Genomic DNA, 141,878 nt, shown 5'->3' on the forward strand with positions numbered 1-141,878 from the left:
AAGAGTTATGGTTATATTTGCCAGATAGAAGGTGCATTACTTCTCACACATTGACACCCCTTATCATGTTTGATCAAGACGACTCAGAGGGATGGTGGGAGCAAAGCAGGTAGGCAGGAGTCAAATGTGTGAAGATGGTCAGAGAAGTGGGGAGATGTCAGAGAGGTTGAAAGGGGGAAGGGTTCAGAGAATTTGGTAGGAATGGCAGGTGGTGGGTAGAGATATGAGAGGTTCAGTATGTGGGTAAGGGTCAGAGAAGTGGGTAGGGGCATGGAAGTTGGGTAGCTTAACTATTTCGTTTTTCCACATGGACTTACTTGCTGTATCTGCCTTTATTAGCCCATTTTTTTCTGGTCTCTTGGACAAAGGAACATTTCTAAATATGAATGTCAACAAAGTTTTATGACTGTGTAATGCATTGCAACATTATACAAAGAAACAGGCCCAAGGCTGGGTGTTTGGCCTAGTGGTAGAGTGCTTGCCTAGCATGCACGAAGACCCAGGTTTGATTCCTCAGTACCATATATATATAGAAAAACCTGGAAATGGTGCTGTGGCTCAAGTGACAGAACTCTGCCTTTGAGAAAGCCCAAGGACACTGTTCAGGCCCTGAATTCAAGCCCCAGGCCTGGCAAAAAAAAAAAAAAGAAGGAAACTGGGTTCAATCCCAAATCCTATCTTCACACTGCAAGTGGTGCCTGGGAAGGGGCAAACTCCCACGAATACTGCGGTGAACAGAGGATAGTACGGTGCCAGATATGGATACAATCAGGCATACCAAGGAAAGAAGACAATTAACCCTGCTCACTCATGCATCACAAGATTCTTTACCAAGAAGCAGAGCCCAGGCCACCTTGGAGAAGGAGGTCATGTGACCTGACCCATTAGCCAGGATTATCTTCTCTGCCCAGTGTGATTGGCTAAGACCTAGGCATATGACCAATCACATCTCATAGATCAGAACTGTTTTAGAACCCTTCTGAGGCAGTTGCTGAGGCAGTTTGCCCATCTTGCAGTTGCTGACAGTTAGGGCCATTCTGTAACTTGAGAGGCAGAGCCCAGCACAGAGGGCAGTAAGCAGAGCCATGAGGCCAGGAAGGTAACCTCTGGTACCATCATCTAACACTCAGGTACAGCCATGCCTGGCACAGTTGCCATTAGATTCCTATGTCTTTTTTTTTAAAAATGCAGCATCGGAGATGAAACTGTACACCTTGAGCTTATTAGGCTAGTGCTTTACCACTTGTCCCGGCTCTCAAATAGCCATGTCCAGCAAACTTAGTTTTTATTGATTCTCCCCACATTGTTTGGTGGTTTGAGCCACTTTGCCTTGGGTTTCATTCCAGTAGCCAGCCAAGGTCAGCCTGTTCCTCCAGCAGCATGGATTTAGGCCCTGGTCACAGGGCATCCTGGTCACTCAATGAAGTACAGGACTCCCAGCACGTGTGCCCACAGGGCTCTAATGTTGGAGGATTTGAGAAATGTCCTTGTGGGAGGCGAGGCCACCTCACCCAAGTTTCCCCGAATGCAGATAAGGAAACAACTGGGACTCGCCAGCAGAACAGGAGGAGGAGCTGGGTCAGAAAGAGGGATGAAAGATCTAGAGGTGGCAACGGGAAAGACACATGTAGACACACTGGATGGAGAAGGGAGACATTCATCCCTGAACCCTTCTCAGCTGGCATTTGTTGTCATGTTGAACATGGGGCCAGTAAACCGAAAATATGAGTGGCCCTTATGAGCGGTAGCATTTGAGCCTTTATTGAGGCACGTACCAGAATGACAGTCCCATTTGTCAAATGAAGAAACTGAGGCACAGAGGGGTCAACTACTGGGGGTTAGAATTTCAACAAATTCACTTTGGAGAGAAAAATGGAGAAGGAATAGTGAATAGACTGAAAAACACTGATCACATCTAGACAAAGGCGAGTCAGATGTGGTGGTACATGCCTGGAATGCCAGCTATGCTGAAGGCAGAGACTGGGAGAGTCAACATTGAAGACAACCTAGAGAAAAAAGCGAAACCTCAACAAACTAGGTAAGTAGAGTTGTGCACCTCTGTAAACCCAGCTACATGGAAGGATGAGTAGGAGGATCATGGCTCTCAGCCAGGATGAGAGAAAAAATCATGAAAAAAGCACACAAAAGAATGTGTGTGACAACACAATTGTGTCGTGGCTCAAGTAATATTGCACTTGCTCGCCAAGGGTAAAGCCCTGAATTTAAACCCCAATACTGCCAAAATTAAGACAATGTCACAAAGATGTGTACAAAGTTACATCTTAGTACAAAAGTTAATGAGCTATTCCAAAAGTTATAAGCAAAGCCATGAAACTAGTAAGTGGAAAACTTCCATAGCCAGATGGGGAAAAAAAAAATCACCAGAGGCCGAGAGTTTGGCCTAGTGGTAGAGAACTTGCCTAGCATGCACAAAGACCCAGGTTTGATTCTTCTGTACCACAATTTAGAAAAAGCTGTGGCTCAAGTGGTAGAGCCCTAGCCTTGAGAAATCCCAAGGACAGTGCTTAGACCCTGAGTTCAAGCCCCAGGACTGGAAATCAACAGAAAAAGGAATGATAGCTTTCAAAAGTGACAGGAAGCTGGGCATGGTGGCTTAAGCCTGTAATCCTAGTTATTCAAGAGGCTGAGATCTGAGGATAGCGGTTCAAAGTCAGACCAGGCAAGGCACTACAAAGCTGTGAGACTCTTAGCTCTAATTAGTCTCTAGAAAACAGATAGTGGGGCTGTGGCTCAAGGGTAGGGCGGTAGTCTTGAGCTGAAGAACTCAGGGCCAGCACCCAGGCCCACAGTTCAAGCCCCACGACCCACATATACACACACAAAGAAAAAAAGTGATAGGAATTCATTAAGAGAAGCTCGCTTTATTTTCTGTTTCTGAGAACTGGGACTTTATCTGAGTAGAAAGAATAGATGACAAACCTGTGTGTGTGTGTGTGTGTGTGTGTGTGTGTGTGTGTGTGTGTGTGTGTGTGTGTGTGTGTGTATGCCAGTACTAGGGCTTGAATTCAGGGCTTCACATTCTCATTCTTGCTTAGCTTTTTCACTTAAGGTTGGTGGTGGTCTACCACTTAAGCCACACCTCCTCTTTCAGCTTTTTGCTGTCTCATTGACCATGAGTCTTACTGACTTTCATGCCTGGGCTGGCTTTGTACCTCAGTCCTCAGCTCTAGGCCTCATGAGTAGCTAGGATTACAGGTGTGAACCACCAGTGCCTCCTAGTGGAGATTTTTTAAATTATTTTTTTCCTCCTTTAGGGTTTATTTTTTTGTTTTTGTTTTTCTAAGACCTTGGGGTAGATCATTATATATACATATATATATATATATATAATTTTTTTTGCCAGTCCTGGGGCTTGAACTCAAGGCCTGAGTACTGTCCTTGGGCTTTCTCAAGGCTAGCACTCTTATCATAGCACCATGCCTGGCTTTTTCTATGTATGTGGACTGAGGACTTGAACCCAGGGCTTCATGCATGCTAGGCAAGTACTCTACCACTAGGCCACACTCTCAGCCCCTTTGATATTTTTTTCAGGTAGATACTTCGAGTTACATATGTCCCTTTTCTAACCACTTTTAATTTTCAATTTTTCTGGTGCTGTTAGGTGGTGGTGATGACATATTCTTATGGTGACAAACCAGAACCTTGTCTACTGAGGAAGAACTCAAAAAACACTACAGGGTCCTGTAGACTAAAGGAAAGAGAAAATGGCCCACGGTAGACTGAACGACAATGAGGTGGTGTATGAAATCCTGAGCAAGTGAGAGCATACCTTCATCTCCTGTGAGGCAATGTTGAAATCCTTACACTACCCAGATATCAAGAGGTTATTTTATGTCACTGAAATAACTGAGATGATCCAAATTGTGTTGGAAGACATTGGGCTGAGTGATTGTTAAAGTCACCACACGGAGTGCTACCTCCTGGGGGCAGGTTCGTCCAGGCCTGAATAGTTTACCTGCAGTATAGCCATGTGGGGTGTGTGTAGGGGGGGGGGGGACTGAGATGTGAAGCAGGAGAATATCCTGCAGCCACAATCTGAGGGTTGACTTTGGCCTGAGTTTTGTTTTTTGTTTGTTTTTTGCCAGTCCTGGGCCTTGAACTCAGAGCCTTGAACTCACTGTCCTTAGGCTTTCTCAAGATTAGAGCCCTACCACTTGAACCACAACACCACTTCCAGCTTTTTTTTCCCCCCTGTGTCTGTGGTACCAGGGAATCAAACCTGGGTCTTCATGCATGCTAGAAAAGCACTCTTATCACTAGACCAAACTCCCGGCCCCCAAGTTTCTATTTTACAGGTAGACAAACACTCAATATCCTAATATTGTTGGCAGCACGTTGCTCCTGGCCCCAGACTGTCGGTGAGAGAGCTCTTCTCTTAGCTGGATCTGGAGCCCCTGCAGCTAAGGCACAGTCTACCTGATGACCTCTAAGCCCAGGGGTGGATTAATGGCCAGAGTGACAAAAGCAGGTTGGTATGGTAGGCAGTTCTGTTTCTGCAGTTTATTTTCTCTTGGCTGTCATTAAGGGACTGAATATATATATATATGTTATATATATACTTATATATATATATATATATATATATATATATATATAGAGAGAGAGAGAGAGAGAGAGAGAGAGAGAGAGAGAGAGTATGGTTTGCAAAGCCAAGTTTAGATCTCTCCATATGCCATGAAATGGCTAAATTATTTTATTCAAAATAAACACCAGGAAGCTGGTACTTGAAATTTGGTGGGGTGGGGTCAAAGGGAGGAGGGTAGAAAGAAGAGAAGTGAGGGAGAGTGCAGTCAAGAATTCAATGCATTATCCTACAAAATCAAGAAAAATGAGAGAAGGAGGTGGGTTGAGAGTGTCTAAAGAGGTGACATTGTTCAAGGTACAGTGTATTCATAAACTATTTTGCTTAATGGCAGCTCCTTTGTAGAGCTACTTCAAGATAGTAAAGTAGGGCTGAGGGTGTGGCCTAGGGGTAGAGTGTGTGCTTAGCATACACAAAACCCTGGGTTTAATTCCGCAGGACCACAAACACAGAAAAGGCCAGAAGTGGTGCTATGGCTCAAGTGGTAGAGTGCTCGCCTTAGAAAAGCCCAGGGACAGTGCCCAGGCCCTGAGTTCAAGCCCCAGGACTGGCAAAAAATAATAATAATAATAAAGAGAAGTACAATGCTATCCAGAGGCTGGAAGGGGGAAGAGATTGATTGGGAGGGATAAGTTGTAGGTCAAAGGAAATGAGTTTCAGACAGGAGGAATCATTGACTGTAGTCAAGAACAATGTCCCTTTTGTTTATTTTTAAGTCACAGAGACAATTATATGTGTCTCTGCATTTTAGTGATGAATGAAAGAACCTTGTGCTCTGAAGTTCCTGACTCCCCAATGTGTGGGTTTTGTTAAAAATGTCCTCAAACACCCGCAGGAGGAAGGCAAACATGAAATTCACACTGCAGTGTGCCCAGCGTGTCCGAGGCCTCCCTGCAGCTGATGGTGTAGATGAGACTCTCTAGATCCTCCATGTACAATTCTTGTCCAGTACACTGGCAAACCTGCCAGCCTCTCAAGTCTTCCAGTGCAGAGGTGAGCTGAGCCAAGCTGAGGCTGTCGACGTTACCTGGACTTGAGAAACCCTTCTGCCCTACCCAGGGGAAAAGCCAGAGATGGACATTTCTGGGACACTCCACCTGAGTTTATTTTGTACTACTCTGCATGTTTATTGGGAAGGTAATTGGTCCTCCTCAAAGGGGTGGGGCAGACCTGTGACATCACTTCTTGTCACTAGGGAGACTGGTCTGCTTGGCCCGAGACAAGCTAGCCAGATGGAGCATGCAGCTCCCAGGTGCCAGCAAGACCTCTGTGTCAGACCCCCTCTGGCCATTTACTTTCAGAGGCCTCAAAGGCAGCAGGAGAGGATGTGGTTGGATTGTGTGTGGGAGAGGGCTGGATTGCAATGGTGGGCAGAGCTGGAGAGGCACAGCTGGGCACTGTCCCCCCCCCTCGCCATAGTGCCGTATTTCTTTTCTCCCTGAGGCTGCTCACTCACTGTCTGCCTTCCTCATTCCCATAAAGGCAAACTCTTGCTGGATCCAAACACTGGATCCCAGGCTCCACAACATCCAACAATGACTAAGGTCCGGGCCCAGGGCCCATGCCCCACTTACGGCAGTTCTTTTAACTTAGCATGGCTGTGAGGGTGGCATGTCAGACCCGGCTACAGAGAGAAACTGAGACTCCAAGGGCCAAAAGATGTCAGAAGGGTATCTCAGGGAGATAGACTGAAGGAGAAAATTGCTGTCCTCAAACAGCAGAGTCTGAAAGGTTGAAGAACAGTGGACAACTAATGCAAAAAGGGGAAGCGGTTCCTGGTGACAGCCCAGCTTGTAGGCTTTCATTTATTCATTCACTCATCCATCCATTCATTTCCATATTCATTCACTTGCTCATTAGATCAAACCTTTTGAAGCACCTAAACTTAGGACTGTCCAGAGAGACCAGTGGTCTTGGACAGAGGACCTCTGGCCTCCTCTCAAGCAGTCAGCTTCACAATGGCTTGATCCAGTGCCCGAACCTTCCTGAAAACGGTCACCTTCTTAGTTACCTGTGTCCCTCTCAAAACCATTTGTTATTCTTTTATGTTCTCTTTTAGTAGTACTGAGGTTTGTAAGTCAGGGCCTCCCACTTTCTAGACAGGTGCTATACCACTTGATTCACACTGCCAAAGCTCTTTTTTTTGGCATTGGAGTGAGAAGGCAGGACCGTAGTGCAAAAAATTTTCCACCATCAGCGGAGAGTCACAGCTCTCAGGGCCGAGCCATCAGCAGCAAGGGCGGTGGGGGGGTGGAATCTAGCATTTGTGTGAGTGGTCATTTCAGGCATGTCCAGAATCCAGAGCTCCAAGGAAGGGGCTTCTGAGACTCAGAGTCAGGTGTTCAAGTTCAGATGATAGGGCTGCAGCTCAGGTGGGCAAAATGGTGGGCGGATGCTCAGACCAGAAGAGGCACACTAGCTTAGCCTCCTGGGAGCCCAGCACCTGCTGCAGCAACCAGGCTACGATTAGGGAATGTCTTCAGGGAATGTCTTCTTTTCCACAGGTGTTCTGAACTTCCTCCTACTTATTATGTTGGTATTACTGTGTTTTACACTGAAGCCCTCACTTTTGTTAAGCGGGCACTCTATTACTACTGCCACTTGAGCTACATACACCTCTGGGGCATTTTGCTTTAGTTATTTTTCAGGTGAGTTCTGCCCCCACCCCTTTTTCTTTTTGCTCAAGGTCACCTTAAACCAGAATTGTCCTGCCCATGCTGTTCAAGTACCTGAGATGAAAGGTGTGCCCCGCCATGTCTGACTTATTAGTGGTTGAGATTGAGTCTCTTAGATTGCCATAGACCATGACCCTGCTGGTCTCAGATTACAAGAGTGAACTAGCCCACTGGGTCAGTTACTGTTAATAAGTAGATTTGAAAGTGGAATGCTGGCCAACAACCACTATGCAGGTTGTCCCCCTTCCCCACCCTCTCCTTCCAACCAATTGGATGGGACGGGTCACTTCCGTCCCCTGGGAGATGCTGCCTCCTCCCCCTTAAACTAGGTATTCATCTAGGACACAGGCTCCTGGCTGTAGAGAGGACTTTTGACCCACCAACGGACTAGCAGAATACTTGTTTCCTTTTCTTCCAGGTTCCTAAGATACAGTGACCCCTTTGAAGGCCCCTCACTGGCTGGCAAGCAGCCCCTTTCTGTTTAGTCTCAATATTTCAAAACAGAAAAACCATGACCATTGTACACATCCTTTCATTTGGTGGCTACATATAGCGAACCTCAACTCTAGCCATTCTCTTCTACCTGAACTCAGTGTGGTCAGGCCAAGCTAGAATCATTAAGTTGGTGCCACCTCAGCCCAATGCATTCTGTCCTGGGTCAGGCCAGCTGCGTCCACCTCCGTGGGGTGACCGGTGTTACTACTCACTCTCCACGCCTCTCCACAGACGCTGCTCCCTCTTCCAGGTTGAATCATCCATGTGTCACTTTCTATAATGTAGCCTATACTGGTGGAGCCCTTTAACTCAGGGCCTGGGGTGCTATCCCTTAGTTTTTTTGGCCCAAGGCTGGTGCTCTACCACTTGAGCCAAAGTTCTACTTTCTGAAAGTGCTTCTTTAGTTTCTGGAGTCTTGAGCGTCTTTCAGTCATAGAATCACAATCTTATAAGCATGGGAGTGATGTGTGCCCTCTTTATTTTCTATTTATATCCCTTTATTTCTTTTGTTTCCCTCTATTTTTATTGAGGGTTCTGGCATATGCATTTGAGGAAATTAGCCTACTTTTCTTTCTCTTTCAGCATGTCCTTATGTGTTTTGGATATCAGGATAATATTTTCTTTATAGGAGGAGTTTAGAAATGTTCCTGTCCTCTGAATTTTAGGGAACAGTTTACAGAGCATTGGTATTCTTTTTTTTTTTTAAGTTTGGCACAATAATATATTCCTCTGCTTGGTAGTCCATATCCAGTACTGCTGCATCATTGTTCTGTTTCATTTTCTAAAGAAAAAAACCCTTCCTGGTTTAACACTGGTAAGTCATATATGTCTACAAATTTATACATTTCTTCTAGATTTTGCAATTCATTGCAGTTTAAGTATTTTTTAAGTACCCTGAGGAGCGAGCGACCTGATTTCAGTGGTATTCTTTTCTTTTTTTCAGTCCTGGGGTTGAACTCAGGGCCTAGGCACTGTCTCTGAACATTTTTGCTCAAGATGAACTCTCTACCATTTGAGCCATAGATCCACTTCAGGTTTTTTTTTTCTTTTTGCTAATCATAGATAAGAATTGCATGGACTTTCTTGATTTGAGCGGGCTTTGAACTATGATCCTCAGATCTCAGCCTCCCAAGTAGCTAGGATTACAGGAGTGAGCCACTGACACCCAGCTTCAGTGGTCTTTATAATACCTGCTTTTTATTTTTGCCAGTCCTCGGGCTTGAACTCAGGGCTAAGCACTGTCCTTGGGCTTTCTCAAGGCTAGCACTCTACCACTTGGACCACAGCACCATTTTCACCTTTTTTTGTGTATGTGGCACTGAGGAATCAAACCCTGGTCTTTGTGCATGAGAGCTGCAGCCTTTCATCCCATGCCCAGCTCCAAGCTTTAGACAGAGTCTGAAACACCCTTCGCTGGGCCTCCACATGCTGGAAATACCTGAGCAGAGGCCCCTAATTGAGAGAATGACATCCCTTGCTGTCAAAGTGTGGGGACCAGCAGTCTGTGACTCCCAGCTGGCAATGGAGCTAAGTTCTTCTCCACAGGACCTGGCTCCCACCCATCCTGTCCTGTGTCCTTAGCCCCCATGCCATAAAGGACTAAGGAATACTTCAAGAGCTAAAGCACTGGCTGGGAATATGGCTTAGTGGTAGAGTGCTTGCCTAGCCTATATGACACCCTGGATTTGATTCCTCAGTACCACATAAACAGAAAAGGCTGGAAGTGGTGCTGTGGCTCAAGTGGTAGAGTTCTAACCTTGAGCACAGAGAAGCTCAGGGACAGTGATCAGGCCCTGAGTTCAAGCCCCAGGCAAAAAAAAGAAAAATGAAAAGAGCTAAAGCATCTGTTGGGTAGATGGGAGTCAACCAGGGGTATGTGATAGAGACAGTGTGAGCGGGATGCAAACTCCTGGTCCAGGAGTAGAATTAGGGTCAAATTCCTGTCTGAGTGCACCTTTGGCTGATCCCTTCTCTCCCTCCCCTCAACCAGGGAATCAGCATCTCTCAGGGAGCCAAGTGAAATGGGCTATAATGCGCTGTTATTCTTGATGGCGTGCATCATATGTGATAGATGTCCAACCTGATTCCTCTTGCCTGAAACTCTCTTCCCTTGGATCCATGTTCCTTGCTATCCCACTTCTATCCAGGGAAGCTATTGATCTAATGGGACACATGGGCTTTTCTGAGGACTGGCTGAAGGGGCCCTCTGGTTGTGTTGTCTATGGCTGTGACTAGGAGAGTCCACTGTGTCATGTGGCTGAGGTTGTTTCACACTATGCAGGGTGGGTATGGAATGAGCCTGGTTGAGCCAGCTGCTTCATTAGATTTCCTAAGCAGACAACAAAACATCCATGCCATGTTGAGAGAACACAGAGGTTCCTTCCCAAGAGTAGAATGACCTCAGGCCTTTGGGTCCCGGAAGTTCTAGGGTATGAGGGGTGATGGTTCCACGCTGATGGTCTAGATCTTCACCTTGACTCTGAGAAGAAAACAGAGCTCCCTGAGCAGCCGATATTCTCTCAAGACTCCTCTCCACACTCTTCCCCTAACCCACCCCTTCCCATCTCTCCAGTGCATGCCTTTCCTCCACAGACCTACAGTCCCTACAATAACCCAAGTGTTCAAGACGGTGGCGGGGAATGGTCATGGCCTACAATTGCTATAGCGATTTGTGGATTGAGGAGCAGTGTAGTCCTTCTCATATAGGAGGCAGACTATGTCTCATTTAGGGACTTGGATGTCATTGGCTTGTCAGAAAGGTAGACAGGTAGATCTCAGCCAAGGATTCTGGGTATCCCTACTCATTGCAAAGGACTGTAGTGCCCATTGCTGGACAAAGGCCTTCAAACATCCCCTCACATGACATGAGGATAGAAAAGGCCCATGTGGAGACCCTGATCCTGTCTACAGCTCTTTTTTTTTTAATTATTGTCAGGGTGATGTGTAGAGGGTTACAGGCACATAAGACAGTACATTACATTTCTTGAACATTGTTACCCCTTCCCATGTTTTTCTCCCGCTATCCCTTCCCCCTCCCAGGTTGTGAAGTTCATTTCTAACATATTGTCCTTTGAATATCTCTGTGAAACTGGTTCACCCTTCGTCCTTTGCCTCTATTACTCGCTTCTCCCTTTCCCTCCCCTGATTCAAATAAACAAATAAATGTATACACTGTCCACCAGGTACCAAAGTCAGATACAACAACAACAGGAGATAAACCCCAAAGGGAAAAACAAAAACAAAAAAAAAACAGCAAGAAAGGAAGGAAGAAAGGAAGGAAGGAAGGAAGGAAGGAAGGAAGGAAGGAAGGAAGGAAGGAAGAAAGGAAGGAAGGAAGGAAGGAAGAAAAGAAAAGAAAAAGCTGGGTGCCAGTGGCTCGTGCCCGTAATCCTAGATACTCAGAAGACTGAGACCTGAGGATCATGTTCAAAGCCAGCCTGGGTATAAAAGTCTGTGAGACTCTTATTTCCAATTAAAAAACTAAAAAATAAGTAACTTCACATAGTTCATTAAAAACAGCCACCACAAGGATAAATCTCTTGTTTCCCTATCCTGGAGTGCATTTCGCTTAGCCTCATGCTATATGGCTATATGCACTACTGTGCTCCTCTGCCAGGAAAATCCTAGATGCAGATGACAAATTAGGGAAACCATGGAGCCTATGCTCCTTTGAATCTTGTTTACTGCACATTGTCAAGTCTTTCCATTTCCTTACAAATGGGGCAATGTCATCCTTTCTGATGGCAGCATAGAATTTTGTTGTGTATATACACCACATCTTCCGGTTTTCTAGTGGTTAATTGGAGATATGTCTCATGGACTTTCATGCCGGGGCTGGTTTTGAACTGCAATCCTCAGCTCTCAGCCTCCAGAGAAGCTAGGATTACAGGTGTGAATCACCACACCTGTCTGGACCACCACATCTTCTTAATCCATTCATCTACTGAGGGGCATCTGGATTGGTTCCACATCTTAGCTATAATAAATAATGCTGCAGTGAGCATGCTTGTGCTGGTAGGTTTAGTATGACTTGTTTCTGGACATTTGAGCAGATTCCCGGGAATGGGATTGGTGGGTCATATGGGAGCTCTATGTTTTATCTTCTGAGGAACCTCCATACTGCTTTTCCAGAGTGATTGTACAAGTTTACACTCCCACCAACAGTGTAGTAGCCACATCCCTGCCAGCATCTGTTGTTATTAGAATTCTTGACAATGCTATTCTAGTTTTGAATTGCCTTTCTTTTATGGCAAGAAACATCAAGCATTTCTTTATGTGTCTATTGGCCATTCTTATTTCCTCTTCAGAGAAGTCTCTCTTTAAGTCTTTAGCCAACCTTTGAATGGAATGGTTGTTTCTTTGAAGATTTGTTTTGGAGAGATTCAATTTTTTGAGTTGTAGGTATATTTTAGATATGAGGCCCTTGTCTGTTGTACGGCTAGTGAAGATCTCCTACTCTGTGGGCTTTTTATTTAACATGCATGTCTTTTGCCATACACAAGCTATGCAGTTTAATGCAGTCCCATTTGTCCAGCCTTTGTTCCCTTTGATCTGTTGTGTTTCTGGGCTATATCAAGAAAGTTTCAGGCTTGGAGCATAGTCTAGTGGTAGAGTGCTTGCCTAGCATGCATAAAGCCCTGTGTTCCATTCCTTGGTATCACATACATGGAAAAAGCTAGAGGTGGTGCTGTGACCCAAGTGGAAGAGCTCTAGGCTTGAGCAAAAAGTGTCCAAGGACAGTGCCTAGGCCCTGAGTTCAAGCCCCAGGACTGGCAAAAAACAAAACAAAAAACACCTGGTCAGGTGCTGGTGGCTCACACCTGTAATCCTAGCTACTCAGGAGGCTTAGATCTAAGGATTACGATTCCAAGCCAGCCTGGGCATAAAAGTCCGTGAGGTTTTCATCTCCGATTAACTACCAGAAAACCAGAAGTAGCACTATGGCTCAAGTGGTAGAGCACTAGCCTTGAACTGAAGAGCTCAAGGACAGCACCCAAGCCCAGAGTTCAAGTCCCATGACCACCACCAACAACAAAGTTTCAACCTGTGCTTAGGGGTCCTAGTGTATCTCCTATTCCTTCCTGTAAAAATGTGAGGGTATCTGCTTTTACCTCAAGGTCTTTGATCTGCTCGGAGTTGATTCTAGTGCAGGGTAACAAGTAAGGATCCAACTTAAGTTTTCGACAGGTATTTAACCAGTTCTGCCAGCACCATTTGTTGAAGAGGCTGTCTTTTCTGTTTTATATCAGTTTGAGTAACTTAGGAGTGGAGTCTATAGGGTTCTTTCAATAAGAAACATAATAATATTACTTCATCTTTCCCTATTTGGATCCCCTTTATGTTTGCCTTATTGCTCTAGGAATTCTTTTTTTGGGGGGGAGGGAGGCTTGAACTCTGGGCCTGGGTGCTGCCCCTGAGCTCTTCAGCTCAAAGCTACTGCCCTACCCTTGAGCCACAGTGCCACTTCCCATTTTCTAGTGATTAATTGGAAATAAAGAGTTTCTCATTCTTTAGTGCCTGGGCTGGCTTTGAACCGAGATCCTCAGATCTCAGCTTCCTAGTAGCTAAAATTACAGGCGTGAGCCACTGCAGCTGGCTCTAGCTAGGAATTCTAATACTATATTGAGGAAAAGTGGAGAGAGCAGACATCCTTGTCTCCTTCCTGATTTTAGCGGGGATGGCTTTAACTTTTCACATTTAAGTATAATGCTAGCTGTATGTTTGTCATACACACCCTTTATTATACTGAGGAATGCTCCATGGATTCCTAGTTTCTCCAGAGTTTTTATCAATTGTTGGATTTTATCAAATGCTTTTACTGTATCAATTGAAATGACCATATGTTTCTTGTCCTTGCTCCTGATCATGTGATGAATTATATTGACTTCAGTACACTGAACCAACTTTGTATCCCTGTGATGAATCCTGTTTGATGGTGGTGCATTTTTGTTGTTTTGTTTTTTGCCAGTCCTGGGGCTTGAACTCAGGGCCTGGGCGCTGTCCTTAGACACTTTTTGTTCAAGGCTAGTGCTCTTCCACTTGAGCCACCATGCCACTTCTGTTTTTTCTGAGTATATGGTACCAAGGAATCAAATCCATGCTAGGTGAGCACTCTACCACTAGGCTACCCTCATGGCCTTGTGTATGATTTTTCTTTTTTGGTCAGTTGTGGGGCTTGAACTCTGGGCCTGGGTGCTGCCCCTGAGCTCTTCAGCTCAAGGTTAACACTCTACCATTTGAGCCACAGCACTACTTCCAGTTTTCTGGTAGTTAATTGGAGATAAGTGCCTCACAGACTTTTTTGCCCTAGCTGGCTTTGAACTACAAGCCTCAGATCTCAGCCTCCCAAGTAGCTAGGATTACAGGCATGAGCCATTGGTGCCCAGCTGGTGAATGATTTTTTTTTGATGAGTTATTGAAGTCAATTGGCCAGGATATTGTTGAGAAGTTTTGCATCAATGTTCATCAAAGAAATGGGTCTATAGTTCTCTTTCTTTGATGAGTCCCTGTCTGATTGGGGATGAGAGTTATGTTGGCTTTATGAAATGAATTTGGTAGAAGAATTTGAGGAATGTTGGTGTGAGTTCTGCTTTGAAGGCTTTATAGAATTTGCTATGAATCTATCAGGTCCTGGGCTTTTTTTGGATAGAAGGTCTTTTCTTGCTATTTCTATTCCATTTTGTTAGGGACTATATCTTTTCAATTCTTGCTATAAACTACCTGGTTGTAGAAGAGTAAAAGCCATTCTTACCTCTGACCAACTCTAACATAAAGGTTTATTACAAATAGTTAATCCATATTAGTAAAAATTGAGAAATTAATGGTTTCAACAACAAGGCAAGAAGGGCCTGAAGGCTGTCTGAGATGATTCAAGGAAAGAAAACATTCTATGTAATCTGGCCTTCTAGCTACACTAAGATAACCAAGATCAGGATGCCCTGAGAAAAATATGTTTATGTTACACAAAATTACAAGGCTAACTGCAAAATTTTGCTTCTGTCATGGCTTTTTGCTTAAACAGAATTTGCCTGGCAATCTATGTGTAGTTTTTTCCTTTATAAACCCATCCCAGCTAAAGCTCAGGGCTACACTTTGAGATCCCAAGCTAGGATGTAGTCCAGGCACTTCAGAACTTCCCTTGCTCAATAAATTTTTTTTGCCAGTCCTGGGACTTGAACTCAGGGCCTGAGCACTGTCCTTGGGCTTTCTTCAATGTTAGAGCTCTACCACTTGAGCCACAGCACCATTTCCAACTTTGCTATGCATGTGATACCGAAGGATTGAACACGGGTCTTCATGCATGCTAGGCAAGCACGCTACACAACAGGCCAAACTCCTGGCCCTCAATAAAGTTTTGACACCTTGATCATGCTCTGATTGGTCTCATTGCCTACCGATCTCTGAACCCCATAGCACTGTTTCGGTGCATTTATCTGTCTATATCATGTTGGTTTTCAATGTATAGAACATCTTACAGAATTTTCTGTAATCTAGTCTGGCAGTTATATACTGTTTCAATTTTTCCTTGCTGTGGATGATTTTTATTCTTCACTCAGCTTATGAATGAGAGCTTAGCTGGTATTCTTGGTTGGTAGTTATCTGTCTTTAGAGCATGGCATACATCATTCCCGGCTCTTCTAGCTTGCATGGTCTCTGCTGAGAAATCTGTAGTCATCCTAATTAGTTTCCTTTTATATGTGATTGTTCTCTTCTCTCTGGCAGCTTTGAAGATCTTTTCCTTGGTCTCCATTGACCCTGTACAGATTATAATGTGGCAGTGGGATGTCCTGTTACTGTTTGGTCTCTTTGGAGTTCTTCATGGATCTGGATGTACCTGTTCTTTTGGATATTTGGGAAGTTCTCTGGGATGATTCTGTAAAATGGACTTCTTATTGAATTAGCTTCCTTCTCCAGGCCTTCTTCAATACAGTTAGCCTTAAATTAGGTTTTCTAACTGTATCATGGAGCTCCTGAAGAGATCTGTCATGTTTCTTTGACTTGTTTTGAATATTTATTTCGGGTCTTCCTTTATATAATCTAAACTATCTTCAATTCTGAAGATTCCATCTTCTGCATCATCTCATCTGTTCTCAATACTCTCTACCTTGTTTTTTTTTTAATCTCTCTACCTTCTAGTTGGTCATTTCTGATAGCTTGCGTCTCTTATTTTATATCTTGCATGGATTTCTTTACCTCCTTGATTTGGTTTTGAGTGCTCTCTTAAATCCTTTGTTTTGCTTTGTTTTTTGTTGGTCATGGGATTTGAACTCTGGACCTGAGTTCTTTAGCTCAAGGCTACTGCCCTACCCCTTGAGCCACAGCACCACTTACGGTTTTCTGACTTTGAACCACCATCCTCGGATTTCAGCCTCTTGAGTAGCTAGAATTACAGACATGAGCCACTGTGCCTGGCTCAAATCCTTTAGTTGAGTGGCTATTCTTTCATTGATCTTTTGTTGGAATTCCCTCAGCTTTCTGTTAGTGGCTTCCATGAATTTTTCTATTACTTTTTGAATAGCCTCATGTATAGCCTTATTCACGCTTTTAATCTTTTCATTTATCATGTTTACTAGTAGCGTATGTAGAGCATTTTGAGGACCCTTCTCTAGGCTTTTTTGTTGACTGCTCGGTTTCCTGTTTATTTTGAGTGGGAGATGAGGTTCCTTGACTTGTTGTGTTGTGATCCAATCACAAACACAGTTTTAAGGCAAAAACCAACCTGATCCCTATGAGATTTCAATCAGTCTAAATGGAATGTAGGGTAGGAAAGGAATAGAGGGAAGATAACACCTAATATCAGGAAAAGGTAAAAAATGAATAATAATAATAATAATAATAGTGGGCCAGGACTTTGACCTAGTGGTAGTGTGCTTGCCTAGCATGCATGAAGACCGAGGTTTGATTCCTCAGTACTTAGAAAAAATCCAGAAGTGGTGCTGTGGCTCAAGTGGTAGAGCTCTAGCCTTGAGAAAGCCCAAGGACAATGCTCAGATCCTGAGTTAAAGCCCCAGGATTGGCAAAAAAAAGAAAGAAAGAAAGAAAGAAAGAAAGAAAGAAAGAAAGAAAGAAAGAAAGAAAGAAAGAAAGAAAGAAAGAAAGAAAGAAAGAAAGGAAGAAAGAAAGAAAGAAAGAAAATAGAAAAAATTATAAAGAAACCAATAATTAGAAAACCTTTAGAAGTATGTGACTATTAAGAAGTAATACTAAAATTAAAAGTGCTAAGATTGAAATATATGGGACTGGGAAATCAGCAGAATAGTCTTGAGTTAAATATATACACAATGAAGGAGAAAGCTATGTTGACCTTGTTTCCAGGAGTGAGCAGAACCGCGATGAAGTAGTAAAGGAAAGGGGGAAAAAAAAGAACAAAAACAATGAGCAAACAAAGGGAAAGTAATGAAAAAGTAGAACTAAAAAATAATTAGAAAGAAAAAAATTCTTCTGTTTATTTGAGGGATCTTGTGTCTCCTTCGTGTACCGCATCCAGTCCCTCGATGGAGCCTCTGATTTCCTTGTGATCCAGTAGATCGCTGGTGCAGAGCAAGCAGGTAGAAATCTGTCCTGCCTAGGGGTGGGCGGGCAGGCGGGGCAGGCGCTCGGGCTGCCTGGGCAGCACTGTGCCCTCAGGCCTGATGGCGGGAGATTTGTAGTTTCCTAGCCCAGGGTGGAGCTGGGACCCTGGATTTTCCGGGGACCGCGGAAGGTCTAGGGAGAGTCTGTGCCTGTGCTCCCCTTGAGATTGCTCCTCTCCTACTTGGCTGGAGTTCTGGTCCCGGGAATTTGGGTGTCGTCCCAAATGGGTGACTCAAAGGTCAGGAGCTGGTGCTCCATTGGATCCCTGAGACCCACCACGGGGCGTCTGCATGGCCAGTGTGGTGTGCGCAGGCGCGCTCGGGGCGTGGGGGGGCGACTCCCCCCTCCCCCCGGGTTATGGGGCTTGAACTCTGGACCTGGGCACTGTCCCTGAGCTCTTCAGCTCAAGGCTACCGCACTACCCCTTGAGCCACAGTGCTACTTCTGGTTTTCTGGTGATTAATTGGAGATACCAGTCTCAGGGACTTCAGTGCCGGCGCTGGCTTTGAACTGTGATCCTCATATCTCAGTCTCCTGGGTAGCTAGGAGTACAGGTGTGAGCCACCAGGCGCTGCTTGGAATGGGATTCTTGATGCCAAGTGCATCCTTAGTCCCTAAATCTCTGGTCAGAGAGAGGTAGGGCATTTACCTGTGAGAGTGCCGCCATCGCCCTGATTGTTCCACAGCCACTGTTGTGGCATGCAGGTGATTCCATACTCCTCCTGCCAACCCTCACCCCTCTTCCATATGTGTGTCCACTGCAGTGAAAAGGACCCATGGGGATAGTCTAACCCACGTCAGACTTCTCTGTCCAAGCAGGTGATGGAGAGCATTAATGCTCTGGATGTATTAATTCATTGTGTCTCAAATGTCTGTTTCCACTACTCGGTACCACTGGCAGAGATTGCACTTCAAGGAGACTTGAGTGGTAGGGCACTGGGCCTGGCCCTTGAACCTCAGTGATTTTCACCAGGGAGGAAGGCAAGGAAGGTGGAGGATAGAGGGCTGGGGGGGGGGGGGGAGGTTCACTGGAGTCTGGTTTCATCTAGAGGAGGAAAATAGTGGTGCATTTTAGCGGGTTAGGTATAAGGAAACAAGTTTAGAAAGCAGACCCTTTCCTAATAAAGGTAGAGGACATTAAGGCATAATCAGAAAGGAATGACTGAGAGTTAAGTTTCCAAGCAAGAAGGAAACAGCGGGAGTATGGAGGGGCTTGAAAGGAGTCCCCATAACCACCATAACTATTAAATCTGAGGGAGTGGAGGGACCTCCCCAAGAAGTTAGATGTGATAGTGACATCCCAGTGTCCTGAAGAAGATAAACATTTTCTCCTGCTACCACCCCTTTGCCCCAGAGTTCTATAGAGTCAAGTGAAGGCTCAGCTTGGAGCCAGGAACCTGAGCCTCCTCATTGTATCAGGGCATGGGACCAGGTGGCAGGGAAGCATGGAGACCAGGAGGTCCACCCAGAGCAAGGCCGGCCGCAGGATGCTCACATTTCCTGTGTCCCCATTGTCCACAGCTAGGGCAGGCCTTGGTAGGAGGCTTTAGACTCAGACTTTCCTTGGCCCTGTGTCCCATTTACTGCACCCAAAGTGAGGCCCAGGAGGCTGGTCCCCACCCCCTTGCAGCTGAGAGGGAAGGTCTGAGACCAGCAGCCCTGGGGATGGTGGCCTGGGTCTTTTGGAAGGTGGCCATTAGCTGTTGAGTGTCCTTCTTTCTCTGCTGTCTTTCCTGTTCTTGCTCCTTTTTAACTTTCTCCTCCCTGCCATTAATACTGTTCAAAGCCAAGTGTAAAAGCTCATTCTGGGGGGTGGAAAGCCCCTTTTCCAGGGGCTGTAACTTTCTCCTTTTGTTGGGTATGCACTGGCTCATAAAGTGAACATGAAGGAGTGGGGTGCCCTCTGTGGAATCAGCATTAGCATTAATATACTAATTGCCTCTGAGAAGTGGTTAAGGAAGAGGTCAGGGCTTTCGTGGGGGTCTTGGATGACTTCCTTAAGGTTTTCATAACTGACTCTCAAGTGGGTGTTTTGATGCATGCCCATCACTAGACAGGTAACCATGAACTCAAGGTTTTCAGAATCACTGGCATTGTTCTGATAATTCCAATGGGAAGATTAGCCTCTTTCTAGAGGGGAGAGGGAAAGCAGGCATTCTGTTTGTTTATCCAATAGGTGTGAGCCCTGGCCGACCTTAAAATGCTCCCTCCTTCCCTCTCTCCCTTCTCCTCTGCCCCCCCTTTCTTTCTTCCCAGTCATGGGGCTTAAACTCAGGGCCTATGCACTGTCCTTGGACACTTTTTGCTCAAGGCTAGCGCTCTGCCACTTGAACCACAGCACCACTTCCAGCTTTTTCTATGTTTGTGGTACCCAGGGCTAGGCAAGCACTCTACTACTAGGCCATGCTCCTGGCCCTAAAATGCATTCTTTCTTGTCTGGTCTAGCTAAGAACATGCTAAATATCATGCCAGGTGAGAGAGTACAATTTCATAATCCTGGTAAACTGTTTTTTTATAATGGAGCAGAGTGCTTGAAAATGACTTCAGTCTTTGTCCAACAGAATCCATCTTGTTTAGGCTGAAAGGAACATGGACTCAGGAGGGTCTGTCCTGTCCTGCTACCTCATGAAGGGGAAACATATGAGACATTTTAGAGGGAGTGGTGGGCAGGAATGGAAGGGAAGAGAGGAGGGGAGAGGGGAGCAAGGTAGAGGGAGGAGCTGAGCAGAAGGTGATTGGGAGGTAGAGACTGGAAGTTCTCAGGTGTGGGGGTAGAAGGAGTGGGAGGAGAAGGATGGAGTGGAGTGGATAAGGAGGAGGCTCAATGGCAGAGTGAAAGTTCAAAAGACTAGATGGAGATAGAGGTGGTTTGGGCAATGTTTTAGAGTTTGAGGAGAGGGGGCAACAAAGAACAATTTGTGAGGTAGGATGGGATGAAGAGAGAGAAGGTTTAGAATGTAAGAGAACAAAAGCTTGAGCATATGGGACCTGCCATTGGACTCTGCCGTTTCATTGGAGAAAATTGTTTAAATCTGTAAGAATACTAAAATCAAAGGTCCTGAATGCAGGCCAACAACAGCCATTGTTAAAGGCTGGTGAGGCCAGAGTTCAGTAGACAAATAATTTAGTTTTTTGACTGTAAATCAGTCAGCCCATGCATCTTAAGGTTAGGCCACTGGCCAGCCAATGGGGGAGTCTCTGGTAACAGGCAATTTGGAGCCCAGTTTGGAAGATAGGGTGACAGCTGCATTAGCTGTCCCCAAGTATTTGGAAAGATAAATGAGTGAGTGTCTGCAAAGTCCTAATTAAAGGGTATCCAGAAAGCATGAGAGACTCATGTCTCTGACCCCACAGTCATGGAGTGGGGGGACTTCTCATAGGCCTCTGATCTGTGTCAGGGTGGTTCCACCATGGACCATGGCTGATTATCTTGTCCTGAAGACTTCTAGGTGATGGATGGAGATGGTCAAATTGCAGTTGGCCTCCTGCCTGGAGACCGAGAGTCTGGGAACAGAAGTGAGGGAAGTAAGCACAGAGGGCTCTGTGATTCCACTGGAAAGAGAAAGAGAAGGGGCAGAGCAGAAACTCAATGAGAGGTGACCAGGAAGTGGGTGGCCTCTCAGCAGAGGGGACCCAGTTTCTCCTGGCGCTTTTCCTCTCTAGGATTTTCAGCACTAAGTGTTAGGAGAATGGGTGGAAACAGGCTGGACTCGTTCATTATAATGAACCAAGAGGCAGACTAGAAAGGAAAAGGAAGAGATTTAGTGTGTGCAGTTGCCCTGGGGATTGAACACTATACCTCATGTGTACTAGGCAATTGGTTCACCACTTGAGAGCTGTGACCACACATGTTTTACCTTCAGGATTTTTTTCAGTTTTAGGCTCAAGGCAAGCGCTCCACCACTTGAACCACACCTCTGCTTTTTGCTCTTGGGGAGACTAAATGAAGAGAATACGCTCACCTACTTTCCTGTGAGAGCTGACTTAGACTCTTGACCCTCAGAGGTCAGCTGCCTAAACAGTGAAGAGTACCACAAAAAAAGTTTTATTTCATTGATTGTTCCATTTATCTTTTACATTTTATGGATTTTAATTGCTACCTATTATTCCATATTTCCATATTTTAGTTTTATTTGGATCTTTAATTTGATCTGTTCTGGTAGACACATTGAATGTTTGGGCATCTCTCATCTGGCTTTATTTGCAACACTGAAGTCACAGAGGTATGCATTGGAGTGTATGGTTTCTGCTTTTGGATGTCTCCTTCAACACAACATGAAGGAAGAGAACCTGTACTGGATCAGTTAGATGGTAGCAGACTCCAGGAGTAAAACAAAGAAAAACCTTACATTCTCCAGGTTCTTGATAAAAACCAATGACTCAAGAGGCAGAATGAGGAATGCACTTTTGAATGGATAATGGTTTAAAGGATTGAACTTAGGGACTTACGCTTGCTAGACAAGTGCTCCACCACTTAAGCCATAAACTTAATACCTTTTCTGTTTGTAGGTCTTCTTTTTTTATTGTTCTTGCTGGTTTTGTTCCTATTCCATCTTAGCGATTTTCCTGAGGTTCATACCTTCTCTCCAGCTTCAAGCTTCTCAAGTTGCTGGAAATATAGGTATGCATCACCACATCAGCACGAACAAAATTTACTGACTGGCCAAGGAACACACACATGTGATCCCCTTCCCAGAAATCAGCCTCTCCACTCTAGCAAGTTGGTGAGTTACAAATAGAGAATAGGCTAATAAAAGGAGGAGTTGTCATGTGTTTTCTGGGCATAGGTGGAGATATTTCAGGAATTAGGTGGCTTGCTTTTTCACAAGTTTACTGAGCTACTATTATTGACCACGATATCTGTTAGGTGTCTTTATAGAATGGGTTAAGGCCACAGGGACAAAGATAAAACTGGAAGATAGACAAGTCAATATGTTGTCTTGTTCCAGTCATCTCTTAGATATCTTCAGGTCTAAGGGAGGAGTTAGTTTTTACTGCAAAGGCAGCCCTCATGACCTAGACAAATAGGCCATGAACTGTGTGCAACTATTACCATGTTGACACACATCCTGAGTCTCTCCACAGCAGAGCTAGTGAGAGAGACACTAGTAATACATTTCCCAGCTACATGGCCTGCAAATTTAGTGCCTTTTTTTCTTTTTTGACTAGTCATATGGTTTCAACTAAGGACATATGTGCTGCTCTGGTTCTCTGTGAGACAAGCCTAGTGCCCTACACTTTGAAACACAGCATCATTTCCCCCTTTTTTTGGTGGTTAATTGGACATATGAGACTCATGCTCCTACTAGCTTGAATCACAGCCTCCTGCTTAGCTAGGATTATAGGCAAGAGCCACTGTGCCTAACAAATTAGTGATTTTAACTAAAAGTGAAATGAGATCAATTATTTGCTTATTTTTCTTGATTAAAAAAAATGGGACAATTTCTCAACTCATTTCTTACATTCATTGGGAATGCATGACCTTGCCCTCACATATGAAATTTCCCTGTAGTTTATTCTTATTGACAGAGACCATTTTTTGTGTGTGGCAGTCCTGGGTCTTGAACTCAGCATTCTCCTTGGGTTTTCCTCAAGGCTAGTGCTCTACCATTTGAGCCACAGCACCACTTCTGGCTTTTTCTGTGTATGTGGTACCAACGAATTGAACCTGGGTCTTTGTGTGTGCTAGGCGAGCACTCTACCACCAGGCCACGCTTCTGGCCCTCAGAAACCATCTTTCAATCCCAATATATTTTTGCAAACATGCTTCATAAAAGGACAGAAATGTGATATTTCAATGAACTCTAAGACACAGGACCTTCTAAAGATTATAGTATACAGGTAGAATTTGATCTTTGGAGAAATGAACATAAACTTTATAGTCAGCGCTTTTGCACAGTCCACAAAGTTTACAGAGAAAGCATAGATGATACTCTCACAACTGAGGATTCAGAAAAGAGCTTCTTAAGAACCTTTAGAAAACATGCTAGGCAGTTATGGCTCTTGAAAGCGTGGCTACAAAGAGGGATTTGTACCATTAACACTCCAAGTGAAGACATTCTCTTGGACATAAAATCCGTTCAAGGATCCACAGAAGTATGATGTTGCTTTTCAGCAACCCCTGCTGTCAGTCCTGAGAATGAGCCCTGACACATTTCCCACGGTGCTCTAAGACCTGTGGAACCTTTGCCTAGTGATGGCCAATTATATCAAAGCTCTTGAATCTTGGGACAATTTACAGCTATTTCCCCAAGTTGAGACATCCTGGCCAAGTTTCCCCAAACAAGGGACTCTCAGCAATCCTTCCCAGAGTCCATAGATTAGGAGAATCTCTAGTTACTCTGAGTACAAATGAAAGGGCAGCCACCACAAGGCATGCCCAAGAGCTGGTCCCTCTTCATCACAGCCAGAGAGCATGGTCTCTTCCTAAATGAGGAAGAGTCCTTGCTGGGGTTGTCAGCCAAAGATCCCCTAGAAAGATGCAGCTACATCCTCTCAGGCCAGCACTTGTCTTCCCCAAGAGCTACTGGGGAAGACCCTGGCTAGTTGAGAACTTGTTCAGCCAAGCCATGGGCCCAATTAGGGCAGTGGAAAGAAACTCAGTAAAATGCAGGTCATCTCAAGATCCAAATTCAGAGAACTAGAAAAGGGCATGGAGGCTGCAAAGCATAAAACAGACTCCCCTAATAGATGTTCTTGGGTCAAGAGATGCTGTACACATAAGGACCTCTTAAGGAGGGTAAGGCCTGGAGAGAAGGTTATGAACCAGATAGCAGTGAGATTCCAGTCTGTCTGCTCCCAGGATCAGTGGACTGATCTGCATGGAAGAATTTGAGGAGTGTGTGGAAAACTTGGAGCTGAAGATCCTGACAGCTCCCAATCTTCACTTGCTCATCCCCCTCATTCTATGGACAACCCAGACACCAGCTCAGCTATTCAGAGGACAGATTCCAACCAAATTCTCTTTATTTACTCTGCAAATCCCTCCCTTCACATAAAACTCCCTCCCCATCAGGCTCACTGCACCCTCCCTTCATTTCCACTATCCCACTGCCCACCTCCTTCCTTTGCTACACTACGGAGCCCTGAATCAGCATTTTTCCTTAGTAGGTTGTAGAATGCAATCCAAGTGAGATCTCACTCAGGTCCCAACTGGCTTCGATATTTTTTCTTCTTCCTCTTCTTCTGCTGACCATCCAGTGCCTCGTGCTTTCTCTTCTGAGGCTGTGAGGGCTGAAGAAGCCCCAATGTCAAGTCCTGCTTTGCAGATTCCTCAAGGCAAGGCCCAGGGTGGGAATTCCTTTCCAGGACACATGAGACTTCAAGGCAAGCTCTTTCCTTGAACTTGGCAGGTGGAGAGGGGTCTAGACTGCCGCCTCTTCTCTTGGACAAAGGCGGCCTGGGGGCCTGGTGTCCAGAGCAGAGGAGAATGGTGGAAGATTTAGGGCTCTGTGATATTCCCCAGGGTAGGAGATGGTACTCAGAGCCCAGCAAGGAAGCCAGACTGGAGACACTTTCCTTGTCTACCATCTTGTCCCCTACTAGCTTGCATGGAGTCCCAGGAGACTCTTCCGTGCAATTCACGGCATCTCCAGACCCCAGATGCTGGGGTTGGGATCCATATCCATGGGGAGAAGCCGTGGACAGGGTGGCCCCCGGTGAAGGACACCCTTGACCCCCCTGGAAGACACCAGTGTCAGGCATCAGCTGCTCTTCAGCAGTGCCACCATAGCTCTGATCATCACTGGAAACGATTTGCACCTTGCTGTTATCTGCACTGACTGCTTGTTGGAGGCTCTGGTCATTCCTAGCTGCACCTTGGCAGGTGGCCAACTCACAGACTCCCAAGGCTCCTTCGGGTGCCCCAAGTCGTTTCTGTACTATCTGTGGGAGGAGGAAATGAGTAGTGACTCTTTGCATTTGGCTGGAAGAGGCCCAACTGGAGGTGTCACCTCTCTTGGTTGCAGAGACACACTTGTGCTTGCCACCTCTCCTCTGGGTCTCTTTCCAGCTCTGCATGCTTAGCCCCTCCCTGGCTCTCCAATGCCTTGTCCACATCCATATCTACCACCAGGAATAACCTCAAAAGCCATGACTCCCCAGAGTCCCAAGGCCCCTCCCTTCCGGTTGTACCGCCTTTCATTCCCCTCCCCATCCACCAGCTTCCTGTGGTCACCTGGTCAGGGGTGAGTCCTTCTTCCTGTTCCAGCTCCTCAATGAGGGCCACAAGATCCAGCTCTGGTTTGGAGGAAAGCACTCCTTCCAGGAATGTGGGATGAATGATGGCCTCTACCTGCGAGCCAAAGGAAGAGGGTGACGATGTGTGAGTGTGTGTATAAAGGAGCAATCAGTACCAAGGGGACTTTGAGAAGACAGGAAGGAATGACCTCCCCCATCTGGTCCACAGCACAGAAACTGAGTGTTTCTCTCTGCCCTCCCTCCACCCCTGGTCCCTCCCCCTCTCTCTCTCTCTCTCTCTCTCTCTCTCTCTCTCTCTCTCTCTCTCTCTCTCTCTCTCTCTCTCTCTCTCACACACACACACACACACACACACACACACACACACACACACACACAGAGCCAGGAGATCATGCTGACTTCCAAGGGCCAGGGAAACTAGCAGAAAGCAGAGCTGGAGATGGAGCCCACATTTGCCATGAAATCCTCCCGGGAGCAGAGCTGGTCAATGAGGCTCAGGAGCTCTGGATCTGAACACATGTCATCGACATCCTGTTGTTTCATTTCCTCCTCTTTGGCTGTCCCCTCAGACTTGAGAGTGGACATTTCTGGAAGGCCCTCCAGCCAATCCATGATGGCCATGTATTCCTCCATGGCTTCAGAGGGGATCTCCTCAGGTGCCTTGGTCTCTGGTGGCTTCTGGCCTGTGGATGCTGGTGGCTTGGTAGACTGACCCTTGAGACCATTCTTGGTGGAGTTGCCCTCTAAAAGAGAGGAAAACAAGACAATGCATGGATGGGGAAATGAACACCCCAAGATTGCTGAGGAGCAGAGATTACTAGAACTATGCCAGACCAAGGCCATGATAGACACTGGAGCAAGAAAAGGCACTGCAACATAGGAATATGTAGGGCAGCCATGTGGGACCAAATTCAGAGACACTGAGACCCTGCTGCTCTCCTTATCTAATCCCTGATCCTAAGCAGCTGTGGGCCAGGGTACCAGGACAGTGGAACAAGAAGCTACATACATATCCCCAATAATAACGAGTTCCATAATAAGCACATCAGAACCCTCAGGCTGTAGAGGAATTATTTGCTTCAATCGTAAGAGAAATTGCTTCTTCTGAAATAGGAGCTGTGGGGGTGGCTGAATTCTTCCAGAATCCTTTGGCCACCTTATGCCATGGACTCCTACACTTAAAGACTCTACCTGGCTGCTGGAGAATGTCAAGGGGTGAGGGCCTTGGAGAATCTTGGTTCAGTGGGATTGCAGGAGGCTGGCCCTGGAAATGGGTTATCCCCGTCATCTTTGAATTGTCCATCTCCTCTGTAGCCTCAAATTCCATGAACCTGGGAATGAAGGAGGCACCCAGTGAGCTGACAGGGAGATTAACCCGATGCTATTTCCCAGAAGGAGAGCATGGGTGGAGCGGGAGCTGTACTCTGAGGTACTTGTCTAGTCCCAGAAGGTTGCTGGTGAAAATCAGATGTCAGTGAGGGAAGGAGTGACATTGTCCAAAAAAATGCCCTCTTTATTTGACTTACGTTACTGATCCCGTGTGTATATAATAGCAATAAAAATGTTTTTTACAAAAAAGGTCAGGGAAGTTTTATATCCTTCAGGGCTTGCATGGGACCAAGAAACCCAGGAAGGGCTTTGAGTGACCCATCTTTGAGGCCTATTCTGGCCCTGCTCCTACCCACAGGAGGAGACTGTCAGAAGCTGATCAAGACTGTGACTGATGGAGAGAACAAAGAGCTGAATTTAATCTTTGAGTCTGCAGAGCAGGGATTGTCGCCACAGAATCATGAGCCACCAACTTCTAGAGCAACATTTTTCTTTGCACAATTCCCAGTTTTTGAAGTGACCACTTATTGGCTGATTTCTTCTCCTAATCTGACCCTCAACCCCTCTGGCGGGGTTAGATCAGACACCAGAGATACAGGGTTTGTGAGGACTCCACTAGGCCACAGCTCACACCTTGGGTAGACTGTGCCACTCAGAAATGTGTCAGGAGAGGAGGACTTTTAGGCACGTCCATACCCTTCCAGGCAGTGTGAGTGATGAGCCCCACTAGGCCCAGGTGTGTGATCCCTGTCCTCCCCCACCACATACCCTCGTCAAGTTCCCTCACTCACTTGGCTGCCATCTCGTGGTAGCTCATGCGGTCATAATTGCTTAGGCACTCCCATTCCTGAAGGCCTCTCCACAGGCCCTCGTCCAGGGACATGGTGGGCTTGAGCCGGGCCAGGGACCGAAGCACTGGGCTGCAATTCATCAGGGTCAGTCACAGTCCACAGGTGCCCCTCCACCCCCAGTTGACCCAGCCCAGTCTATGACTTGGTTCTCCTCACCCCTGCCCTGCTCCAGGGTGGGCTCTTATTTCTAGTTCTCCCTTACTGACCACAGAAATCAGTAGCAAGGACAGTGCTCCCTCATGTGCCTGTGAGTGCTTTTGGTTAATGTGTGTAGAATTAGACAATGAGTTTGTTGTTCAGAACTGACATGTTGGATCCTTATTCTAGTAATAATGGTGTTGGGAGACAGGGCCATAGGTCAGCCTAGATTAGGTGCTGTCATGGAGATGGCAATCCCAGGACAGGACAGTGCCCTTGGAGAGACAGGAAGAGCAACCAAAGCTGCCTCTCAGCCCTGGATGGCACACATGATGCAGCCATGGGATCTGCCAGCTCCGGAATCTGAGAATTCCATCCTTTGGACTGGGAGAATGTCTGGTTTGCACGACCAGTTCCACAAGTTTGTCTGATGGACTAAGCTAAGTGGCACATACACAGGATGACCCTAAATGCACACTGTGGCACCCTTTATACCAGGCCTTCTGTGGGAATTCTCTATGAGCTGATCCTTCCTGAAAACTAAGGTTAGTCCACTCACCAGGGCACCGTGGTGGAGAGAGGTAAGGTGCTTTTCTTGCCCTGGTGTGACAGTACTATTTCTATGTGTGTTTTTCTCTGCAGCTGCCGGAAGGCTCAGAACTTCCCTGGCCCTTTTGGTAGTGATCCCCATTCCTGAGCTCCAGCAGAGCTCCTGCTTCCCAGAGGAGGCACTCACATGAAGAAGCAGGCAAGTGCTTCCATGTCAGGAGTCTGTGGAAGTCTCTTCCGGACCAAGGTCTTGAATTGCTGCCAGCGCCGAAAGTTCTGATAGACACTGGGAGGCGAAGGCTTGGCCTGGCAAGTGTGTACACTGCCCTCTGCACAGGGCCTCTGTGACCAAGGTCCCAGATGGCGAACTGAGGGCATGACGGGAGCCTGCTTGGATTCTGGTAGTGTGGCTACAGGGCCTAGGCCCATGAACAAGCTGTCTTGGGCAGCCTGCCTCTGTCCATTGGTGGGGACAGTCACTGGAGCATGGGTGTCAGGACCCGGCAAGAGAAATGGAGCCCGGCCTGCTGGGCTGAAGGTCCCAGGAGGGACATTCCAAATGAGAGGAGCCTGAGTGAGAATAACTGTCTGGTTAGGCAGGGGCACTGCTGGCCTTCCTCCTGTCCCCATTTCCACAGTGACACTGGAAGGGCCTGCCCCACTCAAGTTGTAACTTCTTCCTCCAGACACCACAGCTGTGCTGGGGAAAGCAGGCCTCACCCGAGGGCCCCCCTGAGGAGGGAATGCTGCAGCCACTGTGGGTCGGGGAAGGGGAGGCTGCTTCATCAGTGACCCAGCACATGCTGGGCCTGGCGCTGCAATGTGAAATTGCAGGTGTGTGAAAGGACTTCCAGAGGCAATCGGGTTCAGGCTCAGGTTAGGTACAGACACCGGACATGCTGCTGGAGAAAGAACAAGAGGAAAAAGACACAGGAGATTTGGAATTATTGAGGACTAGGAAGGATTGTCAGTAAGCAGGGCTTGGAGGGGGGAAATAGTGTGATTCCCAGATAAATGTCATGCTGTGTCCCTCTCTTGAGAATTGTCCTGCAAAGAACTTGTTTCTGTCCCCAACACTCCCTCACCCATGTGCACTGAGAGTAACTTCTCGGCTTCCTCTGCATCTGTGGGTCTCCCTCAGGCATCCTGGGCAGAGAGCCCATGTCCCTGAAGGCTCTTCTCTAGAAAGGGGTTAATTTGCCCCCAATTGGCAGACGATTCCACTCCAGCAGCCACTGCTGCTTCCCTAATCTTCTCTATGCAGGTGAGAGATTTAAAAGATGCCCCGTTAGTTCCTCAGCTTTCCTTTCCTGAGGAACTATCTAAACCTTTCCTTTTCTTGTCTAACCTAGAACCAGAAACAAAAGCACCAAATGAAATCTCTCCTTAAGCTAGCACCTAAGGACACCTAGAGTTAACCTCCTAACACACCCCACCTGGCCTGTGGGTCTTTCACTTGGCAGCTTCCTGGAAAAACAGCAGTGGAGCCAGCGTGGTAGCTCATGCCTGTAATCCTAGTCAGGAGGCTGAGACCTGAGGGCCAGCCCGGGCAATACAAAGCCGTGAGACTCTTATCTCCAATTAACCACTAGAAAATGGAAAGTGGGGCTATGGCTCAAGGGTAGAGTGGTAGCCTTGAGTTGAAGAGCTCAGGGACAGTGCCCAGGCCCAGAGTTCAAGCCCCATGAACCACCAAAAAAAAAGAGTAACACCAGAACGTCTCCTCATTCCATGATTCTCTCTACCCTGTCTTGGGAAAGACAATCCTAGACTCAGTTCACATCAGTTCCCTATTTATGAAATACCAAACAAAGGAGATGGACCCTGTCTTTGCGTCCACAGTGAAATGAAGGGCACAGACTGTTGACAAAACGAAAATCTGAAGGCATCAGAGGGATTACAAGTGAGGCCCAATGTCTGAGTCAATGGCCAGGCTGCCCTGTCCCTTTGCAATAAACACCACCAGCTACTGGGACTGGAATAGAAGTCCTCTGTGGATGGGAAGAGGCCAGGGGTTTTGGGCTGTGGCCAGTGGATTAATCTGCAGCCTCGTCTAAGACACCATATCCCTGGGTCCTTGTGACGTCCCCTCAGGAGTTATCTTCCAATTTGGGAAAGTTCAGTGCTGTGCTTTTTAATACTACAGCTCAGCCCATTAACTCAGGTTAGGAGGGTGGGGGCAACTTTAAATTCGAAAGTCCTTTCAGGGATAGCTGGGAGTTAGAAGCTTTAGCCCTGACCTTCAAGCTTACCTCTGTCTGAAGCCATCCCCACAGGTTTGGATACCATCCACAGCTGTCTGGAAGCCCTTGAGTTAGAGAAGTCCAGTGGAGAACCCAGAGAGCAACGTGGCTCCAGTTGCTTCTCAGGGTCCAACTACAACTGGGGAAGGTTTAAATTTAAATAGCAGTAGAATGTGGGGGTCCAGGCATTCTACAGTGGGGGAGGGGCGGAGATCCAGTAGGGCTGGGTGGGGAGCTGACAGGCATTCCATTCAGGGCTCTGGCAGGTGGACCAGAACCTTGGTTCTCTTTAAATAATGCAATGTGGCAAGATGACTGTTGGGTGCTACAGCCACTTCAATATTCTCTCTTAGATGCAGAGAATATGTTTTGCGGTTGTTTTCTCCCTTCATGTCTTCATCCGTACACCTGTTTGTTGTTGTTTCTGTTGTTTTCTTTTTCTTTATTGTATTTTATTGTCAGGGTAACGTACAGAGGGTTACATTTACATTCGTCAGGTAGTGGGTATACTACTTCTGGAACATTGCTATCCCTTCTCATGTTTTTCTCCCACTTTCCCTCCCCCCACTCCCTCCAAATCATCTTGATTTTTCTCCTTCTCTTCCCTATTTTAAATAAACAAATAGACATATATACAATATACCGGGTAACAAAGTTAGATACAGTAACAACATGAGATTAACCATAAGGGGGAAAAGAAGAGAAAACAAATAACTTCACATAGTACATTTAGAATAGCAATCACAAAGATAAACCTCCTGTTTCCATATCCTAGAGTTCATTTCGCTTAACCTCATCCTATATGGCCATATGTACATCGCTTTTGAGCCACTGTGATCCTCTTCTCCGAGAAAGCCTGTTTTGTTGTTGTTGTTTTGTTTTGTTTTGTTTTTTTACCTCATCACACACTGTTTTCCTTCTTCACAGGCATTCCTGGGAACAATTTCAATAGTTTCATAAGTTCCAAGTTCTGCTTTACATACACATGTATTTATGTGCATGTATATCATACATATACTGTGTATATCATGTGTGTTTATATACACATAAAATGCATATGCATTTTCTCTATAGACACATAGAAGACTGGCTAATGAGATGACATAGACTGGAGTTTCCATTAGAGTCTCTGGACTTCATAGCTTTAGAGAAGAATATGAGGAATCGGAGGCAGAAATGACACCCACGCCCTAATAATGTCCAGTGCTTAGGGTTTCATTTTTCCTTTTTATACATACAATAGAAATCCTCTATGCTTGTAATGCTGTGTATTTTGTGGCTTTTACTCACCAATCTCCAGTCCTCATTCCCCTGTGTCCTCCACATGGTAGTGTGAACTGTCCTCTGGGGGCCGGAGGCCACTGCTTGCTGGCTTCACAATCGCTTGTCCCATCACATCTCCTTGCTCTTGGGGATGCATATTCTAAATTGCAGGGGCAATCTTTTTGACTTGTTGGCTTTGTCGTACCATTGTTTCTTTTTTGTTTTTTTTTATGCTAAATGATCATAAAGCAGCACCTGTTCAGTAGGAATCATAGGTGAAAGTTTGTTTTTTATCTTTCCTCAGGCTAGTGATTTATGATCTTCTTTCCTGATACAGGGCAGGTATAGCTAACAATAGCTTTCATAGCTACATGACCATCAGGGCACATAGCTGACACTCCATGGAGCAGTGTGTTACACATTAAATAGATTTTGTGCTTTTACTCCCATCATATCTCTACAATAATCATGTGTTCATTCTAAGGAACGCTTTAAGGAGAAAATGGTTTTGTCCAATTGCAAATTAATGCAAAGGTTTGATAATGCTTCATGCAGGCTTACTCACGCTTCAGTGTTTTGTGTCCTGGCGAGGTTAGTATGAATGTGAATTTGCAACTTTTGGCTATGTTTGGTTTATTAAAACATGCCACTCAATTAGTAAAGGATTCATTGTGAATATATCTGCATGGCAAATGTTTTAAAATGTTTTACCCCCCTCAAGAAAATGTGTGTTCTAATTTGCATATTGTGAGTCACTGCCAGTTCCTCATTGCCCAAAACAAGGGAAAAGCACTCCTAGTTTATACTGTGACAAGAAGACATTGCTAGAAATTTGGGGTGAGCATGAAAAAAGAAAAAGGAAATCTAGCTGAAGGAACTCACTCCCTGCTGGACAGCCTACAGGTGGAAAAGGAATAGACATTTAAAAGGACTCTCCCACTTTGTGAACTTTAAAACAGAGCACAGTTGGCAGATAAGCCATTTTGACCAAAAGAGATTTTTGCATGAAGTGCAATGGGGGCCATGTGGAAATGGAAGTCCAAAGCCTAGGGGACCTCTCCCTGTTTTGCTATGCTTGTGTGGGCTCAGGTCTCAATGACCCTTCAGTTTCCTCTTGGGAGATTCTTGTTACCTTTCACCTGTATTTCTGCATGAACTAGTGAATATTTCCACCAAATGCCTGCATGGTGTTTGGTCAGAGTGATTGGAATGAGAACACACAACAGCTGCCTCTCTGCATACATGTAGGCTTCAGTTTTCCATCTTCCTTACTTGCACTTACCTTTCTGTTCTGTCTAGCAGCCTCTGTACAACTTCCCTAGACCTTACTTGGGAGGCTAAAGATGTACAGACATAATCAGATTATTCCAGTGGTAATTTGTAAAAACACACCATGCAGAGAAGTAGATAAAAGTTCTTTGGGCTGGGTGTGGTAGCCCCACCTATAATCTTAGCTACTCAGGAGGCTGAAATCTGAGGATCGGGGTTAAAAGCCTGTCTGGGCATTAAAGTTCCTGATACTCTTATCTCCAATTAATCTTGAAAAAATGAGAAGCGGCTCTGTGGCTCAAGGGGTAGGGCAGTAGCCTTGAGCTAAAGAGCTCAGTGACAACGCCCAGACCCAGAGTTCAATTCCCACAACAGACAAAAAAAAAAAAATTGTCACCCTTGGTTGTGACAATTCTTGTAGAAATGCCTCAAGCAGTGTTGAGTGCCAAGAAGAAAACACCAGTGAGAATGCACTGAGGAAGCATGGCTGTGTTTTAGAGGAGGCAGAGGAATAGTGAGAGAGCATACCTTGTTATTGGAACTCTGCAGTGGGGAGATCTTGGCAGGAATGAGACTTTATAGACATCATTCTGGGTTCCAGGAAGGTGAGTGGTAGTTTACAAAGTATTACTACACAGGATACATCTTTCTTTTACGTTTCTGACTTTAATTTTGCAGTATATCACAGAGGGAAAGAGGGGACTGGGGGATAAAAAGGGGAAGAGAAGTAAGGGGAGCAGAGAAAGACACAGAGAGAAAATTTTAAATGGTCTCCACACTCTTTATTTTTTGTCAGTTGTGGAGCTTGAACTCTGGGCCCGGGCACTGTCCCTGAGCTCTTCAGCTCAAGGGTAGCACTCTACCACTTTGAGCCACAGTGTCACTTCCCTCTATATTATTTGTAAGAGTGATCAATTATAAAAATTTTAAAAGCAAACATTTGTGCGACAAGATTTATTGGGCCATCTCTTGTACATAGCAGAGTAAATGTAGGAATAGTCAGGACATTTTAGAGTAACCTTCAGGTCTGAAACTATCAGAACAGGTCTTTAATGGAACTTGCAAATAGGAGGTGTATAATTGCAGGTGTGGCAAGCTGGTGAGTTTGGAGATCATGAGTGGTCATGTCTTAACTGACTGGTTTTAAGGAAGAACCGCCGCCCAACGTTCTGGGAGAGGGCTTCCAGGGTGGGCGCTGGTCCCCAGCTGCGTGCACTGTGCATGCGCACACAGGAGGCACGCAGATGCATCCCCTTCAACTGTCACCTCCTTGGAAAGATGCCAGGGCGCGAGTACCGCCGCGCACTGGGGAGCATGGCCACGCAGGCACGAGCATGGACGTTATTCCAATGATCTTTGTTCCCATGGCGATGTTCAGGGTCTGTTATACAAAAACACGCGTAGTGGAAACTCAGAGTTGAGTCTTCTAAGCATGTTAGCACACTGCTCCAGTGCCCAGCCCTTGGGTTTTAACATGCGGGTCGTGACAGTGCCCGCGGGCCCCGGCACACTGTGGGACTCGGGGCCTCTTGAGTAGGACCTGGTACCAGGCAGTGTGTCCACTGTAGATACTGGTGAGAGTCACAGCCCTGCATTCCCCTCATTGTTCTGTGGGGCCTTGGGCCTTTAAGGGGTGAAGGATAATAATGTTGTGAACTTACAGAAAGTCTGACCAATCCCCCCAAAATACTCTTCACAGCCTCAAGAATGTAGAAAGTTGAGCAAAACTTCTTATGTGTTTGAAAAGCATTTTCCAGGTCAGCTAGAAAGCAGCAGAAACTTTGTTATGGCCAAGTTATGAAAGTAAGCAAAATATATTAGCATCAGTATTTGGTCAATATTCACCACCATTCTTGATGCCTGTGCAGAATTTAATCATAGGATTTAAATCAAGACTGGTATTTCCATATCATAATTGACTTCCTGCAATTGTAAGAGCATTGAAAATCAAAAAGGATTATTTGAATCAGATGAATAAAGTGAAGTTACAATGAATGGGAGTCTATATTTTATTATTTTATATGCAATGTGTTCATTAAAATGTATTTCATGCTTTTTAAAATGTTTTGTGCTTATAAAGGTGATGTATAGAGGGGCTAAGGTTACGTAAGTTGGGTGACGAGTGTATTTCTTTTTGGACAATGTCAACCCTTCTCTCATTCTCAATGTTTCCCTCCCATCTCCACCCACAAGTTGTCTAGTTCACTTTCAGCACAGTGTCTAGGGAGTGTCACTGCTGCATTTGTTCACCCTTGGTCCCTCCATTTCTATGCCCTCCTTACCCTCTCAAAGACAGGTAAATGAACAAAAGAGACAAAAAGGAAAAAAAAAGCAACAAGGCAAAAAGCTTCTTGATTTCATTTCCTGGTGGCAATTTTGATAAATATTATTTTATATGATCAGAAACACAGATGTGCCTTTGTGTTCGTCCCCTAAGAGTATCCTCCTCTGGTCTCACTGTGTGTGAGTGTCTAGTCCCAGTGTATTTTAGATCTAGCTTCCCCATATGAGAGAAAACATGCCCCATTTGTCTCTCTGAGCTTGGCTTACCTCTCTTAACATGAATTATTTGTTGTAGGTCCATCCATTTCCCTGCAAATGACATATTATTCTTTCTAATGGCTGTGTTAAATTCTGTTGTGTATAGGTACCACATTTTTTGGATCCACTCATCTATTGTAAAACATCTGGGCTGTTTCCATAACTTAGCTGCTGTGAATAGTACAGAAATGAACATTTATCTGTAAGTGTCTTTAATGTATCCTGACTCATGATAATCTTAGGGAGACACTCAGGATTGATATGGCTGGGTTGTAGGGAAAATCTGTTACATTTTTTTGCGGAACCTCTAGACCACTGTCCAGAGTGGTGGTAATAATTTACATCCCCACCAATAGTGCAATAGGGTTTCTCTTCCTCAACATTCCTGCCAACATTTGTTGTTGTTCAAGTTTTTTACATAAAAAATATCTTATTCTGAATTATACAAATGAAAAGAACCATGCAAGTATTGTTCATAACATCTGATGTCATATTTTAAGTATAATACACTTTATATGTTCAGTCAACAGTGTATCATTTATCTTTACTGATGTTAATGTCCAAGTTGTCAAAATGATTACAGTCATGTTAATATTTAACAGAACTGTGATGTCTTGTAATACTTGGACACCAAGAAACATTCAAAGCATCGTTACAGCTTTGACTCATCAAGGGAAATTCAGGAAATTGTTTTGAGTGTTTGAGTGGAAGAAAATAAGTCTAGTTGAGGGGCCAGGGGCATGACATAGTGGTAGAGTGCTTGCCAAGCATGCACAAAGGCCTGGGTTTGATTCCTTGGCATCATATACACAGAAAAAAAGAAAAAAAACAGAAATGGTGCTGTTGCTTAAGTGGTAGAGCACTAGCCTTGACAAAGCCCAAGGAGAGTGCCCAGGCCTTGAGTTAAAGCCCCAGGACTGGCAAAAAAAAAAAAGAAAAAGAAAAGAAAGAAAGAGAGAGAGAGAGGGTGGGGGGAGAAAACCCCACTTGAAAACAAATAGTTTTCATTTCATGAAATCAATGCACACGTTTTATCAAACATCTGTTCCGTTGGCATTTTCAAGTTTTTAAGAGGCTACCGGGTCATATCTTTCTCTACTTTTGCTTTGTTTTCCCCCTTCCTTTCTCTCACTTTGCCACCCAAGTCAGAGGTGCTGCCAAATGTGGTGTCAGCCAGCTGATGCATGATCTTGACAGGAGAGGGTTTCCTGTTACCACAGTGTCTGGGTTTGACCGGAACTATGGTGCCATTACCTAATCAAGTTTTCCCTATGCAGAGAGTCCATGTCTCTTCTGCAGAATGATGCCTGTCCTATGTCACGGCCACCTGTGACTGTTTCTGCTCTTGGGTGGGGCACAACTACCCCATCTTGGGCTATACATGGGCTTTTACTTGGTGTCTTCGGTTAGTAATTGATTAATGATGTCTGAACTTGTGCAGAAAGGGAATCTGAAAGTTTCCATGTTGGAAACCACTGTTCCAGCTGTCAAAAGCTGCCTCCAGAAAACAGAAGATCCCATGTGATCATGTTATATAGGAGAAACCACAGGCTGCACATATCAGCCACAGGCCCATTACACACTGTACCTGGGAATAATTTGGGGGCAATCAATAGTTCGTTGTCACAGAAGGTGTCTAGATTCTGCTTATCTCTACACTTAATTGTAAGCCAAGGTCACTAGACTTGACACTGCTTCCTGTGTCTAACAAAATGCTGTCTAGTTTCAGCACAGTATTTTCCTATGCCCTTCTCACGGCAGTACCGCCAGCCATAATGAGCTACAGAAATACTATCCCAGAAACTTCCACCACGGCATGGGGAGATGGGAGTCTTCAGGACTCCACTTTCCTTTGGTGAGAAATATTTTCCCTGTGTTTCAATTCTATAGATCAACTTGGTCACATTCGAGTGCTCCAACTATTTCCTGATGCTTCCTTCCAATGGAAGGTGGGAAAGGGATTCTGCTCTAACTTTGTCAAGCTTTTCAGTGTCTCCATGGTCTTCATGATTTTGTAGTGGGCCATTTTGAGTTTAAGGACCACTTTTTTTTCCCTATAGTCTGGAGGATCCTGGATTTCTCCTTGTCTGAAGATATGTTCTTGGGTTCCTGCCTCGTCCCCTTCTATCTTCATTCCTAGCAAATCCTCCATATCAACACCATAGATAAAGGTCAGGAAAATGAAAATTCCATAGAACATTTAAGTTGCATGCTTTACATTTTGGAGTCATTCCAATTATAGCAGTAATGAAGGGCTTTGCAGATTGGTTGAAGATCGTTTTGTAACAATGATAGCTTGGTGGTTCTATGCTAATGTTGCCAATCATAATTACTAACATTAAGTTTGGATGCAACAAAACAACTGACTGTTAGCCAATTTCTAACGCGTTTTGGTTTTCCTTAGCATTGTGATTATGGCTATTCTTAGTTATTTGTCATTTCAGTTATGATTCTTCTCTGGAGTGTCTTGTCAGAATCACAGTGGATGCCTCTAGAAAGTACTTCTTTGGAAACAGTTATCCTTTCAAGTAATCTCATTTATTAGGTTTGTTTGTAGTGTCCTTATACAGCTCTCTAAGTGTTGTCTGTTGACATTCAGCAAATGCACAGCTTTTACCAACAGCAGCAGAGCAACATTTTTGACCTGTTCAGATATCACCTGTAGAGCAGACATCATTAGATGTGCTTCAGGTAAGCTCAGGCTAAGAGATTCTTCTTCTAAGCCTCTTTGTTGCTCAAATTTGGCCAAAACCAAAACAAAGTCTTCCCGGCAGATTGTCACGTGACCAGTGTGTCCTTCCTCTGTGACAGAGGATCACAGAAGAGCAATGAGGACATGTTTTCCTGGCAATGAGGAAAGACCCACTAGGACAAATCTCATCCCAATGTGGAGGGGGGGGGGGAGAGGGGAGTATCAGGAAAGGCATCCTCAGGCTGGCTAACCAGTGGATATCTTCAGAGGACACCATTTAGAGACAGATAATTTGCCCAAGAACTCTTATACAGTTATCTGACTTCCTAGTAGAGTCACTGATGCCAGCCCTTCCCATGTCACTAAGGCTGAGTTGCTATCAAGCATTGTTTCGTAAGTATGACTGCCTGGTGCTAAAGCCAAAGCCCATGTTGTATATGTGGTCTCCCCTGCAGCTGGCCCAGGCCTCCCACCTTGCCTCTCCAGCATCTGCTGTTCCTGTAGCACCAGGAGAAACCCAGATGGCCTCCCAGTGTCTAGGCATCGACAGGCTCTTAGAAACAAGAGGGCTGTCCAACAGATCCCTCTGTTCATATGCCTAGGACTGGGCACAGGGGCACGTGTGACAACTGGGTCTTCCTCCTTGGTCTATGAACACTTGTCCCTAGAGGTGCCCTAGACTCTGTAGCACACATCAATCCCCTAGCAGCCATGATTCTGCAGAACAAGAAGGCTTTTCTTAGCCCCACTGCCACCCAGGGGTTACCTGTAAAACTATTTGGAGGGCTGGTGGATTAGGGGTGGGGAGGAGGGGGAGATGCAGTCTAACATTCCCAAGTGAACCCACCAGGCCTCTGAACCTTGATAATCATCTCTCCAGGATGGATCTCATGGGGAAGCTCCTGCCCATGGGTTTCCTGATTCATCTTCCTCAGGACCTTCTGTTTCTCTCTTACTTTTCCTTACTGGACTGTGCATCCTTTGTTTTCTCACTGTGCCTTTCCTCTTATTTCCAGGCCTCACAAGCACAGATGATGTTACAGCATTGATTGCAAGCAGTGCCCTCCAGTGAGTGGCCCTGTGCCCCTCACCCACCTGACCACGGCTCTGTATAGTCTTATTCCAGAGCTCCCTTAGGACCTGCCATGGCCTCCCAGACTCCCCCAAAACCCTCTGCCAGAACAACAAATAAACAGGCAGGGACATCTCTACAGCCCTGCCCAGCTTGAAGCAGTTCCAAGAAGATGAGACCTCCGCCCCACTTGAACCAGCACTAGTTTTGTTGTTCTGTCAGGGAGTTGGGGTTATGGAGAAAAGTCCCTTTTGTGGGGCAGCAAAGGGCATGGTAGAAATAAAATGCCAAGGACCAGGTGGGATGAGGAAGTAAGGACTGAGCAGGCGACACATTCCTACTCCTGAGCAGCTCAAAACAGGTCCAAAGAAGAAAGAAGCCATCCCAGAATGCTTAGTGACTGCGGTGAAAATCTATCTCCGGCCTCATTAGGGCAGCTGGGATGTTTCTTTTGTTAGGCTGCTCACAGCCTTCATAGCAGAGGTCTCTTGCTTTTTCTATTATGCCATCTCCAGAAATAATTTTTTAACCAAAATCTATGATATTCCCATCTCTCTGTACCCTACACAGCTTCCTGAAAGCCACCCTCCTGATAGCTCTCCACCTCCTGGACATAAGTCCCATGTGTCTGGCGTCTACCCAGTTCTCTGACCTCTCCCTGCTTCTCTGACTACCACACACCTCCCACAAATCCTCCCAGTTTCCTGACCCCTCCTCCCCTCCATGTCTCTACCTACCTAAGTCCTCTCAACCTTACAGAATCTGCGCCCTCTCTTTCATCCCCTCCATCTCCACACCTCCTTTGTACCTCACTGACCTTCCTCACTTTCCTGATCAATACCCATCTTCTTGACCCTGTTCCCTTTTTGAGTGCCCCACTTCACCCCACTCTCCTCCTGAGCCCTGTCATCCTGTGCCTACTGCCCTCACACCTTCCCAAAGTCCTTAATTCCTCTCTAGCTCCCTGACCTCCTTGACCTGTGGGTCTTTTCCTGGCCTCCCTGAGATCTAAATGTGATAAAAATGGGGAAAGAGTACACTTTCCCAGAGTGGGAATGTCTGTTCCTGTTGCAATCCTGTGTGGATATGAGACCTCAACTTCTTTAGCCTTTCCGCTTGGACTCAACACCCTTCACTCCAGGGAGCTGGAGAGACTTCAGCCATGGACCTGTGCATCCTCATTGGTTGCCCTTTAATGGAGGTGTCCGGGTTTTGAGACTGCGCAGTTAACAGGTCTGTCTCTAGCAGATATATGACCAAACTGAATGATGCAGTCACTAGTTATGTAAATAAATCTAGTAAATTTCCTCCCAATTCTCTTTTTTATTCTTCTACAAACTTTAATACACCAGGGAGCCTCCAAGCTGATAACCAGGGAGGGAGATTGAGGACAGATTAAGGGCTCCATCGTCAGCAGCCAGACATAGCTCATGGGGTTCAGTCAGCAGTGAGAAGGCCCCTGGCACTTGTATGACCCATATGTCATTCTTCAGAGAAGCATTGTTTGTTCCAGACATTTCCAGATGTCAGAGATTCAGAGAAGGGTCCTCTGATACTCAAAGAAGAGTGTTAGAATAAAGAGCTTGCAGCTCCGGTGGGCAGGATGGTGGGCAGATGCATGGGTGTGGGTAGGGTACCCTATCTGCTATCGTTAGAATATTGCAGCAATGTAAGGTTTTATAGAACAAATGGAGGGTGTGGTTGACCCAGACAGACAAGCTTACCACCTCAATGTCACCTCAGCATACTCATACTCAGCATAGGCCTCCAGCAATTGGGCATGATGGTTGAAAGGCTCCCCTCTAGGAGATACCAATTAAGCACAGATTTCCACCCCCCTCAGATATCTTGTACTGGATTTTTGGACTCAGGGACTTGTGCTTGCTAGTCAGGCACTCTATCATTTGAACCACACTCCCAGATCATTTTTTTACCTCAGTTATTTTTCAGATAGTGTCTCTCTTTTTATTATATTTTTATTGTAATGTACAGAAGAGTTATGGTTATATTTGCCAGATAGAAGGTGCATTACTTCTCACACATTGACACCCCTTATCATGTTTGATCAAGACGACTCAGAGGGATGGTGGGAGCAAAGCAGGTAGGCAGGAGTCAAATGTGTGAAGATGGTCAGAGAAGTGGGGAGATGTCAGAGAGGTTGAAAGGGGGAAGGGTTCAGAGAATTTGGTAGGAATGGCAGGTGGTGGGTAGAGATATGAGAGGTTCAGTATGTGGGTAAGGGTCAGAGAAGTGGGTAGGGGCATGGAAGTTGGGTAGCTTAACTATTTCGTTTTTCCACATGGACTTACTTGCTGTATCTGCCTTTATTAGCCCATTTTTTTCTGGTCTCTTGGACAAAGGAACATTTCTAAATATGAATGTCAACAAAGTTTTATGACTGTGTAATGCATTGCAACATTATACAAAGAAACAGGCCCAAGGCTGGGTGTTTGGCCTAGTGGTAGAGTGCTTGCCTAGCATGCACGAAGACCCAGGTTTGATTCCTCAGTACCATATATATATAGAAAAACCTGGAAATGGTGCTGTGGCTCAAGTGACAGAACTCTGCCTTTGAGAAAGCCCAAGGACACTGTTCAGGCCCTGAATTCAAGCCCCAGGCCTGGCAAAAAAAAAAAAAAGAAGGAAACTGGGTTCAATCCCAAATCCTATCTTCACACTGCAAGTGGTGCCTGGGAAGGGGCAAACTCCCACGAATACTGCGGTGAACAGAGGATAGTACGGTGCCAGATATGGATACAATCAGGCATACCAAGGAAAGAAGACAATTAACCCTGCTCACTCATGCATCACAAGATTCTTTACCAAGAAGCAGAGCCCAGGCCACCTTGGAGAAGGAGGTCATGTGACCTGACCCATTAGCCAGGATTATCTTCTCTGCCCAGTGTGATTGGCTAAGACCTAGGCATATGACCAATCACATCTCATAGATCAGAACTGTTTTAGAACCCTTCTGAGGCAGTTGCTGAGGCAGTTTGCCCATCTTGCAGTTGCTGACAGTTAGGGCCATTCTGTAACTTGAGAGGCAGAGCCCAGCACAGAGGGCAGTAAGCAGAGCCATGAGGCCAGGAAGGTAACCTCTGGTACCATCATCTAACACTCAGGTACAGCCATGCCTGGCACAGTTGCCATTAGATTCCTATGTCTTTTTTTTTAAAAATGCAGCATCGGAGATGAAACTGTACACCTTGAGCTTATTAGGCTAGTGCTTTACCACTTGTCCCGGCTCTCAAATAGCCATGTCCAGCAAACTTAGTTTTTATTGATTCTCCCCACATTGTTTGGTGGTTTGAGCCACTTTGCCTTGGGTTTCATTCCAGTAGCCAGCCAAGGTCAGCCTGTTCCTCCAGCAGCATGGATTTAGGCCCTGGTCACAGGGCATCCTGGTCACTCAATGAAGTACAGGACTCCCAGCACGTGTGCCCACAGGGCTCTAATGTTGGAGGATTTGAGAAATGTCCTTGTGGGAGGCGAGGCCACCTCACCCAAGTTTCCCCGAATGCAGATAAGGAAACAACTGGGACTCGCCAGCAGAACAGGAGGAGGAGCTGGGTCAGAAAGAGGGATGAAAGATCTAGAGGTGGCAACGGGAAAGACACATGTAGACACACTGGATGGAGAAGGGAGACATTCATCCCTGAACCCTTCTCAGCTGGCATTTGTTGTCATGTTGAACATGGGGCCAGTAAACCGAAAATATGAGTGGCCCTTATGAGCGGTAGCATTTGAGCCTTTATTGAGGCACGTACCAGAATGACAGTCCCATTTGTCAAATGAAGAAACTGAGGCACAGAGGGGTCAACTACTGGGGGTTAGAATTTCAACAAATTCACTTTGGAGAGAAAAATGGAGAAGGAATAGTGAATAGACTGAAAAACACTGATCACATCTAGACAAAGGCGAGTCAGATGTGGTGGTACATGCCTGGAATGCCAGCTATGCTGAAGGCAGAGACTGGGAGAGTCAACATTGAAGACAACCTAGAGAAAAAAGCGAAACCTCAACAAACTAGGTAAGTAGAGTTGTGCACCTCTGTAAACCCAGCTACATGGAAGGATGAGTAGGAGGATCATGGCTCTCAGCCAGGATGAGAGAAAAAATCATGAAAAAAGCACACAAAAGAATGTGTGTGACAACACAATTGTGTCGTGGCTCAAGTAATATTGCACTTGCTCGCCAAGGGTAAAGCCCTGAATTTAAACCCCAATACTGCCAAAATTAAGACAATGTCACAAAGATGTGTACAAAGTTACATCTTAGTACAAAAGTTAATGAGCTATTCCAAAAGTTATAAGCAAAGCCATGAAACTAGTAAGTGGAAAACTTCCATAGCCAGATGGGGAAAAAAAAAATCACCAGAGGCCGAGAGTTTGGCCTAGTGGTAGAGAACTTGCCTAGCATGCACAAAGACCCAGGTTTGATTCTTCTGTACCACAATTTAGAAAAAGCTGTGGCTCAAGTGGTAGAGCCCTAGCCTTGAGAAATCCCAAGGACAGTGCTTAGACCCTGAGTTCAAGCCCCAGGACTGGAAATCAACAGAAAAAGGAATGATAGCTTTCAAAAGTGACAGGAAGCTGGGCATGGTGGCTTAAGCCTGTAATCCTAGTTATTCAAGAGGCTGAGATCTGAGGATAGCGGTTCAAAGTCAGACCAGGCAAGGCACTACAAAGCTGTGAGACTCTTAGCTCTAATTAGTCTCTAGAAAACAGATAGTGGGGCTGTGGCTCAAGGGTAGGGCGGTAGTCTTGAGCTGAAGAACTCAGGGCCAGCACCCAGGCCCACAGTTCAAGCCCCACGACCCACATATACACACACAAAGAAAAAAAGTGATAGGAATTCATTAAGAGAAGCTCGCTTTATTTTCTGTTTCTGAGAACTGGGACTTTATCTGAGTAGAAAGAATAGATGACAAACCTGTGTGTGTGTGTGTGTGTGTGTGTGTGTGTGTGTGTGTGTGTGTGTGTGTGTGTGTGTGTGTGTGTATGCCAGTACTAGGGCTTGAATTCAGGGCTTCACATTCTCATTCTTGCTTAGCTTTTTCACTTAAGGTTGGTGGTGGTCTACCACTTAAGCCACACCTCCTCTTTCAGCTTTTTGCTGTCTCATTGACCATGAGTCTTACTGACTTTCATGCCTGGGCTGGCTTTGTACCTCAGTCCTCAGCTCTAGGCCTCATGAGTAGCTAGGATTACAGGTGTGAACCACCAGTGCCTCCTAGTGGAGATTTTTTAAATTATTTTTTTCCTCCTTTAGGGTTTATTTTTTTGTTTTTGTTTTTCTAAGACCTTGGGGTAGATCATTATATATACATATATATATATATATATAATTTTTTTTGCCAGTCCTGGGGCTTGAACTCAAGGCCTGAGTACTGTCCTTGGGCTTTCTCAAGGCTAGCACTCTTATCATAGCACCATGCCTGGCTTTTTCTATGTATGTGGACTGAGGACTTGAACCCAGGGCTTCATGCATGCTAGGCAAGTACTCTACCACTAGGCCACACTCTCAGCCCCTTTGATATTTTTTTCAGGTAGATACTTCGAGTTACATATGTCCCTTTTCTAACCACTTTTAATTTTCAATTTTTCTGGTGCTGTTAGGTGGTGGTGATGACATATTCTTATGGTGACAAACCAGAACCTTGTCTACTGAGGAAGAACTCAAAAAACACTACAGGGTCCTGTAGACTAAAGGAAAGAGAAAATGGCCCACGGTAGACTGAACGACAATGAGGTGGTGTATGAAATCCTGAGCAAGTGAGAGCATACCTTCATCTCCTGTGAGGCAATGTTGAAATCCTTACACTACCCAGATATCAAGAGGTTATTTTATGTCACTGAAATAACTGAGATGATCCAAATTGTGTTGGAAGACATTGGGCTGAGTGATTGTTAAAGTCACCACACGGAGTGCTACCTCCTGGGGGCAGGTTCGTCCAGGCCTGAATAGTTTACCTGCAGTATAGCCATGTGGGGTGTGTGTAGGGGGGGGGGGGGACTGAGATGTGAAGCAGGAGAATATCCTGCAGCCACAATCTGAGGGTTGACTTTGGCCTGAGTTTTGTTTTTTGTTTGTTTTTTGCCAGTCCTGGGCCTTGAACTCAGAGCCTTGAACTCACTGTCCTTAGGCTTTCTCAAGATTAGAGCCCTACCACTTGAACCACAACACCACTTCCAGCTTTTTTTTCCCCCCTGTGTCTGTGGTACCAGGGAATCAAACCTGGGTCTTCATGCATGCTAGAAAAGCACTCTTATCACTAGACCAAACTCCCGGCCCCCAAGTTTCTATTTTACAGGTAGACAAACACTCAATATCCTAATATTGTTGGCAGCACGTTGCTCCTGGCCCCAGACTGTCGGTGAGAGAGCTCTTCTCTTAGCTGGATCTGGAGCCCCTGCAGCTAAGGCACAGTCTACCTGATGACCTCTAAGCCCAGGGGTGGATTAATGGCCAGAGTGACAAAAGCAGGTTGGTATGGTAGGCAGTTCTGTTTCTGCAGTTTATTTTCTCTTGGCTGTCATTAAGGGACTGAATATATATATATATGTTATATATATACTTATATATATATATATATATATATATATATATAGAGAGAGAGAGAGAGAGAGAGAGAGAGAGAGAGAGAGAGAGAGTATGGTTTGCAAAGCCAAGTTTAGATCTCTCCATATGCCATGAAATGGCTAAATTATTTTATTCAAAATAAACACCAGGAAGCTGGTACTTGAAATTTGGTGGGGTGGGGTCAAAGGGAGGAGGGTAGAAAGAAGAGAAGTGAGGGAGAGTGCAGTCAAGAATTCAATGCATTATCCTACAAAATCAAGAAAAATGAGAGAAGGAGGTGGGTTGAGAGTGTCTAAAGAGGTGACATTGTTCAAGGTACAGTGTATTCATAAACTATTTTGCTTAATGGCAGCTCCTTTGTAGAGCTACTTCAAGATAGTAAAGTAGGGCTGAGGGTGTGGCCTAGGGGTAGAGTGTGTGCTTAGCATACACAAAACCCTGGGTTTAATTCCGCAGGACCACAAACACAGAAAAGGCCAGAAGTGGTGCTATGGCTCAAGTGGTAGAGTGCTCGCCTTAGAAAAGCCCAGGGACAGTGCCCAGGCCCTGAGTTCAAGCCCCAGGACTGGCAAAAAATAATAATAATAATAAAGAGAAGTACAATGCTATCCAGAGGCTGGAAGGGGGAAGAGATTGATTGGGAGGGATAAGTTGTAGGTCAAAGGAAATGAGTTTCAGACAGGAGGAATCATTGACTGTAGTCAAGAACAATGTCCCTTTTGTTTATTTTTAAGTCACAGAGACAATTATATGTGTCTCTGCATTTTAGTGATGAATGAAAGAACCTTGTGCTCTGAAGTTCCTGACTCCCCAATGTGTGGGTTTTGTTAAAAATGTCCTCAAACACCCGCAGGAGGAAGGCAAACATGAAATTCACACTGCAGTGTGCCCAGCGTGTCCGAGGCCTCCCTGCAGCTGATGGTGTAGATGAGACTCTCTAGATCCTCCATGTACAATTCTTGTCCAGTACACTGGCAAACCTGCCAGCCTCTCAAGTCTTCCAGTGCAGAGGTGAGCTGAGCCAAGCTGAGGCTGTCGACGTTACCTGGACTTGAGAAACCCTTCTGCCCTACCCAGGGGAAAAGCCAGAGATGGACATTTCTGGGACACTCCACCTGAGTTTATTTTGTACTACTCTGCATGTTTATTGGGAAGGTAATTGGTCCTCCTCAAAGGGGTGGGGCAGACCTGTGACATCACTTCTTGTCACTAGGGAGACTGGTCTGCTTGGCCCGAGACAAGCTAGCCAGATGGAGCATGCAGCTCCCAGGTGCCAGCAAGACCTCTGTGTCAGACCCCCTCTGGCCATTTACTTTCAGAGGCCTCAAAGGCAGCAGGAGAGGATGTGGTTGGATTGTGTGTGGGAGAGGGCTGGATTGCAATGGTGGGCAGAGCTGGAGAGGCACAGCTGGGCACTGTCCCCCCCCCTCGCCATAGTGCCGTATTTCTTTTCTCCCTGAGGCTGCTCACTCACTGTCTGCCTTCCTCATTCCCATAAAGGCAAACTCTTGCTGGATCCAAACACTGGATCCCAGGCTCCACAACATCCAACAATGACTAAGGTCCGGGCCCAGGGCCCATGCCCCACTTACGGCAGTTCTTTTAACTTAGCATGGCTGTGAGGGTGGCATGTCAGACCCGGCTACAGAGAGAAACTGAGACTCCAAGGGCCAAAAGATGTCAGAAGGGTATCTCAGGGAGATAGACTGAAGGAGAAAATTGCTGTCCTCAAACAGCAGAGTCTGAAAGGTTGAAGAACAGTGGACAACTAATGCAAAAAGGGGAAGCGGTTCCTGGTGACAGCCCAGCTTGTAGGCTTTCATTTATTCATTCACTCATCCATCCATTCATTTCCATATTCATTCACTTGCTCATTAGATCAAACCTTTTGAAGCACCTAAACTTAGGACTGTCCAGAGAGACCAGTGGTCTTGGACAGAGGACCTCTGGCCTCCTCTCAAGCAGTCAGCTTCACAATGGCTTGATCCAGTGCCCGAACCTTCCTGAAAACGGTCACCTTCTTAGTTACCTGTGTCCCTCTCAAAACCATTTGTTATTCTTTTATGTTCTCTTTTAGTAGTACTGAGGTTTGTAAGTCAGGGCCTCCCACTTTCTAGACAGGTGCTATACCACTTGATTCACACTGCCAAAGCTCTTTTTTTTGGCATTGGAGTGAGAAGGCAGGACCGTAGTGCAAAAAATTTTCCACCATCAGCGGAGAGTCACAGCTCTCAGGGCCGAGCCATCAGCAGCAAGGGCGGTGGGGGGGTGGAATCTAGCATTTGTGTGAGTGGTCATTTCAGGCATGTCCAGAATCCAGAGCTCCAAGGAAGGGGCTTCTGAGACTCAGAGTCAGGTGTTCAAGTTCAGATGATAGGGCTGCAGCTCAGGTGGGCAAAATGGTGGGCGGATGCTCAGACCAGAAGAGGCACACTAGCTTAGCCTCCTGGGAGCCCAGCACCTGCTGCAGCAACCAGGCTACGATTAGGGAATGTCTTCAGGGAATGTCTTCTTTTCCACAGGTGTTCTGAACTTCCTCCTACTTATTATGTTGGTATTACTGTGTTTTACACTGAAGCCCTCACTTTTGTTAAGCGGGCACTCTATTACTACTGCCACTTGAGCTACATACACCTCTGGGGCATTTTGCTTTAGTTATTTTTCAGGTGAGTTCTGCCCCCACCCCTTTTTCTTTTTGCTCAAGGTCACCTTAAACCAGAATTGTCCTGCCCATGCTGTTCAAGTACCTGAGATGAAAGGTGTGCCCCGCCATGTCTGACTTATTAGTGGTTGAGATTGAGTCTCTTAGATTGCCATAGACCATGACCCTGCTGGTCTCAGATTACAAGAGTGAACTAGCCCACTGGGTCAGTTACTGTTAATAAGTAGATTTGAAAGTGGAATGCTGGCCAACAACCACTATGCAGGTTGTCCCCCTTCCCCACCCTCTCCTTCCAACCAATTGGATGGGACGGGTCACTTCCGTCCCCTGGGAGATGCTGCCTCCTCCCCCTTAAACTAGGTATTCATCTAGGACACAGGCTCCTGGCTGTAGAGAGGACTTTTGACCCACCAACGGACTAGCAGAATACTTGTTTCCTTTTCTTCCAGGTTCCTAAGATACAGTGACCCCTTTGAAGGCCCCTCACTGGCTGGCAAGCAGCCCCTTTCTGTTTAGTCTCAATATTTCAAAACAGAAAAACCATGACCATTGTACACATCCTTTCATTTGGTGGCTACATATAGCGAACCTCAACTCTAGCCATTCTCTTCTACCTGAACTCAGTGTGGTCAGGCCAAGCTAGAATCATTAAGTTGGTGCCACCTCAGCCCAATGCATTCTGTCCTGGGTCAGGCCAGCTGCGTCCACCTCCGTGGGGTGACCGGTGTTACTACTCACTCTCCACGCCTCTCCACAGACGCTGCTCCCTCTTCCAGGTTGAATCATCCATGTGTCACTTTCTATAATGTAGCCTATACTGGTGGAGCCCTTTAACTCAGGGCCTGGGGTGCTATCCCTTAGTTTTTTTGGCCCAAGGCTGGTGCTCTACCACTTGAGCCAAAGTTCTACTTTCTGAAAGTGCTTCTTTAGTTTCTGGAGTCTTGAGCGTCTTTCAGTCATAGAATCACAATCTTATAAGCATGGGAGTGATGTGTGCCCTCTTTATTTTCTATTTATATCCCTTTATTTCTTTTGTTTCCCTCTATTTTTATTGAGGGTTCTGGCATATGCATTTGAGGAAATTAGCCTACTTTTCTTTCTCTTTCAGCATGTCCTTATGTGTTTTGGATATCAGGATAATATTTTCTTTATAGGAGGAGTTTAGAAATGTTCCTGTCCTCTGAATTTTAGGGAACAGTTTACAGAGCATTGGTATTCTTTTTTTTTTTTAAGTTTGGCACAATAATATATTCCTCTGCTTGGTAGTCCATATCCAGTACTGCTGCATCATTGTTCTGTTTCATTTTCTAAAGAAAAAAACCCTTCCTGGTTTAACACTGGTAAGTCATATATGTCTACAAATTTATACATTTCTTCTAGATTTTGCAATTCATTGCAGTTTAAGTATTTTTTAAGTACCCTGAGGAGCGAGCGACCTGATTTCAGTGGTATTCTTTTCTTTTTTTCAGTCCTGGGGTTGAACTCAGGGCCTAGGCACTGTCTCTGAACATTTTTGCTCAAGATGAACTCTCTACCATTTGAGCCATAGATCCACTTCAGGTTTTTTTTTTCTTTTTGCTAATCATAGATAAGAATTGCATGGACTTTCTTGATTTGAGCGGGCTTTGAACTATGATCCTCAGATCTCAGCCTCCCAAGTAGCTAGGATTACAGGAGTGAGCCACTGACACCCAGCTTCAGTGGTCTTTATAATACCTGCTTTTTATTTTTGCCAGTCCTCGGGCTTGAACTCAGGGCTAAGCACTGTCCTTGGGCTTTCTCAAGGCTAGCACTCTACCACTTGGACCACAGCACCATTTTCACCTTTTTTTGTGTATGTGGCACTGAGGAATCAAACCCTGGTCTTTGTGCATGAGAGCTGCAGCCTTTCATCCCATGCCCAGCTCCAAGCTTTAGACAGAGTCTGAAACACCCTTCGCTGGGCCTCCACATGCTGGAAATACCTGAGCAGAGGCCCCTAATTGAGAGAATGACATCCCTTGCTGTCAAAGTGTGGGGACCAGCAGTCTGTGACTCCCAGCTGGCAATGGAGCTAAGTTCTTCTCCACAGGACCTGGCTCCCACCCATCCTGTCCTGTGTCCTTAGCCCCCATGCCATAAAGGACTAAGGAATACTTCAAGAGCTAAAGCACTGGCTGGGAATATGGCTTAGTGGTAGAGTGCTTGCCTAGCCTATATGACACCCTGGATTTGATTCCTCAGTACCACATAAACAGAAAAGGCTGGAAGTGGTGCTGTGGCTCAAGTGGTAGAGTTCTAACCTTGAGCACAGAGAAGCTCAGGGACAGTGATCAGGCCCTGAGTTCAAGCCCCAGGCAAAAAAAAGAAAAATGAAAAGAGCTAAAGCATCTGTTGGGTAGATGGGAGTCAACCAGGGGTATGTGATAGAGACAGTGTGAGCGGGATGCAAACTCCTGGTCCAGGAGTAGAATTAGGGTCAAATTCCTGTCTGAGTGCACCTTTGGCTGATCCCTTCTCTCCCTCCCCTCAACCAGGGAATCAGCATCTCTCAGGGAGCCAAGTGAAATGGGCTATAATGCGCTGTTATTCTTGATGGCGTGCATCATATGTGATAGATGTCCAACCTGATTCCTCTTGCCTGAAACTCTCTTCCCTTGGATCCATGTTCCTTGCTATCCCACTTCTATCCAGGGAAGCTATTGATCTAATGGGACACATGGGCTTTTCTGAGGACTGGCTGAAGGGGCCCTCTGGTTGTGTTGTCTATGGCTGTGACTAGGAGAGTCCACTGTGTCATGTGGCTGAGGTTGTTTCACACTATGCAGGGTGGGTATGGAATGAGCCTGGTTGAGCCAGCTGCTTCATTAGATTTCCTAAGCAGACAACAAAACATCCATGCCATGTTGAGAGAACACAGAGGTTCCTTCCCAAGAGTAGAATGACCTCAGGCCTTTGGGTCCCGGAAGTTCTAGGGTATGAGGGGTGATGGTTCCACGCTGATGGTCTAGATCTTCACCTTGACTCTGAGAAGAAAACAGAGCTCCCTGAGCAGCCGATATTCTCTCAAGACTCCTCTCCACACTCTTCCCCTAACCCACCCCTTCCCATCTCTCCAGTGCATGCCTTTCCTCCACAGACCTACAGTCCCTACAATAACCCAAGTGTTCAAGACGGTGGCGGGGAATGGTCATGGCCTACAATTGCTATAGCGATTTGTGGATTGAGGAGCAGTGTAGTCCTTCTCATATAGGAGGCAGACTATGTCTCATTTAGGGACTTGGATGTCATTGGCTTGTCAGAAAGGTAGACAGGTAGATCTCAGCCAAGGATTCTGGGTATCCCTACTCATTGCAAAGGACTGTAGTGCCCATTGCTGGACAAAGGCCTTCAAACATCCCCTCACATGACATGAGGATAGAAAAGGCCCATGTGGAGACCCTGATCCTGTCTACAGCTCTTTTTTTTTTAATTATTGTCAGGGTGATGTGTAGAGGGTTACAGGCACATAAGACAGTACATTACATTTCTTGAACATTGTTACCCCTTCCCATGTTTTTCTCCCGCTATCCCTTCCCCCTCCCAGGTTGTGAAGTTCATTTCTAACATATTGTCCTTTGAATATCTCTGTGAAACTGGTTCACCCTTCGTCCTTTGCCTCTATTACTCGCTTCTCCCTTTCCCTCCCCTGATTCAAATAAACAAATAAATGTATACACTGTCCACCAGGTACCAAAGTCAGATACAACAACAACAGGAGATAAACCCCAAAGGGAAAAACAAAAACAAAAAAAAAACAGCAAGAAAGGAAGGAAGAAAGGAAGGAAGGAAGGAAGGAAGGAAGGAAGGAAGGAAGGAAGGAAGGAAGAAAGGAAGGAAGGAAGGAAGGAAGAAAAGAAAAGAAAAAGCTGGGTGCCAGTGGCTCGTGCCCGTAATCCTAGATACTCAGAAGACTGAGACCTGAGGATCATGTTCAAAGCCAGCCTGGGTATAAAAGTCTGTGAGACTCTTATTTCCAATTAAAAAACTAAAAAATAAGTAACTTCACATAGTTCATTAAAAACAGCCACCACAAGGATAAATCTCTTGTTTCCCTATCCTGGAGTGCATTTCGCTTAGCCTCATGCTATATGGCTATATGCACTACTGTGCTCCTCTGCCAGGAAAATCCTAGATGCAGATGACAAATTAGGGAAACCATGGAGCCTATGCTCCTTTGAATCTTGTTTACTGCACATTGTCAAGTCTTTCCATTTCCTTACAAATGGGGCAATGTCATCCTTTCTGATGGCAGCATAGAATTTTGTTGTGTATATACACCACATCTTCCGGTTTTCTAGTGGTTAATTGGAGATATGTCTCATGGACTTTCATGCCGGGGCTGGTTTTGAACTGCAATCCTCAGCTCTCAGCCTCCAGAGAAGCTAGGATTACAGGTGTGAATCACCACACCTGTCTGGACCACCACATCTTCTTAATCCATTCATCTACTGAGGGGCATCTGGATTGGTTCCACATCTTAGCTATAATAAATAATGCTGCAGTGAGCATGCTTGTGCTGGTAGGTTTAGTATGACTTGTTTCTGGACATTTGAGCAGATTCCCGGGAATGGGATTGGTGGGTCATATGGGAGCTCTATGTTTTATCTTCTGAGGAACCTCCATACTGCTTTTCCAGAGTGATTGTACAAGTTTACACTCCCACCAACAGTGTAGTAGCCACATCCCTGCCAGCATCTGTTGTTATTAGAATTCTTGACAATGCTATTCTAGTTTTGAATTGCCTTTCTTTTATGGCAAGAAACATCAAGCATTTCTTTATGTGTCTATTGGCCATTCTTATTTCCTCTTCAGAGAAGTCTCTCTTTAAGTCTTTAGCCAACCTTTGAATGGAATGGTTGTTTCTTTGAAGATTTGTTTTGGAGAGATTCAATTTTTTGAGTTGTAGGTATATTTTAGATATGAGGCCCTTGTCTGTTGTACGGCTAGTGAAGATCTCCTACTCTGTGGGCTTTTTATTTAACATGCATGTCTTTTGCCATACACAAGCTATGCAGTTTAATGCAGTCCCATTTGTCCAGCCTTTGTTCCCTTTGATCTGTTGTGTTTCTGGGCTATATCAAGAAAGTTTCAGGCTTGGAGCATAGTCTAGTGGTAGAGTGCTTGCCTAGCATGCATAAAGCCCTGTGTTCCATTCCTTGGTATCACATACATGGAAAAAGCTAGAGGTGGTGCTGTGACCCAAGTGGAAGAGCTCTAGGCTTGAGCAAAAAGTGTCCAAGGACAGTGCCTAGGCCCTGAGTTCAAGCCCCAGGACTGGCAAAAAACAAAACAAAAAACACCTGGTCAGGTGCTGGTGGCTCACACCTGTAATCCTAGCTACTCAGGAGGCTTAGATCTAAGGATTACGATTCCAAGCCAGCCTGGGCATAAAAGTCCGTGAGGTTTTCATCTCCGATTAACTACCAGAAAACCAGAAGTAGCACTATGGCTCAAGTGGTAGAGCACTAGCCTTGAACTGAAGAGCTCAAGGACAGCACCCAAGCCCAGAGTTCAAGTCCCATGACCACCACCAACAACAAAGTTTCAACCTGTGCTTAGGGGTCCTAGTGTATCTCCTATTCCTTCCTGTAAAAATGTGAGGGTATCTGCTTTTACCTCAAGGTCTTTGATCTGCTCGGAGTTGATTCTAGTGCAGGGTAACAAGTAAGGATCCAACTTAAGTTTTCGACAGGTATTTAACCAGTTCTGCCAGCACCATTTGTTGAAGAGGCTGTCTTTTCTGTTTTATATCAGTTTGAGTAACTTAGGAGTGGAGTCTATAGGGTTCTTTCAATAAGAAACATAATAATATTACTTCATCTTTCCCTATTTGGATCCCCTTTATGTTTGCCTTATTGCTCTAGGAATTCTTTTTTTGGGGGGGAGGGAGGCTTGAACTCTGGGCCTGGGTGCTGCCCCTGAGCTCTTCAGCTCAAAGCTACTGCCCTACCCTTGAGCCACAGTGCCACTTCCCATTTTCTAGTGATTAATTGGAAATAAAGAGTTTCTCATTCTTTAGTGCCTGGGCTGGCTTTGAACCGAGATCCTCAGATCTCAGCTTCCTAGTAGCTAAAATTACAGGCGTGAGCCACTGCAGCTGGCTCTAGCTAGGAATTCTAATACTATATTGAGGAAAAGTGGAGAGAGCAGACATCCTTGTCTCCTTCCTGATTTTAGCGGGGATGGCTTTAACTTTTCACATTTAAGTATAATGCTAGCTGTATGTTTGTCATACACACCCTTTATTATACTGAGGAATGCTCCATGGATTCCTAGTTTCTCCAGAGTTTTTATCAATTGTTGGATTTTATCAAATGCTTTTACTGTATCAATTGAAATGACCATATGTTTCTTGTCCTTGCTCCTGATCATGTGATGAATTATATTGACTTCAGTACACTGAACCAACTTTGTATCCCTGTGATGAATCCTGTTTGATGGTGGTGCATTTTTGTTGTTTTGTTTTTTGCCAGTCCTGGGGCTTGAACTCAGGGCCTGGGCGCTGTCCTTAGACACTTTTTGTTCAAGGCTAGTGCTCTTCCACTTGAGCCACCATGCCACTTCTGTTTTTTCTGAGTATATGGTACCAAGGAATCAAATCCATGCTAGGTGAGCACTCTACCACTAGGCTACCCTCATGGCCTTGTGTATGATTTTTCTTTTTTGGTCAGTTGTGGGGCTTGAACTCTGGGCCTGGGTGCTGCCCCTGAGCTCTTCAGCTCAAGGTTAACACTCTACCATTTGAGCCACAGCACTACTTCCAGTTTTCTGGTAGTTAATTGGAGATAAGTGCCTCACAGACTTTTTTGCCCTAGCTGGCTTTGAACTACAAGCCTCAGATCTCAGCCTCCCAAGTAGCTAGGATTACAGGCATGAGCCATTGGTGCCCAGCTGGTGAATGATTTTTTTTTGATGAGTTATTGAAGTCAATTGGCCAGGATATTGTTGAGAAGTTTTGCATCAATGTTCATCAAAGAAATGGGTCTATAGTTCTCTTTCTTTGATGAGTCCCTGTCTGATTGGGGATGAGAGTTATGTTGGCTTTATGAAATGAATTTGGTAGAAGAATTTGAGGAATGTTGGTGTGAGTTCTGCTTTGAAGGCTTTATAGAATTTGCTATGAATCTATCAGGTCCTGGGCTTTTTTTGGATAGAAGGTCTTTTCTTGCTATTTCTATTCCATTTTGTTAGGGACTATATCTTTTCAATTCTTGCTATAAACTACCTGGTTGTAGAAGAGTAAAAGCCATTCTTACCTCTGACCAACTCTAACATAAAGGTTTATTACAAATAGTTAATCCATATTAGTAAAAATTGAGAAATTAATGGTTTCAACAACAAGGCAAGAAGGGCCTGAAGGCTGTCTGAGATGATTCAAGGAAAGAAAACATTCTATGTAATCTGGCCTTCTAGCTACACTAAGATAACCAAGATCAGGATGCCCTGAGAAAAATATGTTTATGTTACACAAAATTACAAGGCTAACTGCAAAATTTTGCTTCTGTCATGGCTTTTTGCTTAAACAGAATTTGCCTGGCAATCTATGTGTAGTTTTTTCCTTTATAAACCCATCCCAGCTAAAGCTCAGGGCTACACTTTGAGATCCCAAGCTAGGATGTAGTCCAGGCACTTCAGAACTTCCCTTGCTCAATAAATTTTTTTTGCCAGTCCTGGGACTTGAACTCAGGGCCTGAGCACTGTCCTTGGGCTTTCTTCAATGTTAGAGCTCTACCACTTGAGCCACAGCACCATTTCCAACTTTGCTATGCATGTGATACCGAAGGATTGAACACGGGTCTTCATGCATGCTAGGCAAGCACGCTACACAACAGGCCAAACTCCTGGCCCTCAATAAAGTTTTGACACCTTGATCATGCTCTGATTGGTCTCATTGCCTACCGATCTCTGAACCCCATAGCACTGTTTCGGTGCATTTATCTGTCTATATCATGTTGGTTTTCAATGTATAGAACATCTTACAGAATTTTCTGTAATCTAGTCTGGCAGTTATATACTGTTTCAATTTTTCCTTGCTGTGGATGATTTTTATTCTTCACTCAGCTTATGAATGAGAGCTTAGCTGGTATTCTTGGTTGGTAGTTATCTGTCTTTAGAGCATGGCATACATCATTCCCGGCTCTTCTAGCTTGCATGGTCTCTGCTGAGAAATCTGTAGTCATCCTAATTAGTTTCCTTTTATATGTGATTGTTCTCTTCTCTCTGGCAGCTTTGAAGATCTTTTCCTTGGTCTCCATTGACCCTGTACAGATTATAATGTGGCAGTGGGATGTCCTGTTACTGTTTGGTCTCTTTGGAGTTCTTCATGGATCTGGATGTACCTGTTCTTTTGGATATTTGGGAAGTTCTCTGGGATGATTCTGTAAAATGGACTTCTTATTGAATTAGCTTCCTTCTCCAGGCCTTCTTCAATACAGTTAGCCTTAAATTAGGTTTTCTAACTGTATCATGGAGCTCCTGAAGAGATCTGTCATGTTTCTTTGACTTGTTTTGAATATTTATTTCGGGTCTTCCTTTATATAATCTAAACTATCTTCAATTCTGAAGATTCCATCTTCTGCATCATCTCATCTGTTCTCAATACTCTCTACCTTGTTTTTTTTTTAATCTCTCTACCTTCTAGTTGGTCATTTCTGATAGCTTGCGTCTCTTATTTTATATCTTGCATGGATTTCTTTACCTCCTTGATTTGGTTTTGAGTGCTCTCTTAAATCCTTTGTTTTGCTTTGTTTTTTGTTGGTCATGGGATTTGAACTCTGGACCTGAGTTCTTTAGCTCAAGGCTACTGCCCTACCCCTTGAGCCACAGCACCACTTACGGTTTTCTGACTTTGAACCACCATCCTCGGATTTCAGCCTCTTGAGTAGCTAGAATTACAGACATGAGCCACTGTGCCTGGCTCAAATCCTTTAGTTGAGTGGCTATTCTTTCATTGATCTTTTGTTGGAATTCCCTCAGCTTTCTGTTAGTGGCTTCCATGAATTTTTCTATTACTTTTTGAATAGCCTCATGTATAGCCTTATTCACGCTTTTAATCTTTTCATTTATCATGTTTACTAGTAGCGTATGTAGAGCATTTTGAGGACCCTTCTCTAGGCTTTTTTGTTGACTGCTCGGTTTCCTGTTTATTTTGAGTGGGAGATGAGGTTCCTTGACTTGTTGTGTTGTGATCCAATCACAAACACAGTTTTAAGGCAAAAACCAACCTGATCCCTATGAGATTTCAATCAGTCTAAATGGAATGTAGGGTAGGAAAGGAATAGAGGGAAGATAACACCTAATATCAGGAAAAGGTAAAAAATGAATAATAATAATAATAATAATAGTGGGCCAGGACTTTGACCTAGTGGTAGTGTGCTTGCCTAGCATGCATGAAGACCGAGGTTTGATTCCTCAGTACTTAGAAAAAATCCAGAAGTGGTGCTGTGGCTCAAGTGGTAGAGCTCTAGCCTTGAGAAAGCCCAAGGACAATGCTCAGATCCTGAGTTAAAGCCCCAGGATTGGCAAAAAAAAGAAAGAAAGAAAGAAAGAAAGAAAGAAAGAAAGAAAGAAAGAAAGAAAGAAAGAAAGAAAGAAAGAAAGAAAGAAAGAAAGAAAGGAAGAAAGAAAGAAAGAAAGAAAATAGAAAAAATTATAAAGAAACCAATAATTAGAAAACCTTTAGAAGTATGTGACTATTAAGAAGTAATACTAAAATTAAAAGTGCTAAGATTGAAATATATGGGACTGGGAAATCAGCAGAATAGTCTTGAGTTAAATATATACACAATGAAGGAGAAAGCTATGTTGACCTTGTTTCCAGGAGTGAGCAGAACCGCGATGAAGTAGTAAAGGAAAGGGGGAAAAAAAAGAACAAAAACAATGAGCAAACAAAGGGAAAGTAATGAAAAAGTAGAACTAAAAAATAATTAGAAAGAAAAAAATTCTTCTGTTTATTTGAGGGATCTTGTGTCTCCTTCGTGTACCGCATCCAGTCCCTCGATGGAGCCTCTGATTTCCTTGTGATCCAGTAGATCGCTGGTGCAGAGCAAGCAGGTAGAAATCTGTCCTGCCTAGGGGTGGGCGGGCAGGCGGGGCAGGCGCTCGGGCTGCCTGGGCAGCACTGTGCCCTCAGGCCTGATGGCGGGAGATTTGTAGTTTCCTAGCCCAGGGTGGAGCTGGGACCCTGGATTTTCCGGGGACCGCGGAAGGTCTAGGGAGAGTCTGTGCCTGTGCTCCCCTTGAGATTGCTCCTCTCCTACTTGGCTGGAGTTCTGGTCCCGGGAATTTGGGTGTCGTCCCAAATGGGTGACTCAAAGGTCAGGAGCTGGTGCTCCATTGGATCCCTGAGACCCACCACGGGGCGTCTGCATGGCCAGTGTGGTGTGCGCAGGCGCGCTCGGGGCGTGGGGGGGCGACTCCCCCCTCCCCCCGGGTTATGGGGCTTGAACTCTGGACCTGGGCACTGTCCCTGAGCTCTTCAGCTCAAGGCTACCGCACTACCCCTTGAGCCACAGTGCTACTTCTGGTTTTCTGGTGATTAATTGGAGATACCAGTCTCAGGGACTTCAGTGCCGGCGCTGGCTTTGAACTGTGATCCTCATATCTCAGTCTCCTGGGTAGCTAGGAGTACAGGTGTGAGCCACCAGGCGCTGCTTGGAATGGGATTCTTGATGCCAAGTGCATCCTTAGTCCCTAAATCTCTGGTCAGAGAGAGGTAGGGCATTTACCTGTGAGAGTGCCGCCATCGCCCTGATTGTTCCACAGCCACTGTTGTGGCATGCAGGTGATTCCATACTCCTCCTGCCAACCCTCACCCCTCTTCCATATGTGTGTCCACTGCAGTGAAAAGGACCCATGGGGATAGTCTAACCCACGTCAGACTTCTCTGTCCAAGCAGGTGATGGAGAGCATTAATGCTCTGGATGTATTAATTCATTGTGTCTCAAATGTCTGTTTCCACTACTCGGTACCACTGGCAGAGATTGCACTTCAAGGAGACTTGAGTGGTAGGGCACTGGGCCTGGCCCTTGAACCTCAGTGATTTTCACCAGGGAGGAAGGCAAGGAAGGTGGAGGATAGAGGGCTGGGGGGGGGGGGGGAGGTTCACTGGAGTCTGGTTTCATCTAGAGGAGGAAAATAGTGGTGCATTTTAGCGGGTTAGGTATAAGGAAACAAGTTTAGAAAGCAGACCCTTTCCTAATAAAGGTAGAGGACATTAAGGCATAATCAGAAAGGAATGACTGAGAGTTAAGTTTCCAAGCAAGAAGGAAACAGCGGGAGTATGGAGGGGCTTGAAAGGAGTCCCCATAACCACCATAACTATTAAATCTGAGGGAGTGGAGGGACCTCCCCAAGAAGTTAGATGTGATAGTGACATCCCAGTGTCCTGAAGAAGATAAACATTTTCTCCTGCTACCACCCCTTTGCCCCAGAGTTCTATAGAGTCAAGTGAAGGCTCAGCTTGGAGCCAGGAACCTGAGCCTCCTCATTGTATCAGGGCATGGGACCAGGTGGCAGGGAAGCATGGAGACCAGGAGGTCCACCCAGAGCAAGGCCGGCCGCAGGATGCTCACATTTCCTGTGTCCCCATTGTCCACAGCTAGGGCAGGCCTTGGTAGGAGGCTTTAGACTCAGACTTTCCTTGGCCCTGTGTCCCATTTACTGCACCCAAAGTGAGGCCCAGGAGGCTGGTCCCCACCCCCTTGCAGCTGAGAGGGAAGGTCTGAGACCAGCAGCCCTGGGGATGGTGGCCTGGGTCTTTTGGAAGGTGGCCATTAGCTGTTGAGTGTCCTTCTTTCTCTGCTGTCTTTCCTGTTCTTGCTCCTTTTTAACTTTCTCCTCCCTGCCATTAATACTGTTCAAAGCCAAGTGTAAAAGCTCATTCTGGGGGGTGGAAAGCCCCTTTTCCAGGGGCTGTAACTTTCTCCTTTTGTTGGGTATGCACTGGCTCATAAAGTGAACATGAAGGAGTGGGGTGCCCTCTGTGGAATCAGCATTAGCATTAATATACTAATTGCCTCTGAGAAGTGGTTAAGGAAGAGGTCAGGGCTTTCGTGGGGGTCTTGGATGACTTCCTTAAGGTTTTCATAACTGACTCTCAAGTGGGTGTTTTGATGCATGCCCATCACTAGACAGGTAACCATGAACTCAAGGTTTTCAGAATCACTGGCATTGTTCTGATAATTCCAATGGGAAGATTAGCCTCTTTCTAGAGGGGAGAGGGAAAGCAGGCATTCTGTTTGTTTATCCAATAGGTGTGAGCCCTGGCCGACCTTAAAATGCTCCCTCCTTCCCTCTCTCCCTTCTCCTCTGCCCCCCCTTTCTTTCTTCCCAGTCATGGGGCTTAAACTCAGGGCCTATGCACTGTCCTTGGACACTTTTTGCTCAAGGCTAGCGCTCTGCCACTTGAACCACAGCACCACTTCCAGCTTTTTCTATGTTTGTGGTACCCAGGGCTAGGCAAGCACTCTACTACTAGGCCATGCTCCTGGCCCTAAAATGCATTCTTTCTTGTCTGGTCTAGCTAAGAACATGCTAAATATCATGCCAGGTGAGAGAGTACAATTTCATAATCCTGGTAAACTGTTTTTTTATAATGGAGCAGAGTGCTTGAAAATGACTTCAGTCTTTGTCCAACAGAATCCATCTTGTTTAGGCTGAAAGGAACATGGACTCAGGAGGGTCTGTCCTGTCCTGCTACCTCATGAAGGGGAAACATATGAGACATTTTAGAGGGAGTGGTGGGCAGGAATGGAAGGGAAGAGAGGAGGGGAGAGGGGAGCAAGGTAGAGGGAGGAGCTGAGCAGAAGGTGATTGGGAGGTAGAGACTGGAAGTTCTCAGGTGTGGGGGTAGAAGGAGTGGGAGGAGAAGGATGGAGTGGAGTGGATAAGGAGGAGGCTCAATGGCAGAGTGAAAGTTCAAAAGACTAGATGGAGATAGAGGTGGTTTGGGCAATGTTTTAGAGTTTGAGGAGAGGGGGCAACAAAGAACAATTTGTGAGGTAGGATGGGATGAAGAGAGAGAAGGTTTAGAATGTAAGAGAACAAAAGCTTGAGCATATGGGACCTGCCATTGGACTCTGCCGTTTCATTGGAGAAAATTGTTTAAATCTGTAAGAATACTAAAATCAAAGGTCCTGAATGCAGGCCAACAACAGCCATTGTTAAAGGCTGGTGAGGCCAGAGTTCAGTAGACAAATAATTTAGTTTTTTGACTGTAAATCAGTCAGCCCATGCATCTTAAGGTTAGGCCACTGGCCAGCCAATGGGGGAGTCTCTGGTAACAGGCAATTTGGAGCCCAGTTTGGAAGATAGGGTGACAGCTGCATTAGCTGTCCCCAAGTATTTGGAAAGATAAATGAGTGAGTGTCTGCAAAGTCCTAATTAAAGGGTATCCAGAAAGCATGAGAGACTCATGTCTCTGACCCCACAGTCATGGAGTGGGGGGACTTCTCATAGGCCTCTGATCTGTGTCAGGGTGGTTCCACCATGGACCATGGCTGATTATCTTGTCCTGAAGACTTCTAGGTGATGGATGGAGATGGTCAAATTGCAGTTGGCCTCCTGCCTGGAGACCGAGAGTCTGGGAACAGAAGTGAGGGAAGTAAGCACAGAGGGCTCTGTGATTCCACTGGAAAGAGAAAGAGAAGGGGCAGAGCAGAAACTCAATGAGAGGTGACCAGGAAGTGGGTGGCCTCTCAGCAGAGGGGACCCAGTTTCTCCTGGCGCTTTTCCTCTCTAGGATTTTCAGCACTAAGTGTTAGGAGAATGGGTGGAAACAGGCTGGACTCGTTCATTATAATGAACCAAGAGGCAGACTAGAAAGGAAAAGGAAGAGATTTAGTGTGTGCAGTTGCCCTGGGGATTGAACACTATACCTCATGTGTACTAGGCAATTGGTTCACCACTTGAGAGCTGTGACCACACATGTTTTACCTTCAGGATTTTTTTCAGTTTTAGGCTCAAGGCAAGCGCTCCACCACTTGAACCACACCTCTGCTTTTTGCTCTTGGGGAGACTAAATGAAGAGAATACGCTCACCTACTTTCCTGTGAGAGCTGACTTAGACTCTTGACCCTCAGAGGTCAGCTGCCTAAACAGTGAAGAGTACCACAAAAAAAGTTTTATTTCATTGATTGTTCCATTTATCTTTTACATTTTATGGATTTTAATTGCTACCTATTATTCCATATTTCCATATTTTAGTTTTATTTGGATCTTTAATTTGATCTGTTCTGGTAGACACATTGAATGTTTGGGCATCTCTCATCTGGCTTTATTTGCAACACTGAAGTCACAGAGGTATGCATTGGAGTGTATGGTTTCTGCTTTTGGATGTCTCCTTCAACACAACATGAAGGAAGAGAACCTGTACTGGATCAGTTAGATGGTAGCAGACTCCAGGAGTAAAACAAAGAAAAACCTTACATTCTCCAGGTTCTTGATAAAAACCAATGACTCAAGAGGCAGAATGAGGAATGCACTTTTGAATGGATAATGGTTTAAAGGATTGAACTTAGGGACTTACGCTTGCTAGACAAGTGCTCCACCACTTAAGCCATAAACTTAATACCTTTTCTGTTTGTAGGTCTTCTTTTTTTATTGTTCTTGCTGGTTTTGTTCCTATTCCATCTTAGCGATTTTCCTGAGGTTCATACCTTCTCTCCAGCTTCAAGCTTCTCAAGTTGCTGGAAATATAGGTATGCATCACCACATCAGCACGAACAAAATTTACTGACTGGCCAAGGAACACACACATGTGATCCCCTTCCCAGAAATCAGCCTCTCCACTCTAGCAAGTTGGTGAGTTACAAATAGAGAATAGGCTAATAAAAGGAGGAGTTGTCATGTGTTTTCTGGGCATAGGTGGAGATATTTCAGGAATTAGGTGGCTTGCTTTTTCACAAGTTTACTGAGCTACTATTATTGACCACGATATCTGTTAGGTGTCTTTATAGAATGGGTTAAGGCCACAGGGACAAAGATAAAACTGGAAGATAGACAAGTCAATATGTTGTCTTGTTCCAGTCATCTCTTAGATATCTTCAGGTCTAAGGGAGGAGTTAGTTTTTACTGCAAAGGCAGCCCTCATGACCTAGACAAATAGGCCATGAACTGTGTGCAACTATTACCATGTTGACACACATCCTGAGTCTCTCCACAGCAGAGCTAGTGAGAGAGACACTAGTAATACATTTCCCAGCTACATGGCCTGCAAATTTAGTGCCTTTTTTTCTTTTTTGACTAGTCATATGGTTTCAACTAAGGACATATGTGCTGCTCTGGTTCTCTGTGAGACAAGCCTAGTGCCCTACACTTTGAAACACAGCATCATTTCCCCCTTTTTTTGGTGGTTAATTGGACATATGAGACTCATGCTCCTACTAGCTTGAATCACAGCCTCCTGCTTAGCTAGGATTATAGGCAAGAGCCACTGTGCCTAACAAATTAGTGATTTTAACTAAAAGTGAAATGAGATCAATTATTTGCTTATTTTTCTTGATTAAAAAAAATGGGACAATTTCTCAACTCATTTCTTACATTCATTGGGAATGCATGACCTTGCCCTCACATATGAAATTTCCCTGTAGTTTATTCTTATTGACAGAGACCATTTTTTGTGTGTGGCAGTCCTGGGTCTTGAACTCAGCATTCTCCTTGGGTTTTCCTCAAGGCTAGTGCTCTACCATTTGAGCCACAGCACCACTTCTGGCTTTTTCTGTGTATGTGGTACCAACGAATTGAACCTGGGTCTTTGTGTGTGCTAGGCGAGCACTCTACCACCAGGCCACGCTTCTGGCCCTCAGAAACCATCTTTCAATCCCAATATATTTTTGCAAACATGCTTCATAAAAGGACAGAAATGTGATATTTCAATGAACTCTAAGACACAGGACCTTCTAAAGATTATAGTATACAGGTAGAATTTGATCTTTGGAGAAATGAACATAAACTTTATAGTCAGCGCTTTTGCACAGTCCACAAAGTTTACAGAGAAAGCATAGATGATACTCTCACAACTGAGGATTCAGAAAAGAGCTTCTTAAGAACCTTTAGAAAACATGCTAGGCAGTTATGGCTCTTGAAAGCGTGGCTACAAAGAGGGATTTGTACCATTAACACTCCAAGTGAAGACATTCTCTTGGACATAAAATCCGTTCAAGGATCCACAGAAGTATGATGTTGCTTTTCAGCAACCCCTGCTGTCAGTCCTGAGAATGAGCCCTGACACATTTCCCACGGTGCTCTAAGACCTGTGGAACCTTTGCCTAGTGATGGCCAATTATATCAAAGCTCTTGAATCTTGGGACAATTTACAGCTATTTCCCCAAGTTGAGACATCCTGGCCAAGTTTCCCCAAACAAGGGACTCTCAGCAATCCTTCCCAGAGTCCATAGATTAGGAGAATCTCTAGTTACTCTGAGTACAAATGAAAGGGCAGCCACCACAAGGCATGCCCAAGAGCTGGTCCCTCTTCATCACAGCCAGAGAGCATGGTCTCTTCCTAAATGAGGAAGAGTCCTTGCTGGGGTTGTCAGCCAAAGATCCCCTAGAAAGATGCAGCTACATCCTCTCAGGCCAGCACTTGTCTTCCCCAAGAGCTACTGGGGAAGACCCTGGCTAGTTGAGAACTTGTTCAGCCAAGCCATGGGCCCAATTAGGGCAGTGGAAAGAAACTCAGTAAAATGCAGGTCATCTCAAGATCCAAATTCAGAGAACTAGAAAAGGGCATGGAGGCTGCAAAGCATAAAACAGACTCCCCTAATAGATGTTCTTGGGTCAAGAGATGCTGTACACATAAGGACCTCTTAAGGAGGGTAAGGCCTGGAGAGAAGGTTATGAACCAGATAGCAGTGAGATTCCAGTCTGTCTGCTCCCAGGATCAGTGGACTGATCTGCATGGAAGAATTTGAGGAGTGTGTGGAAAACTTGGAGCTGAAGATCCTGACAGCTCCCAATCTTCACTTGCTCATCCCCCTCATTCTATGGACAACCCAGACACCAGCTCAGCTATTCAGAGGACAGATTCCAACCAAATTCTCTTTATTTACTCTGCAAATCCCTCCCTTCACATAAAACTCCCTCCCCATCAGGCTCACTGCACCCTCCCTTCATTTCCACTATCCCACTGCCCACCTCCTTCCTTTGCTACACTACGGAGCCCTGAATCAGCATTTTTCCTTAGTAGGTTGTAGAATGCAATCCAAGTGAGATCTCACTCAGGTCCCAACTGGCTTCGATATTTTTTCTTCTTCCTCTTCTTCTGCTGACCATCCAGTGCCTCGTGCTTTCTCTTCTGAGGCTGTGAGGGCTGAAGAAGCCCCAATGTCAAGTCCTGCTTTGCAGATTCCTCAAGGCAAGGCCCAGGGTGGGAATTCCTTTCCAGGACACATGAGACTTCAAGGCAAGCTCTTTCCTTGAACTTGGCAGGTGGAGAGGGGTCTAGACTGCCGCCTCTTCTCTTGGACAAAGGCGGCCTGGGGGCCTGGTGTCCAGAGCAGAGGAGAATGGTGGAAGATTTAGGGCTCTGTGATATTCCCCAGGGTAGGAGATGGTACTCAGAGCCCAGCAAGGAAGCCAGACTGGAGACACTTTCCTTGTCTACCATCTTGTCCCCTACTAGCTTGCATGGAGTCCCAGGAGACTCTTCCGTGCAATTCACGGCATCTCCAGACCCCAGATGCTGGGGTTGGGATCCATATCCATGGGGAGAAGCCGTGGACAGGGTGGCCCCCGGTGAAGGACACCCTTGACCCCCCTGGAAGACACCAGTGTCAGGCATCAGCTGCTCTTCAGCAGTGCCACCATAGCTCTGATCATCACTGGAAACGATTTGCACCTTGCTGTTATCTGCACTGACTGCTTGTTGGAGGCTCTGGTCATTCCTAGCTGCACCTTGGCAGGTGGCCAACTCACAGACTCCCAAGGCTCCTTCGGGTGCCCCAAGTCGTTTCTGTACTATCTGTGGGAGGAGGAAATGAGTAGTGACTCTTTGCATTTGGCTGGAAGAGGCCCAACTGGAGGTGTCACCTCTCTTGGTTGCAGAGACACACTTGTGCTTGCCACCTCTCCTCTGGGTCTCTTTCCAGCTCTGCATGCTTAGCCCCTCCCTGGCTCTCCAATGCCTTGTCCACATCCATATCTACCACCAGGAATAACCTCAAAAGCCATGACTCCCCAGAGTCCCAAGGCCCCTCCCTTCCGGTTGTACCGCCTTTCATTCCCCTCCCCATCCACCAGCTTCCTGTGGTCACCTGGTCAGGGGTGAGTCCTTCTTCCTGTTCCAGCTCCTCAATGAGGGCCACAAGATCCAGCTCTGGTTTGGAGGAAAGCACTCCTTCCAGGAATGTGGGATGAATGATGGCCTCTACCTGCGAGCCAAAGGAAGAGGGTGACGATGTGTGAGTGTGTGTATAAAGGAGCAATCAGTACCAAGGGGACTTTGAGAAGACAGGAAGGAATGACCTCCCCCATCTGGTCCACAGCACAGAAACTGAGTGTTTCTCTCTGCCCTCCCTCCACCCCTGGTCCCTCCCCCTCTCTCTCTCTCTCTCTCTCTCTCTCTCTCTCTCTCTCTCTCTCTCTCTCTCTCTCTCTCTCTCTCTCTCACACACACACACACACACACACACACACACACACACACACACACACAGAGCCAGGAGATCATGCTGACTTCCAAGGGCCAGGGAAACTAGCAGAAAGCAGAGCTGGAGATGGAGCCCACATTTGCCATGAAATCCTCCCGGGAGCAGAGCTGGTCAATGAGGCTCAGGAGCTCTGGATCTGAACACATGTCATCGACATCCTGTTGTTTCATTTCCTCCTCTTTGGCTGTCCCCTCAGACTTGAGAGTGGACATTTCTGGAAGGCCCTCCAGCCAATCCATGATGGCCATGTATTCCTCCATGGCTTCAGAGGGGATCTCCTCAGGTGCCTTGGTCTCTGGTGGCTTCTGGCCTGTGGATGCTGGTGGCTTGGTAGACTGACCCTTGAGACCATTCTTGGTGGAGTTGCCCTCTAAAAGAGAGGAAAACAAGACAATGCATGGATGGGGAAATGAACACCCCAAGATTGCTGAGGAGCAGAGATTACTAGAACTATGCCAGACCAAGGCCATGATAGACACTGGAGCAAGAAAAGGCACTGCAACATAGGAATATGTAGGGCAGCCATGTGGGACCAAATTCAGAGACACTGAGACCCTGCTGCTCTCCTTATCTAATCCCTGATCCTAAGCAGCTGTGGGCCAGGGTACCAGGACAGTGGAACAAGAAGCTACATACATATCCCCAATAATAACGAGTTCCATAATAAGCACATCAGAACCCTCAGGCTGTAGAGGAATTATTTGCTTCAATCGTAAGAGAAATTGCTTCTTCTGAAATAGGAGCTGTGGGGGTGGCTGAATTCTTCCAGAATCCTTTGGCCACCTTATGCCATGGACTCCTACACTTAAAGACTCTACCTGGCTGCTGGAGAATGTCAAGGGGTGAGGGCCTTGGAGAATCTTGGTTCAGTGGGATTGCAGGAGGCTGGCCCTGGAAATGGGTTATCCCCGTCATCTTTGAATTGTCCATCTCCTCTGTAGCCTCAAATTCCATGAACCTGGGAATGAAGGAGGCACCCAGTGAGCTGACAGGGAGATTAACCCGATGCTATTTCCCAGAAGGAGAGCATGGGTGGAGCGGGAGCTGTACTCTGAGGTACTTGTCTAGTCCCAGAAGGTTGCTGGTGAAAATCAGATGTCAGTGAGGGAAGGAGTGACATTGTCCAAAAAAATGCCCTCTTTATTTGACTTACGTTACTGATCCCGTGTGTATATAATAGCAATAAAAATGTTTTTTACAAAAAAGGTCAGGGAAGTTTTATATCCTTCAGGGCTTGCATGGGACCAAGAAACCCAGGAAGGGCTTTGAGTGACCCATCTTTGAGGCCTATTCTGGCCCTGCTCCTACCCACAGGAGGAGACTGTCAGAAGCTGATCAAGACTGTGACTGATGGAGAGAACAAAGAGCTGAATTTAATCTTTGAGTCTGCAGAGCAGGGATTGTCGCCACAGAATCATGAGCCACCAACTTCTAGAGCAACATTTTTCTTTGCACAATTCCCAGTTTTTGAAGTGACCACTTATTGGCTGATTTCTTCTCCTAATCTGACCCTCAACCCCTCTGGCGGGGTTAGATCAGACACCAGAGATACAGGGTTTGTGAGGACTCCACTAGGCCACAGCTCACACCTTGGGTAGACTGTGCCACTCAGAAATGTGTCAGGAGAGGAGGACTTTTAGGCACGTCCATACCCTTCCAGGCAGTGTGAGTGATGAGCCCCACTAGGCCCAGGTGTGTGATCCCTGTCCTCCCCCACCACATACCCTCGTCAAGTTCCCTCACTCACTTGGCTGCCATCTCGTGGTAGCTCATGCGGTCATAATTGCTTAGGCACTCCCATTCCTGAAGGCCTCTCCACAGGCCCTCGTCCAGGGACATGGTGGGCTTGAGCCGGGCCAGGGACCGAAGCACTGGGCTGCAATTCATCAGGGTCAGTCACAGTCCACAGGTGCCCCTCCACCCCCAGTTGACCCAGCCCAGTCTATGACTTGGTTCTCCTCACCCCTGCCCTGCTCCAGGGTGGGCTCTTATTTCTAGTTCTCCCTTACTGACCACAGAAATCAGTAGCAAGGACAGTGCTCCCTCATGTGCCTGTGAGTGCTTTTGGTTAATGTGTGTAGAATTAGACAATGAGTTTGTTGTTCAGAACTGACATGTTGGATCCTTATTCTAGTAATAATGGTGTTGGGAGACAGGGCCATAGGTCAGCCTAGATTAGGTGCTGTCATGGAGATGGCAATCCCAGGACAGGACAGTGCCCTTGGAGAGACAGGAAGAGCAACCAAAGCTGCCTCTCAGCCCTGGATGGCACACATGATGCAGCCATGGGATCTGCCAGCTCCGGAATCTGAGAATTCCATCCTTTGGACTGGGAGAATGTCTGGTTTGCACGACCAGTTCCACAAGTTTGTCTGATGGACTAAGCTAAGTGGCACATACACAGGATGACCCTAAATGCACACTGTGGCACCCTTTATACCAGGCCTTCTGTGGGAATTCTCTATGAGCTGATCCTTCCTGAAAACTAAGGTTAGTCCACTCACCAGGGCACCGTGGTGGAGAGAGGTAAGGTGCTTTTCTTGCCCTGGTGTGACAGTACTATTTCTATGTGTGTTTTTCTCTGCAGCTGCCGGAAGGCTCAGAACTTCCCTGGCCCTTTTGGTAGTGATCCCCATTCCTGAGCTCCAGCAGAGCTCCTGCTTCCCAGAGGAGGCACTCACATGAAGAAGCAGGCAAGTGCTTCCATGTCAGGAGTCTGTGGAAGTCTCTTCCGGACCAAGGTCTTGAATTGCTGCCAGCGCCGAAAGTTCTGATAGACACTGGGAGGCGAAGGCTTGGCCTGGCAAGTGTGTACACTGCCCTCTGCACAGGGCCTCTGTGACCAAGGTCCCAGATGGCGAACTGAGGGCATGATGGGAGCCTGCTTGGATTCTGGTAGTGTGGCTACAGGGCCTAGGCCCATGAACAAGCTGTCTTGGGCAGCCTGCCTCTGTCCATTGGTGGGGACAGTCACTGGAGCATGGGTGTCAGGACCCGGCAAGAGAAATGGAGCCCGGCCTGCTGGGCTGAAGGTCCCAGGAGGGACATTCCAAATGAGAGGAGCCTGAGTGAGAATAACTGTCTGGTTAGGCAGGGGCACTGCTGGCCTTCCTCCTGTCCCCATTTCCACAGTGACACTGGAAGGGCCTGCCCCACTCAAGTTGTAACTTCTTCCTCCAGACACCACAGCTGTGCTGGGGAAAGCAGGCCTCACCCGAGGGCCCCCCTGAGGAGGGAATGCTGCAGCCACTGTGGGTCGGGGAAGGGGAGGCTGCTTCATCAGTGACCCAGCACATGCTGGGCCTGGCGCTGCAATGTGAAATTGCAGGTGTGTGAAAGGACTTCCAGAGGCAATCGGGTTCAGGCTCAGGTTAGGTACAGACACCGGACATGCTGCTGGAGAAAGAACAAGAGGAAAAAGACACAGGAGATTTGGAATTATTGAGGACTAGGAAGGATTGTCAGTAAGCAGGGCTTGGAGGGGGGAAATAGTGTGATTCCCAGATAAATGTCATGCTGTGTCCCTCTCTTGAGAATTGTCCTGCAAAGAACTTGTTTCTGTCCCCAACACTCCCTCACCCATGTGCACTGAGAGTAACTTCTCGGCTTCCTCTGCATCTGTGGGTCTCCCTCAGGCATCCTGGGCAGAGAGCCCATGTCCCTGAAGGCTCTTCTCTAGAAAGGGGTTAATTTGCCCCCAATTGGCAGACGATTCCACTCGAGCAGCCACTGCTGCTTCCCTAATCTTCTCTATGCAGGTGAGAGATTTAAAAGATGCCCCGTTAGTTCCTCAGCTTTCCTTTCCTGAGGAACTATCTAAACCTTTCCTTTTCTTGTCTAACCTAGAACCAGAAACAAAAGCACCAAATGAAATCTCTCCTTAAGCTAGCACCTAAGGACACCTAGAGTTAACCTCCTAACACACCCCACCTGGCCTGTGGGTCTTTCACTTGGCAGCTTCCTGGAAAAACAGCAGTGGAGCCAGCGTGGTAGCTCATGCCTGTAATCCTAGTCAGGAGGCTGAGACCTGAGGGCCAGCCCGGGCAATACAAAGCCGTGAGACTCTTATCTCCAATTAACCACTAGAAAATGGAAAGTGGGGCTATGGCTCAAGGGTAGAGTGGTAGCCTTGAGTTGAAGAGCTCAGGGACAGTGCCCAGGCCCAGAGTTCAAGCCCCATGAACCACCAAAAAAAAAGAGTAACACCAGAACGTCTCCTCATTCCATGATTCTCTCTACCCTGTCTTGGGAAAGACAATCCTAGACTCAGTTCACATCAGTTCCCTATTTATGAAATACCAAACAAAGGAGATGGACCCTGTCTTTGCGTCCACAGTGAAATGAAGGGCACAGACTGTTGACAAAACGAAAATCTGAAGGCATCAGAGGGATTACAAGTGAGGCCCAATGTCTGAGTCAATGGCCAGGCTGCCCTGTCCCTTTGCAATAAACACCACCAGCTACTGGGACTGGAATAGAAGTCCTCTGTGGATGGGAAGAGGCCAGGGGTTTTGGGCTGTGGCCAGTGGATTAATCTGCAGCCTCGTCTAAGACACCATATCCCTGGGTCCTTGTGACGTCCCCTCAGGAGTTATCTTCCAATTTGGGAAAGTTCAGTGCTGTGCTTTTTAATACTACAGCTCAGCCCATTAACTCAGGTTAGGAGGGTGGGGGCAACTTTAAATTCGAAAGTCCTTTCAGGGATAGCTGGGAGTTAGAAGCTTTAGCCCTGACCTTCAAGCTTACCTCTGTCTGAAGCCATCCCCACAGGTTTGGATACCATCCACAGCTGTCTGGAAGCCCTTGAGTTAGAGAAGTCCAGTGGAGAACCCAGAGAGCAACGTGGCTCCAGTTGCTTCTCAGGGTCCAACTACAACTGGGGAAGGTTTAAATTTAAATAGCAGTAGAATGTGGGGGTCCAGGCATTCTACAGTGGGGGAGGGGCGGAGATCCAGTAGGGCTGGGTGGGGAGCTGACAGGCATTCCATTCAGGGCTCTGGCAGGTGGACCAGAACCTTGGTTCTCTTTAAATAATGCAATGTGGCAAGATGACTGTTGGGTGCTACAGCCACTTCAATATTCTCTCTTAGATGCAGAGAATATGTTTTGCGGTTGTTTTCTCCCTTCATGTCTTCATCCGTACACCTGTTTGTTGTTGTTTCTGTTGTTTTCTTTTTCTTTATTGTATTTTATTGTCAGGGTAACGTACAGAGGGTTACATTTACATTCGTCAGGTAGTGGGTATACTACTTCTGGAACATTGCTATCCCTTCTCATGTTTTTCTCCCACTTTCCCTCCCCCCACTCCCTCCAAATCATCTTGATTTTTCTCCTTCTCTTCCCTATTTTAAATAAACAAATAGACATATATACAATATACCGGGTAACAAAGTTAGATACAGTAACAACATGAGATTAACCATAAGGGGGAAAAGAAGAGAAAACAAATAACTTCACATAGTACATTTAGAATAGCAATCACAAAGATAAACCTCCTGTTTCCATATCCTAGAGTTCATTTCGCTTAACCTCATCCTATATGGCCATATGTACATCGCTTTTGAGCCACTGTGATCCTCTTCTCCGAGAAAGCCTGTTTTGTTGTTGTTGTTTTGTTTTGTTTTGTTTTTTTACCTCATCACACACTGTTTTCCTTCTTCACAGGCATTCCTGGGAACAATTTCAATAGTTTCATAAGTTCCAAGTTCTGCTTTACATACACATGTATTTATGTGCATGTATATCATACATATACTGTGTATATCATGTGTGTTTATATACACATAAAATGCATATGCATTTTCTCTATAGACACATAGAAGACTGGCTAATGAGATGACATAGACTGGAGTTTCCATTAGAGTCTCTGGACTTCATAGCTTTAGAGAAGAATATGAGGAATCGGAGGCAGAAATGACACCCACGCCCTAATAATGTCCAGTGCTTAGGGTTTCATTTTTCCTTTTTATACATACAATAGAAATCCTCTATGCTTGTAATGCTGTGTATTTTGTGGCTTTTACTCACCAATCTCCAGTCCTCATTCCCCTGTGTCCTCCACATGGTAGTGTGAACTGTCCTCTGGGGGCCGGAGGCCACTGCTTGCTGGCTTCACAATCGCTTGTCCCATCACATCTCCTTGCTCTTGGGGATGCATATTCTAAATTGCAGGGGCAATCTTTTTGACTTGTTGGCTTTGTCGTACCATTGTTTCTTTTTTGTTTTTTTTTATGCTAAATGATCATAAAGCAGCACCTGTTCAGTAGGAATCATAGGTGAAAGTTTGTTTTTTATCTTTCCTCAGGCTAGTGATTTATGATCTTCTTTCCTGATACAGGGCAGGTATAGCTAACAATAGCTTTCATAGCTACATGACCATCAGGGCACATAGCTGACACTCCATGGAGCAGTGTGTTACACATTAAATAGATTTTGTGCTTTTACTCCCATCATATCTCTACAATAATCATGTGTTCATTCTAAGGAACGCTTTAAGGAGAAAATGGTTTTGTCCAATTGCAAATTAATGCAAAGGTTTGATAATGCTTCATGCAGGCTTACTCACGCTTCAGTGTTTTGTGTCCTGGCGAGGTTAGTATGAATGTGAATTTGCAACTTTTGGCTATGTTTGGTTTATTAAAACATGCCACTCAATTAGTAAAGGATTCATTGTGAATATATCTGCATGGCAAATGTTTTAAAATGTTTTACCCCCCTCAAGAAAATGTGTGTTCTAATTTGCATATTGTGAGTCACTGCCAGTTCCTCATTGCCCAAAACAAGGGAAAAGCACTCCTAGTTTATACTGTGACAAGAAGACATTGCTAGAAATTTGGGGTGAGCATGAAAAAAGAAAAAGGAAATCTAGCTGAAGGAACTCACTCCCTGCTGGACAGCCTACAGGTGGAAAAGGAATAGACATTTAAAAGGACTCTCCCACTTTGTGAACTTTAAAACAGAGCACAGTTGGCAGATAAGCCATTTTGACCAAAAGAGATTTTTGCATGAAGTGCAATGGGGGCCATGTGGAAATGGAAGTCCAAAGCCTAGGGGACCTCTCCCTGTTTTGCTATGCTTGTGTGGGCTCAGGTCTCAATGACCCTTCAGTTTCCTCTTGGGAGATTCTTGTTACCTTTCACCTGTATTTCTGCATGAACTAGTGAATATTTCCACCAAATGCCTGCATGGTGTTTGGTCAGAGTGATTGGAATGAGAACACACAACAGCTGCCTCTCTGCATACATGTAGGCTTCAGTTTTCCATCTTCCTTACTTGCACTTACCTTTCTGTTCTGTCTAGCAGCCTCTGTACAACTTCCCTAGACCTTACTTGGGAGGCTAAAGATATACAGACATAATCAGATTATTCCAGTGGTAATTTGTAAAAACACACCATGCAGAGAAGTAGATAAAAGTTCTTTGGGCTGGGTGTGGTAGCCCCACCTATAATCTTAGCTACTCAGGAGGCTGAAATCTGAGGATCGGGGTTAAAAGCCAGTCTGGGCATTAAAGTTCCTGATACTCTTATCTCCAATTAATCTTGAAAAAATGAGAAGTGGCTCTGTGGCTCAAGGGGTAGGGCAGTAGCCTTGAGCTAAAGAGCTCAGTGACAACGCCCAGACCCAGAGTTCAATTCCCACAACAGACAAAAAAAAAAATTGTCACCCTTGGTTGTGACAATTCTTGTAGAAATGCCTCAAGCAGTGTTGAGTGCCAAGAAGAAAACACCAGTGAGAATGCACTGAGGAAGCATGGCTGTGTTTTAGAGGAGGCAGAGGAATAGTGAGAGAGCATACCTTGTTATTGGAACTCTGCAGTGGGGAGATCTTGGCAGGGAGGGTTGAGAGGGTCTCCCCGCTACCCTGTGGAATGAGACTTTATAGACATCATTCTGGGTTCCAGGAAGGTGAGTGGTAGTTTACAAAGTATTACTACACAGGATACATCTTTCTTTTACGTTTCTGACTTTAATTTTGCAGTATATCACAGAGGGAAAGAGGGGACTGGGGGATAAAAAGGGGAAGAGAAGTAAGGGGAGCAGAGAAAGACACAGAGAGAAAATTTTAAATGGTCTCCACACTCTATTTTTTGTCAGTTGTGGGGCTTGAACTCTGGGCCCGGGCACTGTCCCTGAGCTCTTCAGCTCAAGGGTAGCACTCTACCACTTTGAGCCACAGTGTCACTTCCCTCTATACTATTTGTAAGAGTGATCAATTATAAAAATTTTAAAAGCAAACATTTGTGCGACAAGATTTATTGGGCCATCTCTTGTACATAGCAGAGTAAATGTAGGAATAGTCAGGACATTTTAGAGTAACCTTCAGGTCTGAAACTATCAGAACAGGTCTTTAATGGAACTTGCAAATAGGAGGTGTATAATTGCAGGTGTGGCAAGCTGGTGAGTTTGGAGATCATGAGTGGTCATGTCTTAACTGACTGGTTTTAAGGAAGAACCGCCGCCCAACGTTCTGGGAGAGGGCTTCCAGGGTGGGCGCTGGTCCCCAGCTGCGTGCACTGTGCATGCGCACACAGGAGGCACGCAGATGCATCCCCTTCAACTGTCACCTCCTTGGAAAGATGCCAGGGCGCGAGTACCGCCGCGCACTGGGGAGCATGGCCACGCAGGCACGAGCATGGACGTTATTCCAATGATCTTTGTTCCCATGGCGATGTTCAGGGTCTGTTATACAAAAACACGCGTAGTGGAAACTCAGAGTTGAGTCTTCTAAGCATGTTAGCACACTGCTCCAGTGCCCAGCCCTTGGGTTTTAACATGCGGGTCGTGACAGTGCCCGCGGGCCCCGGCACACTGTGGGACTCGGGGCCTCTTGAGTAGGACCTGGTACCAGGCAGTGTGTCCACTGTAGATACTGGTGAGAGCCACAGCCCTGCATTCCCCTCATTGTTCTGTGGGGCCTTGGGCCTTTAAGGGGTGAAGGATAATAATGTTGTGAACTTACAGAAAGTCTGACCAATCCCCCCAAAATACTCTTCACAGCCTCAAGAATGTAGAAAGTTGAGCAAAACTTCTTATGTGTTTGAAAAGCATTTTCCAGGTCAGCTAGAAAGCAGCAGAAACTTTGTTATGGCCAAGTTATGAAAGTAAGCAAAATATATTAGCATCAGTATTTGGTCAATATTCACCACCATTCTTGATGCCTGTGCAGAATTTAATCATAGGATTTAAATCAAGACTGGTATTTCCATATCATAATTGACTTCCTGCAATTGTAAGAGCATTGAAAATCAAAAAGGATTATTTGAATCAGATGAATAAAGTGAAGTTACAATGAATGGGAGTCTATATTTTATTATTTTATATGCAATGTGTTCATTAAAATGTATTTCATGCTTTTTAAAATGTTTTGTGCTTATAAAGGTGATGTATAGAGGGGCTAAGGTTACATAAGTTGGGTGACGAGTGTATTTCTTTTTGGACAATGTCAACCCTTCTCTCATTCTCAATGTTTCCCTCCCATCTCCACCCACAAGTTGTCTAGTTCACTTTCAGCACAGTGTCTAGGGAGTGTCACTGCTGCATTTGTTCACCCTTGGTCCCTCCATTTCTATGCCCTCCTTACCCTCTCAAAGACAGGTAAATGAACAAAAGAGACAAAAAGGAAAAAAAAAGCAACAAGGCAAAAAGCTCCTTGATTTCATTTCCTGGTGGCAATTTTGATAAATATTATTTTATATGATCAGAAACACAGATGTGCCTTTGTGTTCGTCCCCTAAGAGTATCCTCCTCTGGTCTCACTGTGTGTGAGTGTCTAGTCCCAGTGTATTTTAGATCTAGCTTCCCCATATGAGAAAAAACATGCCCCATTTGTATCTCTGAGCTTGGCTTACCTCTCTTAACATGAATTATTTGTTGTAGGTCCATCCATTTCCCTGCAAATGACATATTATTCTTTCTAATGGCTGTGTTAAATTCTGTTGTGTATAGGTACCACATTTTTTGGATCCACTCATCTATTGTAAAACATCTGGGCTGTTTCCATAACTTAGCTGCTGTGAATAGTACAGAAATGAACATTTATCTGTAAGTGTCTTTAATGTATCCTGACTCATGATAATCTTAGGGAGACACTCAGGATTGATATGGCTGGGTTGTAGGGAAAATCTGTTACATTTTTTTGCGGAACCTCTAGACCACTGTCCAGAGTGGTGGTAATAATTTACATCCCCACCAATAGTGCAATAGGGTTTCTCTTCCTCAACATTCCTGCCAACATTTGTTGTTGTTCAAGTTTTTTACATAAAAAATATCTTATTCTGAATTATACAAATGAAAAGAACCATGCAAGTATTGTTCATAACATCTGATGTCATATTTTAAGTATAATACACTTTATATGTTCAGTCAACAGTGTATCATTTATCTTTACTGATGTTAATGTCCAAGTTGTCAAAATGATTACAATCATGTTAATATTTAACAGAACTGTGATGTCTTGTAATACTTGGACACCAAGAAACATTCAAAGCATCGTTACAGCTTTGACTCATCAAGGGAAATTCAGGAAATTGTTTTGAGTGTTTGAGTGGAAGAAAATAAGTCTAGTTGAGGGGCCAGGGGCATGACATAGTGGTAGAGTGCTTGCCAAGCATGCACAAAGGCCTGGGTTTGATTCCTTGGCATCATATACACAGAAAAAAAGAAAAAAAACAGAAATGGTGCTGTTGCTTAAGTGGTAGAGCACTAGCCTTGACAAAGCCCAAGGAGAGTGCCCAGGCCTTGAGTTAAAGCCACAGGACTGGCAAAAAAAAAAAAAAGAAAAAGAAAAGAAAGAAAGAGAGAGAGAGAGGGTGGGGGGAGAAAACCCCACTTGAAAACAAATAGTTTTCATTTCATGAAATCAATGCACACGTTTTATCAAACATCTGTTCCGTTGGCATTTTCAAGTTTTTAAGAGGCTACCGGGTCATATCTTTCTCTACTTTTGCTTTGTTTTCCCCCTTCCTTTCTCTCACTTTGCCACCCAAGTCAGAGGTGCTGCCAAATGTGGTGTCAGCCAGCTGATGCATGATCTTGACAGGAGAGGGTTTCCTGTTACCACAGTGTCTGGGTTTGACCGGAACTATGGTGCCATTACCTAATCAAGTTTTCCCTATGCAGAGAGTCCATGTCTCTTCTGCAGAATGATGCCTGTCCTATGTCACGGCCACCTGTGACTGTTTCTGCTCTTGGGTGGGGCACAACTACCCCATCTTGGGCTATACATGGGCTTTTACTTGGTGTCTTCGGTTAGTAATTGATTAATGATGTCTGAACTTGTGCAGAAAGGGAATCTGAAAGTTTCCATGTTGGAAACCACTGTTCCAGCTGTCAAAAGCTGCCTCCAGAAAACAGAAGATCCCATGTGATCATGTTATATAGGAGAAACCACAGGCTGCACATATCAGCCACAGGCCCATTACACACTGTACCTGGGAATAATTTGGGGGCAATCAATAGTTCGTTGTCACAGAAGGTGTCTAGATTCTGCTTATCTCTACACTTAATTGTAAGCCAAGGTCACTAGACTTGACACTGCTTCCTGTGTCTAACAAAATGCTGTCTAGTTTCAGCACAGTATTTTCCTATGCCCTTCTCACGGCAGTACCGCCAGCCATAATGAGCTACAGAAATACTATCCCAGAAACTTCCACCACGGCATGGGGAGATGGGAGTCTTCAGGACTCCACTTTCCTTTGGTGAGAAATATTTTCCCTGTGTTTCAATTCTATAGATCAACTTGGTCACATTCGAGTGCTCCAACTATTTCCTGATGCTTCCTTCCAATGGAAGGTGGGAAAGGGATTCTGCTCTAACTTTGTCAAGCTTTTCAGTGTCTCCATGGTCTTCATGATTTTGTAGTGGGCCATTTTGAGTTTAAGGACCACTTTTTTTTCCCTATAGTCTGGAGGATCCTGGATTTCTCCTTGTCTGAAGATATGTTCTTGGGTTCCTGCCTCGTCCCCTTCTATCTTCATTCCTAGCAAATCCTCCATATCAACACCATAGATAAAGGTCAGGAAAATGAAAATTCCATAGAACATTTAAGTTGCATGCTTTACATTTTGGAGTCATTCCAATTATAGCAGTAATGAAGGGCTTTGCAGATTGGTTGAAGATCGTTTTGTAACAATGATAGCTTGGTGGTTCTATGCTAATGTTGCCAATCATAATTACTAACATTAAGTTTGGATGCAACAAAACAACTGACTGTTAGCCAATTTCTAACGCGTTTTGGTTTTCCTTAGCATTGTGATTATGGCTATTCTTAGTTATTTGTCATTTCAGTTATGATTCTTCTCTGGAGTGTCTTGTCAGAATCACAGTGGATGCCTCTAGAAAGTACTTCTTTGGAAACAGTTATCCTTTCAAGTAATCTCATTTATTAGGTTTGTTTGTAGTGTCCTTATACAGCTCTCTAAGTGTTGTCTGTTGACATTCAGCAAATGCACAGCTTTTACCAACAGCAGCAGAGCAACATTTTTGACCTGTTCAGATATCACCTGTAGAGCAGACATCATTAGATGTGCTTCAGGTAAGCTCAGGCTAAGAGATTCTTCTTCTAAGCCTCTTTGTTGCTCAAATTTGGCCAAAACCAAAACAAAGTCTTCCCGGCAGATTGTCACGTGACCAGTGTGTCCTTCCTCTGTGACAGAGGATCACAGAAGAGCAATGAGGACATGTTTTCCTGGCAATGAGGAAAGACCCACTAGGACAAATCTCATCCCAATGTGGAGGGGGGGGGGAGAGGGGAGTATCAGGAAAGGCATCCTCAGGCTGGCTAACCAGTGGATATCTTCAGAGGACACCATTTAGAGACAGATAATTTGCCCAAGAACTCTTATACAGTTATCTGACTTCCTAGTAGAGTCACTGATGCCAGCCCTTCCCATGTCACTAAGGCTGAGTTGCTATCAAGCATTGTTTTGTAAGTATGACTGCCTGGTGCTAAAGCCAAAGCCCATGTTGTATATGTGGTCTCCCCTGCAGCTGGCCCAGGCCTCCCACCTTGCCTCTCCAGCATCTGCTGTTCCTGTAGCACCAGGAGAAACCCAGATGGCCTCCCAGTGTCTAGGCATCGACAGGCTCTTAGAAACAAGAGGGCTGTCCAACAGATCCCTCTGTTCATATGCCTAGGACTGGGCACAGGGGCACGTGTGACAACTGGGTCTTCCTCCTTGGTCTATGAACACTTGTCCCTAGAGGTGCCCTAGACTCTGTAGCACACATCAATCCCCTAGCAGCCATGATTCTGCAGAACAAGAAGGCTTTTCTTAGCCCCACTGCCACCCAGGGGTTACCTGTAAAACTATTTGGAGGGCTGGTGGATTAGGGGTGGGGAGGAGGGGGAGATGCAGTCTAACATTCCCAAGTGAACCCACCAGGCCTCTGAACCTTGATAATCATCTCTCCAGGATGGATCTCATGGGGAAGCTCCTGCCCATGGGTTTCCTGATTCATCTTCCTCAGGACCTTCTGTTTCTCTCTTACTTTTCCTTACTGGACTGTGCATCCTTTGTTTTCTCACTGTGCCTTTCCTCTTATTTCCAGGCCTCACAAGCACAGATGATGTTACAGCATTGATTGCAAGCAGTGCCCTCCAGTGAGTGGCCCTGTGCCCCTCACCCACCTGACCACGGCTCTGTATAGTCTTATTCCAGAGCTCCCTTAGGACCTGCCATGGCCTCCCAGACTCCCCCAAAACCCTCTGCCAGAACAACAAATAAACAGGCAGGGACATCTCTACAGCCCTGCCCAGCTTGAAGCAGTTCCAAGAAGATGAGACCTCCGCCCCACTTGAACCAGCACTAGTTTTGTTGTTCTGTCAGGGAGTTGGGGTTATGGAGAAAAGTCCCTTTTGTGGGGCAGCAAAGGGCATGGTAGAAATAAAATGCCAAGGACCAGGTGGGATGAGGAAGTAAGGGCTGAGCAGGCGACACATTCCTACTCCTGAGCAGCTCAAAACAGGTCCAAAGAAGAAAGAAGCCATCCCAGAATGCTTAGTGACTGCGGTGAAAATCTATCTCCGGCCTCATTAGGGCAGCTGGGATGTTTCTTTTGTTAGGCTGCTCACAGCCTTCATAGCAGAGGTCTCAATAAACCTTGCTTTTTCTATTATGCCATCTCCAGAAATAATTTTTTAACCAAAATCTATGATATTCCCATCTCTCTGTACCCTACACAGCTTCCTGAAAGCCACCCTCCTGATAGCTCTCCACCTCCTGGACATAAGTCCCATGTGTCTGGCGTCTACCCAGTTCTCTGACCTCTCCCTGCTTCTCTGACTACCACACACCTCCCACAAATCCTCCCAGTTTCCTGACCCCTCCTCCCCTCCATGTCTCTACCTACCTAAGTCCTTTCAACCTTACAGAATCTGCGCCCTCTCTTTCATCCCCTCCATCTCCACACCTCCTTTGTACCTCACTGACCTTCCTCACTTTCCTGATCAATACCCATCTTCTTGACCCTGTTCCCTTTTTGAGTGCCCCACTTCACCCCACTCTCCTCCTGAGCCCTGTCATCCTGTGCCTACTGCCCTCACACCTTCCCAAAGTCCTTAATTCCTCTCTAGCTCCCTGACCTCCTTGACCTGTGGGTCTTTTCCTGGCCTCCCTGAGATCTAAATGTGATAAAAATGGGGAAAGAGTACACTTTCCCAGAGTGGGAATGTCTGTTCCTGTTGCAATCCTGGGTGGATATGAGACCTCAACTTCTTTAGCCTTTCCGCTTGGACTCAACACCCTTCACTCCAGGGAGCTGGAGAGACTTCAGCCATGGACCTGTGCATCCTCATTGGTTGCCCTTTAATGGAGGTGTCCAGGTTTTGAGACTGCGCAGTTAACAGGTCTGTCTCTAGCAGATATATGACCAAACTGAATGATGCAGTCACTAGTTATGTAAATAAATCTAGTAAATTTCCTCCCAATTCTCTTTTTTATTCTTCTACAAACTTTAATACACCAGGGAGCCTCCAAGCTGATAACCAGGGAGGGAGATTGAGGACAGATTAAGGGCTCCATCGTCAGCAGCCAGACATAGCTCATGGGGTTCAGTCAGCAGTGAGAAGGCCCCTGGCACTTGTATGACCCATATGTCATTCTTCAGAGAAGCATTGTTTGTTCCAGACATTTCCAGATGTCAGAGATTCAGAGAAGGGTCCTCTGATACTCAAAGAAGAGTGTTAGAATAAAGAGCTTGCAGCTCCGGTGGGCAGGATGGTGGGCAGATGCATGGGTGTGGGTAGGGTACCCTATCTGCTATCGTTAGAATATTGCAGCAATGTAAGGTTTTATAGAACAAATGGAGGGTGTGGTTGACCCAGACAGACAAGCTTACCACCTCAATGTCACCTCAGCATACTCATACTCAGCATAGGCCTCCAGCAATTGGGCATGATGGTTGAATGGCTCCCCTCTAGGAGATACCAATTAAGCACAGATTTCCACCCCCCTCAGATATCTTGTACTGGATTTTTGGACTCAGGGACTTATGCTTGCTAGTCAGGCACTCTATCATTTGAACCACACTCCCAGATCATTTTTTTTACCTCAGTTATTTTTCAGATAGTGTCTCTCTTTTTATTATATTTTTATTGTAATGTACAGAAGAGTTATGGTTATATTTGCCAGATAGAAGGTGCATTACTTCTCACACATTGACACCCCTTATCATGTTTGATCAAGACGACTCAGAGGGATGGTGGGAGCAAAGCAGGTAGGCAGGAGTCAAATGTGTGAAGATGGTCAGAGAAGTGGGGAGATGTCAGAGAGGTTGAAAGGGGGAAGGGTTCAGAGAATTTGGTAGGAATGGCAGGTGGTGGGTAGAGATATGAGAGGTTCAGTATGTGGGTAAGGGTCAGAGAAGTGGGTAAGGGCATGGAAGTTGGGTAGCTTAACTATTTCGTTTTTCCACATGGACTTACTTGCTGTATCTGCCTTTATTAGCCCATTTTTTTCTGGTCTCTTGGACAAAGGAACATTTCTAAATATGAATGTCAACAAAGTTTTATGACTGTGTAATGCATTGCAACATTATACAAAGAAACAGGCCCAAGGCTGGGTGTTTGGCCTAGTGGTAGAGTGCTTGCCTAGCATGCACGAAAACCCAGGTTTGATTCCTCAGTACCATATATATATAGAAAAACCTGGAAATGGTGCTGTGGCTCAAGTGACAGAACTCTGCCTTTGAGAAAGCCCAAGGACACTGTTCAGGCCCTGAATTCAAGCCCCAGGCCTGGCAAAAAAAAAAAAAAGAAGGAAACTGGGTTCAATCCCAAATCCTATCTTCACACTGCAAGTGGTGCCTGGGAAGGGGCAAACTCTCACGAATACTGCGGTGAACAGAGGATAGTACGGTGCCAGATATGGATACAATCAGGCATACCAAGGAAAGAAGACAATTAACCCTGCTCACTCATGCATCACAAGATTCTTTACCAAGAAGCAGAGCCCAGGCCACCTTGGAGAAGGAGGTCATGTGACCTGACCCATTAGCCAGGATTATCTTCTCTGCCCAGTGTGATTGGCTAAGACCTAGGCATATGACCAATCACATCTCATAGATCAGAACTGTTTTAGAACCCTTCTGAGGCAGTTGCTGAGGCAGTTTGCCCATCTTGCAGTTGCTGACAGTTAGGGCCATTCTGTAACTTGAGAGGCAGAGCCCAGCACAGAGGGCAGTAAGCAGAGCCATGAGGCCAGGAAGGTAACCTCTGGTACCATCATCTAACACTCAGGTACAGCCATGCCTGGCACAGTTGCCATTAGATTCCTAAGTCTTTTTTTTTTAAATTGCAGCATCGGAGATGAAACTGTACACCTTGAGCTTATTAGGCTAGTGCTTTACCACTTGTCCCGGCTCTCAAATAGCCATGTCCAGCAAACTTAGTTTTTATTGATTCTCCCCACATTGTTTGGTGGTTTGAGCCACTTTGCCTTGGGTTTCATTCCAGTAGCCAGCCAAGGTCAGCCTGTTCCTCCAGCAGCATGGATTTAGGCCCTGGTCACAGGGCATCCTGGTCACTCAATGAAGTACAGGACTCCCAGCACGTGTGCCCACAGGGCTCTAATGTTGGAGGATTTGAGAAATGTCCTTGTGGGAGGCGAGGCCACCTCACCCAAGTTTCCCCGAATGCAGATAAGGAAACAACTGGGACTCGCCAGCAGAACAGGAGGAGGAGCTGGGTCAGAAAGAGGGATGAAAGATCTAGAGGTGGCAACGGGAAAGACACATGTAGACACACTGGATGGAGAAGGGAGACATTCATCCCTGAACCCTTCTCAGCTGGCATTTGTTGTCATGTTGAACATGGGGCCAGTAAACCGAAAATATGAGTGGCCCTTATGAGCGGTAGCATTTGAGCCTTTATTGAGGCACGTACCAGAATGACAGTCCCATTTGTCAAATGAAGAAACTGAGGCACAGAGGGGTCAACTACTGGGGGTTAGAATTTCAACAAATTCACTTTGGAGAGAAAAATGGAGAAGGAATAGTGAATAGACTGAAAAACACTGATCACATCTAGACAAAGGCGAGTCAGATGTGGTGGTACATGCCTGGAATGCCAGCTATGCTGAAGGCAGAGACTGGGAGAGTCAACATTGAAGACAACCTAGAGAAAAAAGCGAAACCTCAACAAACTAGGTAAGTAGAGTTGTGCACCTCTGTAAACCCAGCTACATGGAAGGATGAGTAGGAGGATCATGGCTCTCGGCCAGGATGAGAGAAAAAATCATGAAAAAAGCACACAAAAGAATGTGTGTGACAACACAATTGTGTCGTGGCTCAAGTAATATTGCACTTGCTCGCCAAGGGTAAAGCCCTGAATTTAAACCCCAATACTGCCAAAATTAAGACAATGTCACAAAGATGTGTACAAAGTTACATCTTAGTACAAAAGTTAATGAGCTATTCCAAAAGTTATAAGCAAAGCCATGAAACTAGTAAGTGGAAAACTTCCATAGCCAGATGGGGAAAAAAAAAATCACCAGAGGCCGAGAGTTTGGCCTAGTGGTAGAGAACTTGCCTAGCATGCACAAAGACCCAGGTTTGATTCTTCTGTACCACAATTTAGAAAAAGCTGTGGCTCAAGTGGTAGAGCCCTAGCCTTGAGAAATCCCAAGGACAGTGCTTAGACCCTGAGTTCAAGCCCCAGGACTGGAAATCAACAGAAAAAGGAATGATAGCTTTCAAAAGTGACAGGAAGCTGGGCATGGTGGCTTAAGCCTGTAATCCTAGTTATTCAAGAGGCTGAGATCTGAGGATAGCGGTTCAAAGTCAGACCAGGCAAGGCACTACAAAGCTGTGAGACTCTTAGCTCTAATTAGTCTCTAGAAAACAGATAGTGGGGCTGTGGCTCAAGGGTAGGGCGGTAGTCTTGAGCTGAAGAACTCAGGGCCAGCACCCAGGCCCACAGTTCAAGCCCCACGACCCACATATACACACACAAAGAAAAAAAGTGATAGGAATTCATTAAGAGAAGCTCGCTTTATTTTCTGTTTCTGAGAACTGGGACTTTATCTGAGTAGAAAGAATAGATGACAAACCTGTGTGTGTGTGTGTGTGTGTGTGTGTGTGTGTGTGTGTGTGTGTGTGTGTGTGTGTGTGTGTGTGTGTATGCCAGTACTAGGGCTTGAATTCAGGGCTTCACATTCTCATTCTTGCTTAGCTTTTTCACTTAAGGTTGGTGGTGGTCTACCACTTAAGCCACACCTCCTCTTTCAGCTTTTTGCTGTCTCATTGACCATGAGTCTTACTGACTTTCATGCCTGGGCTGGCTTTGTACCTCAGTCCTCAGCTCTCAGCCTCATGAGTAGCTAGGATTACAGGTGTGAACCACCAGTGCCTCCTAGTGGAGATTTTTTAAATTATTTTTTTCCTCCTTTAGGGTTTGTTTTTTTGTTTTTGTTTTTCTAAGACCTTGGGGTAGATCATTATATATACATATATATATATATATATATAATTTTTTTGCCAGTCCTGGGGCTTGAACTCAAGGCCTGAGTACTGTCCTTGGGCTTTCTCAAGGCTAGCACTCTTATCATAGCACCATGCCTGGCTTTTTCTATGTATGTGGACTGAGGACTTGAACCCAGGGCTTCATGCATGCTAGGCAAGTACTCTACCACTAGGCCACACTCTCAGCCCCTTTGATATTTTTTTCAGGTAGATACTTCGAGTTACATATGTCCCTTTTCTAACCACTTTTAATTTTCAATTTTTCTGGTGCTGTTAGGTGGTGGTGATGACATATTCTTATGGTGACAAACCAGAACCTTGTCTACTGAGGAAGAACTCAAAAAACACTACAGGGTCCTGTAGACTAAAGGAAAGAGAAAATGGCCCACGGTAGACTGAACGACAATGAGGTGGTGTATGAAATCCTGAGCAAGTGAGAGCATACCTTCATCTCCTGTGAGGCAATGTTGAAATCCTTACACTACCCAGATATCAAGAGGTTATTTTATGTCACTGAAATAACTGAGATGATCCAAATTGTGTTGGAAGACATTGGGCTGAGTGATTGTTAAAGTCACCACACGGAGTGCTACCTCCTGGGGGCAGGTTCGTCCAGGCCTGAATAGTTTACCTGCAGTATAGCCATGTGGGGTGTGTGTGGGGGGGGGGTGGGACTGAGATGTGAAGCAGGAGAATATCCTGCAGCCACAATCTGAGGGTTGACTTTGGCCTGAGTTTTGTTTTTTGTTTGTTTGTTTTTTGCCAGTCCTGGGCCTTGAACTCAGAGCCTTGAACTCACTGTCCTTAGGCTTTCTCAAGATTAGAGCCCTACCACTTGAACCACAACACCACTTCCAGCTTTTTTTTCCCCCCTGTGTCTGTGGTACCAGGGAATCAAACCTGGGTCTTCATGCATGCTAGAAAAGCACTCTTATCACTAGACCAAACTCCCGGCCCCCAAGTTTCTATTTTACAGGTAGACAAACACTCAATATCCTAATATTGTTGGCAGCACGTTGCTCCTGGCCCCAGACTGTCGGTGAGAGAGCTCTTTTCTTAGCTGGATCTGGAGCCCCTGCAGCTAAGGCACAGTCTACCTGATGACCTCTAAGCCCAGGGGTGGATTAATGGCCAGAGTGACAAAAGCAGGTTGGTATGGTAGGCAGTTCTGTTTCTGCAGTTTATTTTCTCTTGGCTGTCATTAAGGGACTGAATATATATATATATATATATATATATGTTATATATATACTTATATATATATATGTATAGACAGAGAGAGAGAGAGAGAGAGTATGGTTTGCAAAGCCAAGTTTAGATCTCTCCATATGCCATGAAATGGCTAAATTATTTTATTCAAAATAAACACCAGGAAGCTGGTACTTAAAATTTGGTGGGGTGGGGTCAAAGGGAGGAGGGTAGAAAGAAGAGAAGTGAGGGAGAGTGCAGTCAAGAATTCAATGCATTATCCTACAAAATCAAGAAAAATGAGAGAAGGAGGTGGGTTGAGAGTGTCTAAAGAGGTGACATTGTTCAAGGTACAGTGTATTCATAAACTATTTTGCTTAATGGCAGCTCCTTTGTAGAGCTACTTCAAGATAGTAAAGTAGGGCTGAGGGTGTGGCCTAGGGGTAGAGTGTGTGCTTAGCATACACAAAACCCTGGGTTTAATTCCGCAGGACCACAAACACAGAAAAGGCCAGAAGTGGTGCTATGGCTCAAGTGGTAGAGTGCTCGCCTTAGAAAAGCCCAGGGACAGTGCCCAGGCCCTGAGTTCAAGCCCCAGGACTGGCAAAAAATAATAATAATAATAAAGAGAAGTACAATGCTATCCAGAGGCTGGAAGGGGGAAGAGATTGATTGGGAGGGATAAGTTGTAGGTCAAAGGAAATGAGTTTCAGACAGGAGGAATCATTGACTGTAGTCAAGAACAATGTCCCTTTTGTTTATTTTTAAGTCACAGAGACAATTATATGTGTCTCTGCATTTTAGTGATGAATGAAAGAACCTTGTGCTCTGAAGTTCCTGACTCCCCAATGTGTGGGTTTTGTTAAAAATGTCCTCAAACACCCGCAGGAGGAAGGCAAACATGAAATTCACACTGCAGTGTGCCCAGCGTGTCCGAGGCCTCCCTGCAGCTGATGGTGTAGATGAGACTCTCTAGATCCTCCATGTACAATTCTTGTCCAGTACACTGGCAAACCTGCCAGCCTCTCAAGTCTTCCAGTGCAGAGGTGAGCTGAGCCAAGCTGAGGCTGTCGACGTTACCTGGACTTGAGAAACCCTTCTGCCCTACCCAGGGGAAAAGCCAGAGATGGACATTTCTGGGACACTCCACCTGAGTTTATTTTGTACTACTCTGCATGTTTATTGGGAAGGTAATTGGTCCTCCTCAAAGGGGTGGGGCAGACCTGTGACATCACTTCTTGTCACTAGGGAGACTGGTCTGCTTGGCCCGAGACAAGCTAGCCAGATGGAGCATGCAGCTCCCAGGTGCCAGCAAGACCTCTGTGTCAGACCCCCTCTGGCCATTTACTTTCAGAGGCCTCAAAGGCAGCAGGAGAGGATGTGGTTGGATTGTGTGTGGGAGAGGGCTGGATTGCAATGGTGGGCAGAGCTGGAGAGGCACAGCTGGGCACTGTCCCCCCCCCTCGCCATAGTGCCGTATTTCTTTTCTCCCTGAGGCTGCTCACTCACTGTCTGCCTTCCTCATTCCCATAAAGGCAAACTCTTGCTGGATCCAAACACTGGATCCCAGGCTCCACAACATCCAACAATGACTAAGGTCCGGGCCCAGGGCCCATGCCCCACTTACGGCAGTTCTTTTAACTTAGCATGGCTGTGAGGGTGGCATGTCAGACCCGGCTACAGAGAGAAACTGAGACTCCAAGGGCCAAAAGATGTCAGAAGGGTATCTCAGGGAGATAGACTGAAGGAGAAAATTGCTGTCCTCAAACAGCAGAGTCTGAAAGGTTGAAGAACAGTGGACAACTAATGCAAAAAGGGGAAGCGGTTCCTGGTGACAGCCCAGCTTGTAGGCTTTCATTTATTCATTCACTCATCCATTCATTCATTTCCATATTCATTCACTTGCTCATTAGATCAAACCTTTTGAAGCACCTAAACTTAGGACTGTCCAGAGAGACCAGTGGTCTTGGACAGAGGACCTCTGGCCTCCTCTCAAGCAGTCAGCTTCACAATGGCTTGATCCAGTGCCCGAACCTTCCTGAAAACGGTCACCTTCTTAGTTACCTGTGTCCCTCTCAAAACCATTTGTTATTCTTTTATGTTCTCTTTTAGTAGTACTGAGGTTTGTAAGTCAGGGCCTCCCACTTTCTAGACAGGTGCTATACCACTTGATTCACACTGCCAAAGCTCTTTTTTTTGGCATTGGAGTGAGAAGGCAGGACCGTAGTGCAAAAAATTTTCCACCAACAGCGGAGAGTCACAGCTCTCAGGGCCGAGCCATCAGCAGCAAGGGCGGTGGGGGGGTGGAATCTAGCATTTGTGTGAGTGGTCATTTCAGGCATGTCCAGAATCCAGAGCTCCAAGGAAGGGGCTTCTGAGACTCAGAGTCAGGTGTTCAAGTTCAGATGATAGGGCTGCAGCTCAGGTGGGCAAAATGGTGGGCGGATGCTCAGACCAGAAGAGGCACACTAGCTTAGCCTCCTGGGAGCCCAGCACCTGCTGCAGCAACCAGGCTACGATTAGGGAATGTCGTCTTCTTTTCCACAGGTGTTCTGAACTTCCTCCTACTTATTATGTTGGTATTACTGTGTTTTACACTGAAGCCCTCACTTTTGTTAAGCGGGCACTCTATTACTACTGCCACTTGAGCTACATACACCTCTGGGGCATTTTGCTTTAGTTATTTTTCAGGTGAGTTCTGCCCCCACCCCTTTTTCTTTTTGCTCAAGGTCACCTTAAACCAGAATTGTCCTGCCCATGCTGTTCAAGTACCTGAGATGAAAGGTGTGCCCCGCCATGTCTGACTTATTAGTGGTTGAGATTGAGTCTCTTAGATTGCCATAGACCATGACCCTGCTGGTCTCAGATTACAAGAGTGAACTAGCCCACTGGGTCAGTTACTGTTAATAAGTAGATTTGAAAGTGGAATGCTGGCCAACAACCACTATGCAGGTTGTCCCCCTTCCCCACCCTCTCCTTCCAACCAATTGGATGGGACGGGTCACTTCCGTCCCCTGGGAGATGCTGCCTCCTCCCCCTTAAACTAGGTATTCATCTAGGACACAGGCTCCTGGCTGTAGAGAGGACTTTTGACCCACCAACGGACTAGCAGAATACTTGTTTCCTTTTCTTCCAGGTTCCTAAGATACAGTGACCCCTTTGAAGGCCCCTCACTGGCTGGCAAGCAGCCCCTTTCTGTTTAGTCTCAATATTTCAAAACAGAAAAACCATGACCATTGTACACATCCTTTCATTTGGTGGCTACATATAGCGAACCTCAACTCTAGCCATTCTCTTCTACCTGAACTCAGTGTGGTCAGGCCAAGCTAGAATCATTAAGTTGGTGCCACCTCAGCCCAATGCATTCTGTCCTGGGTCAGGCCAGCTGCGTCCACCTCCGTGGGGTGACCGGTGTTACTACTCACTCTCCACGCCTCTCCACAGACGCTGCTCCCTCTTCCAGGTTGAATCATCCATGTGTCACTTTCTATAATGTAGCCTATACTGGTGGAGCCCTTTAACTCAGGGCCTGGGGTGCTATCCCTTAGTTTTTTTGGCCCAAGGCTGGTGCTCTACCACTTGAGCCAAAGTTCTACTTTCTGAAAGTGCTTCTTTAGTTTCTGGAGTCTTGAGCGTCTTTCAGTCATAGAATCACAATCTTATAAGCATGGGAGTGATGTGTGCCCTCTTTATTTTCTATTTATATCCCTTTATTTCTTTTGTTTCCCTCTATTTTTATTGAGGGTTCTGGCATATGCATTTGAGGAAATTAGCCTACTTTTCTTTCTCTTTCAGCATGTCCTTATGTGTTTTTGATATCAGGATAATATTTTCTTTATAGGAGGAGTTTAGAAATGTTCCTGTCCTCTGAATTTTAGGGAACAGTTTACAGAGCATTGGTATTCTTTTTTTTTTAAGTTTGGCACAATAATATATTCCTCTGCTTGGTAGTCCATATCCAGTACTGCTGCATCATTGTTCTGTTTCATTTTCTAAAGAAAAAAACCCTTCCTGGTTTAACACTGGTAAGTCATATATGTCTACAAATTTATACATTTCTTCTAGATTTTGCAATTCATTGCAGTTTAAGTATTTTTTAAGTACCCTGAGGAGCGAGCGACCTGATTTCAGTGGTATTCTTTTCTTTTTTTCAGTCCTGGGGTTGAACTCAGGGCCTAGGCACTGTCTCTGAACATTTTTGCTCAAGATGAACTCTCTACCATTTGAGCCATAGATCCACTTCAGGTTTTTTTTTTCTTTTTGCTAATCATAGATAAGAATTGCATGGACTTTCTTGATTTGAGCGGGCTTTGAACTATGATCCTCAGATCTCAGCCTCCCAAGTAGCTAGGATTACAGGAGTGAGCCACTGACACCCAGCTTCAGTGGTCTTTATAATACCTGCTTTTTATTTTTGCCAGTCCTCGGGCTTGAACTCAGGGCTAAGCACTGTCCTTGGGCTTTCTCAAGGCTAGCACTCTACCACTTGAGCCACAGCACCATTTTCACCTTTTTTTGTGTATGTGGCACTGAGGAATCAAACCCTGGTCTTTGTGCATGCTAGGCAAGCATTATACCACTAGGCCAAATTCTCAGAGCCTATAATATCATTTTATTCTCTCATTTTATTAATTGCATCATCCTTTTGTTAATTTAGCCACACAATATCCTTTGTATTGTTTTTATATTTTCTATTTCATTAATTTCTTTTTTTTTTTTGTCAGTCCTGGGCTTGAGCTCAGGGCCTGAGCACTGTCCTTGGACTTTCTCAAGGCTAGAGCTCTACCACTTGAGCCTCAGCACCACTTCTGGCTTTTTTTCTATGTATGTGGTACCGAGGAATTGAACCCAGGTCTTCATGCATGCTAGGCAAGCACTTTAACCACTAGGCCAAACTCCCGGCCCCTTCATTAATTTCAATTCTGATCTTTACTATTCTTTTCCTTCTGCTTTGAGAATTGGTTTGTCCTTGTTTTCTAAGATACTTAGATGAGTCATTAGGTAATTTATTAGGTCTTCTTCTTCCTCCTCCTCCTCCTCCTCCTCCTCTTCTTCTTCTTCTTCTTCTTCTTCTTCTTCTTCTTCGTCTTCTTCTTCTTCTTCTTCTTCTTCTTCTTCTTCTTCTTCTTCTTCTCCTTCTCCTTCTCCTTCTTCTCCTCCTTCTCCTTCTCCTCCTTCTCCTTCTCCTTCTCCTTCTCCTCCTTCTCCTTCTCCTTCTCCTTCTCCTCCTTCTCCTTCTCCTCCTCCTCCTCCTCCTCCTCCTCCTCCTCCTCCTCCTCCTCCCCCTCCTCTCCTCCTCCTCCTGCTTCTGCTTCTTTTTGTGGGTCATGGGCTTAAACTCGGCCTGGGCACTGTCCCTTAGCTCTTCAGCTCAAGGCTACCGCCCTGCCCCCTGAGCCATGCCCCATTTCCTGTTTTCTAGAGTTTAATTGGAGATAAGAGTCTAAAGTCCTTTTGTGCCCGGGCTGGCTTTGAACCTTGAACCTCAGATCTCAGCCCCCTGAGTAGCTAGGATTACAGATATGAGCCACCACACCCAGCTTTTAGGTCTTCTTCTATGGGACAATAGTTTGAACTTAGGGCTTTATGGCTTGCAAGTGTTCAGACAAGTACGTGCCCCCAGTCTGGTGTGTGTGTGTGTGTGTGTGTGTGTGTGTGTGTGTGTGTGTGTGTGTGTGTGTGTGTGTGTGTGTGTGTGTGTGTGCTGGTCCTAGGGCTTGAACTCAGGGCCTCTCTTTCTCAAGTCTACAGTCTACTGATCCACCACAGCTCCATTTCTGACTTTTTTGGTAACTAATTAGAGAAAAGTGTCTCATGAATTTTTCTGCCTGGGCTGAGTGTGAGTGTGTGGGTCATGGGGTTTGAAATCTGGGCCTGGGCACTGTCCCTGAGCTCTTCAGCTCAAGGCTACCACTGGGCCTGGGCACTGTCCCTGAGCTCTTCAGCTCAAGGCTACCCCCTACCCCTTGAGCAACAGCCCCACTTCCTGTTATTCTTAGTGATTAATTAGAGATAAGAGTCTCTCATTCTTTAGTGCTCGGGCTGTCTTTGAACCACGATCCTCAGAGCTCAGCCTCCTAGTTAGGATTACAGGCGTGAGCCACCGTGCCCGGCTCTGGGCTGGTTTTGGACCATGATCCTGAGTAGCTAGAATTACAGGCATGAGCCACTGGCTTCCCCTCCCCAGTCTGATTTTTTTTCCAGTCCTGGGACTTGAACTCAGGGCCTAGGCACTGTCCTTGGACACTTTTTGTTCAAGGCCAGCCCTCTGCCACTTAAGCTACAGCACTACTTCCAGCTTTTTCTGAGTATGTGGTACTGAGGAATCGAACTCAGGGCTTTGTGTATGTTAGGTGAGCACTCTACCACTAGGCTATGCTCCCTTCTTCCAATCTGATTTTTATTTTGTGAGTCCTGGGCCTTGAACTCAGGGCCTGAGAACTATCCTTGCGCTTTCTCAAGGCTAGAGCTCCACCACTTGAGCAACAGCACCACTTCCGGCTTTTTTCTATGTATGTGGTACTGAGGAATTGAACCTGGGTCTTAGTGCATGCTAAGCAAGCACTCCACCACTAGGCCAAACTTCTGGCCCCTCCAATTTGATTTTTTAAAGTAGGTATTATAGACATAAACGTAACCTCTTAGAATCACCTTTAATTTGTTATGATCTAGAATTGTTATTTGTTGTTGTTACTGAATAAATAAGGTGAGGTGATAACCCTGACGTGAAACTCTGAAATACACTTTATGTTGGGAGGAAAAGCTCACAAGCTTTTATTGGATCCTTTTCAATATGGAAAAGGATGGCATTTTGTAAAGTTAAAACCGACTGGAGCAAATTCAGGACCCCAGTTGTCTGTGAGATGCTTACCAAAAGAGGAGCAGAATTTCTTCTGCATTTCATCTGAAAGTGACCTTACAAAATTTTGGGGCCGTGCTACAGAAGATATTAAAAACATCTTTCTAATCATGGAATGTGTAAGCCATGGGGTTGGATCCCTGGAGAGGGAGTTTTCTGTCAATCCTGGAAGAATGAGCTGCCAAGCGTTTTTCTCCCATTCCTACTCACGGCCATGAGCTTCAGTAGGCTCAGTGAGGATGCTAGCTAGGCAAGATGGTGCTTGACATCCTCTGTCAGGATGGAGAGGTGAAGAAGGGCGGGTTCCCTGGAAGAACATGGGGAGCGGAGGCATGGCCTATTCTCCAGATGCCCAGCCTTGATGGTGTATTTGTCCCTCTGTAGCATTAGATAGACACCTCCCACTTCATTAATCTTACCTTTCTCACAGGCTTATTTATACTAAAGAACTAGGAAGGAGATTGCAGACGGTTCAGGATAACAGCGAAATGTCATATACATAGACAGGCATGCACTGAGAAAGAGATACATGTCACACAGGCTTCCCAGAATTGCTCTGGAACTGTAGTTGCCATTACTGGGATGAACTTGAACTGCACCTCAGGTGAAATTTGGCCCCACCCACTCTGGCCCGGACAGCACCTTGGCCCAGCTTCTCCCATTACGCTTTGCCTCTGCAGCTTCCTAATCCCATTTTATGGCCAAGCACAAGTGTGCTTTGTAAATTCATCTTATTAAAGTGCAGAAGCTCCGTGTCCACTAAGAACATGGGTTGAGTGCGCTGGTGTGGGATGCCTCACCCAGCAGCTGGAGAAGAAAGAAGCAGGTGCAGGCGGCCCTGGCTCTTACCCTCCACCCGAGTGACCAGGATAGACAGAGAAAAAGGGAGAGCAGGTACAGAGGCAGATGCAGGTTAGGCTAGGTGTGCACAGCAGCCTGCATCTGATGGACGTGCAAGGTGACGGGGGTTGGGCTGTGTGCTGTGACCTTGTGTTCTGAATCCCATTCGCACTGTTGTTCAACTCATGCCCACCATTACTGCTGAATAAAGCTCCAATGCTCTGAGTACCACCAAGCATGTTTACTGTTGTGGAGTCTGTTTTACCAGCAGGACACTGGGGCCTGAGGACACATCACAGGACAGCCACGAGAAAGAGCCCTCAAAGTTTCCAGAGGGTTCAGGTATTCCACGTAAGCTGGACCTGCAGCCCGGTTGGAGATACCAGGTAGATGCTGTGGGGAGCCTCTGGCCCTGTGAGCTCAGCCACTCACCTGAGTCAGCCCCTGGGGAGGGTCAGCCATCCATATCCTGCAGGGGATTTGAGCATGACTGTCCACGGAATTTTCCTCACCCTGGGCAGGTGGGGAAACTGGGGGGACATTCTGTAGATTGAAGCCTGACCTACATTAAGATGGGCTTCCGAGTAAATACAGATGCAGATACACAACAGATTGGGTTGTCCACCTGGCACTTGGGAATATGGTTCATATAGCTCACATCTATATAATCCTAGTTACTCAGCCATCTGAGGATCACAGTTCAAAGCTAGGAAAGTATGAGACTCATGTCTCCAATTAACCACCAAAAAAATAGAAGTGGAGGTGTGGCTCAAGTAGTAGAGTACCAGTCTTAAGCAAAAAAGCTAAGGCCTGACTTCAAGCCCCAGTAACACACACGCATGTGCATGCATGTGCACACACACACACACACACACACACACACACACACACACCTGAGGTATCCATAAAATCTTTAGTCTTTATCTGAAAGCTGGGCAGACTTTCTGCCTTTAGAACACACTGGATGTACTGACCCCACCACTCAACTTACTGCTGCCCCTTTGGGATCTGTAAGAGAAACCCTTGGCTCAGTGTTGGAGGCAGCAGGTGTTCTACCCATGTCTGACTGTCTACCCACCATCCTGTCATGAGAGCTGCAGCCTTTCATCCCATGCCCAGCTCCAAGCTTTAGACAGAGGCTGAAACACCCTTCGCTGGGCCTCCACATGCTGGAAATACCTGAGCAGAGGCCCCTAATTGAGAGAATGACATCCCTTGCTGTCAAAGTGTGGGGACCAGCAGTCTGTGACTCCCAGCTGGCAATGGAGCTAAGTTCTTCTCCACAGGACCTGGCTCCCACCCATCCTGTCCTGTGTCCTTAGCCCCCATGCCATAAAGGACTAAGGAATACTTCAAGAGCTAAAGCACTGGCTGGGAATATGGCTTAGTGGTAGAGTGCTTGCCTAGCCTATATGACACCCTGGATTTGATTCCTCAGTACCACATAAACAGAAAAGGCTGGAAGTGGTGCTGTGGCTCAAGTGGTAGAGTTCTAACCTTGAGCACAGAGAAGCTCAGGGACAGTGATCAGGCCCTGAGTTCAAGCCCCAGGCAAAAAAAAGAAAAATGAAAAGAGCTAAAGCATCTGTTGGGTAGATGGGAGTCAACCAGGGGTATGTGATAGAGACAGTGTGAGCGGGATGCAAACTCCTGGTCCAGGAGTAGAATTAGGGTCAAATTCCTGTCTGAGTGCACCTTTGGCTGATCCCTTCTCTCCCTCCCCTCAACCAGGGAATCAGCATCTCTCAGGGAGCCAAGTGAAATGGGCTATAATGCGCTGTTATTCTTGATGGCGTGCATCATATGTGATAGATGTCCAACCTGATTCCTCTTGCCTGAAACTCTCTTCCCTTGGATCCATGTTCCTTGCTATCCCACTTCTATCCAGGGAAGCTATTGATCTAATGGGACACATGGGCTTTTCTGAGGACTGGCTGAAGGGGCCCTCTGGTTGTGTTGTCTATGGCTGTGACTAGGAGAGTCCACTGTGTCATGTGGCTGAGGTTGTTTCACACTATGCAGGGTGGGTATGGAATGAGCCTGGTTGAGCCAGCTGCTTCATTAGATTTCCTAAGCAGACAACAAAACATCCATGCCATGTTGAGAGAACACAGAGGTTCCTTCCCAAGAGTAGAATGACCTCAGGCCTTTGGGTCCCGGAAGTTCTAGGGTATGAGGGGTGATGGTTCCACGCTGATGGTCTAGATCTTCACCTTGACTCTGAGAAGAAAACAGAGCTCCCTGAGCAGCCGATATTCTCTCAAGACTCCTCTCCACACTCTTCCCCTAACCCACCCCTTCCCATCTCTCCAGTGCATGCCTTTCCTCCACAGACCTACAGTCCCTACAATAACCCAAGTGTTCAAGACGGTGGCGGGGAATGGTCATGGCCTACAATTGCTATAGCGATTTGTGGATTGAGGAGCAGTGTAGTCCTTCTCATATAGGAGGCAGACTATGTCTCATTTAGGGACTTGGATGTCATTGGCTTGTCAGAAAGGTAGACAGGTAGATCTCAGCCAAGGATTCTGGGTATCCCTACTCATTGCAAAGGACTGTAGTGCCCATTGCTGGACAAAGGCCTTCAAACATCCCCTCACATGACATGAGGATAGAAAAGGCCCATGTGGAGACCCTGATCCTGTCTACAGCTCTTTTTTTTTTAAATTATTGTCAGGGTGATGTGTAGAGGGTTACAGGCACATAAGATAGTACATTACATTTCTTGAACATTGTTACCCCTTCCCATGTTTTTCTCCCGCTATCCCTTCCCCCTCCCAGGTTGTGAAGTTCATTTCTAACATATTGTCCTTTGAATATCTCTGTGAAACTGGTTCACCCTTCGTCCTTTGCCTCTATTACTCGCTTCTCCCCTTCCCTCCCCTGATTCAAATAAACAAATAAATGTATACACTGTCCACCAGGTACCAAAGTCAGATACAACAACAACAGGAGATAAACCCCAAAGGGAAAAACAAAAACAAAAAAAAACAGCAAGAAAGGAAGGAAGAAAGGAAGGAAGGAAGGAAGGAAGGAAGGAAGGAAGGAAGGAAGGAAGGAAGAAAGGAAGGAAGGAAGGAAGGAAGGAAGAAGAAAAGAAAAGAAAAAGCTGGGTGCCAGTGGCTCGTGCCCGTAATCCTAGATACTCAGAAGACTGAGACCTGAGGATCATGTTCAAAGCCAGCCTGGGTATAAAAGTCTGTGAGACTCTTATTTCCAATTAAAAAACTAAAAAATAAGTAACTTCACATAGTTCATTAAAAACAGCCACCACAAGGATAAATCTCTTGTTTCCCTATCCTGGAGTGCATTTCGCTTAGCCTCATGCTATATGGCTATATGCAGTACTGTGCTCCTCTGCCAGGAAAATCCTAGAAGCAGACGACAAATTAGGGAAACCATGGAGCCTATGCTCCTTTGAATCTTGTTTACTTCATATTGTCAAGTCTTTCCATTTCCTTACAATTGGGCAATGTCATCCTTTCTGATGGCAGCATAGAATTTTGTTGTGTATATACACCACATCTTCCGGTTTTCTAGTGGTTAATTGGAGATATGTCTCATGGACTTTCATGCCGGGGCTGGTTTTGAACTGCAGTCCTCAGCTCTCAGCCTCCAGAGAAGCTAGGATTACAGGTGTGAATCACCACACCTGTCTGGACCACCACATCTTCTTAATCCATTCATCTACTGAGGGGCATCTGGATTGGTTCCACATCTTAGCTATAATAAATACTGCTGCAGTGAGCATGCTTGTGCTGGTAGGTTTAGTATGACTTGTTTCTGGACATTTGAGCAGATTCCCGGGAATGGGATTGGTGGGTCATATGGGAGCTCTAAGTTTTATCTTCTGAGGAACCTCCATACTGCTTTTCCAGAGTGATTGTACAAGTTTACACTCCCACCAACAGTGTAGTAGCCACATCCCTGCCAGCATCTGTTGTTATTAGAATTCTTGACAATGCTATTCTAGTTTTGAATTGCCTTTCTTTTATGGCAAGAAACATCAAGCATTTCTTTATGTGTCTATTGGCCATTCTTATTTCCTCTTCAGAGAAGTCTCTCTTTAAGTCTTTAGCCAACCTTTGAATGGAATGGTTGTTTCTTTGAAGATTTGTTTTGGAGAGATTCAATTTTTTGAGTTGTAGGTATATTTTAGATATGAGGCCCTTGTCTGTTGTACGGCTAGTGAAGATCTCCTACTCTGTGGGCTTTTTATTTAACATGCATGTCTTTTGCCATACACAAGCTATGCAGTTTAATGCAGTCCCATTTGTCCAGCCTTTGTTCCCTTTGATCTGTTGTGTTTCTGGGCTATATCAAGAAAGTTTCAGGCTTGGAGCATAGTCTAGTGGTAGAGTGCTTGCCTAGCATGCATAAAGCCCTGTGTTCCATTCCTTGGTATCACATACATGGAAAAAGCTAGAGGTGGTGCTGTGACCCAAGTGGCAGAGCTCTAGGCTTGAGCAAAAAGTGTCCAAGGACAGTGCCTAGGCCCTGAGTTCAAGCCCCAGGACTGGCAAAAAACAAAACAAAAAACACCTGGTCAGGTGCTGGTGGCTCACACCTGTAATCCTAGCTACTCAGGAGGCTTAGATCTAAGGATTACGATTCCAAGCCAGCCTGGGCATAAAAGTCCGTGAGGTTTTCATCTCCGATTAACTACCAGAAAACCAGAAGTAGCACTATGGCTCAAGTGGTAGAGCACTAGCCTTGAACTGAAGAGCTCAAGGACAGCACCCAAGCCCAGAGTTCAAGTCCCATGACCACCACCAACAACAAAGTTTCAACCTGTGCTTAGGAGTCCTAGGGTATCTCCTATTCCTTCCTGTAAAAATGTGAGGGTATCTGCTTTTACCTCAAGGTCTTTGATCTGCTCGGAGTTGATTCTAGTGCAGGGTAACAAGTAAGGATCCAGCTTAAGTTTTCGACAGGTATTTAACCAGTTCTGCCAGCACCATTTGTTGAAGAGGCTGTCTTTTCTGTTTTATATCAGTTTGAGTAACTTAGGAGTGGAGTCTATAGGGTTCTTTCAATAAGAAACATAATAATATTACTTCATCTTTCCCTATTTGGATCCCCTTTATGTTTGCCTTATTGCTCTAGGAATTCTTTTTTTGGGGGGGAGGGAGGCTTGAACTCTGGGCCTGGGTGCTGCCCCTGAGCTCTTCAGCTCAAAGCTACTGCCCTACCCTTGAGCCACAGTGCCACTTCCCATTTTCTAGTGATTAATTGGAAATAAAGAGTTTCTCATTCTTTAGTGCCTGGGCTGGCTTTGAACCGAGATCCTCAGATCTCAGCTTCCTAGTAGCTAAAATTACAGGCGTGAGCCACTGCAGCTGGCTCTAGCTAGGAATTCTAATACTATATTGAGGAAAAGTGGAGAGAGCAGACATCCTTGTCTCCTTCCTGATTTTAGCGGGGATGGCTTTAACTTTTCACATTTAAGTATAATGCTAGCTGTATGTTTGTCATACACACCCTTTATTATACTGAGGAATGCTCCATGGATTCCTAGTTTCTCCAGAGTTTTTATCAATTGTTGGATTTTATCAAATGCTTTTACTGTATCAATTGAAATGACCATATGTTTCTTGTCCTTGCTCCTGATCATGTGATGAATTATATTGACTTCAGTACACTGAACCAACTTTGCATCCCTGTGATGAATCCTGTTTGATGGTGGTGCATTTTTGTTGTTTTGTTTTTTGCCAGTCCTGGGGCTTGAACTCAGGGCCTGGGCGCTGTCCTTAGACACTTTTTGTTCAAGGCTAGTGCTCTTCCACTTGAGCCACCATGCCACTTCTGTTTTTTCTGAGTATGTGGTACCAAGGAATCAAATCCATGCTAGGTGAGCACTCTACCACTAGGCTACCCTCATGGCCTTGTGTATGATTTTTCTTTTTTGGTCAGTTGTGGGGCTTGAACTCTGGGCCTGGGTGCTGCCCCTGAGCTCTTCAGCTCAAGGTTAGCACTCTACCATTTGAGCCACAGCACTACTTCCAGTTTTCTGGTAGTTAATTGGAGATAAGTGCCTCACAGACTTTTTTGCCCCAGCTGGCTTTGAACTACAAGCCTCAGATCTCAGCCTCCCAAGTAGCTAGGATTACAGGCATGAGCCATTGGTGCCCAGCTGGTGAATGATTTTTTTTGATGAGTTATTGAAGTCAATTGGCCAGGATATTGTTGAGAAGTTTTGCATCAATGTTCATCAAAGAAATGGGTCTATAGTTCTCTTTCTTTGATGAGTCCCTGTCTGATTGGGGATGAGAGTTATGTTGGCTTTATGAAATGAATTTGGTAGAAGAATTTGAGGAATGTTGGTGTGAGTTCTGCTTTGAAGGCTTTATAGAATTTGCTATGAATCTATCAGGTCCTGGGCTTTTTTTGGATAGAAGGTCTTTTCTTGCTATTTCTATTCCATTTTGTTAGGGACTATATCTTTTCAATTCTTGCTATAAACTACCTGGTTGTAGAAGAGTAAAAGCCATTCTTACCTCTGACCAACTCTAACATAAAGGTTTATTACAAATAGTTAATCCATATTAGTAAAAATTGAGAAATTAATGGTTTCAACAACAAGGCAAGAAGGGCCTGAAGGCTGTCTGAGATGATTCAAGGAAAGAAAACATTCTATGTAATCTGGCCTTCTAGCTACACTAAGATAACCAAGATCAGGATGCCCTGAGAAAAATATGTTTATGTTACACAAAATTACAAGGCTAACTGCAAAATTTTGCTTCTGTCATGGCTTTTTGCTTAAACAGAATTTGCCTGGCAATCTATGTGTAGTTTTTTCCTTTATAAACCCATCCCAGCTAAAGCTCAGGGCTACACTTTGAGATCCCAAGCTAGGATGTAGTCCAGGCACTTCAGAACTTCCCTTGCTCAATAAATGTTTTTTGTCAGTCCTGGGACTTGAACTCAGGGCCTGAGCACTGTCCTTGGGCTTTCTTCAAGGTTAGAGCTCTACCACTTGAGCCACAGCACCATTTCCAACTTTGCTATGCATGTGATACCGAAGGATTGAACACGGGTCTTCATGCATGCTAGGCAAGCACCTACACAACAGGCCAAACTCCTGGCCCTCAATAAAGTTTTGACACCTTGATCATGCTCTGATTGGTCTCATTGCCTACCGATCTCTGAACCCCATAGCACTGTTTCGGTGCATTTATCTGTCTATATCATGTTGGTTTTCAATGTATAGAACATCTTACAGAATTTTCTGTAATCTAGTCTGGCAGTTATATACTGTTTCAATTTTTCCTTGCTGTGGATGATTTTTATTCTTCACTCAGCTTATGAATGAGAGCTTAGCTGGTATTCTTGGTTGGTAGTTATCTGTCTTTAGAGCATGGCATATATCATTCCCGGCTCTTTTAGCTTGCATGGTCTCTGCTGAGAAATCTGTAGTCATCCTAATTAGTTTCCTTTTATATGTGATTGTTCTCTTCTCTCTGGCAGCTTTGAAGATCTTTTCCTTGGTCTCCATTGACCCTGTACAGATTATAATGTGGCAGTGGGATGTCCTGTTACTGTTTGGTCTCTTTGGAGTTCTTCATGGATCTGGATGTACCTGTTCTTTTGGATATTTGGGAAGTTCTCTGGGATGATTCTGTAAAATGGACTTCTTATTGAATTAGCTTCCTTCTCCGGGCCTTCTTCAATACAGTTAGCCTTAAATTAGGTTTTCTAACTGTATCATGGAGCTCCTGAAGAGATCTGTCATGTTTCTTTGACTTGTTTTGAATATTTATTTCTGGTCTTCCTTTATATAATCTAAACTATCTTCAATTCTGAAGATTCCATCTTCTGCATCATCTCATCTGTTCTCAGTACTCTCTACCTTGTTTTTTTTTTAATCTCTCTACCTTCTAGTTGGTCATTTCTGATAGCTTGCGTCTCTTATTTTATATCTTGCATGGATTTCTTTACCTCCTTGATTTGGTTTTGAGTGCTCTCTTAAATCCTTTGTTTTGCTTTGTTTTTTGTTGGTCATGGGATTTGAACTCTGGACCTGAGTTCTTTAGCTCAAGGCTACTGCCCTACCCCTTGAGCCACAGCACCACTTACGGTTTTCTGACTTTGAACCACCATCCTCGGATTTCAGCCTCTTGAGTAGCTAGAATTACAGACATGAGCCACTGTGCCTGGCTCAAATCCTTTAGTTGAGTGGCTATTCTTTCATTGATCTTTTGTTGGAATTCACTCAGCTTTCTGTTAGTGGCTTCCATGAATTTTTCTATTACTTTTTGAATAGCCTCATGTATAGCCTTATTCACGCTTTTAATCTTTTCATTTATCATGTTTACTAGTAGCGTATGTAGAGCATTTTGAGGACCCTTCTCTAGGCTTTTTTGTTGACTGCTCGGTTTCCTGTTTATTTTGAGTGGGAGATGAGGTTCCTTGACTTGTTGTGTTGTGATCCAATCACAAACACAGTTTTAAGGCAAAAACCAACCTGATCCCTATGAGATTTCAATCAGTCTAAATGGAATGTAGGGTAGGAAAGGAATAGAGGGAAGATAACACCTAATATCAGGAAAAGGTAAAAAATGAATAATAATAATAGTGGGCCAGGACTTTGACCTAGTGGTAGTGTGCTTGCCTAGCATGCATGAAGACCGAGGTTTGATTCCTCAGTACTTAGAAAAAATCCAGAAGTGGTGCTGTGGCTCAAGTGGTAGAGCTCTAGCCTTGAGAAAGCCCAAGGACAGTGCTCAGATCCTGAGTTAAAGCCCCAGGATTGGCAAAAAAAAAAAAGAAAGAAAGAAAGAAAGAAAGAAAGAAAGAAAGAAAGAAAGAAAGAAAGAAAGAAAGAAAGAAAGAAAGAAAGAAAATAGAAAAAATTATAAAGAAACCAATAATTAGAAAACCTTTAGAAGTATGTGACTATTAAGAAGTAATACTAAAATTAAAAGTGCTAAGATTGAAATATATGGGACTGGGAAATCAGCAGAATAGTCTTGAGTTAAATATATACACAATGAAGGAGAAAGCTATGTTGACCTTGTTTCCAGGAGTGAGCAGAACCGCGATGAAGTAGTAAAGGAAAGGGGAAAAAAAAAAGAACAAAAACAATGAGCAAACAAAGGGAAAGTAATGAAAAAGTAGAACTAAAAAATAATTAGAAAGAAAAAAAATTCTTCTGTTTATTTGGGGGATCTTGTGTGTCCTTCGTGTACCGCATCCAGTCCCTCGTTGGAGCCTCTGATTTCCTTGTGATCCAGTAGATCGCTGGTGCAGAGCAAGCAGGTAGAAATCTGTCCTGCCTAGGGGTGGGCGGGCAGGCGGGGCAGGCGCTCGGGCTGCCTGGGCAGCACTGTGCCCTCAGGCCTGATGGCGGGAGATTTGTAGTTTCCTAGCCCAGGGTGGAGCTGGGACCCTGGATTTTCCGGGGACCGCGGAAGGTCTAGGGAGAGTCTGTGCCTATGCTCCCCTTGAGATTGCTCCTCTGCTACTTGGCTGGAGTTCTGGTCCCGGGAATTTGGGTGTCGTCCCAAATGGGTGACTCAAAGGTCAGGAGCTGGTGCTCCATTGGATCCCTGAGACCCACCACGGGGCGTCTGCATGGCCAGTGTGGTGTGCGCAGGCGCGCTCGGGCCTGGGGGGGCGACTCCCCCCTCCCCCCGGGTTATGGGGCTTGAACTCTGGACCTGGGCACTGTCCCTGAGCTCTTCAGCTCAAGGCTACCGCGCTACCCCTTGAACCACAGTGCTACTTCTGGTTTTCTGGTGATTAATTGGAGATACCAGTCTCAGGGACTTCAGTGCCGGCGCTGGCTTTGAACTGTGATCCTCATATCTCAGTCTCCTGGGTAGCTAGGATTACAGGTGTGAGCCACCAGGCGCTGCTTGGAATGGGATTCTTGATGCCAAGTGCATCCTTAGTCCCTAAATCTCTGGTCAGAGAGAGGTAAGGCATTTACCTGTGAGAGTGCTGCCATCTCCCTGATTGTTCCACAGCCACTGTTGTGGCATGCAGGTGATTCCATACTCCTCCTGCCAACCCTCACCCCTCTTCCATATGTGTGTCCACTGCAGTGAAAAGGACCCATGGGGATAGTCTAACCCACGTCAGACTTCTCTGTCCAAGCAGGTGATGGAGAGCATTAATGCTCTGGATGCATTAATTCATTGTGTCTCAAATGTTCCACTACTCGGTACCACTGGCAGAGATTGCACTTCAAGGAGACTTGAGTGGTAGGGCACTGGGCCTGGCCCTTGAACCTCTGTGATTTTCACCAGGGAGGAAGGCAAGGAAGGTGGAGGATAGGGGGCTGGGGGGGGGAGGTTCACCGGAGTCTGGTTTCATCTAGAGGAGGAAAATAGTGGTGCATTTTAGCGGGTTAAGTATAAGGAAACAAGTTTAGAAAGCAGACCCTTTCCTAATAAAGGCAGAGGACATTAAGGCATAATCAGAAAGGAATGACTGAGAGTTAAGTTTCCAAGCAAGAAGGAAACAGCGGGAGTATGGAGGGGCTTGAATCTGAGGGAGTGGAGGGAACTCTCCAAGAAGTTAGATGTGATAGTGACATCCCAGTGTCCTGAAGAAGATAAACATTTTCTCCTGCTACCACCCCTTTGCCCCAGAGTTCTATAGAGTCAAGTGAAGGCTCAGCTTGGAGCCAGGAACCTGAGCCTCCTCATTGTATCAGGGCATGGGACCAGGTGGCAGGGAAGCATGGAGACCAGGAGGTCCACCCAGAGCAAGGCCGGCCGCAGGATGCTCACATTTCCTGTGTCCCCATTGTCCACAGCTAGGGCAGGCCTTGGTAGGAGGCTTTAGACTCAGACTTTCCTTGGCCCTGTGTCCCATTTACTGCACCCAAAGTGAGGCCCAGGAGGCTGGTCCCCACCCCCTTGCAGCTGAGAGGGAAGGTCTGAGACCAGCAGCCCTGGGGATGGTGGCCTGGGTCTTTTGGAAGGTGGCCATTAGCTGTTGAGTGTCCTTCTTTCTCTGCTGTCTTTCCTGTTCTTGCTCCTTTTTAACTTTCTCCTCCCTGCCATTAATACTGTTCAAAGCCAAGTGTAAAAGCTCATTCTGGGGGGTGGAAAGCCCCTTTTCCAGGGGCTGTAACTTTCTCCTTTTGTTGGGTATGCACTGGCTCATAAAGTGAACATGAAGGAGTGGGGTGCCCTCTGTGGAATCAGCATTAGCATTAATATACTAATTGCCTCTGAGAAGTGGTTAAGGAAGAGGTCAGGGCTTTCGTGGGGGTCTTGGATGACTTCCTTAAGGTTTTCATAACTGACTCTCAAGTGGGTGTTTTGATGCATGCCCATCACTAGACAGGTAACCATGAACTCAAGGTTTTCAGAATCACTGGCATTGTTCTGATAATTCCAGTGGGAAGTTGGTTGTGAGATTAGCCTCTTTCTAGAGGGGAGAGGGAAAGCAGGCAATCTGTTTGTTTATCCAATAGGTGTGAGCCCTGTCCGACCTTAAAATGCTCCCTCCTTCCCTCTCTCCCTTCTCCTCTACCCCCCCCTTTCTTTCTTCCCAGTCCTGGGGCTTAAACTCAGGGCCTATGCACTGTCCTTGGACACTTTTTGCTCAAGGCTAGCGCTCTGCCACTTGAACCACAGCAGCACTTCCAGCTTTTTCTGTGTTTGTGGTACCCAGGGCTAGGCAAGCACTCTACTACCAGGCCATGCTCCTGGCCCTAAAATGCATTCTTTCTTGTCTGGTCTAGCTAAGAACATGCTGAATATCATGCCAGGTGAGAGAGTACAATTTCATAATCCTGGTAAACTGCTTTTTTATAATGGAGCAGAGTGCTTGAAAATGACTTCAGTCTTTGTCTAACAGAATCCATCTTGTTTAGGCTGAAAGGAACATGGACTCAGGAGGGTCTGTCCTGTCCTGCTACCTCATGAAGGGGAAACATATGAGACATTTTAGAGGGAGTGGTGGGCAGGAATGGAAGGGAAGAGAGGAGGGGAGAGGGGAGCAAGGTAGAGGGAGGAGCTGAGCAGAAGGTGATTGGGAGGTAGAGACTGGAAGTTCTCAGGTGTGGGGGTAGAAGGAGTGGGAGGAGAAGGATGGAGTGGAGTGGATAAGGAGGAGGCTCAGTGGCAGAGTGAAAGTTCAAAAGACTAGATGGAGATAGAGGTGGTTTGGGCAATGTTTTAGAGTTTGAGGAGAGGGGGCAACAAAGAACAATTTGTGAGGTAGGATGGGATGAAGAGAGAGAAGGTTTAGAATGTAAGAACAAAAGCTTGAGCATATGGGACCTGCCATTGGACTCTGCCGTTTCATTGGAGAAAATTGTTTAAATCTGTAAGAATACTAAAATCAAAGCTCCTGAATGCAGGCCAAGGACAGCCATTGTTAAAGGCTGGTGAGGCCAGAGTTCAGTAGACAATTGAGGTTTTTGACTGTAAATCAGTCAGCCCACACATCTTAAGGTTAGGCCACTGGCCAGCCAATGGGGGAGTCTCTGGTAACAGGCAATTTGGAGCCCAGTTTGGAAGATAGGGTGACAGCTGCATTAGCTGTCCCCAAGTATTTGGAAAGATAAATGAGTGGGTGTCTGCAAAGTCCTAATTAAAGGGTATCCACAAAGCATGAGAGACTCATGTCTCTGAACCCACAGTCATGGAGTGGGGGGACTTCTCATAGGCCTCTGATCTGTGTCAGGGTGGTTCCACCATGGACCATGGCTGATTATCTTGTCCTGAAGACTTCTAGGTGATGGATGGAGATGGTCAAATTGCAGTTGGCCTCCTGCCTGGAGACCGAGAGTCTGGGAACAGAAGTGAGGGAAGTAAGCACAGAGGGCTCTGTGATTCCACTGGAAAGAGAAAGAGAAGGGGCAGAGCAGAAACTCAATGAGAGGTGACCAGGAAGTGGGTGGCCTCTCAGCAGAGGGGACCCAGTTTCTCCTGGCGCTTTTCCTCTCTAGGATTTTCAGCACTAAGTGTTAGGAGAATGGGTGGAAACAGGCTGGACTCGTTCATTATAATGAACCAAGAGGCAGACTAGAAAGGAAAAGGAAGAGATTTAGTGTGTGCAGTTGCCCTGGGGATTGAACACTATACCTCATGTGTACTAGGCAATTGGTTCACCACTTGAGAGCTGTGACCACACATGTTTTACCTTCAGGATTTTTTTCAGTTTTAGGCTCAAGGCAAGCGCTCCACCACTTGAGCCACACCTCTGCTTTTTGCTCTTGGGGAGACTAAATGAAGAGAATACGCTCACCTACTTTCCTGTGAGAGCTGACTTAGACTCTTGACCCTCAGAGGTCAGCTGCCTAAACAGTGAAGAGTACCACAAAAAAAGTTTTATTTCATTGATTGTTCCATTTATCTTTTACATTTTATGGATTTTAATTGCTACCTATTATTCCATATTTCCATATTTTAGTTTTATTTGGATCTTTAATTTGATCTGTTCTGGTAGACACATTGAATGTTTGGGCATCTCTCATCTGGCTTTATTTGCAACACTGAAGTCACAGAGGTATGCATTGGAGTGTATGGTTTCTGCTTTTGGATGTCTCCTTCAACACAACATGAAGGAAGAGAACCTGTACTGGATCAGTTAGATGGTAGCAGACTCCAGGAGTAAAACAAAGAAAAACCTTACATTCTCCAGGTTCTTGATAAAAACCAATGACTCAAGAGGCAGAATGAGGAATGCACTTTTGAATGGATAATGGTTTAAAGGATTGAACTTAGGGACTTACGCTTGCTGGACAAGTGCTGCACCACTTAAGCCATAAACTTAATACCTTTTCTGTTTGTAGGTCTTCTTTTTTTATTGTTCTTGCTGGTTTTGTTCCTATTCCATCTTAGCGATTTTCCTGAGGTTCATACCTTCTCTCCAGCTTCAAGCTTCTCAAGTTGCTGGAAATATAGGTATGCATCACCACATCAGCACGAACAAAATTTACTGACTGGCCAAGGAACACACACATGTGATCCCCTTCCCAGAAATCAGCCTCTCCACTCTAGCAAGTTGGTGAGTTACAAATAGAGAATAGGCTAATAAAAGGAGGAGTTGTCATGTGTTTTCTGGGCATAGGTGGAGATATTTCAGGAATTAGGTGGCTTGCTTTTTCACAAGTTTACTGAGCTACTATTATTGACCACGATATCTGTTAGGTGTCTTTATAGAATGGGTTAAGGCCACAGGGACAAAGATAAAACTGGAAGATAGACAAGTCAATATGTTGTCTTGTTCCAGTCATCTCTTAGATATCTTCAGGTCTAAGGGAGGAGTTAGTTTTTACTGCAAAGGCAGCCCTCATGACCTAGACAAATAGGCCATGAACTGTGTGCAACTATTACCATGTTGACACACATCCTGAGTCTCTCCACAGCAGAGCTAGTGAGAGAGACACTAGTAATACATTTCCCAGCTACATGGCCTGCAAATTTAGTGCCTTTTTTTCTTTTTTGACTAGTCATATGGTTTCAACTAAGGACATATGTGCTGCTCTGGTTCTCTGTGAGACAAGCCTAGTGCCCTACACTTTGAAACACAGCATCATTTCCCCCTTTTTTTGGTGGTTAATTGGACATATGAGACTCATGCTCCTACTAGCTTGAATCACAGCCTCCTGCTTAGCTAGGATTATAGGCAAGAGCCACTGTGCCTAACAAATTAGTGATTTTAACTAAAAGTGAAATGAGATCAATTATTTGCTTATTTTTCTTGATTAAAAAAAATGGGACAATTTCTCAACTCATTTCTTACATTCATTGGGAATGCATGACCTTGCCCTCACATATGAAATTTCCCTGTAGTTTATTCTTATTGACAGAGACCATTTTTTGTGTGTGGCAGTCCTGGGTCTTGAACTCAGCATTCTCCTTGGGTTTTCCTCAAGGCTAGTGCTCTACCATTTGAGCCACAGCACCACTTCTGGCTTTTTCTGTGTATGTGGTACCAAAGAATTGAACCTGGGTCTTCGTGTGTGCTAGGCGAGCACTCTACCACCAGGCCACGCTTCTGGCCCTCAGAAACCATCTTTCAATCCCAGTATATTTTTGCAAACATGCTTCATAAAAGGACAGAAATGTGATATTTCAATGAACTCTAAGACACAGGACCTTCTAAAGATTATAGTATACAGGTAGAATTTGATCTTTGGAGAAATGAACATAAACTTTATAGTCAGCGCTTTTGCACAGTCCACAAAGTTTACAGAGAAAGCATAGATGATACTCTCACAACTGAGGATTCAGAAAAGAGCTTCTTAAGAACCTTTAGAAAACATGCTAGGCAGTTATGGCTCTTGAAAGCGTGGCTACAAAGAGGGATTTGTACCATTAACACTCCAAGTGAAGACATTCTCTTGGACATAAAATCCGTTCAAGGATCCACAGAAGTATGATGTTGCTTTTCAGCAACCCCTGCTGTCAGTCCTGAGAATGAGCCCTGACACATTTCCCACGGTGCTCTAAGACCTGTGGAACCTTTGCCTAGTGATGGCCAATTATATCAAAGCTCTTGAATCTTGGGAAAATTTACAGCTATTTCCCCAAGTTGAGACATCCTGGCCAAGTTTCCCCAAACAAGGGACTCTCAGCAATCCTTCCCAGAGTCCATAGATTAGGAGAATCTCTAGTTACTCTGAGTACAAATGAAAGGGCAGCCACCACAAGGCATGCCCAAGAGCTGGTCCCTCTTCATCACAGCCAGAGAGCATGGTCTCTTCCTAAATGAGGAAGAGTCCTTGCTGGGGTTGTCAGCCAAAGATCCCCTAGAAAGATGCAGCTACATCCTCTCAGGCCAGCACTTGTCTTCCCCAAGAGCTACTGGGGAAGACCCTGGCTAGTTGAGAACTTGTTCAGCCAAGCCATGGGCCCAATTAGGGCAGTGGAAAGAAACTCAGTAAAATGCAGGTCATCTCAAGATCCAAATTCAGAGAACTAGAAAAGGGCATGGAGGCTGCAAAGCATAAAACAGACTCCCCTAATAGATGTTCTTGGGTCAAGAGATGCTGTACACATAAGGACCTCTTAAGGAGGGTAAGGCCTGGAGAGAAGGTTATGAACCAGATAGCAGTGAGATTCCAGTCTGTCTGCTCCCAGGAGCAGTGGACTGATCTGCATGGAAGAATTTGAGGAGTGTGTGGAAAACTTGGAGCTGAAGATCCTGACAGCTCCCAATCTTCACTTGCTCATCCCCCTCATTCTATGGACAACCCAGACACCAGCTCAGCTATTCAGAGGACAGATTCCAACCAAATTCTCTTTATTTACTCTGCAAATCCCTCCCTTCACATAAAACTCCCTCCCCATCAGGCTCACTGCACCCTCCCTTCATTTCCACTATCCCACTGCCCACCTCCTTCCTTTGCTACACTACGGAGCCCTGAATCAGCATTTTTCCTTAGTAGGTTGTAGAATGCAATCCAAGTGAGATCTCACTCAGGTCCCAACTGGCTTCGATATTTTTTCTTCTTCCTCTTCTTCTGCTGACCATCCAGTGCCTCGTGCTTTCTCTTCTGAGGCTGTGAGGGCTGAAGAAGCCCCAATGTCAAGTCCTGCTTTGCAGATTCCTCAAGGCAAGGCCCAGGGTGGGAATTCCTTTCCAGGACACATGAGACTTCAAGGCAAGCTCTTTCCTTGAACTTGGCAGGTGGAGAGGGGTCTAGACTGCCGCCTCTTCTCTTGGACAAAGAAGGCCTGGGGGCCTGGTGTCCAGAGCAGAGGAGAATGGTGGAAGATTTAGGGCTCTGTGATATTCCCCAGGGTAGGAGATGGTACTCAGAGCCCAGCAAGGAAGCCAGACTGGAGACACTTTCCTTGTCTACCATCTTGTCCCCTACTAGCTTGCATGGAGTCCCAGGAGACTCTTCCGTGCAATTCACGGCATCTCCAGACCCCAGATGCTGGGGTTGGGATCCATATCCATGGGGAGAAGCCGTGGACAGGGTGGCCCCCGGTGAAGGACACCCTTGACCCCCCTGGAAGACACCAGTGTCAGGCATCAGCTGCTCTTCAGCAGTGCCACCATAGCTCTGATCATCACTGGAAACGATTTGCACCTTGCTGTTATCTGCACTGACTGCTTGTTGGAGGCTCTGGTCATTCCTAGCTGCACCTTGGCAGGTGGCCAACTCACAGACTCCCAAGGCTCCTTCGGGTGCCCCAAGTCGTTTCTGTACTATCTGTGGGAGGAGGAAATGAGTAGTGACTCTTTGCATTTGGCTGGAAGAGGCCCAACTGGAGGTGTCACCTCTCTTGGTTGCAGAGACACACTTGTGCTTGCCACCTCTCCTCTGGGTCTCTTTCCAGCTCTGCATGCTTAGCCCCTCCCTGGCTCTCCAATGCCTTGTCCACATCCATATCTACCACCAGGAATAACCTCAAAAGCCATGACTCCCCAGAGTCCCAAGGCCCCTCCCTTCCGGTTGTACCGCCTTTCATTCCCCTCCCCATCCACCAGCTTCCTGTGGTCACCTGGTCAGGGGTGAGTCCTTCTTCCTGTTCCAGCTCCTCAATGAGGGCCACAAGATCCAGCTCTGGTTTGGAGGAAAGCACTCCTTCCAGGAATGTGGGATGAATGATGGCCTCTACCTGCGAGCCAAAGGAAGAGGGTGACGATGTGTGAGTGTGTGTATAAAGGAGCAATCAGTACCAAGGGGACTTTGAGAAGACAGGAAGGAATGACCTCCCCCATCTGGTCCACAGCACAGAAACTGAGTGTTTCTCTCTGCCCTCCCTCCACCCCTGGTCCCTCCCCCTCTCTCTCTCTCTCTCTCTCTCTCTCTCTCTCTCTCTCTCTCTCTCTCTCTCTCTCTCTCTCTCTCTCACACACACACACACACACACACACACACACACACACACACACACACACAGAGCCAGGAGATCATGCTGACTTCCAAGGGCCAGGGAAACTAGCAGAAAGCAGAGCTGGAGATGGAGCCCACATTTGCCATGAAATCCTCCCGGGAGCAGAGCTGGTCAATGAGGCTCAGGAGCTCTGGATCTGAACACATGTCATCGACATCCTGTTGTTTCATTTCCTCCTCTTTGGCTGTCCCCTCAGACTTGAGAGTGGACATTTCTGGAAGGCCCTCCAGCCAATCCATGATGGCCATGTATTCCTCCATGGCTTCAGAGGGGATCTCCTCAGGTGCCTTGGTCTCTGGTGGCTTCTGGCCTGTGGATGCTGGTGGCTTGGTAGACTGACCCTTGAGACCATTCTTGGTGGAGTTGCCCTCTAAAATAGAGGAAAACAAGACAATGCATGGATGGGGAAATGAACACCCCAAGATTGCTGAGGAGCAGAGATTACTAGAACTATGCCAGACCAAGGCCATCATAGACACTGGAGCAAGAAAAGGCACTGCAACATAGGAATATGTAGGGCAGCCATGTGGGACCAAATTCAGAGACACTGAGACCCTGCTGCTCTCCTTATCTAATCCCTGATCCTAAGCAGCTGTGGGCCAGGGTACCAGGACAGTGGAACAAGAAGCTACATACATATCCCCAATAATAACGAGTTCCATAATAAGCACATCAGAACCCTCAGGCTGTAGAGGAATTATTTGCTTCAATCGTAAGAGAAATTGCTTCTTCTGAAATAGGAGCTGTGGGGGTGGCTGAATTCTTCCAGAATCCTTTGGCCACCTTATGCCATGGACTCCTACACTTAAAGACTCTACCTGGCTGCTGGAGAATGTCAAGGGGTGAGGGCCTTGGAGAATCTTGGTTCAGTGGGATTGCAGGAGGCTGGCCCTGGAAATGGGTTATCCCCGTCATCTTTGAATTGTCCATCTCCTCTGTAGCCTCAAATTCCATGAACCTGGGAATGAAGGAGGCACCCAGTGAGCTGACAGGGAGATTAACCCGATGCTATTTCCCAGAAGGAGAGCATGGGTGGAGCGGGAGCTGTACTCTGAGGTACTTGTCTAGTCCCAGAAGGTTGCTGGTGAAAATCAGATGTCAGTGAGGGAAGGAGTGACATTGTCCAAAAAAATGCCCTCTTTATTTGACTTACGTTACTGATCCCCTGTGTATATAATAGCAATAAAAATGTTTTTTACAAAAAAGGTCAGGGAAGTTTTATATCCTTCAGGGCTTGCATGGGACCAAGAAACCCAGGAAGGGCTTTGAGTGACCCATCTTTGAGGCCTATTCTGGCCCTGCTCCTACCCACAGGAGGAGACTGTCAGAAGCTGATCAAGACTGTGACTGATGGAGAGAACAAAGAGCTGAATTTAATCTTTGAGTCTGCAGAGCAGGGATTGTCGCCACAGAATCATGAGCCACCAACTTCTAGAGCAACATTTTTCTTTGCACAATTCCCAGTTTTTGAAGTGACCACTTATTGGCTGATTTCTTCTCCTAATCTGACCCTCAACCCCTCTGGCGGGGTTAGATCAGACACCAGAGATACAGGGTTTGTGAGGACTCCACTAGGCCACAGCTCACACCTTGGGTAGACTGTGCCACTCAGAAATGTGTCAGGAGAGGAGGACTTTTAGGCACGTCCATACCCTTCCAGGCAGTGTGAGTGATGAGCCCCACTAGGCCCAGGTGTGTGATCCCTGTCCTCCCCCACCACATACCCTCGTCAAGTTCCCTCACTCACTTGGCTGCCATCTCGTGGTAGCTCATGCGGTCATAATTGCTTAGGCACTCCCATTCCTGAAGGCCTCTCCACAGGCCCTCGTCCAGGGACATGGTGGGCTTGAGCCGGGCCAGGGACCGAAGCACTGGGCTGCAATTCATCAGGGTCAGTCACAGTCCACAGGTGCCCCTCCACCCCCAGTTGACCCAGCCCAGTCTATGACTTGGTTCTCCTCACCCCTGCCCTGCTCCAGGGTGGGCTCTTATTTCTAGTTCTCCCTTACTGACCACAGAAATCAGTAGCAAGGACAGTGCTCCCTCATGTGCCTGTGAGTGCTTTTGGTTAATGTGTGTAGAATTAGACAATGAGTTTGTTGTTCAGAACTGACATGTTGGATCCTTATTCTAGTAATAATGGTGTTGGGAGACAGGGCCATAGGTCAGCCTAGATTAGGTGCTGTCATGGAGATGGCAATCCCAGGACAGGACAGTGCCCTTGGAGAGACAGGAAGAGCAACCAAAGCTGCCTCTCAGCCCTGGATGGCACACATGATGCAGCCATGGGATCTGCCAGCTCCGGAATCTGAGAATTCCATCCTTTGGACTGGGAGAATGTCTGGTTTGCACGACCAGTTCCACAAGTTTGTCTGATGGACTAAGCTAAGTGGCACATACACAGGATGACCCTAAATGCACACTGTGGCACCCTTTATACCAGGCCTTCTGTGGGAATTCTCTATGAGCTGATCCTTCCTGAAAACTAAGGTTAGTCCACTCACCAGGGCACCGTGGTGGAGAGAGGTAAGGTGCTTTTCTTGCCCTGGTGTGACAGTACTATTTCTATGTGTGTTTTTCTCTGCAGCTGCCGGAAGGCTCAGAACTTCCCTGGCCCTTTTGGTAGTGATCCCCATTCCTGAGCTCCAGCAGAGCTCCTGCTTCCCAGAGGAGGCACTCACATGAAGAAGCAGGCAAGTGCTTCCATGTCAGGAGTCTGTGGAAGTCTCTTCCGGACCAAGGTCTTGAATTGCTGCCAGCGCCGAAAGTTCTGATAGACACTGGGAGGCGAAGGCTTGGCCTGGCAAGTGTGTACACTGCCCTCTGCACAGGGCCTCTGTGACCAAGGTCCCAGATGGCGAACTGAGGGCATGATGGGAGCCTGCTTGGATTCTGGTAGTGTGGCTACAGGGCCTAGGCCCATGAACAAGCTGTCTTGGGCAGCCTGCCTCTGTCCATTGGTGGGGACAGTCACTGGAGCATGGGTGTCAGGACCCGGCAAGAGAAATGGAGCCCGGCCTGCTGGGCTGAAGGTCCCAGGAGGGACATTCCAAATGAGAGGAGCCTGAGTGAGAATAACTGTCTGGTTAGGCAGGGGCACTGCTGGCCTTCCTCCTGTCCCCATTTCCACAGTGACACTGGAAGGGCCTGCCCCACTCAAGTTGTAACTTCTTCCTCCAGACACCACAGCTGTGCTGGGGAAAGCAGGCCTCACCCGAGGGCCCCCCTGAGGAGGGAATGCCGCAGCCACTGTGGGTCGGGGAAGGGGAGGCTGCTTCATCAGTGACCCAGCACATGCTGGGCCTGGCGCTGCAATGTGAAATTGCAGGTGTGTGAAAGGACTTCCAGAGACAATCGGGTTCAGGCTCAGGTTAGGTACAGACACCGGACATGCTGCTGGAGAAAGAACAAGAGGAAAAAGACACAGGAGATTTGGAATTATTGAGGACTAGGAAGGATTGTCAGTAAGCAGGGCTTGGAGGGGGGAAATAGTGTGATTCCCAGATAAATGTCATGCTGTGTCCCTCTCTTGAGAATTGTCCTGCAAAGAACTTGTTTCTGTCCCCAACACTCCCTCACCCATGTGCACTGAGAGTAACTTCTCGGCTTCCTCTGCATCTGTGGGTCTCCCTCAGGCATCCTGGGCAGAGAGCCCATGTCTCTGAAGGCTCTTCTCTAGAAAGGGGTTAATTTGCCCCCAATTGGCAGACGATTCCACTCGAGCAGCCACTGCTGCTTCCCTAATCTTCTCTATGCAGGTGAGAGATTTAAAAGATGCCCCGTTAGTTCCTCAGCTTTCCTTTCCTGAGGAACTATCTAAACCTTTCCTTTTCTTGTCTAACCTAGAACCAGAAACAAAAGCACCAAATGAAATCTCTCCTTAAGCTAGCACCTAAGGACACCTAGAGTTAACCTCCTAACACACCCCACCTGGCCTGTGGGTCTTTCACTTGGCAGCTTCCTGGAAAAACAGCAGTGGAGCCAGCGTGGTAGCTCATGCCTGTAATCCTAGTCAGGAGGCTGAGACCTGAGGGCCAGCCCGGGCAATACAAAGCCGTGAGACTCTTATCTCCAATTAACCACTAGAAAATGGAAAGTGGGGCTATGGCTCAAGGGTAGAGTGGTAGCCTTGAGTTGAAGAGCTCAGGGACAGTGCCCAGGCCCAGAGTTCAAGCCCCATGAACCACCAAAAAAAAAGAGTAACACCAGAACGTCTCCTCATTCCATGATTCTCTCTACCCTGTCTTGGGAAAGACAATCCTAGACTCAGTTCACATCAGTTCCCTATTTATGAAATACCAAACAAAGGAGATGGACCCTGTCTTTGCGTCCACAGTGAAATGAAGGGCACAGACTGTTGACAAAACGAAAATCTGAAGGCATCAGAGGGATTACAAGTGAGGCCCAATGTCTGAGTCAATGGCCAGGCTGCCCTGTCCCTTTGCAATAAACACCACCAGCTACTGGGACTGGAATAGAAGTCCTCTGTGGATGGGAAGAGGCCAGGGGTTTTGGGCTGTGGCCAGTGGATTAATCTGCAGCCTCGTCTAAGACACCATATCCCTGGGTCCTTGTGACGTCCCCTCAGGAGTTATCTTCCAATTTGGGAAAGTTCAGTGCTGTGCTTTTTAATACTACAGCTCAGCCCATTAACTCAGGTTAGGAGGGTGGGGGCAACTTTAAATTCGAAAGTCCTTTCAGGGATAGCTGGGAGTTAGAAGCTTTAGCCCTGACCTTCAAGCTTACCTCTGTCTGAAGCCATCCCCACAGGTTTGGATACCATCCACAGCTGTCTGGAAGCCCTTGAGTTAGAGAAGTCCAGTGGAGAACCCAGAGAGCAACGTGGCTCCAGTTGCTTCTCAGGGTCCAACTACAACTGGGGAAGGTTTAAATTTAAATAGCAGTAGAATGTGGGGGTCCAGGCATTCTACAGTGGGGGAGGGGCGGAGATCCAGTAGGGCTGGGTGGGGAGCTGACAGGCATTCCATTCAGGGCTCTGGCAGGTGGACCAGAACCTTGGTTCTCTTTAAATAATGCAATGTGGCAAGATGACTGTTGGGTGCTACAGCCACTTCAATATTCTCTCTTAGATGCAGAGAATATGTTTTGCGGTTGTTTTCTCCCTTCATGTCTTCATCCGTACACCTGTTTGTTGTTGTTTCTGTTGTTTTCTTTTTCTTTATTGTATTTTATTGTCAGGGTAACGTACAGAGGGTTACATTTACATTCGTCAGGTAGTGGGTATACTACTTCTGGAACATTGCTATCCCTTCTCATGTTTTTCTCCCACTTTCCCTCCCCCCACTCCCTCCAAATCATCTTGATTTTTCTCCTTCTCTTCCCTATTTTAAATAAACAAATAGACATATATACAATATACCGGGTAACAAAGTTAGATACAGTAACAACATGAGATTAACCATAAGGGGGAAAAGAAGAGAAAACAAATAACTTCACATAGTACATTTAGAATAGCAATCACAAAGATAAACCTCCTGTTTCCATATCCTAGAGTTCATTTCGCTTAACCTCATCCTATATGGCCATATGTACATCGCTTTTGAGCCACTGTGATCCTCTTCTCCGAGAAAGCCTGTTTTGTTGTTGTTGTTTTGTTTTGTTTTGTTTTTTTACCTCATCACACACTGTTTTCCTTCTTCACAGGCATTCCTGGGAACAATTTCAATAGTTTCATAAGTTCCAAGTTCTGCTTTACATACACATGTATTTATGTGCATGTATATCATACATATACTGTGTATATCATGTGTGTTTATATACACATAAAATGCATATGCATTTTCTCTATAGACACATAGAAGACTGGCTAATGAGATGACATAGACTGGAGTTTCCATTAGAGTCTCTGGACTTCATAGCTTTAGAGAAGAATATGAGGAATCGGAGGCAGAAATGACACCCACGCCCTAATAATGTCCAGTGCTTAGGGTTTCATTTTTCCTTTTTATACATACAATAGAAATCCTCTATGCTTGTAATGCTGTGTATTTTGTGGCTTTTACCCACCAATCTCCAGTCCTCATTCCCCTATGTCCTCCACATGGTAGTGTGAACTGTCCTCTGGGGGCCGGAGGCCACTGCTTGCTGGCTTCACAATCGCTTGTCCCATCACATCTCCTTGCTCTTGGGGATGCATATTCTAAATTGCAGGGGCAATCTTTTTCACTTGTTGGCTTTGTCGTACCATTGTTTCTTTTTTGTTTTTTTTTATGCTAAATGATCATAAAGCAGCACCTGTTCAGTAGGAATCATAGGTGAAAGTTTGTTTTTTATCTTTCCTCAGGCTAGTGATTTATGATCTTCTTTCCTGATACAGGGCAGGTATAGCTAACAATAGCTTTCATAGCTACATGACCATCAGGACACATAGCTGACACTCCATGGAGCAGTGTGTTACACATTAAATAGATTTTGTGCTTTTACTCCCATCATATCTCTACAATAATCATGTGTTCATTCTAAGGAACGCTTTAAGGAGAAAATGGTTTTGTCCAATTGCAAATTAATGCAAAGGTTTGATAATGCTTCATGTAGGCTTACTCACGCTTCAGTGTTTTGTGTCCTAGCGAGGTTAGTATGAATGTGAATTTGCAACTTTTGGCTATGTTGGGTTTATTAAAACATGCCACTCAATTAGTAAAGGATTCATTGTGAATATATCTGCATGGCAAATGTTTTAAAATGTTTTACCCCCCTCAAGAAAATGTGTGTTCTAATTTGCATATTGTGAGTCACTGCCAGTTCCTCATTGCCCAAAACAAGGGAAAAGCACTCCTAGTTTATACTGTGACAAGAAGACATTGCTAGAAATTTGGGGTGAGCATGAAAAAAGAAAAAGGAAATCTAGCTGAAGGAACTCACTCCCTGCTGGACAGCCTACAGGTGGAAAAGGAATAGACATTTAAAAGGACTCTCCCACTTTGTGAACTTTAAAACAGAGCACAGTTGGCAGATAAGCCATTTTGACCAAAAGAGATTTTTGCATGAAGTGCAATGGGGGCCATGTGGAAATGGAAGTCCAAAGCCTAGGGGACCTCTCCCTGTTTTGCTATGCTTGTATGGGCTCAGGTCTCAATGACCCTCCAGTTTCCTTTTGGGAGATTCTTGTTACCTTTCACCTGTATTTCTGCATGAACTAGTGAATATTTCCACCAAATGCCTGCATGGTGTTTGGTCAGAGTGATTGGAATGAGAACACACAACAGCTGCCTCTCTGCATACGTGTAGGCTTCAGTTTTCCGTCTTCCTTACTTGCACTTACCTTTCTGTTCTGTCTAGCAGCCTCTGTGTACGACTTCCCTAGACCTTACTTGGGAGGCTAAAGGTGTACAGACATAATCAGATTATTCCAGTGGTAATTTGTAAAAACACACCATGCAGAGAAGTAGATAAAAGTTCTTTGGGCTGGGTGTGGTGGCCCCACCTATAATCTTAGCTCCTCAGGAGGCTGAAATCTGAGGATCGGGGTTAAAAGCCAGTCTGGGCATTAAAGTTCCTGATACTCTTATCTCCAATTAATCTTGAAAAAATGAGAAGTGGCTCTGTGGCTCAAGGGGTAGGGCAGTAGCCTTGAGCTAAAGAGCTCAGTGACAACGCCCAGACCCAGAGTTCAATTCCCACAACAGACAAAAAAAAAATTGTCACCCTTGCTTGTGACAATTCTTGTAGAAATGCCTCAAGCAGTGTTGAGTGCCAAGAAGAAAACACCAGTGAGAATGCACTGAGGAAGCATGGCTGTGTTTTAGAGGAGGCAGAGGAATAGTGAGAGAGCATACCTTGTTATTGGAACTCTGCAGTGGGGAGATCTTGGCAGGGAGGGTCTCCCCGCTACCCTGTGGAATGAGACTTTATAGACATCATTCTGGGTTCCAGGAAGGTGAGTGGTAGTTTAGAAAGTATTACTACACAGGATACATCTTTCTTTTACGTTTCTGACTTTAATTTTGCAGTATATCACAGAGGGAAAGAGGGGACTGGGGGATAAAAAGGGGAAGAGAAGTAAGGGGAGCAGAGAAAGACACAGAGAGAAAATTTTAAATGGTCTCCACACTCTTTATTTTTTGTCAGTTGTGGGGCTTGAACTCTGGGCCCGGGCACTGTCCCTGAGCTCTTCAGCTCAAGGGTAGCACTCTACCACTTTGAGCCACAGTGTCACTTCCCTCTATATTATTTGTAAGAGTGATCAATTATAAAAATTTTAAAAGCAAACATTTGTGCGACAAGATTTATTGGGCCATCTCTTGTACATAGCAGAGTAAATGTAGGAATAGTCAGGACATTTTAGAGTAACCTTCAGGTCTGAAACTATCAGAACAGGTCTTTAATGGAACTTGCAAATAGGAGGTGTATAATTGCAGGTGTGGCAAGCTGGTGAGTTTGGAGATCATGAGTGGTCATGTCTTAACTGACTGGTTTTAAGGAAGAACCGCCGCCCAACGTTCTGGGAGAGGGCTTCCAGGGTGGGCGCTGGTCCCCAGCTGCGTGCACTGTGCATGCGCACACAGGAGGCACGCAGATGCATCCCCTTCAACTGTCACCTCCTTGGAAAGATGCCAGGGCGCGAGTACCGCCGCGCACTGGGGAGCATGGCCACGCAGGCACGAGCATGGACGTTATTCCAATGATCTTTGTTCCCATGGCGATGTTCAGGGTCTGTTATACAAAAACACGCGTAGTGGAAACTCAGAGTTGAGTCTTCTAAGCATGTTAGCACACTGCTCCAGTGCCCAGCCCTTGGGTTTTAACATGCGGGTCGTGACAGTGCCCGCGGGCCCCGGCACACTGTGGGACTCGGGGCCTCTTGAGTAGGACCTGGTACCAGGCAGTGTGTCCACTGTAGATACTGGTGAGAGCCACAGCCCTGCATTCCCCTCATTGTTCTGTGGGGCCTTGGGCCTTTAAGGGGTGAAGGATAATAATGTTGTGAACTTACAGAAAGTCTGACCAATCCCCCCAAAATACTCTTCACAGCCTCAAGAATGTAGAAAGTTGAGCAAAACTTCTTATGTGTTTGAAAAGCATTTTCCAGGTCAGCTAGAAAGCAGCAGAAACTTTGTTATGGCCAAGTTATGAAAGTAAGCAAAATATATTAGCATCAGTATTTGGTCAATATTCACCACCATTCTTGATGCCTGTGCAGAATTTAATCATAGGATTTAAATCAAGACTGGTATTTCCATATCATAATTGACTTCCTGCAATTGTAAGAGCATTGAAAATCAAAAAGGATTATTTGAATCAGATGAATAAAGTGAAGTTACAATGAATGGGAGTCTATATTTTATTATTTTATATGCAATGTGTTCATTAAAATGTATTTCATGCTTTTTAAAATGTTTTGTGCTTATAAAGGTGATGTATAGAGGGGCTAAGGTTACGTAAGTTGGGTGACGAGTGTATTTCTTTTTGGACAATGTCAACCCTTCTCTCATTCTCAATGTTTCCCTCCCATCTCCACCCACAAGTTGTCTAGTTCACTTTCAGCACAGTGTCTAGGGAGTGTCACTGCTGCATTTGTTCACCCTTGGTCCCTCCATTTCTATGCCCTCCTTACCCTCTCAAAGACAGGTAAATGAACAAAAGAGACAAAAAGGAAAAAAAAAGCAACAAGGCAAAAAGCTTCTTGATTTCATTTCCTGGTGGCAATTTTGATAAATATTATTTTATATGATCAGAAACACAGATGTGCCTTTGTGTTCGTCCCCTAAGAGTATCCTCCTCTGGTCTCACTGTGTGTGAGTGTCTAGTCCCAGTGTATTTTAGATCTAGCTTCCCCATATGAGAGAAAACATGCCCCATTTGTCTCTCTGAGCTTGGCTTACCTCTCTTAACATGAATTATTTGTTGTAGGTCCATCCATTTCCCTGCAAATGACATATTATTCTTTCTAATGGCTGTGTTAAATTCTGTTGTGTATGGGTACCACATTTTTTGGATCCACTCATCTATTGTAAAACATCTGGGCTGTTTCCATAACTTAGCTGCTGTGAATAGTACAGAAATGAACATTTATCTGTAAGTGTCTTTAATGTATCCTGACTCATGATAATCTTAGGGAGACACTCAGGATTGATATGGCTGGGTTGTAGGGAAAATCTGTTACATTTTTTTGCGGAACCTCTAGACCACTGTCCAGAGTGGTGGTAATAATTTACATCCCCACCAATAGTGCAATAGGGTTTCTCTTCCTCAACATTCCTGCCAACATTTGTTGTTGTTCAAGTTTTTTACATAAAAAATATCTTATTCTGAATTATACAAATGAAAAGAACCATGCAAGTATTGTTCATAACATCTGATGTCATATTTTAAGTATAATACACTTTATATGTTCAGTCAACAGTGTATCATTTATCTTTACTGATGTTAATGTCCAAGTTGTCAAAATGATTACAATCATGTTAATATTTAACAGAACTGTGATGTCTTGTAATACTTGGACACCAAGAAACATTCAAAGCATCGTTACAGTTTTGACTCATCAAGGGAAATTCAGGAAATTGTTTTGAGTGTTTGAGTGGAAGAAAATAAGTCTAGTTGAGGGGCCAGGGGCATGACATAGTGGTAGAGTGCTTGCCAAGCATGCACAAAGGCCTGGGTTTGATTCCTTGGCATCATATACACAGAAAAAAAGAAAAAAACAGAAATGGTGCTGTTGCTTAAGTGGTAGAGCACTAGCCTTGACAAAGCCCAAGGAGAGTGCCCAAGCCTTGAGTTCAAGCCCCAGGACTGGCAAAAAAAAAAAGAAAAAGAAAAGAAAGAAAGAGAGAGAGAGAGGGTGGGGGGAGAAAACCCCACTTGAAAACAAATAGTTTTCATTTCATGAAATCAATGCACACGTTTTATCAAACATCTGTTCCGTTGGCATTTTCAAGTTTTTAAGAGGCTACCGGGTCATATCTTTCTCTACTTTTGCTTTGTTTTCCCCCTTCCTTTCTCTCACTTTGCCTTCAGCCATTTTTCTGCCCCTGGTTCATCCATACTGGGTACTGTCTGTGCTAGACTAGAAGAATCTTTTGTTCCTCTTAATTTCAGTCCATTTTCTTTTTCTTTTCCCAGTCTTGGGGCTTGAAATCAGGGCCTGGGCACTGTCCTTGAGCATTCTCAAGACTAGTGCTCTACCACTGAGCCATAGCACCACTTCCTGCATTTTCTGCTTATGAGGTACTGAGGAATCAAACCCAGGGCTTCACGCATGCTAGGCAAGCACTCCCAGGCCTCCTTGCTTGCATGGGCCACCCAAAGAAGTATTTCTCATGGGTTTGTTTTGCCCTGTTCAGCCATCTTAGCACTCAGAAGCGCCTGCAGCTCTAGTCTGAACTACTGTTCAAGTTGACACCAGAGCTTGTTGCCATTTCCTTAGCTTGCAGGAATGCAGAATGTCCACGTGGGGGAGATATGGAGTCTTCTGCTGCTGTTTCATCAGAGAAAAGCCTTTGTGGCCTGTGGTGGTGGAATAATGTCAGAGTTTCTGCACACAGCCTGTGATGGAGCTATGTGTGAAACTGTGAGAGTGAGCCAATGCTGCCATGGAGACCCAAGGCATTTGGAGATGCCAGCATGTGGAATGCTAGCTGTGAGCCAAGCCATATGAAGACTGCGGACTTGTGAGCTGCAGCCAGCAAGACCAGGGGGATAAGGTTGCCCAAGACCACGGGGTTCGAATCCCACCACCATGCATGTGGAGACACATTCTTTGGTCCACTTCTCCATTGCTGTGTTCTTGGGCTTCTTGCCATTCAGAATGGGAATATTGTACCACAGCATCTTAGAAATAGGTAAATTACCTTTTTGTTAAAGAGGCCTAAAGTAGTTCAGCTGTAAAAATAAGTTCCATTTTTCTGCCCCCAGAGAGAAGCAATAACTCAAATGAGGGAGGGTAAGGAAAAGCAAAAATATCTTAGTAACAAGATGGCATGACAAGAAGATGTGATGCTTGGCCTGGATATGTTTTGTCCAGAACAACCTAGAGGAAGTTTATGTGGCATCACTGCTGGAATGTTATCCCAGTCTCAAACAACTAGGCTCCAAAGTAGTTAAGCTGTCTTGAGAAATGATCATTTCTTTTTTCTTTTTTTTTTCAGTCATAAGACTTGAACTCTGGGCCTGGGTGTTGTCCCTGAGCTCTTTACTCAAGGCTACAACCCTACCCCTTGAGCCACAGCACCACTTCTGGTTTTTTGGTGGTTAATTCCAGAGAAGGGTCTCCACTGTAACTGGCACAAAAATGGTCAATTCTAAAACATAGGTTGTGAGAGATTCCTGGGGTCAGCAAGGCATCCTGGGCCCAGGAAGCTGAGAAAACAATTTTTTAGCACATCTGGTTTTCTTTGCAACCAACCCTGCTCTACACTTCACAACTCCTTTTTTTTCTTTTTTCTTTTTTTGCCTGTCATGGCCTTGAACTCAGGGCTTAAGCACTGTCCTTGGGGTTTCTCAAGATTAGAGCTTTCCCACTTGAGCCAAGGTACCATTTCCGGCTTTTTCTATGTATGTCACTAAGGAATCGAACCTGAGTCTTCATACATGCTAAGTGAGCACTCTACCACTAAGCCAAACTCCCAGCCCCACAGCTCCTTTTTTAGTTGAGATTTTTCCCTAAACTCAGGAAGGGAGTGTGTGCACACTAGAGTCAGTCATTAAGATACAGAGCAAGTCAGAGGGTACAATAGTCAAAATTGTACATTGAAAAGGAAAGCGAAGGTTTAACTCGAGGTGGTGCTTCTTTAGGAGTTTACCATGAGTTTTAGAGAAGATGTTAGATTTGGACTTTTGAGCTTTGCTAGGGCTGTTGAGAATCTGAGGACTCTTGATTGCATATATTTTGCATTATGAGATGGATATACATTTTGGGAGATTATGTTTGGATCAATATTATGGCTTGGAATTTTTTCAGTTTTTCCCTGAGTTTAGTGAACTGATCATTTGTAAATTATACCATTCTATTAAGAACATACATTTGATTAGAAATGGAATTTTTGGTTGGTGAATACAGTCATAATATTCAATGTACACATGCAAAACAGACCTGGAGATTTTGGAGGATGGGTGGGGGTGGGACAGATTAGAGAATGATGAAGGGGTAACATCAATCAAATTGCATTGTACTTATTAAAAAAACAAAAAAACATGTTCAGGGGGCTGAGAATGTGGCTTAGTGGCAGAGTGCTTGCCTAGCATGCATGAGGCCCTAGGTTCAATTTCTTAGTACCACATTAGCAGAAAAAGCCAGAATTGGCACTGTGGCTCAAGTGGTAGAGTGCTAGCCTTGAGCAAATGAAGCTCAGTGACAGAGCCCAGGCCCTGAGTTCAAGCCCCAGCACTGTCAAAAAATTAAAAATAAAACAAAAACTAGACTGTTTGTGCCCTTGAGTCATAAAGAATAAGCCTTTATTAAGTACATGATTTGTAAATATTTCCTTTCATTCAGTCAGTTGTCTTTTAACTTTAACGATGTGTCCATGAGTAGAAGAAGTTTTAAAAAATCTGAATTTAGTCTACCTGTGCTTTCTTTTGGTGCGAGTACTTTGTGGCATCCTATCACTGGCACATCCAATCTCATTAAATTTTTCTTACATTTTCTTTTACATTTTAGTTCTTATGTCTTCCATTCATTTTGAAGTACTTTTTGTGCATGGTGTAAGAGTCTAGATTCATTCTTCTGTATGTGATGTCCAGTTTCCCCAGTACCACGTGTTGAAAAGACTACTCCCATTGAATGGTTTGAACACCCTGGTTAAAATTCATTTCTGGGGCCAGGAGCATAGCCTAGTGGTAGAGTGCTCACCTAGCATGCACTAAGCCCTGGCTGGGTTTGATTCCTTGATACCACATGCTCAGAAAAAGCTGGAAGTGGTGTTGTGGATCAACTGGCAGAGCACTAGCCTTGAGCAAAAAATGTCCAAAGACAGTGCCCAGGCTCTGAGTTCAAGCTCCATGACTGGCAAAAAAAAATGTATTTCACAATTAATCTAAATATATATTTCTAAATTGCTCAATTTCATTGCTCTCTGTATCCTTGTCTATGAAATTTCCAAACAGATTTGATCACTGAAACTTAAAATTTTTTGAAATAATTGGGGGTTGGAGATTTAGCTCAGTGGAAGAGCACTTGCCTGGTAAGTGAAAAGCCCTGAGTTCAGTCCTAAGCTCTAGGAAAAAAAGGTTTTGAAATAATTAGAAAAATGAGACCGCAAATGTATTATTTTTCAAGAAAAAATGCTACTTGAGATTGGATATTAATTTTGATATTTTGAATTTTTCCAAAAAATTGATAAGAATTGCATTGAAGCCAGTAGCTCATGCCTATAATCCTAACTACTCAGGAGGCTGAGATCTGAGGATCATGGTTCAAAGCCAGCCCAGGCACAAAGGTCTATGAGACTCTTGCCTCCAATTAGTCATCAGAAAATTGGAAGTGGCTCTGTGGCTCAAAGTGCTAGAGCACTAGTCTTGAGTTAAAGAGCTCAGGGTTCAAACCCCATGACCCCTCCAAAAAAGAATTGCATTGAATCTATGGATTACTTTTGGTGATAACAAGCTAGTGACAATAAGTGTTCTATGAACACATCTTTCCATTTCATAGTTTCCATTTTATAGTTTTCCAAGATATGTCAAATCCTTGGACTCCTGGCTTAAATTTATTCTAATATTTTATTTGATACAGTAGATGATTTTTTAAAATCTTCTTTCCGGATTTTTCATTGTTAGTATATAGAAACATAACGTGATTGTTTACTGGCTTTGTATCTGGAAATTTTACTGAATGTGTTTATTAATACTAGCAATTTTAAGGGTACTACTTGGAGGTTTCTATGTATGAAATTATGTCATTGCACACAGATCATTTCTCCTTTTCCAACAAGCATCCTCTTATTCTTGTTTCTTGCTTTCTTGATGTGGCTAGAACTTCTAATACTACATTAAAAAGGAATGAAAGTGATATCCTTATTTTAAGCTAATTGGAGAAGAATTTTGCATTTTTAACATTAAGTATACTAACTGTGGATTTTCCCTGTATAGTGTTTTATCTTGTTTTTATTCTGTCCATTCCTTCTATTTCTGTTGCTTAATCATGAAAGATGCTGATGCTGTGTGTGTGTGTGTGTGTGTGTGTGTGTGTGTGTGTGTGTGTGTGCAGTAGAACATGCATCCATCTTGAAGAAAAGGAAAGTAATGTGATGTTCAGATGTGACTCAGAAATCAGCAGGGCTGTAAGTGGCCAGTAGCTCAGAGTGTGCAGGTATATCAGATGGGCAAATATGTCTACTTCTTCAGTTTCAGTGGGCCAAGCACTGCCCAGAACCAGGGTTGAGAACCCACTAGAAGACAGAGCATTGACTTAAAGGTAAATCCCAAGACTTAGAGAATCACACAGAACTTGCCTTACCAGGTCATGTGCTTGCACTCATTTCCGATGTGTCCTTTCTGGAATGATTTGGACTGGAATGTCCATGCTTTTCCCCACCATTGCATTTTGGAAGCAAATAACAGGATCACAGCAGGGAATGTTTATTTAAGCATGGATTGTACCTAAATCCTAATCGACACGTTTTTGTTTTGCTATTAATACACATAATAATTTAAAAACAAATCTGAAGATATGAATACAAAAGCAATATTTCAACAGCTTATAATCTAATAATTGTTATGAAGTCTAACATTCTAAAACTCTAAATGAGTGGCAAAGTTAAAACATTTTACAATAACCAAGAATGTTGACTAAATTTAGATAAGATTTAGCCATTATTCTTGGATCTAAAATAGTTTAATATTGTATGGCATGGAAAAGGCTGTACTTGGAAATAAGAAGAGCCAATTTTAATGTTTTAACTTCGTTAGAGTTACTGGCTTGTATTAATACCGCACAGCTTCTTGCTTCCTCTCTCCTAAAATATGTGAGTTCAAACTCTCAAACAGAAACTACTTCTGTTTCAGGTGGCTTGTGAAGGTTAATGCACTCATTCACATTTGATTTAGAAATTTCCATACTTTGGATTTGGAGGTGATGCTGAAATGAGTTAAGGATGCAGGAATTATTGGGATGCTGTGAATATATTTTATATGTCAAAATGACATGAAGGTCAGTGATGAAGAGAGCCAAGTATTTTGGATGAATTTTATTCCCCCAAATTCATATTGTAAAAGCCATAAGAGCCATACATTCTGCCTAGCCAAAAGACAAGATAAAATAATGGCATTCACAGGGAAGTGGATGAATCTAGAGTGAATCATGTTGAGTGAGACAAGTCAAGACCAAAGGAACAAAAGTTTCATGGTATCTTTAATATGTGGCTATTAGATCCAAACAGTACAGGAGCCAGGACTCAATATTTGCGTACCCAGTGCTATGGACATGGTTTTGGAAATATAAACACAACTACATAGACATAAAAATGTATGACTCTGGGGCTGGAAGTTTGGCCTAGTGGTAGAGTGCTTGCCTAGCATGCACGAAGACCCGGGTTCGATTCCTCGGTACCACATACGTAGAAAAAAGCTGGAAGTGGTGCTGAGGCTCAAGTGGTAGAGCTCTAACCTTGAGAAAGTCCAAGGACAGTGCTCAGGCCCTGAGCTCAAGCCCAAGACTGGCAAAAAAAATGTATGACTCTATAGACATATGTTTTATTACATAGATTAATATGTATCTATGACATATAAACCCTCAGCCTAATTTTAATTATGTTCTAAAATCTAAGTGCCAGTGATTGTATACAGAGATTCCCTTCTTGAATACTTGTTTGTTAAATATGTCATTTGAAATATGTAAAAATCAATGTCAATAAATTCTTTAATAGAAAAAAGCCCTAATAGCTTCTTGGCGGCAAAACATTTAGAGGTAATGAAGGTTAAATGAGGTCATATAAGGGTGGCAATCAGCCAGGTGCCAATCTGTGGCTCACACCTCTAATCCTAGCTACTCAGGAAGCTGAGATCTGAGGATCACAGTTAAAAGCTGGCCGGAGCACATATGTCCATGAGACTTTTTTTGGGGGGGGGGTCACAGGGCTTGAACTCTAGGCCTGGGCACTGTCCCTGAGCATTTCAGCTCAATTCCAACCTACCCCTTGAACCACAGCCCCATTTCCGGTTTTCTAGTGGTTAATTAGAGATAAAAGTCTCACAAATTTTAGTGCCCGGGCTGGCTTTGAATAGAAATCCTCAGATCTCAGCCTCCTGAGTAGCTAGGATTACAGGCATGAGCCACCTCACCCAACTCCAGGAGATTCTTACCTCCAATTTACCAGAAAACTGGAAATGGCACTGTGGCTCAAGTGGTAGAGCACTAGCTCTTCAGCTCAAGGACATGACTGAGGTCCAGAGTACAAACTCCATAACCAACCAAAAAAAAAAAAAAGAGTGGCCATATCCCAAATGACCACCAACTTTTTCTGAGAGGAAGAGATACCAGGGAAGCATGTGCAGAGAAAAGGCCACGTGGGAACATCTTGCCATCAGCTAGGTAAGAGCAGTTTCAGTAGCAGCCTAATATGGGAACAATAAGACCAGGGACTTCCACTGGCCATAAACATAAGAGAAAGAATTTCTGTTGTTTGAAGTTACTCAGTATGGGGAGTTTCGTTACAGCAGATCTAGCAAACCAGGATCCTCAGATCTTAGCCTTCGGTTGAGTAGCTAGGATTATAGCCATGAGCCACCACTACCTGGCCTAAATGCAAAACTTAAAGTTAAAAACTATTAAAATGTTGTTTAATAAACTGAATCTCTTTCCTCCCCACCTTTTTTTTGTTGTTATTGTTGGTGGTGGTGGTGTGGGGCTTGAACTCTGGGCTGGGTGCTGTCCCTGAGCTCTTCAGCTCAAGGCTACCACTCTATGACATGGAACCATAGTGCCACTTCTGGTTTTCTGGTGGTTAATTGGAGATAAGCGTCTTATGGACTTTTCTGCTCAGGCTGGCTTTGAAAAGTTATCTTCAGATCTCAGCCTCCTGAGTAGCTAGGATTATAGGCTTAAAATACCTCCAGGACATAATTCTTTTTTTTTTATTTTTTGGTCGGTTGTGGGGCTTCGACTCTGGGCCTGAATGCTATCCCTGAGCTCTTCAGCTCAAGGCTACCACCCTACCCCCTGAACCACAGCACCACTTCTAGTTTTCTAGTGATTAATTGGAGATTAGAGTCTCATGGTCTTTAGTGCCCCAGCTGACTTTGAACCACAATCCTCAGATGTCAGCCCCCTAAGTAGCTAGGCATACAAGTGTGAGCCACCATGCCCAGACACAATTCGTTTTTTTAAAAAGGCAAAAGCTGAAAATTCAATTTCACCCACATTAAGAATTTCTCCTGGGGGGGGGGTTGGGAAAAAAGTTTCTCCTTGAAAGTCACTGCTATGAAAACAAAAAGGAAGCCACCACAGAAATATCTGCAAACATGTTACTGAACTTTTATATATTAAATGCCTAAAATACAAAGAAATCAATTATTAACAGATGTGAAAAGATATACATCATCAGTCATAAGAAAGAGTGTCAAAACCACAGTAATATGCTACTATACAACCATGAAAATGTCTAAAATATAAAAACCAAGATAAATGCTGCAAAGATAAAGAGTAGAAAGAATTTTCATTTACTGATGATGACTGTGAAGTGATCTAGCCAACTTTGAAAAATAGTCTGTGAGTTTCACAGACTGTTTCACAGATGATTAATGTATATTGTATTATACAACCCAGCTATTAAATAGCCCCAAGTGTTTATCCAAAAGAAATCAAAGCATGCCAGGTGCAGTGGCTCACACCTGTAATCGTAGCTACTCAGGAGGCTGAGATCTGAGGATCAAGATTCAAAGCCAGCCTGAGCACAAAAGATCCTGAGATTCTTATCTCCAATTAACCTCTAGAAAATAAGAAGTGGGGCTTGGCTCAAGGGTAGGGTAGCAGCCTTGAGCTGAAGAGCTCAGGGATAACACCCAGGCCGAGTTTAAGCCCCATGACCCACAAAAACAGAAATCAAAGCACATGTCCACACAGACTTGCATTTAAAACTGCTTTATTTGTATTTGTCAAAAACCAGGAAACAACTCAAATGTATTCAAATAAGTAAATGGTTAAATAAACTGGGATATATCAGTGTAAAGGGATACTACCCAGGAATAAAAATGAATTGCTTAACATGTACAATATAAGCAAAATTCAAAGCATAATGAATGAAATTCATTCATTATGGTTCATCAATCAGAAGGCAACTCAGAAGGCTGAGATCTGAAGGTCCCAGTTCAAAGCCAGCCTGGGCAGGAATGTCTCTCAAACTCTTAACTCCAATTCACAACAAAAAAGCCAGAAATGAAGCTGTGGCTCAAGAGCACTAGTGTTGAATGAAAAAAAGATGGACAATGCCAGGCCCTGAGTTAAGGCCCCCAGCATTGGCACACACACACACACACACACACACACACACATACACGTGCACAAAATTACTGGTATTTATAAGATAGAATCAATGTGCAAATATTTTTAGGCTAAAGCCAAAAACTGAAAAGTAAACACAAGAGCACTAGCTCTCAAAGGACAGGCACTCTTTTTTTTTTTTTTTTTTTTTTTTTTTTTTTGCCAGTCCTGGGCTTGGACTCAGGGCCTAAGCACTGTCCTTTGGTTTTCTCAAGGCTAGAGCTCTACCACTTGAGCCACAGCACCACTTCTGGCTTTTTTCTATGTATGTGGTACCAAGGAATCAAACCTGGGTCTTTGTGTATGTAGGTAAGCACTCTACCACTAGGCCAAACTCCCGGCCCAGGGCAGGTACTTTTAAAGATCAGATTAGGTTGACCACAAGAGCCCCAAAATAGAGAAACCTTAAATATTTTCAAGAATGAAATGCAACTGAGAGAAGGGGACTCCCTGATGAAGGAGGGAGGTGGGATGCCAGAGAAGCACTGGGTCCATGAGCATGGAGCATGAGGGTGTGGAAGGAAGGCAGGCGGGGCTATACAAGCTTCCTACCACCAAAAAAAAAAAAAAAGCAAGCTTCAATCAGTCCCCTAAGAGGCCTGGAGAAGAGCTTCCCCCATTCTCCCATCACCTCTGAGGAAGGTGTGGGACACTGCTGTACCTGCTGAGCTCTCAGTTCCTGCATTCTCATCTGCCCAGGACTTCTCACTCACCTGGACAAAGATCCAGAAGACTTTCGCCAGGGCTCATCACCTTGTTCCACTTGAGTTTTGGTTTGGAAAATGCAATTCCTACTCATAGAAAACAGAATCAAGGAGACCTTAAGCAAGAGACCTTTAAGAGGCTATACAGAACTCAGGCATAGGAAATGGTAGGAAAGTGTCAGAAATGGGGTCAAAGATGTCTAATCACTGAGAAAAGATGAGCAAGGATCGGGGATCCTGGATCTAAAGGCTTTATAATGATTCTGCTATGTGCTTAGTTGATTACTATCTTCTCCCACATGAAGCAAGATACCTTTTGTGTCCTGTCACTGAAATAACCTACAGAGGTCCAGCATGAAAATGCAATGTCAGTCATCACACACACACACACACACACACGCGCGCGCACACACACACACACACACACACACGCATATACATACATGCATACCACAAATACCACACACGCACACACCACTACAACATATGAACAAACTCTGAGAGGATGAGGAAAAACTTGTTGCATCAACTATGTGGCAGGTATTAGACAAAAGCTTAAGATGCCTGTAGGCAGCTTCTGAAACCTTACATGTTCTGGCCTTACCAGTAAAACTGGGTGGCTGTAATTATTCAGCATTACTTCTTTGCACAGGGTTCCCCCTGGGCCAGGACCCCGTAGGTTCTTCATCTTCTAGATGAAGGCCACAGTAGTATCATGGAAGGCCATTAATACCTGTAACACAGTATTCCTGCTTACTAAAAAACCCAATGTGGGGCCTGGAGCGCGGCCTAGTGGTAAAGTGCTTGCCTAGCATGCACAAAGCCCAGCGTTTGATTTCCCGGTTCCACACATTCAGAAAAAGCTGGAAGTGGTGCTTTGGCTCAAGTGGCAGAGTGCTAGCCTTAAGAAAGCCCAAGGACAGTGCCCAGGCCCAGAGTTCAAGCCTCACGACAGGCAAAAAAATAAATAAATAATGTGCTCAGTAATAAGTTTAAGCTAAGACAGTCACATGACATTTACAGATCCTGCTCTTTTCCCTGAATCCTCCTTGAGAAACACCCTGGGCACTAACCAGCCCCACGGACCCCAAAGAACCGACCAACGGCCAACACTTACCCCTCCCAACAGAGATTTTTACTCGGATGTGTCATGGCCCCAAAGGCCAGAGGCACCTCCCGGGGTCAGCGGAGGATCGAATGGTGGGATGCGGATGGGACCCTAGGCGTCTGAGCATGGGCGGCACTTGGGGGATCGTCCTCCAGGAAGCTGCTCCGGTTCCTAAGAACAGTACGTAGTGACCACTCCAAACTCCATGGGGGACCCCGGGAAGGAGCGCCCTCCCACTCGGGGACTCTCCTCCGCTGTTTGGTGTCCAAAGCCAATGCCTCTCCTCCAGGTAGGAGGGACCAGGACCCCCTGCGGGCACGCCACAGAAGGACCGTCAGCCTCCAGCGGTTAAGACCAGGAGCAGCTGTACTAGCCCCAAACTGCCCAGGGGTACAAACTACAACACCCACACTGCCTTGCGGCCCCCAGTATACCATCCGCACTGCCTCAGAGCACAAACTACAATACCCACATGGCACTGCGGCACGGACTACACAACCCACAAATGCTCCAGAAAAAGAGCCTTCAATACCCAGAATGCCGTGAAGGACGAGGCCAAACTCTTTTAACTGAGCCAGACCTGTACCTCGAGGCTGCCAGGATTCGCTTCTTGTTACCTGCAGATATCTTTAGGACAGCTCTCGTCCTGTATTCCTAGTACTGCACAAGAGGTATGTAGGATCTTGAAATTGAAAAAAAAAAAAAAAAAGTAAAATCCAACCCTTCGGTACTAAGCACTAATTTGAAAAAGAAATGTTAGCCACCTTACCTAGATGCTTGCTTGGCTTTCACCTTGCAAGTTTTACCCTATGTTTTAAAACAGTGTTTTGTTTTTTGTGGGTCCTGGGACTTGAATTCAGGGCCTGAGCACAGTCCCTGAGCTTTTTTTGCACACAGCTATTGCTCTACCACTTACACCACAGGTGCATGTGCAGCTTTTCGATTGGAGATAAGAGTCTCATGGTCTTCTTTCCTGCCCAGGCTGACTTTAAACTGCAATCCTCAGATCTCAACCTCCTAATAGCTAAGATTACAGGCATGAGCCACCAGCACCATGACACCAGTGTTCTTAAATGACAACATGTATGAATGCATTTTTGTAGTGCCAGAAATGCTGAGGGGAGGAGGTGTTAACGATGTTGATTCTAAAATTTATCTTTAAAGATATAGCTGTGATGCATGACACATGCAACAGTATGAATGAATCACAGCATGTATACATAATAAAAGAATTCACACAAAATAGACTAAATTCTATACTATTCTGTTTACACAGTATTCTGGAACAAGACACTTTGTTGTTGGAGGGGAGAGGAAATTGACTGCAAGGGCAACATGGAATCATCTTCCTAGAGTAACAGAAATGAATGTGGAGGTACTCACAGACCATACATTTGTCCAAATTCGTCACCTTGTACTCTTTAGTGAATTTACTGCTTGTAGATTCTTTTTAAACAAAACTGACATTTTAGTTTAAAAACTACAGATGTACACATCCTTAAATCCAGCCATTCAAGAGTGTGTATGGGGGGTGGTGGTAAATAGGGCTTTAACTCATGGCCTGGGCACTGTCCCTTAGTTTTTCCTCCCCAAAGCTAGAACTCTTTCACCTGAGTCACACCTCTGTTTCCAGGTTTTTGCTGGTTAACTGGAGATAGGAGTTTCATGGATGACTTTCCTGCCTGGGCTGGCATTGAACTGAGATCTGTGTATCTCAGCCCTGCTGAGTAGTTAGAATGACAAACATGAGGCACCAGCGCCCAGCCAGCCATTCTCTTTAAGAATCTATTCTACAGAAGGACTTACAGGTGTAAGTATGTGTTTACAAGCTTATCATAGCATTGTTTACAATACCTTACTAAAGGGAAACTAAGAAGAGGAAGTAATAGGAGACTTCTTACTTTGAAGGTTTTGGGTTTTTTGGTTTGTTTGTTTTTTTTTTTTGCCAGTCCTGGGCTTGGGCTCAAGGCTTGAGCACTGTCCTTGGACTTTCTCAAGGCTAGAGCTCTACCACTTGAGCCTCAGCACCACTTCTGGCTTTTTGCTATGTATGTGGTACCAAGGAATCGAACCTGGGTCTTCGTGCATGCTAGGCAAGCACTCTACCACTAGGCCAAACTCCTGGCCCCTTGTTTTTGTTTTTTGCCAGTCCTGGAGCTTGAGCTCAGGACCTTGGCACTGTCCTTGGGCTTTCTCAAGGCTAGTGCTATATCACTTGAGCCACAGCACCATTTCTGGCTTTTTCCATGTAGGTGGTACCAAGAAATCAAACCCAGGGCTTCATGTATGCTGGGCATGTACTCTACCATTAGGCCACACTCCCAACCCTACTTCAAGATTTTTGAATCAAATGTGAAGCAATTTCCATGGTGTAGATGAGAATTCTGGTGGCTTAGGTGAGAGTGACCTCTCTGGAGCAACTTTCAGTCCTTGGCAGACCATTCCCCTCTCACCTTCACATCTGTGAAATGCCTCTTCATTCCTAGAGCTTTCTCATTTCTAATTCTGAGTGCTGTAGGGTTTCCGTTGCTTCTGGGGTATTACACCCTTGTTCTGAGCTCTGAACATTGAAGATACTCAAGAACAGGGAGGACATTAAGGGTCGTGGTCAATTCCTCACTGATAAGGACTTGAAGTGTTGTTTGTTGACAATTACCACCAGATGGCAGTATGGCTCTGTTCCCTGAAAGCTCAACCTATGACATTCCAACTGTATAATTTTTTTTTTTTTTAAGCCATGGCTACCTATAAAAAGGTCAAGGGCTGGGATTTTGCCTAGTGGTAGAGTGCTTACCTAGCATGCATGAAAGATCAGGTTTGATTCCTTGGTACTACATACATAGAAAAAGCCAGAAATGGTGCTGTAGCTCAAGTGGTAGAGCTCTGGCCATGAGAAAAGCCCCAAGGACAGTGCTCAGGCCCTGAGTTCAAGCCCTTGAACCAGCCAAAAAAAAAAAAAGGAGGGGTGAGTCATTGAGTACTTGAAATATGACTAATTCTAAAAATTGTTTTCATTTTTTTTTCCCCTTTTTCCTTTTTCTTTTTTGTTGGTCATGGGGCTTGGACTCTGGGCCTGGGCGTTGTCCCTGAGCTCTTCAGCTCAAGGCTACCACCCTATCCCTTGAGCCACAGCACCACTTTCAGTTTCCTAGTGATTAACTGGAGATAAGAGTCTCATGGACTTTAGTGCCTGGGCTGGCTTTGAACCTTGCTTCTCAGATCTCAGCCTCCTGAGTAGCTAAGATTACAGGCGTGGGCTACTGTACCTGTGTTTTCAATGTGAAACACACATGGAATTTTGGAGACTTGGTAGGAAAAAAAACCCACAAAATATACCATTCATGTATTAACATTGGGTATATGTTGAAAGTAATACTTTGTATATATTGAATTAAATAAAAAATTTAAAATTATTTCCACCTGAATTCTTTGTACTTTTTTTTGCTAGTTATTTTTTAATATATTTTTTATTGTAATTAATAGAAGGGTTACATGGTATTTGCCAGATAAATGGTGCCTTAATTCCCACACATTGATACCCTTTCACATGTCGTGGTCGTTTTACTTTTTTATGTGACTAGCGAAAAATTTAAATGTATCCATGCGAATTACATTGTATTGCTACTGGACAGTGCTTCTCTGTAAAATCTCACAGCAGAATCAACCAGGAAGTCAGAGCCAGGGCTGTATGCCATAGAAGTACTTCACCAGCAAAGCCAGTCCAGAGTGATGGATCACAGCAAAGCCCTGAAAGCAACAGGCAATCCTTTGGCAATCCTTTCTTCTCCTCTCTTAGACTGTAGGTCTCCATGGGACTCTGTGAGTAATGCAGCTCTGACTAGGAGCCAGTAGTACACTCACCATATGCCACAATGCATCTGTAACCTCACTGGCCCTGACATCCAAGCTATTTGAAGTGAAGAAACAGAATCAAAGAAGAGCAGGGACCACTTACATTAATCTCATAGGTGAAGAGTGAGACTGTAACTAGAAGTCACATGACTGCCTGAGTCTTCTCCTTTTTCTTCTTTCCCCCTTCTTTTTCATTCTTTCTCTCTTTTTTGCCAGTCCTGGGGCTTGAATTCAGGGCCTAAGCCAAACTCCTGGCCCCCTATTTCTTTTTCTTTTTGCCTTTTAGATTGATACTTTTTGTTCCTTGGGTTTTTCGTTTTTTTAGTACTGGAGTTTGAACTCAGAGTCTTGTGCTTGCTAGACAGGCAAGCCAGCCCTACCTGTCCTCCTCTGTCATACTTCTCTGCTCACTAAAGTCTCTGAGAGAGGAAGGGAAGCATCTTCCTATGCCTTGTGTTATCTTGAAATAATAAAGTGAGTAGCTGTATCAGACCACTTAGTGGACAAGACTTTACAAGTGAACAGGAGCTAGTTCTTAGTCTCAGCACACAATGTCTGTGGCACGGAACCAGCTAGAGGTGAGACTAACATGCAGGGTTTGTTGGGAACTTGCTACATGACAGGGCCTGTGATTTCTTTCATTCTCTCATTTAATCCATGTGGCATTTGTCAGACATAGGTGCCATTACCTTCATTTTACAATAGAGAAAACTGAGTGAGACAGAGATTTCCAGAAGCTACAGTCTTGAAGTCATGTAGCAAGCCAGGGCTTCCTGAACATGCCTTTCTCAGGTCTGCATCTCAGTGATCTGAAGCCATCTAAATACACACACACACACACACACACACACACACACACGATCTAATCTATCCCTCATTTCATCTTAACATTGTTAAGGAAATGTCATTAACTTATAAAAACATACAGTCAACAACACATTGAGAACTCTCTCATAAAATAAAAAATGGTGGGGCAGAGAGCATGGCCTAGTGATAGAGTGCTTGCCTAGCATGTATGAAGACTGGGGATCAATTCCATCATACCACAATTATAGAAAAAGCCAGAAGGCCAGGAGAGGTGGCTTACATCTGTAATCCTACTACTCAGGAAGCTAAGATCTGAGAATTGTGGTTCAAAGGTAACCGGGGGCACTAAAGTCACTAAAGTCCATGAGATGCTTATCTCCAATGAACCACTAGGAAACCGGACATGGCACTATGGCTCAAGGGGTAGGGTGGTAGCCCTGAGCTGAAGAGCTCAGGGACAGTGCACAGGCCCAGAGTTCAAGTCCCATTACCAAAAAAAAAAAAAAAGCCAGAAGTGCTGTGGCTCAAGTGGTAGAGCACTAGCCTTGAGAAAGCCCAAAGCTTCATAAAATGAATTTGGTATGGCTCCTTCTGCTTCTGTTTCTAGAAAGAGTTTCAAGAGTATAGGTATTGTCTTTGTCTTTTTTTTTTCTGGCCAGTCCTGGGCTTGGGCTCAGGACCTGAGCACTGTCCTTGGACTTTCTCAAATCTAGAGCTCTAAACCACCTGAGCCACAGCACCACTTCCAGCTTTTTTCTATGTATGTGGTACCAAGGACTCAAACCCAGGTCTTCATGCATGCTAGGCAAGCACTCTACCACTAGGCCAAACTCCCAGCCTTCAGCTTTAAAAGTCTTGTAGAATTCCACAGTGAAACCAGCTGGACCTAGGCTGTTTTTGGTTGGCATTTCCCTGATCGCTTCTGCTATCTCAATGCTATGAAATTGGTTTGTTCAGTTTGCCTATCTCTTCTTGGATCAATGGGTAGCCTATATTTAAGAAATCATCCATTTCTACTAAATTTTCCTGTTTCTTTGAATATAGGCGCTGGAAGTATGTATTCATAATGGAATGAATTTCTTCAATGTCAGTTGTGATTGTTTCTGTAGGATCTCTAACCTTGAGTCTCCCCTCTCCTTTTTTTGGATTAATCTGGCTGGAGGTCTGTCAATTTTGTTGACCATTTCAAAGAACTAACTTTTTTATTTATTAATTTTATGTGTAGTAGATCTTATTTCAATGCCTGATATTTCTGATTTTATTTTTATTTCTGTCCTTCTAGTTGTTTAACTTTCTCTTGCCCCTCTAGGTGCTTCAATTGCTTCTTTAGGTTATTTACATGAGCTTCTTCTTTTTAGTATGGGCTCTTAGTGTGATAACTTTGTCCCTTAAGACTGCTTTTGCTGTGTCCCATAAGTTCTTTTGTGATGTATCTTGTCATTATATTCAAGGAAGTTTTGAATTTCTTCTTTGATTTGTTCTGTAATCCAGGAGTTATTCAGAAGTGTGTTGCTCAGCTACCAAGTATTTTACCCTTTACTATGTTGTTTAGAAGTAGTCTGATTCCACTGTGATCTGATAGAATGTAAGGGATTATATCAGTCCTCTTGTATCTGCTTGTTTTCTGTGTGAACTACTATATGACCTATTCTGAAATATGTTCCGTGTTCTGCTCAGACAAATATATAGTGTTTTGCCGTTAAGTAGAAGACTCTGTGAATGTCTGTTAAGCCCCGCTGGGTTATGGTGTCATTTAACTCAGGGATGTCTTTGCTTATTTTTGCTAAGCTGGTCTGTCTTTTGGTGAGAGTGACATATTGAAGTCTCCCACTATGACTGTGTTTGAGTCCATCTTGTCCTGTAACTCTGAGTTTGCTTGACGTACTTAGGTGCTCCCATGTTGGAGGAATAAATGTTTATAACTGTAATAGTCTGGTTATGAATTGACCCCTTTACTAATATGTAGTGGCCACCTTTATCTTTATGTACTGATTTTACCAAGAAGTTAATTTTGTAAGAGATTAAGATTGCTACTCCTGCTTTTTTGCACAGTGCATTGGAGTGGAAAATTCTTTTCCATCCCTTCACTTGGAGTTTGTTTCTGTCTTTGGTAGTGAGGTGGATCTCTTGAAGACAGCATATTGATGGATGGGTCTTGTTTCTTAAGCCAATCTGTTCTGTATCTTTGGATTGTCAGCCCATTCACATTTAGGGAAATTATGAAGTGTTTATTGTCCTTTATCATTATTTATTTTTCCTCCTGTGTTTCTCTCTCTCTCTCTCTCTCTCTCCCCTCCCCCTTTGTGTTTACTGCTTTATAAGTGATAGCTTCTTGATGGGAGTTCTTGCTGTTCTGCTCTTTGTTCTTGATTACTCAATATTTTTTGTAATGCTGGTTTAGTGTGCATATATTCATATAGCTTCTCTTTGAAACAAAATATTCTTGTTTCTTCCTCAAATGTAAATGCTAGCTTTGCTGGATATATCAGTGGGTTGGCAGTGGTTGGTCTTCTGAGAATGAATGATATTTTTCCAAGCTTTTCTTTGCATTTAGGGTTTGTGTGGCGAGGTCTGCAGTGATTCTAATTTATTTTCCATTGTAGTATAGTTCTTTGTTTTTTGTGGCATTTAAGATCAGCTTCTTAGTATTTAGGTGTAATGTTTTTACTATGATGTGTCTGGAGGAATTCCTTCCGGGGTCCTGCTTTTTGGGTGTCCTGAAGGCTTTCATGATGGGAACAAGATTTCCCCTTTTGAGGTTAGGGAAGTTCTCTGCTATAATCTTGGTGAATAAGTGTTGCATTACCTTTGTTTGAAACTCCTCCCCTTCATCTATTCCTATTATATGAAGATTAGCTTTCTTGGCTGCATTTTCCAATTCTTCAACTTCTGTTTGGTGAATTCTGAC

At 45.1% G+C, this 141,878-nt stretch overlaps 3 protein-coding genes and 4 long non-coding RNA genes across 9 annotated transcripts; 4 read left to right on the plus strand and 3 right to left on the minus strand.

The window, feature by feature from the left end:
* Nucleotides 1-1,039: 1,039 nt before the first annotated feature.
* Nucleotides 1,040-4,389, plus strand: LOC150065320 (uncharacterized). Its single transcript, XR_016534758.1, has 3 exons — nucleotides 1,040-1,130; nucleotides 3,623-3,774; nucleotides 4,353-4,389. It is a non-coding gene; the product is annotated as an uncharacterized LOC150065320 (long non-coding RNA).
* A 19,926-nt stretch (nucleotides 4,390-24,315) lies between these two features.
* On the minus strand, nucleotides 24,316-28,790 carry LOC150065321 (NUT family member 2-like). The gene is made up of 7 exons (XM_090329347.1): nucleotides 28,600-28,790; nucleotides 27,666-27,794; nucleotides 26,737-26,876; nucleotides 25,996-26,288; nucleotides 25,523-25,639; nucleotides 25,108-25,230; nucleotides 24,316-24,579 (listed from the first exon to the last, which is right to left on the minus strand). The coding sequence occupies exons 1-7, from the start codon at nucleotides 28,788-28,790 to the stop codon at nucleotides 24,484-24,486; spliced, it is 1,089 nt and encodes a 362-aa protein (XP_090185473.1). The 3' UTR covers nucleotides 24,316-24,483.
* A 13,733-nt stretch (nucleotides 28,791-42,523) lies between these two features.
* Nucleotides 42,524-45,878, plus strand: LOC150065322 (uncharacterized). The gene is made up of 3 exons (XR_016534759.1): nucleotides 42,524-42,614; nucleotides 45,111-45,262; nucleotides 45,842-45,878. It is a non-coding gene; the product is annotated as an uncharacterized LOC150065322 (long non-coding RNA).
* Nucleotides 45,879-65,804: 19,926 nt separating this feature from the next.
* Nucleotides 65,805-78,434, minus strand: LOC150065323 (NUT family member 2G-like). The gene is made up of 9 exons (XM_090329348.1): nucleotides 78,381-78,434; nucleotides 75,972-76,086; nucleotides 70,089-70,380; nucleotides 69,155-69,283; nucleotides 68,226-68,365; nucleotides 67,485-67,777; nucleotides 67,012-67,128; nucleotides 66,597-66,719; nucleotides 65,805-66,068 (listed from the first exon to the last, which is right to left on the minus strand). The coding sequence occupies exons 1-9, from the start codon at nucleotides 78,432-78,434 to the stop codon at nucleotides 65,973-65,975; spliced, it is 1,359 nt and encodes a 452-aa protein (XP_090185474.1). The 3' UTR covers nucleotides 65,805-65,972.
* Nucleotides 78,435-84,051: 5,617 nt separating this feature from the next.
* On the plus strand, nucleotides 84,052-108,524 carry LOC150065324 (uncharacterized). 3 transcript variants are annotated; one of them, XR_016534946.1, is made up of 5 exons: nucleotides 84,052-84,142; nucleotides 86,642-86,793; nucleotides 87,377-87,513; nucleotides 88,441-88,742; nucleotides 108,374-108,524. It is a non-coding gene; the product is annotated as an uncharacterized LOC150065324 (long non-coding RNA). The 3 variants fall into 3 exon arrangements; XR_016534947.1 differs by lacking the exon at nucleotides 108,374-108,524 and having other exon boundaries at nucleotides 86,642-86,797; nucleotides 88,441-89,418; XR_016534945.1 differs by lacking the exon at nucleotides 108,374-108,524 and having other exon boundaries at nucleotides 88,441-89,418.
* A 2,943-nt stretch (nucleotides 108,525-111,467) lies between these two features.
* On the minus strand, nucleotides 111,468-115,942 carry LOC150065325 (NUT family member 2-like). The gene is made up of 7 exons (XM_090329349.1): nucleotides 115,752-115,942; nucleotides 114,818-114,946; nucleotides 113,889-114,028; nucleotides 113,148-113,440; nucleotides 112,675-112,791; nucleotides 112,260-112,382; nucleotides 111,468-111,731 (listed from the first exon to the last, which is right to left on the minus strand). The coding sequence occupies exons 1-7, from the start codon at nucleotides 115,940-115,942 to the stop codon at nucleotides 111,636-111,638; spliced, it is 1,089 nt and encodes a 362-aa protein (XP_090185475.1). The 3' UTR covers nucleotides 111,468-111,635.
* Nucleotides 115,943-134,568: 18,626 nt separating this feature from the next.
* LOC150065326 (uncharacterized) lies at nucleotides 134,569-136,195 on the plus strand. The gene is made up of 3 exons (XR_016534948.1): nucleotides 134,569-134,982; nucleotides 135,588-135,686; nucleotides 135,945-136,195. It is a non-coding gene; the product is annotated as an uncharacterized LOC150065326 (long non-coding RNA).
* The last annotated feature ends 5,683 nt before the right edge of the window (nucleotides 136,196-141,878 follow it).

This window comes from Megascapheus bottae, chromosome 3 (assembly GCF_031878675.1).
Source record: "Megascapheus bottae isolate mThoBot1 chromosome 3, mThoBot2.hap1, whole genome shotgun sequence".
Classification (NCBI taxonomy): domain Eukaryota; kingdom Metazoa; phylum Chordata; class Mammalia; order Rodentia; family Geomyidae; genus Megascapheus; species Megascapheus bottae.

What these genes read in the sequence shown, in the direction of transcription:
- LOC150065323 (XM_090329348.1), bottom strand. Translation starts at nt 78,434, where the DNA reads ATGCATCAGCTGGCTGACACCACATTTGGCAGCACCTCTGACTTGGGT. An exon ending in CCTCTGACTTGGGTGGCAAA is followed by an intron (nt 76,087 to 78,380) that starts GTGAGAGAAAGG and finishes TTTGTATAACAG; the next exon opens with ACCCTGAACATCGCCATGGG. An exon ending in TCAGTGCAGATAACAGCAAG is followed by an intron (nt 66,069 to 66,596) that starts GTGCAAATCGTT and finishes GGGCTTCTTCAG; the next exon opens with CCCTCACAGCCTCAGAAGAG.
- LOC150065325 (XM_090329349.1), bottom strand. Translation starts at nt 115,942, where the DNA reads ATGCCCTCAGTTCGCCATCTGGGACCTTGGTCACAGAGGCCCTGTGCA. An exon ending in TGACATTCTCCAGCAGCCAG is followed by an intron (nt 113,441 to 113,888) that starts GTAGAGTCTTTA and finishes CCTCTATTTTAG; the next exon opens with AGGGCAACTCCACCAAGAAT. An exon ending in AAGGACTCACCCCTGACCAG is followed by an intron (nt 112,383 to 112,674) that starts GTGACCACAGGA and finishes CTCCTCCCACAG; the next exon opens with ATAGTACAGAAACGACTTGG.
- LOC150065321 (XM_090329347.1), bottom strand. Translation starts at nt 28,790, where the DNA reads ATGCCCTCAGTTCGCCATCTGGGACCTTGGTCACAGAGGCCCTGTGCA. An exon ending in TACCACGAGATGGCAGCCAA is followed by an intron (nt 26,877 to 27,665) that starts GTGAGTGAGGGA and finishes CTTCATTCCCAG; the next exon opens with GTTCATGGAATTTGAGGCTA. An exon ending in TCAGTGCAGATAACAGCAAG is followed by an intron (nt 24,580 to 25,107) that starts GTGCAAATCGTT and finishes GGGCTTCTTCAG; the next exon opens with CCCTCACAGCCTCAGAAGAG.